Source organism: Carcharhinus amblyrhynchos, chromosome 6, assembly GCF_965287045.1.
Source record: "Carcharhinus amblyrhynchos chromosome 6, sCarAmb.v2.hapA, whole genome shotgun sequence".
In the NCBI taxonomy this organism is placed as follows: domain Eukaryota; kingdom Metazoa; phylum Chordata; class Chondrichthyes; order Carcharhiniformes; family Carcharhinidae; genus Carcharhinus; species Carcharhinus amblyrhynchos.
The window spans coordinates 37,978,109-38,122,236 of NC_137329.1; the positions used below are offsets into that span (position 1 = coordinate 37,978,109).

The following is a 144,128-nucleotide window of genomic DNA, read 5'->3' on the forward strand; positions in this document are numbered from 1 at the left end:
TATTCCTTTGCACTGGAAGACCTGGCCATTGGGTTTTGACCCGGTGTGTGGTTAACTGAGTAGCTTTACTTGAAGCCACCCAGTCACATGATTGAAACTTGAACTATTTGAATTGCTCAAGCTTTGAGTTTTATCTTTAGTTGTAGTTTAATCTCCAAAGAGAAGTAGACTCTAAGTTAACAGCCTACCTTTGACCTCCACCTCTTTCCAAGTCTGATTTCCAGAAAGAACTCTATATTTTGTCTATAGAATGAACTAATTTCCAAGATCAAAAATACTTGGTTGCATCTTCAATAGACTTAACCTACAATTGAGTTCCTAGACCAAGAACAGGATTTCTGCCAAACAAAGTTACCTGAAAGTACTTTCATTGGACATTGACTTATTAGACTCTGGACTTGTATGAAACCATAATTCTTATTTTTATGGTGCTCTTTGACCTGAACCTCTTTCCCTTATCCCTGTTTTATTGTATGAGGGGCGGATGTTGCATAACATCTTCCGATTTTTTTTTTGTGTGTTTAAAATAATCCAACCGTCTTATTTCACTTTACTTTGAATTTGCTGTGGAGTTTATGAATAAAGGATTGCATCATTCCAAAACTGGAGCATTGAGAGAATGTGTCATCACTTATAAAGGGGAGGAAATCAAAAACTTCTTTCTGTTTATGGACAATTAGTGAATGGAGAAATCAGGGCTGTTTTAAATTAAGACCCTCCTGTCTTACATCTCTGCAAAATCTCTAAACACACCTCTCAAAATGTGCTTTTCAAGTGAAGTGGCTATTTTCACATTGGCAATAGATGGTGTGGCTGTTAGATATCAAAGCAACTATTAAATATTTGCTGGAAGATGGCACCGCCTAAACATTAACACCAAATTTCAAACAATGTGGCATTCAAAGGTCTGACTGCAACATGAAAGAATTCTTATGATGTAAATCATTGCACAGATTGCTCAGGTCATTAATTTTGAACTAGAGAATTTGATCTCTCTAGATTGAGCAACACATTGGCCTTTATGACATTTGCACCATAACATGTCAGAAAAAGCTGCTTCCTCAAAACGTCCCAGCAATTATACGGTTGTAGAAGCTGTGCATTCAAACGTGTACTTTAACCTCATGGATTAATGCTCTTCCTTTTTTAACATATTATATATCCAGTATGTTGTGGTGTACTTGTGTGAATTGTGCATTACACAACCCTAAAATAACATCTGACGATGTGGCCTTTCAAGAAGCGAGGAGACTTCAGCGGGCAAGAATGTAGGTTATAGTTCAGTTTCTCTAGGCACAACAGAAAAATATTAGGTGAAAGTCCAACTAGTTACACCAGGATCTGCAATGCCTGCTCAATTTTAAGGCTCTGAAATCCCAGGAATCAACTTTATCATACTAATGAAACCAAACCAATTGGGACTTCATAGAACATTGTCTTGTCAGCTTCCCTCATTGCTTCAGTCCTCTATGCTGTTTAGCCATTGGTAAGAGTAGATTATAAATTTCATGGAGTTGAAATAATATGAGAAGAAGAACCATGACTCGCTCTGACGAACAGACATCCCAGCTGTCACAAGGTTTCACTGGTCTATTATCATGTCAATGTGTTTTCATCATTCACACTTTTGGCACTACCACAAGCTTTACATCCTTGCCACTGATTCCATCTCACTCCCCAGATACTGTCTCAGGCTGAACCAGACTGCTCACATCTTCAGTGCCTTACTTTCCTGCAAACCGAGCTCTGATCCCATATTCTTTTCATCACAAAGATTGCATACTACCATTTCTGTAATATTACCTCCCTGCAAACCTGACTCACTCTCACATGTGCCTTTGTCAACATCATGCTTAACAATTGCAATGCTCCTCTTACTGTCCTCACATTATCTATGCTTTGTAAATCTTAGATGCCAAAATTCTGATGTCCGTATCTCATTCTGCAACAAGTCTCACTCATCCATACTGACATATGTTGACTCTATCTTCTAATGTTTCCAACTTAAAATTGTTATAATTGTATATAAATCATTCAATGACCTTGCCCCTCTTTATTTCTGTAACCCTCTGGAGCTTTGCAATCCCCAGAAGTCCTAACTCCTCTCTCTGGCCTTTATGCATTCCTCCCTTCTGCCCATCACTGGGAACATGCCTTCAGATGTTTTAACTCCACCATTCTAAAATTAGTTTCCTAAATCCCTGTCTTCTCCATTCTCTCCTAAGACTTGCCTCTTTGACATACACCTCTCAAGATCTGCTTCTTCAGCTTGGTGTCCATTCTTTGTTGATGACTGTTCTTTGAGATACTTCAGTCTTTTTCTACATTAAGGACTTATGCCCCTTTAGGGAAGAAATCCGTTACCCTTACTTGGTCTGGCCTGCATTAAAACCCACAGTAATGTGACTCATAATTTCCCTCCAAAGTGGTCTAGCAAACCACTCAGTTCAAAGATAATTTGGGTTGGGCAATAAATTCTGATGTTACCAGCAATGCCCACATCCCATGAGGAATACATTTTGGGAAAAAAAATATACAAATACAAGTTGTTATTATAAAATACTGTTTGCTGTCTATTTCAGTTCAGCAGAACTCCTGTGCAAGGCAGATACATTCAGATATAAATGTAACAAAAACTCAGCAGGTTTGTCATCAGCTGGAGAGAGAGAAATATTGGACTTGAAATGTTAACACTGGCTCTACTTCAGGCCTTTTTCGGCAGCCAGTTCCACAGAAAAGTCATGTTGGATTTGAAATGTTAACTTTGTTTCTCTCTCCACAGATGCTACCAGGCCTGCTGTGTTTTTCAAGCGTTTGCTGTTTATATTTCAGATTTACTGCATCTGCAGTATTTTGCTTTAATTTTAGTAGGTAATTTTGGCTATTGATCTGGCTGGATATTTGGTCACACTTAACTACCAAAAATATGTTCTGGTAATTTTAAGCACTTGCACATTGCAACAAGAGGATACTCTGATAGATTTGATGTATTTCTGCAGCTGAAGGGTCTCTGATGAGCGGCCATAGTGGCAAGATTAAATGTAAAAGACATTGGGCCAAATTCTCCAACCTTGTTTGCAGCTGGAATACTCCCGTCCTGCTGGTGTGAATGGAGATTTGGCCAAATTCTCCATCCTCGCTGGCAGGGGCGGAGGGCTTGGATGGCCAGAGAATTCCAGCCATTGAATAAAAGGCAAGGGAAATTTTTTGCATAGTGCTGTGAGTTTCTGAAATTTATTTTTAGGGTTATTACTTGAGGCAGAAACTATGTTAATATTCAAGTTTTGATTTGATAGCTGGATGGAGGGGAAAAAAGGCAAGTGGCAATGATTAGGGCTAGTTGATCATGTGGAAGATAGACACCAACATGGGCTGGTTGGACTATGTGGCCTGTTTGAGGATTGTAACATTGATAAAGGTGACCAACTGTCCTATATTTTAAGGGACTGTTCTTTATTTTGACTCTTTGTCACCTGTCCTATCAAATGCAGCTTTGGTGCCATATTTTTCAGAGAGTGCCTATGGGAAACTGAGAGTGGGAGTCTCAGTTCAGTAATTTGAGCTGCTTTACATGTCTGTGAGTCAGCCAGCTGAGAGATGACAATGTTGTGTCTCCACAAGATGAACTGTAAGTTTTGATTTGTTTAAAAGACTGTCGCCACCCCCCACCTCCACTTCTCTTCTGGTCACCAGAACACTGCCAAGTACCCACCCCACCCTGCCTTCACTCTCACTCACCAGTAACCCCAAGCCCACAATTCTGGTCACCAGCAACCCTGACCCTCCCAGTCCTTTTTGTTTCATACGAGTTGGTCACCATGACTCCTATATATTTCTGTGCAGTAATATCTTGAGGCTCTGTGATTCATTCATACTACTGGATATGGATTTCTTTCTGCCTATTGTACTGTGTATCAAGAAGATGCACAAAGCCATCTCTTATGGTAGACTGTGTCCTTTTCTCGAACAAGAAACAAATCTTACCTTTAAAAAAAAGAATCATTTTCTCTTCCTGTCTTGAAGTTGTGGTTGTTGAACAGGCATAATGGATATCTTGTACACTAGCTGATACAAAGGTCATACTTCACATGTAAACAGGGATAGTGAGCAAGTGAAGGCCATTTGTTCAGCTGTGACTAGTTTTGGACTGTTAGTTGGTCTCAGTAGGGGGGTGCAGTTAGGCACTTAGGTGCTTCTGAACGAGGAAGTGGAGAAAGCAGTCGGTGAGCCCTGTTGGAAAGTCTTCAATTTACTTATTGGTGTTACAAGTACGCACCCATTCAGGAACACTGAGGGAGAGTTTAGCATAGCCAATGCATCTAACCAGCGTATGTTTTGGACTGTGGGAGGAAACCAGAGCACACGAAGGAAACCCACGGGCAGAATGTGCAAAGACAGTGACCCAAGCGGGGAATTGAACTCGGGTCTTGGGCACGGTGAGGCAGCTGTGCTAATCACAGTGCCTCCAGTATTGTTACTACATGAGGTCTGACTTAAGACCTGCCCTTCATCTATGTCCATAAAAGAAGCCACATGGATCTGGATCCATGCAGCAGGAACCCAGGTACTCTGCAGAAAAGGCTTTAAAAATGAAATTTAATTTGTGGTTGTTAGAAGGATGACACAGTGGTTTATTTAATTTAACACATTGTCTTATGTAAGTCTGAAACTTTTTCCATGATCTATTAGACCATAATATTCTCTAAGCTTGGGCAATTGTTATACATTCAAAACACTGGTTTTATAATGTTTTCGACTTTACTAATTAAACAAACTTTTATAGCCAAAGGCAGATTGCCATATCGATTAAATTATTTTCCTGTTAGCCTTGCAGTTGTGGTTTTTACCCAAGTGTTCTGAATTATCAATGCAAATACAATTACACCACCCTTATGACTCTTGTACTTTGTTATACATGTGGCATAGTAAAAATCATAAAATCTTGTGTCATGTGCTTTATACTATGTGCTATTCTGGTGAAATCTAGAATGGTTTTTGGTTATCACACTTCTGATAAGTGAAGAGTGTTGGCCTAATTTGACATTTATGTCAATCATAAAGTTTTCTGACCATTATTTCTCTTTTTAATGGGTACGTGCACTTGTATTCATCAATTTGAAGGATGACAATATTGGGAAAGTGAACTGCCTTTTCTGAGATATTTCTGACAATATCCATATATCTCCCAAGTTTATGATAGTCACTTCTTTCTGGGGAAGGTTGCCAAATCAGTGCAGATTGTTGCTGTGTAAGCAGGAGACACGTACTGCTAAATAACATAGCCATAACAGGAATCTTTGGTTCTGTTTTTTGTCAGTTTGTTACTGCAGAAGTATGACTTGGAATATTTATTTTACCTCAAAAATTTCAATCAGTTAAAAAGATCACTGTGAACCAAACATTATCCGTTGGACAGAGTGAGCTCAGTGGCTTAGTTTAATTGAGTATCTCTGTGTTTTAAATAAAGAGCTACTTAGGAAAAATGCATGAACCAGACCTTTGCCTAGATTAAAATTGATATCAAGATTGATATATTTGCTTTTCCTTTGTAATTAAAATATTTAAAATGTTTGATCATCTAGATTAGCAGCAGTCTGTAAGACAATAGTTTTGTGCTGTGATGGTCAACTGTGTTCAGCATTGCCCGTTGTGACTCAGCAATCCACCACTGGCACGGTAATCTCTGCCACATTTGCCGCAGAGGGCGACGGTGGGCTGAAAAGGTGTATGATTCACTGGCCTCTATTTTCTCTGGGCTCCCTTCTCAACAGCTGACCCATACCTCATGGTCCGTGCCCACAAATTCCTCTAGGTAAAGATATTCTGTTTGAGGGATTCAGCTAATAGCAGTGCCAAGCTCCTCTTAGAACAGGTCTTTTGCCTTGATGTTGATGCACAGCTTTGAAGCATAGATCCTCAAGGTTAACCGACCCTGTTTAAATTGAGAGGCGGAGCAAGAACTCATTCTGAACCATTGTGCATCCCTTACAATGGAGTAATGGGCAAGAAAGCAAGTCCGGAGGACAGTTCTAGAAATTAGAGTATTAAGAGAAATTTCCAGGAACGTTGATGTAAAAAGGAACAAAGAGGAATGCTGTTGGAACTGATTACTACTCGTTGATAAAGTCAGCTGAAAAGTGCAGACCTGGTGAAGTTAGCTAGTGAAAAGCTCTATTGGAAACGCTCCTAAGGTTGGTGATCTTACCACGGCCTGTAAAGTAAAAGGTTGAAGCTATTATGCTGAATAAACTAGGCTTGTACTCGTTAGAGTTTAGAAGAATGAGGGGAGATCTCAATGAGACGTATAAGATGATGAATGGGATGGATAGGATAGAGGTGGAGAGACTTCCCACTCAGAAAGGACAGTAGGACTAGGGGGCACAGCCTCAAGATAAAGGGGGGGGGGCGGTTTAGAACGGAGTTGAGGAAGAACTTCTTCACTCAAAGGGTGGTGAATCTCTGGAATTCTCTGCCCGTTGAAGTGGTGGAGGCTGCCTCGCTAAATGTTTTTAAGATGCGGGTTGATGGGTTTTTGATGAGAGGGGATTAAGGATTATGGGGAGAGGGCGGGAATGTGGAACTGAGCCACGACAGATCAGCCATGATCTTATTGAATGGCGGGGCAGGCTCGAAGGGCTAGATGGCCTACTCCTGCTCCTATTTCTTATGTTCTTATGAAACCATTGGTGGCTGGATCCCTGAGAGATGGTGAAAGTTTGAAAGATTACCTGCTGCTGAAACCTTCATCCATGCCTTGTTACTTCTAGACTTGACTAGTCAAATACACCTCCTGCCTATGCAATACAAAAGAATACTTAGAGAGTTGGAAAACCTGGAGGTGAATCCTTGCTGAAAAAAGCTGAGGGAAAGCATTTTTTTTGAAAGAAGATTCTAAGGTATGCTTGTTTGAAAATGGAGTTTGGAAACACTCGGGTGGAAGCTGATGTCCAATAAGATCTGTTGGCTCACAGTGTAACAGTCATCTGGGGAGATTTGAAGAGAATTCACAAAAGATCGATTGAGTGACCTCTGCCACATAATTTCAGAGTGAGGTATTGTCTGACCACACTTAGCCTGTTGGGTTATAGGGATTGTGTATTACTGAAAATAGGATGTATTGTTTAACCTGTTTTATCCTTAAAATCTGTGTACATTTGTGACGATAAGTGGTAGTGAAGGAAAACTGTATTGTAGTCAAACTTTTCATGTTTAATTTTTTTAAAAGCTATCTGGTAATTGTGTGATTGTGTCCATCCATGCTTTCCAAAAAAATGTAAAAATTGTCAACCTTTGAGTCAGTGTTCCGTCCTGAGGACTTCCCATCCAGTGGTAACACCAACTGGGATTGTGACAGGGGGATATGGAGTCCAGTGGCGGTGCATACGTTAAGAAAAATGGCTCTGTACTGCATGGCGTCAACCTTCTGAATTGTTGGTAAGGATAGATGCCTGGTGTGTCCCAGAGATGTTTCCTTTGTCTCCTTCTATTGCTTTTGTATGTCCTGCCCCTAGGCAATATAATTCAACAAGTGGACGTTAGGTTTCACATGTACACTGGCAACACCACCGGTACACTGCTTTTAACTTACCGTCATCTATGTTGACCTTTCACTGTCTCCAGACTGCTTATTTTATATCTAGTACAGAGTATTGAATAAACTGAAATTTCCTCCCAATTAACTATTGGGAAGACTGAAGCTATTACCTTTGATTTCTATCACAAACTTTGTTCCCTACTTTGTCTCCATCCCTCACCTTGGCAATTGTCTGGACTGAATAAGATATTCACAATCTTGGTGCCATAATTGACCCCAAGATGAATGTTGACTACAGATTCACACCATCACGAGGCTTCCTATTTCCACCTCTGTAATATTATTCCACTCCATCCCTGCCTCAGCTCACCTGCTGCTGTAACCCTCATCCATGCCTTTGTTACTTCTAGACTTGACTATTCAAACATACTTCTGCTGACCACCCGTTTTCAACTCTCCATAAACTTGAGGTCATCCAAAATACAAAACCAGCTTGCAGTCACGAGAAGTTGCAAATGATGATGCCTTCATTATTCAAAACCTCTGAGTGCAAGTTTTGTCAAGAACACAAAAACATAAAAAATTAGAGCAGAATTGGGCTATTTTCTCCCTTGAACGTGCTCCGCCAATTCAAAAAATCATGCCTGATTTGATTATGGGTTCAACTCCACTCTCCTGCCTGTCCCTATTAACCCTTGATTCCCTTTAGATCAACTATCTGTCTAACTCAGTTTCAAATACATTCAATGACCTTATATATACTGCCCTTTGGGAAAGAGGATTCCAAAGACTAATGCCCCACTGAGCAAAGAAATTTGTCCTTAAAACAACTTAAATGTTGGACCTCTTATTTTGAAACTGTGTCCCCTCGTTCTAGACATCCCTACAAGGGGAAACATTCTCTCTACATCTACTCTGTCAAGTGCCCTTAGATTCTTAAATGCTTCAATCAGACAATCAGGTCATCTCTCTGATTATAGGCCCAACCAGCTCAACCTTTCCTTGTAAGACAATCCCTTTATCCAAGGATCAACCCAATGAACCTTCTCTGAACTGCCTCCAATACAAGTATATCCTTCCTCAAGTGAGAGGACCAATACTGTATGCAATTCTCTAAGTATCATCTGATGAATGCCATGGTCAACAACTGTAGCAAAACTTCACTATTTTAATACTTTATTCATTTTGCAGTCATGGCTAACATTCCATTTGTCTTAATTGCTTGCTGTACCTGCATGCTAACTTTTTGTGATTCATGCATAAGGACATCTAGATCCCTCTATACTGCAACATTGAGTTCTCTCTCCAATTAAACAATAGATATGAGTTGATGCTATCCCAGCTGAGGTCCACAGGAATGGAAGACAATGCCTGGTCAAGTGGCTCACTGAACTCTTTTGGTCTATGTGAGAGCAAGGAGCTATTCCGCAAAAAAAATCAAAAGATGCCTCCATTGTCCACCTGTGCATGTGGAAAAGAATTTGCCAATCTTGTGATAATTGTAGAGGAATCTCAGTCTTCTCCATCATCAACAAATCTTCACAAGAATTCTTCTCGAACACAATGCAACATCTCAACTAGGATCTGCTGCTAGAGACTCAGTGCAGCTTTAGAAAAGATCGAGGAACCACTGATATGGTGTTTCCACTAAGACACCTCCAGGGGAAATGCCAAGAACAAAACCTGAACCTCTACACAATGTCTGTTGACCTGACCAAGGCCTTTGGCAGAGTCAACTGTGAGCACCTTTAGAAAGTAACAGGGAAGTTTGGCTGCCCTGAAACATTCACCACAATGGTTCAACAATTCCATGACACCATACTCAAATGTGCTCTGGATGATTTAGTCTTCTGCCCATTCTCAGCCATTAATGGAATTAATCAAGGCTGTGTCAGCCCTCTTCTTAGTCCTGGTGTTGTCAGACTTTTTACTGTGTTTACGCCAGTCCAACGCCGGCATACCCACATCAGCCCTCTTCAGCATGCTTTTATCTGCCATTCTCTCTAACGCCTTCCATGATGGTGATTCTGGTATCTAAATCAGATACCATATGGGCAAGAAGCTGCTCAATCTGAGATGACTCTGACCTTCAAGGATATGCTTGACGATTTCCTGTTTCCTAATTGTGCACTAGCTGCCAGTTCAGAACTGGACATACAATGCATGGACTTGGTCTCCACTGCAACTGACAGCTTCAGCCTGGCAATCAGCACAAAGAAAACTGAAGTAATATAGCAGACTGCTTGAAGAAAGCTCTATCTTGACTGGCACCACATTCTCTTGAGCTGTCTATATCGATGACGAAACACAGGCAAGAATTACCAAAGCAAGTCTGGCATTCAGCCGATGTTGAACCTCAATCTGGGAATGAAGAGGAGCAAGTCTGGCTACCAAACAAAGTCTGTGGAGCAATAGCCCTGCCCACCCTGCTTCATGCATGTGAGATTTGGACTGTTTATTTGCATGTCAAGCAGTTTAACCACGTTCGCTGGAGCTGCCTTCAGGAGTTTGAGACAATCAGATGGCAGGACAAAATACCAGACACTGAGGTGCTCATGAACAGATATTCAAACATCCGCACCATATTGAGATAATCACAGCTGAGTTGGGCTGGTCATGTAGTCAGAATACTGGACACTCTCTCTTTTATGAAAGCACATCTCCTATTGAAAGCTTGAGTCAAAGGTGCATTGTTTTGATATTGACTTTGAGTTCTGGGAGAAGATTATCCAGGATCACGGCACTTGGCTTAACCAAATAAGGAAACAGTGCAGCCTCCTTCAAAAACGTGTAGATCAGAGGCAGAGAGAACATCAGGGAGATGAAATCCTGAGCTAGCAACTTGTATAAAACTCAATCTCCTGCAGTGTCCTTGTTGTTACATCAAGGTGAGGATGCATATGCTGGTTTTTCTCTTTTGCCATTTGGTTGCAGCAGAAATTTTGAATTTTAAAAGGATGCAGTATTACCAAATCACTGTACACTTCACCATGTGCAGTTTCTAAGAATTATGCTCAGCAGGTATTCTTGAGTCAAACACATAAGATGATTTTATTGTACTAAAATCCATCCAGGGAAAAGAAAATAAATGATGTTAATATGCAGTTATGCCTTACTTCTCACTACTCTGCACAAATATGTACAGGAAAAAAGTTTCAGATGTTAACCTTGGGGCTGATTAAAAAGATAAAATCAGTAAAAATTTACTGTTGTGTCTGGACTCGGCTTGCTCACAGCTTTTCAGTTGTGCTTGGTAGATCCCCTTTTCTAATGGGATCACTGTTATAGACAATCCAATGACTTTTTCATGGAGTCTCTGTTTGCTGTAGGAATGTAGACTCCCTTATATCTCAACAAAACTTGGATAGAATACTTTTTATATAGAGAGAGAGAGACAGAGAGAAAACCATGCTCTCCAATGACTGGAATATTTCTGCCTTTTTGTTCAAAAATATGGCAGTTATACAAAAGCGGGTCACGTGACCTCTCATTTAGTCACAACAGTTCAAAGAAACCAATTGTGAATTCCAAAGGAAATTGGTTACCCATGCCTGGCCTTTTAGTCGAGATAATTATTTTTTAACATCCCAGCCATTAACCCCTGATTGATCCACCCCTCATCTTGATGAGCTAGGAAGGAGCTGTACACATCTCCTTGGTCTCTGTTGTGATCTCCATAATGTGGATATGCCAGGGTTGGACTGGGGTAAACACAGTAAAAAGTCTGACAACACCAGGTTTAAGTCCAACCGATTTATTTGATGGTAAACTCACAAGCTTTTGGGGCTCCAAGGCAGCCTTCACGACAAACAACGGCGCAGAGTCGCTGAGCAGAGACTGATAGCCAAGTTCCGCACCCATGAGGACGGTCTCAACAGGGATCTTGGGTTCATGTCACAGTATCTGTAACCCCCGTGACTTGCCTGGGTTTGCAAAACCTCACATACTGTACTGTCTGGAGACAATACACATCTCTTTAACCTGTGACCAGTGCTCCTTCCACTCACATCGTCGGCCACTCTAGGACTTAAACTGCAGGTTAGGTGTAAAGATTTGCATTCTAATCTGTAATCTGTAAATGTCTGTGCTTTATATGCTCTGTCTGAGGCTAGAACTCTCCATTCACCTGACAAAGGGACCAACCCCAAAAGCTTGTGAGTTTACCATCAAATAAATCGGTTGGACTTAAACCTGGTGTTGTCAGACTTCTTACTGTGATCTCCACGTGCATTGTTTCTCCAATGGAATGGAATGCGACTTCATAGGTGCAAATTAGCAGTTACTTCAAGTCAACGTCTTCTGTTTAACAGAAACCTTTTTTTTAAAAAGGTTATAAACCAACAGATGAAATTACAAATTAATATTCTGTATAACATATCTTCATAGTATTTTCCTGTGTATGATTGAATCTTGTGTGTGCAGATGGGCCTTAGCAGTCATCGATGTACCCACTGGAAATTTAACAAATACCCCAGATGGTGAACATGGTTAACTTTGACTCAAAGAACAAACAAGAAATAATATTTTGCTCTTCTGCCCACTAAAGTGGATAATCTCAATGTTTTCCCATATTATAATCCATCTGCCACATTCTTGCACAGTCATTTAACCGATCTGACACAATGTGTCCTCTTCACAACTTACTTTCACACCTGTCTTTGCACTGTCAGCAAATTTGTCTCCAATATACTTATTGCTTTCATCCAAGTCATTAACTTGTGTTGTAAATAGTTGAGGTCCCAGCAGTGATCCCTGTGGCAACCTACTAGTTACAATGTGCCAACCTGAAAATGACCTATTGTTTGAAGAAACTGACATATATCTTATGAACGAATTTTCACAACTACCTTTGCCAACTTATTGGCCCACTGTGCGAAAATTAAAATTGTCCATGATTTATTGCAGTTGCAATATTTATTTATTGATTATTATTTATTGATATATATATATATTTTGTCCTACAATGTAGCTACTGTTAGGAGAGGGGTTGGGAAGGCTGTAGTTACACCTAGCATTGCTATTTTTTATCTCAGTCCAAACTGATTCAATAGCTTGATCTTCTGAGCCAAGACAGTAGCAGTTCCTGAGGATTTGCAAGACCTTCTTTGGGTCATACTGAAGTGTTCCACTGGAGTGACCTATTCAGCAGCCCAGTGATCAGTTGGAAGGATGCTTGGGTGAACCCTTAACAGCTATTGAACTTTTCTTCTGCTGGAGTGTCCTGGTTCCTCACAGGCTATGAGCAACCATGCCTTTAGTAGTATCCTTTGTCCCCGAGAATCTATCTCTGAAAGAGTGCTCGAACAGCTCTGAAACTTGGGAATACCAGATAATTGTGGCTACTTCCAGGGAACCTTGCACATACTTGAAATATCCAGTTTTGATGACTGGCGACTAGCTGGACATTATTGGAATGGAAGCCCTTCTGAATAATCAAGGCCACTGGCTGAACCTGGGGAGTTTTGATGGCCATAATCATGGAATGGATAACAGCCCACATCTGGAGAATCCAGCAATGGCCCTGAACCCAATGGATCTCTCTGCTAGACTGTTTGGGTTGGTGTGATAGCATACCTACCCTTTGAACAGAGCATTGGCTGCAACCTAGGAGATCCCACACAGTCCTCTCATGGATCGTTAGAAAGATCTAGAGGTGCAGCATTTGAGAGCCACTGTAATGTTCAAAGATACTGGCATTAGGTATTCCCCCCTGGGTCTCAGTTCATCCTGCACGGTATGGAGATCAGAGATAGTCTCCTTGGGAAGTCTCAGTCTGCACTGACACTGCTGTTTGATCTTCCACAGATGGTATGACTTTTTCCTGGGGATAGGCCTGTCATTGCACAGAAGGCACATGGTGCTCCTCTCTGTCCTCGTCTTCAGTGTACCTGCCCAGAGGCTGCCCATATTGTTGCTCCTAGTGATCATTTTTTGCCCTCACTTGTGCCTGAACCTCCCTCCTGCTGAGCTGTTCCTCAGTCAGTGATCACACTATGTGGATTAAGCCCATAGAAGACAGACGCTCTCTTGAATTCCTGAGTGTCTGCATAGCCCATCTCCCCTCATACCTTGGAAGCAAGTCCCAATCCAGACAGCAATCTCTCTCTATTATCACCGGTAGCACCATTCTTCTCTCATCACTGCCAGCTTCATCCCTTTCTGTCAATATGTGGCAATGCCCTACTTTCACTATCCTTTCCGAGGTCAACATCACAGATATCAGAGCAGCCCTCTTGAAAGTCAACGCAGGAAAAGCTACTGGTCTGGATGCGGCCCGCTCTCAGATCTTGCACAGACCAGTGGGTGGAGGTATTTGCAGACATCTTTAATCTCTCTTTTTATCAATTTGAGGTCCCAAACTACTTAGAACATAAGAACATAAGAAATAGGAGCAGGAGTAGGCCAACTAGCCCTTCGAGCCTGCCGCGCCATTCAATAAGATCATGGCTGATCTGTCGTGGCTCAGTTCCACATTCCCGCCCTCTCCCCATAACTCTTAATCCCCTCTCTTATCAAAAACCCATCAACCCGCTTCTTAAAAATATTTAGCGAGGTAGCCTCCACCACTTCAACTGGCAGAGAATTCCAGAGATTCACCACCCTTTGAGTGAAGAAGTTCCTCCTCAACTCCGTTCTAAACCGCCCCCCCCTTTATCTTGAGGCTGTGCCCCCTAGTCCTACTATCCTTTCTGAGCGGGAAGAGTCTCTCCACCTCTATCCTATTCATCATCTTATACGTCTCAATGAGATCTCCCCTCATTCTTCTAAACTCTAACGAGTACAAGCCTAATTTATTCAGCCTCTCCTCATAGCTCAACCCCCTCAACTCCGGCATCAGCCTAGTAAACCTCCTCTGCACTCCCTCCAAAGCCAAAATATCCTTGCGTAAGTACGGCGCCCAAAACTGCACACAGTACTCCAGCTGCGGCCTCACCAATGCCCTATACAGCCGCAGCAAGACCTCCCTACTTTTATATTCAATCCCCCTCGCGATGAAGGCCAGCATCCCATTCGCCTTCCTGACCACCTGCTGCACCTGCAAGCTGGGTTTTTGCGACTCGTGCACAAGGACCCCGAGGTCCCTCTGCACCGTCGCCTGCTGCAGTTTTTCTCCACGTAAGTAATAATCCTTCCTACCATTATTCCTACCAAAGTGGACCACCTCGCGCTTGCCAACATTAAATTCCATTTGCCATTTCTTGGCCCATTCGCCCAGCCTATCTAGATCCTTCTGTAGACTCTCCCCACCCTCCGCACAATTTGCCTTTCCACCAATTTTGGTGTCATCTGCAAATTTCGACACCATACACTCAGTTCCCTCCTCCAGATCATCTATATAAATGGTAAATAGCTGAGGCCCCAGCACCGACCCCTGGGGCACTCCACTAGTCACCAACCACCAATCCGAATAGCACTCACTGACCCCCACTCTCTGCCTCCTATTTGACAACCAGTCCTCTATCCACGCTAACACCCTACCGCCAACTCCATGCCCCCTGACCTTCTGCAATAACCTCTTGTGAGGTACCTTGTCAAACGCCTTCTGAAAATCAAGAAAGACCACATCCACCGGCTCTCCTCTATCCACCGCCCTAGACACATCCTCATAGAACTCCAGTAAATTTGTCAGACACGACTTCCCTTTAACGAAACCGTGCTGCGTCTGCTCTATCAAGCAGTTCCCCTCAAGATGCCTCGCTATTTCCTCCTTGCTGACGGATTCTAACATTTTACCTACAACAGACGTTAAACTAACAGGCCTATAATTCCCTGCCTTTTGCCTGGCACCCTTCTTAAACAACGGCGTAACATTAGCCGTTTTCCAATCTTCCGGCACTTCCCCGGAATCCATCGACGTCTGAAAAATAACCACCAAGGCATCCACTATCACCTCCGCCATTTCTTTCAGGACCCTCGGATGCATTCCATCCGGTCCTGGGGACTTGTCCACAATCAGTCCCTCCAGTCTGTCGAGCACCACCTCTCTATTAACAGTAATGTCATCGAGACCCTCCAGTCCTACCACCTTTCCATCTCTAACATCCGGCAAATTATTCACGTCCTCCTCCGTGAAGACCGAAACAAAAAAGTTATTCAAGACCTCAGCCATATCCCCATCCCCTACCACTAAGTCCCCCTTCTCATCCTCTAAGGGACCAACGTTCACCCTAGCCAGCCTCTTCCTTTTTATATATTTATAAAAACTCTTGCTATCAACCAGCATCCTGGTACTAAAGAAAACCAGGCAGCATGCCTTATTGACTGTCGTTCAGTGGTTCTGACATCTATCATGATAAAGTGCTTCAAAAAGTTAGTCATGGCACAAATCAGTTCCAGCCTCTCAGTTGCTTGAATCACTACAGTTCACCTACTGCCACAACAAGTCCATAGCAGACGTCATCTCCCTGGCCCTGCACTCAACGCTGGAACACCCAGATAACAATGACACCTATATCAGCTCAGCCTTCAACAGCATTATTCCTACAAAACTTATCTCCAAATCCCACGGCCTGGGGCTTGGTGCCTCCCTCTGTGACTGGATCTTCAACTTCCTAACCCACAAACTGCAACACTGACTCCATGATCATCCTTAACACTAGTGCCCCACAAATCTGTGTTCTCAGGCCCTTACTACACTCTTTTATACACCTATGAATGTGTGGCCAAATTCCTCTCCAGCTTGATTTTCAAGTTTTATGATCACACCACCGTAGTGGGGCAGATCTGAAACAATGATGAAACGGAGTACAGGAAAGAGATAGAGAAGCTGGTTCGATGACAATAACCTCTCCTTCAGTGTCGACAAAAAGGAGGTAAACTTCAACTTCAGGAAGCATAGTGGAGGAAATGCCCGACTACGTTAAAGGGGATAAACTGAAAATGGTCAAGAGCGTCAAGCTGCTAAGTGCTAAGATCACGATAAGACATTAGAAGCAGCATTAGACCACTCGGCCCATTGAGTCTGCGCCACTATTCAATGATGGCTGATATTTTTCTCATCCTCTTTCTCCTGCGTTTTTCCCATAACCCCTGATCCCCTTACTAATCAAGAACCTATCTATTTCTGTCTTAAACACACTCAATGACCACACAGCCTTCTGCAGCAGAGTTCCACAGATTCATCACTCTCTGACTGAAGAAACTCCTCATCTTTGTTTTGAACGGTCATCCCTTTAACCTGAGGTTGTGACCTCTGGTTTTAGTTTTTCCTACTAATGGAAACATCCTCTTAACATCCACTCTATCCAGGCCTCTCAGGATTCTGGAAGTTTCAATAAGGCTCCCCCTCATCCTTCTAAACTCCGAGTACAGACCCACAGTCTTCAATCGTTTCTCATACGACAAGCTCTTCATTCCAGGAATCATTCTTCTGAACTTCCTCTGCACCCTTTCCAAGGCCAGAACATCCTTCCTTAGATATGGGGCCCAAAACTGCTCACAATATTTCAAATAGGGTCTGACCAAAGTCTTATACAGCCTCAGAAGTACATCCCGGCTCTCGTATTCTAAACGTCTCAAAATGAATGTTAACATTGGATTTGCTTTCCTAACTGTAACTTTAAGAGAATCTTGAACACAGACTCCCAAGTCCCTTCGCGTTTCTGATTTCCTAAGCATTTTCCCATTTAGAAAATAGTCAGTGCCTCCAATCCTCCTTCTAAAGTGCATAACCTCACAATGAGGAAAAGTGTATTACATCGGCCACTTATTTGCCCACTCTCCTATCTGTCCAGTCCTTCTGCAGCTCCCTGCTTCCTCAATACTACCTGTCCCACCAATAACCTGTCTTGGTCCCTCCATGAGGACACTATAGTTAAGAAAGTCCACCAAAGCCCACCAAGTTTCACTGTGTTTGGGCGGCACGGTAGCACAGTGGTTAGCACTGCTACTTCAAAATTCTAGGGACCTAGGTTTGATTTCCGACTTGGGCCACTGTTTGTGTGGAGTTTGCACATTCTCCTTGTGTCTGTGTGAGTTTTCTCCGGGTGCTCCGGTTTCCTCCCACAGTCCAAAGATGTGCGGGTCAGGTTGATTGGTCATGCTAAAATTGCCCCTTAGTGTCCTGAGATGTGTAGGTTAGAGGGATTAGTGGGTAAAATATGTAGGGCCTGGGTGGGATTATGATCAGTGCAGACTTGATGGGCCAAATGGCCTCTTTCTGTACTGTAGGGTTCCAAGTAACTTCATTGCAGTGTTAATGTAAATCTTACTTATGACTAATAAATTAACTCTTACTCCTATGCCTCTACTTTCTAAGGAGGCTAAGGAAATTTGGCATGTCTCTCGCCAATTTTTGCCGATGCACCATAAAAAGCATTATTTCTGGTTGTATCAGTGCTTGGTATGGCTCCTGCTCCGTCCAAAACTACAAAAAATTACAAAGAATCATGAATGAAATCCAGTCCATCAAGTAAACCAGCCTCCCATCCATTGACTCTATCTTTACTTCCTGCTCCCTGAGAAAGGTAGCCAGCATAATCCAGGACCTCATGCACTATGGACATACTCTTCCTTCTTCTTCCATTGGGGAAAAGATACAAAAATTCTGAGGACACAAACTAACTGACTCAAACAGCTTCTTCCCTGCTGCCATCAGATTTTTGAACTGACCTACCTCGTATTAATTTGATCTTTGTCTACACTTTAGCTATGACTGTAACACTCTCTCCTTTCCTTCTCTATGTTAGATATGCTTTGTCTGTACAGTGCAAGAAGCAAAAATTTTCACTGTACCCTAATACATATGACAATAATAAATCAAATCAAAACCTCACACTGGCTTGCTGGATGTGTAGCTGGCAGAGAAAGCACTGAACTCTTGTCTGCTTACCACCTCCTTTAAACAGGCGAGGCTCTGAAACTCCTTGGCCCACGTGGGCCATTGATAATATTAGAAATGTGCCACAAAGTTTGGATTAATTGACATCTGTCCTACCACATCAATGTGAGACATTTGTGTTCCAAGATTTCCACTGCTTGTGGCATCCGTCATGACATTAGGCATTTGATTGAATGTGCCCCAGTCACAACTTACAGCAACAGCTGTCACCCCCTCCCCCCACATCTACTGCTTCTAAACTGACTCTTAATGCCTGAGACTATGGATGTGCAGATGCTGCACACCCATAGGAGTAGAATCATGCACATCTACACTTATTGGTATATAGCTCCAATGATTTTTCTTATTCACAGAGAGTCAATGGCATCTGCATTGTAGGAATACTGCATAGATGATTGCTGAAGGTACCAGGACCTTTTGGGCACTTTGATTAGCATCCTAGCAGTAGATATTTGGTTATTTGGCAAAGCGGGGGTATATGACAATACAGTTCAATCCAACCAAAGTCTCCAAGAATATGGTAGCTCACAAGCTCCTTACCCATTCACTCCATCACTCTCCCAGATGAGGCTGCAGGCTACATTATATCATTTGCAACTGTGGCATCCTAATTGAATCTGAGCTGAATTTCTGAATCCATTTCCTCTCCAATATCAAAACGGGTTATTTCCTAATACTGTACCTCTCTATCTCAGCTCATTTGCTTCAGAAGCCTTCATCTATGACTATGTTACCATTAGATTCTATTGTCCTCCTGGCCAGCCTCCCACATTGCACCCTTTGTAAACTTAAATACATCCAAAACTCTGCTGTCCTTATCTTAACCTTCACTAACTCCCATTCATCCAGCATTCCTGTGTTCACTGACCTCTATTGGCCTCCAACTTCGCAATTTAAATATTTTTACACAAATATTATTATTTCAAATCCATCCATGGCTCCATCATGTTCTGGTTTCATTCCACAGTCCAAAGGTGTGTAGGTTAGATGGATTGGCCTTAATAAATTGTCCCTCAGGGTTCACAGATGTGTAAATTTGGAAGAATAGCCATGGTAAATCTGGAGTTAGGATGGGGGGAGGGAAGTAGGCCTGGGTAGGAGACTGTGCAGACTTGATGGGCTGAATGACTTCCTTAGCACTGTCGGAATTCTATGATTCTGTCTGTTGGGCAGCCAAAGAATAATCTAACAAGGAAATGGGACGTGAAAGCTGTGCTGAAACTAACGGTAGGGCTCCTCTTAAATAATTCAGTGACTGTCTGCCACCTTGATAAATACAGGAATTTAGTGGCAGGAGGCTGCAGTCAAGAATGCTGAGACAGCAATTGGGAGGGGGAGAGCGGAGGGAGGCTGCTGGCTACAATGGGGAGGAGGGCCCCTGTTGATGAATCACAGCAACTGGGAAAGCTGGTGGGCGAGGTCGGGGAGGCCAAAGACTTCCATTTGAGGCCAGGGAGGGAGCATTCCTGCTCCTAAACATGCAACCAATCTGAAAACATATGTGAGCCTCTTCTGACCAGCTGCACCCCTTCATATCATGTTGCCACTGCCAGCCAACCCCCTTATTCCTACCCCCCCACGCCCTCCGCCGTGTTGAGGTTAAGAATAAATTGCCTTGCTGATATTCCCAGTTGCTGTGGACCCTTCACCAGAATCGCAGTCTAACCTCACGAGCCTGCATTACCGGTCTGTTATAGTATTGCAACATTCGCAGAGATTTGACTTGTCGTGCGCTGCAAGTCAGGAACGCGGAGCAGAAAGGAACCTCTGCTATTGAGGGAATGCCGGCTTAAACTTCGGTGGGCCTCTTTGGGTAGGGGAAAGGGCACCGCGAGTCAGTGCAGTTTTAGAAAAAAAGAGAAACGCTTGGTATCAACAACAAAAAGGCTGGTGTAAAACAGATGACGAGTAATTGTACCAGCTATTGAACGGAAGGCTCTGTGGCCATTGGAGGGTGTGGGGGCGGAGGCAGTTGGTTTTCCAATCACATTCTTTGTACCTACTGGTAAAGACGCCATCAATATATAACATTGAGTACACATCCTCCCAGCTCTCATACACAGCTCTGCTTCCTGGAACTGCTGGCTTGTGTGTCCGGGGGGGAATTTTCAAGAACATTTACTATTATTATTTGCAGCTACCAACTTCAAGAAACCGTTGACAAATTCATCTCTTCAAGATCAGTAGATTCCTCAGCCGACGTTTGCTTTCGCTATTATATATATTAAAATTGTATTTTTTGACATAGTTCAAAAGAAATAATTTTAAGATATTGATTTTCTTTCCCTCTTCTCCCGCAGAGATAGGTGTGGTTTTAATAGACTTTGATTTTTTTTTCTCTCTTTCTCTCTTCCCTCCCTTTGTCTTCCAGCTTTTTTTGGGAAAAGGAAATCTTTTTGTTGCTGGGAGTAAGAAGAGTGAAAGAAGGGGATTCATTCCGACCGTGAGGAAGGGGAGGTTCCTCCTCCCCCGCCCCACCAGCCCGCACCCCGCGTTTTAAGTGATAATTGCAATTTTTATTCTTTTTCTTCCCACCCGTCAATATAAATGAAAACCAAATTCCCCAGCGCAGTGGACACTCTGGGGATGGGGCTGCTAATCGCACAGAACGGGATCCGTGTCCAGCATGAGGAGACCACCGAATACAAAGCGGGAAGGCAAGACGTACCCGACCCCCAGACCAAGCATAAAGCTTATCTCTGGTGCAAAGAGTTCCTTCGAGGTGCCTGGAAAACCTTGTCAGAGGACGAATTTCAAATTAGCATCATAAGGTTTGTGTGTGTGTGTGTGTGCGCGCGCACCTTTAAAAATATTACCTTCTTCGAGATAGCGTCTTTTTATGTTGCCTGAATTGTTTCTGGAAAAAATGGAGTAACCATGAATCTATTGAGGGACGGGGGGGAAAAAAATTAAACGTGTTGATTGAAAATGGAGGCGATGCGACATCCTGCGAGGGTCGGGGGGAGGGTCCGAAATGATCTGCAGCATAATCCACGCGAGTAATTTTCTTTCGGTATCCCAGTTTGTATGACAATTCCGTTTGAAAAATCAATGAGGAAAACAAAACCAAAACGACGAGATAAACCAAGAATGGTCACTCAGGCGTCTGATAACTCCACGATAATATTAGGAATCTCTTAGCTTGTGTTCAAATGGGGAAGTGTGTGTGTGTTTCTACGGTGGGGGCGGGGGATTTCAAAAATATAAAGTCCAAATTCTATGTGGTATAGTGGTTTGAAATATATAGAATGAATGCAGATTTACCCCAAGAAAGCGGATCTTTTGACTCCAGCAGAATTTGGTCCAGCATTATTCTCATCAGAATTATTCGGGTGCAGAAAGAGGCCATTTGATCCATCCTGCCTACACTGCTTTCTCCGATGAGCAACTCACCTACTTCCATTCTATGCCTCTCCACCCTATAACCCTGCATAAGCTTACTTTTCAGATAAGTCCTTTTGGATGTTTCAACTGAACCTGCTTCCACCTCATTGTCAGGCAGAGCATTTCAGACCTGAATTACTTGCATTTTTAAAAAAAGGGTTTTTCCTTCATCTTACAATTGCTGCTTTCACCAATTAAACATGTGCTCTCATGTTCTTGACCCCATCAGTAGAAACAGTTTCTTCCCATTTACTTTGTCCAGACTTGTGATTTTCGATATCTTCAGCAAATTACCTGTTAGCCTACTTTTCTCCAAGGGAAGCAGATCCAGTCTCTTCAATCCACCTTCGTAACAGAAGTTTCTCATCCCAGGAACCACTCAAATGTTTTTCCCACTCTCTCCAATGCCTTCACATCCTTCCTGAAGTGCGAGACCTAGAACTGGGCACAATACCCCCGCTGAGGTGAAACTAATTTTATTTAAGTTCAACATAACCTCCTTGCTCTTGTACAATATGCCTCTATTAATAAAACTCAGGATACTATATGCTTTATTAACCATTCTGTCAACCTGTCCTGCCACTTTCAATGACTTGTGCACGGACACACCCAGGTCTTCTGCAATTACCTTCTGTTTGATAGTGTTCACGTTCTTTCTACCAAAATGAATCATTTTGCACTTCATCTGCTACCTGTCTGTCCATTCCACCAGCTCTACACTGGCCTCAGTTTACAGTGCTTCTGAGTTTTGTGTCACCCCAATTATTGAAATTGTACCCTTACTCCAATCTAGATCATCTATAAATCAAGAAAAGTAATGGTTCTAACACTGATCTTTGGGGAAATTCCACTATAAAATTTACCTAGCCTGAAAAACATTGATTAACTAGAAGTCTGTTTCTTGCTACTCAGTCAATTTTATTTCCACATTGTCATTGACCCTTTTATTCCATGAGCTACAACTTTACTCACACGTCTATTGAGTGGCATGGAATCAGACATATTTTGGGAAGTTCAACAGCATTGCCATCTTCAACCCTCATCTCTTCAAAAACTGCAAGTTAGTTCAATGTGATTTTCCCCAAAAGAAATCTATGTTGGCTCTCCTTAATTAGCCTGCATTCACCCATGTGACTATTAATTTCTCCACCACTGAAGTTAAACTGACTGACCTGTCGTTGCTTGGCTTATCCATACACCCTTTTTCTGGAAATAGGTTGTTACGTTTATAATTCTCTAGTCCTTTGGCACTACCCAGAATCTAAAACTGAAAAATTATGAGCAGTGCCTCTGCAATTTCTCTCGAGTGCATCTCATCCAGTCCCAATGTCTTATTAACTTCAGGTACAAATTGCCTATCCAATACCTCTTCCAATTTAAATCCTCCTAGAGTCTGAACTACCTCCTATTTTGACCAGGGCCTCAGTAGCATTGTCATATTTTGACAAGTCAGGTGCAAAGTACTTACTACCCAGATATGCCTGCTGCCTCTATGTAAATTCCATTTTTGGTCCCTCAATATCCCTACTTTTACTATTTATATTCTTACAGCAGACTTTGGGATTTCCTCATTCAGTGTTAGTCTGTTTTCATACTCCCTCTTTGCTTTTCTTATTCCCTCCATCTGCCCTCTGAACTTTCTGTATTCAGCCTAATTCTAATTTTCTGATACCTGTCATAAGCACACCATTTCTTTATCTGAATTTTTCTGTTATCCAGGAAGCTCGACATTTGTTTGCCCTACCTTGCATTTCTGAGGGAATATACCATGACTGCCCAAATTAGCTCCTATTTGCAGGTAGCAAATTAATCAGCTACTGTTTTTACTGCCAATCTTTGACTCCCCCTTATTCAGCCCAGATCTGTTCTCATCCCTTCATAGATTACTTTCCTCCAGTTAATTAAGAGTTATTCCTTATCATTTTTTTCATCATCAGCCTCAACCTTACGATACAATGATCACTGCCCCCTGACTATTTCCGTACTAGCACTTATCAACTTGGCCGATCTCATTTCCAAAAATCATGTCTAACAGTGCCTCCATTTTCAGTGGGGCATACTACTGGAAAAGTTCTCCTGAACGCACTTTGCTCACGTCTGCTCTTTACACTAATACTATGCAAGTTTATATTTAGATAATTAAAGTCCCTCATTATAAGTACTTTTTATTTGCACCTCTAATTTCCTTGCAAGTTTGTTCTCCTGCATCCTTCCCACTAATTGGTGACCGATACACTACACTGAGCAATATAATTGCATTTCTTTTACTCCTTAGTTACAGCCAAATAAATTCTGTCCTTGACTCCTCTGGGTTATCTTCTTTCTTTGGCATTGCAATGCTCTCATTAATTGATATCACCACCCCTCCTATTTTTCTTTTCTATACAACTTGTATAAAGAGTCCTGCCCTTTTTCTGATGTAACCTGGTGTTGTGAGACTTCTTACTGTGTTTACCCCAGTCCAACACCAGCATCTCCACATCATGACATTTTTTTTGAGTCAGGTCTCTTATTATCACCACAATATCATTTCCACATGGCAATCTGCATCTGTAATTCAGGGTTATTCACTCCAGTTTGTGCATTCACATACATACAGAGTAACCCTGATTCAGATTCTGCTACATCCTTTCCCTCTGACACCAGCTATTAACTTGCTATTTCCCCACTCTAGTGCTATCTGTGTACCTTGATACTGCTCTCTGGTATTATCTCCTGGTACCCACACTCCTGCTGAATTAGTTTAAAACTTTCCCAAAAGTACAAGGAACTCAGTCCTGCCCTGGCCAGGTGCAACTTGTTCAGCCAGAATGTTCAAAATGCATTCCATTTGAAGCCAATTTCTATTAGACTTAACAATGCTTATTTGATGAGAATTTAAAATGTACCCATTTAATTCAATTCCAAATACAAATGATATGGTGTTAATTAGTCTAATTCTGATGCGGAATAATAACAGGAGTGGACTGTTCAGCTCCTTGGGCTTGTTCAGCTGGCTCATGGCTGATTTGTAGCTCTGCTCTATTTTCTCACCTTTATCCCATGTCCCAGAACATCCTTACCAAATAAAATGCCATCTATCTCAGTTTTGAGAGCTCAATTTTTTTCTAGCATCCACGTCAATTTGGCAGAAGTTCCAAATTTCTGCTCCCTCTGTGTGAAAAAGACCTTACTGATTTTGCTTTTATATGGCTTAGCTGTGATACTAAGATTCATTTTGCCACCAAAGGAAATCGTTTCTCAATAACTGTCCTGTGAAATCTTTTTAACATGTTAGTCCTCAATCTGCTACACTCAGGAATACATGCCACGTCTCCGCAATATATTCTCATAAGTTAACTTTCCCAAGTCCACTAATTTTCTTTCACCTGACTGTAAAAACAAAACTATTCAGGTAAGTGGAAATATTCACTCTAGAAAAATAACTGGTGTGGCTATGGAGTGAATAATATCCATGCTGTGCAGAGTACATTGGGGCAACATGTAACGTTGGGAATACCTGCAATGTTGAATTGCTCAATATGGGTGGCTCAGAAGCTTGGCAGTCTGAGGAAAATATCGTAGTTGGTTGTTGTGTATGCTGCAAAAAATCCCTCGTATTAATGCATACTTTACACTGTCAGGTTTTCAGATCACAAAAAAAGTTGCATGAAGTTGTGCCTTTTTCAATAGCAGAACATTCACTTTTAATTTGGTCAAATTTGAAACATGAATTCTTTTGGAGAAGGTCAGAAATCATGTTTGAACATTGCAACAGTTCAGGTTTTCTCCCAGTGCCTTTTTCTTTTTGCAATCACAGTACAGATAATTTCGGGAAGAATGCCAAGTCTCCATTGAATTGCAACCTGCAAACTTATGCATGTTGCGTCCCTCAGAACTGCCAATAAAATGTCCTTGATATAAATTTTGTCTAATTCTCCAATCTTTCCATTGCATCTGTTAGCATTTCAAACAATCATGCAGCCAACAGACAAATTTTAATTAAATTTAGTTAAGCAATGCTGAAGTACCAAAAAAGAATATTAATTCCTGGTTCCAAAGGAATTGGCTCCAACAATTGCTGTTCTTCTTACGGACCTTTTCAAGAGCTCCATTCTCACAGGCCAATTGTCATAGTTCAGAAGTAGCAAGGGATGAACCATCAAATTGTTAGCTTTATTACACTGTTGGAAAAATGTCACGAGGGATGATACGAGAGTACCTTGACGGGTATGAGCTAATCAAGGGGTGAACGTGGTTTTAGGAGTGGGTGGGCATTGGCTGGCTCATTGCACCTCTATGAGGAGATGATGGACTTGTTGGGTAAGAAAGAGGCCATTGATGTTATCTACATGGGTTTCAAAAGGCATTTGACACTATCCTAAAAAGTAGATCGTGAGACAGATAGAAATGTATTAAAATAGATTGCAAATGATTGCTGGATCACCACAATGCTCCCAGGCAATGTTTTCTAAAGAAGCTGGTAAAATTTTGGAATGCATTGCAGGGGGTATAAATCCTGAGGTGACTTTGTAAAGAAAAATTTTATAAAGACAAATTCAGTCCTGGTGACACTGAATTTGGAATAATGCACGCAATTTTTCAGTTTTAAGGGTCGACATAGTTGATTCCATAATTTTAAGGGAATAATGTAAGAGGAAAGATGGACTATCCTGGGTCTATTCTGTCAAAGAGACGACTGAGTATGACACACCTCAATAACAAAAAAAATGATCTGAGCAAATTTGATTAAAATGAGAATTTAAGAACAGTTTTTTAATACATTTGCAAATTCAGGATAATTAAAAAGGAAATACAGGATTAGGTTTTTTAATTTAAAAACATTGGAATTATAATTAACTAATCATAGTCACAATGGAAGAATAAATGTTTGAAAATTTTAGGTATGGCTGAGAAGGTTCTTGTCAACAGAAGGCATTCTGTGCTGATTTATCTGCATACCACTGAGTAAACAACACCTTCAGAAGAGATTTGAGGTCTCAAAATTTATAAGAAATTAAAGCCTTCATAAAGGAGCCAGAGCATTATTTGTGCAGGTTAAACTGACTTTTGGTCAAATTGCACTGACAAAAACCCCGTAGCAGCTGTGAAGAAACTCTCCCTGAAGATACTTGGACCACTTATAAAAATGACTATTGTTGCTGTACCCATGAGAATATCTGTTAGGCAAAATCTGAATTTAGAGCAACTATATAATATTTCTTGACCTTGCATGTCATTTTGCAACTAACTTGGCTGCAAAATTTCAACCATCCCATTTTTGGTTTTGCATTTGTAATTTTCTGTAATTTCTTTATTATTTTACAGGGGTGGTCTTAGTAATCTACTTTTTCAATGCTCATTGCCTGATACAAAAAGCTGTGTAAATGATGAACCACGGTGTGTTCTCCTTCGATTGTATGGTGCAATTCTTCAGGTGAGACTGTGTTCCTCGATGCGGGATGTTCAATTATGATGTATGTCTGTCTGAGAGCTAAAGATGTTTCCGTTAAGTATGAGAAATTGTAATGGAATAAATGATTTGATTGAATAATAAATTTTCATTTTGAGTACCATTTTTATTAACTAAGAATGGATTTTAACTTGTATCCATGTGAATCAAAGCCATTCTGCATCAATAGTAAAGTTTAAAAATATGATGTTAAAATTGCACTAATCTTGCTTTGCTCTGAGCAAGAATAAATGACTTTTATTCAATAAATTGATACAAATGTATCTCGTTGAAATTCCTTGTGAAATAAATATTCTGAGCTTCTTGTTTAATCTTCAATATGAACAGAAACAGAAAACAATGGATGTAAAACACTGAGATGCTTAAAATACCTCTTCTAATGAAAGATTTGAATTAACCAGTTGGAAGAGATGTGCATAGAAAAGTAATGCAAATTTGTCATTTTGTGTGACACGGAATATTTTAATATCTGGTAACTGACGAAAGTATAGAATAGAGTAAATGGCAATCCAGATTGATGTAAAGCTTAATGAAACATTTAATAGTTCACTGGAATTGAGAAATATAGTAGCTAATAAGAAATCTGCTTCTTTTCAGAAAAAGTGCAACTGAAAATGACCACTTTCCCAGCAGATTACTGAAAAATTAATCATGAAAATACATATAAAGGAAAATCAATTTTTTAATATTTCATTTTCAATACTGCTAGACATGTTACTGATCTGGCCTTGCAAACATTGGGTCATGGTGATAGAACTGTTTGGTTTAGTTTCATGTTCTTTAGACCAAACCTGTAAACAAATACTTAACAGTTTAGAAGAAACGCCTGTTACAAATGATCAAAAGGTAGGATTCTACATTTTACATCAGAGCTGTGTTGAACTTTATGCCGAAAATTCTAATAATTAATGGTGGTCATGAGCTTATTATTGGATATATGAAGAGTGAAAAAATAAAAGACAAGTCAATCTTCCATGTCCCTGCCACATGGTGACCTTTATGTATGGCTATGGTAGTTAATCATTACAAAGAGTGTCAATTGCCTTTAACGTGCAGTGTTTGCCATACAATCAGCAACTAATGGGAAAAGATATAATTTGAGACAATTTTGAATGTTCCTCTTGAACAAGAAATGATCTGCAGATCACCACATGTACAATAATGCACACAGATCCTTTTTATCCCTAAATATTCTGATGGAAACAATGATCATGGAGTAAATGTATAAATCTAACAGTTTTTAGCTGTAGTAATTGAATTCTCACAGGAAAGTCATGAAATGGCTCAAATTGACACACTGCTTCTGATAAAACAAATTATTTTCAACTGATTGGATGAACTTTGCACTAATCATTTATAAAAACGATCTTCTTGCAAAATACAATCTTAGTATTTCCTCGGTTTTTCTCCTTTTACCCTCTTTTCCTGAGCTTGCACGGATTGATTTAGAATATACAGTACAGAAGCAGCCATTCAGCCTAACTAATCCAAGAAGGTGTTTATGCTGCACATGAAACCTCTCTCACTTTCCCTCATTTAACTCTACTAGAATAACCTTCTCCCTCATGCAAACTTACCCTCTCCCTAAATGTATCTTCATTATTCACCTCCAGTACCTTCAGGGGTAGACCATTCAGTGATCCTCAGGGAAGGTAAGGTTTGTTTTTTGAATCCCCTATTTGATACCTTGGTGACTTAGCGTGATGGCCTCTAGTTTTGCTCTTCCCCATAAGTAGAAACGTAGAATGGGATCTTATGGTCCAGCCAAAGACAACCCCCTCCTTCCGCCCCCAATACACAGCGGATTCTCTGCTGGCGGGATGGGTAAGCCACATAAAAGCCGTAGACATTGGTGGGTAAATCCTGCTCCTACTCTGTGTTTATCCTGTCAAAAATCTTTCATTGCCATAAAGATCTCTATTAGGTCACCCCTCAGCATTTTGCTCTCAAGATAAGAGATCCAGTCTGTTTATCCTTTCTGGATATCTATATTCATGTATTTCTGTAATCACCCTTTAAAATTTTTGTTACATCTTCTCCAGTTGCTTTTCATATCCTTTCCATAATATGTGACTAGGCTGTATGCAATACTCCCAAGGATATACTGAGCAAAGTTCAATAAAGCATAACTTCTCTATTTTCTAATTCTACCCCTGTTAAAATAACCCTAGAGTTTGGTTTGCATTTGTTATGGACTTATTGACCTTAATCAGAATTTGCAGTGAATTGTATATTTGTACTCCATAGACCCCTTTGCTTCATGAGCCCATTTAGACTCTTAAAAGTAATAGGTGCTTACCTTGTTTTCTAACCAAAATGGTGGTACTCATTTAATAGTCATATGTTCATTTTGCACACCTATTTGTCATTTTTGCATTCCACCTCAGTGTTAACCATCCCTCCCATTTAGTGTTGTCCACAAATTTGTACTTTTATTTCAGAGTTTAAATTTTTAGTATGAGTAGTAAACAAGAGGTCTCAGCATTGATCCTTGTGTGACAAACTTTCCATCTTTTGCCACTGTGAATAGATACCCCTTGCCTTTGTTCTAGTTCCTGTCTTGCAGCCAACTAACTATTCTTCCAATTTGTTGACTCATGCTGAGATGCAAGCACAAAATCAGTGTCATTCCACTCGGCTCACTTGACAGAAGTGCAGGTTGGAAATCTGCTGCACTGTTCTCAAGTCATTGATTACATAATGAGGTGCTGTTACTGAGTAAAGCTGATACCTATATTACTTGGTAAATTTTCACCGTATGATGCCCTGGAGGGGAGTTTCCATATTTGGAATACAGAAATGAGAATTTGGGGTTTTCTGAAATCTGCATTCAGCACGTGCGTCTCTGTTCCAAAGTGAAAATATAAACTTAATCATGTAAGATTGATCATCAGAGGAGCAATCTGTCCAAATTTATTTTTGTTTCTATTGCATCTAACTTTGGTGGACTGCAAAAATAACTGTCTGCTACTTTCAAAAGACTGTCCACTTATCATCCACAAAAATAGAAGTTGCATTTTACAAATCTTACAGTTCATAATCTGATTACTCCAGACCTCATTGTACATGTATATTGCAATTATTTTGGTAGTAACTCAGTTCATAATAGACAAGGTCATTCAAACTGCCAACATATTCTGGTACTCAGTTAGATCAGAGCTGATCTGTCCATTCACCATCTTGCTCCCATATTCCTTAATACCTTTAGTCTAACAAAACACTTGTCACCTAGTCATGAAAATTGCAATTAATTTGGCATCTGCAGGTACTTGGGGGAGAAAGTCCCAAATTTCCCCATATTGCAAATAGGTCTTTATTTCTGGCATACTAAACTTACATTTTTTCATGAACATAGAAAGTAATTCTTGAAAAATTAGCTGCTTTGCTTCACAGTACCAAATTAACATTACCTTTGAAAGCGTACGTTCATATATAGATTCAATAATATGTGCTTTTTCTTGTTGTGGATGATTTTCAGTAATGGTTTTTGCCTTGATGGCTACATGTGTTGATAATTTATGATTCACATAGTCAGAAAAGATGAAATTAACTGTTTCAAAGGAGTGGAGAAACAATGAATAAAATCTTCAAAATATTGAATGGGCATGTACACATTATCAAAAAATTGTCATCCAGTCAGAAGATAAAATCACCAACGCTTGTCATCCATTTTGTAGCAGAAGAAAACAGGAACAACAAATTCACGCATAATTGCAATATCACTCATCAAATGAAGTGTTTCAAAAAAGATAAGATCAAGATTATAAAACTTAATTTTAATAAAGTATCAGACTAACAAATCCACTATGTAAAATAGCGTGGCTTATTTAAATGATAGAGTAATAAATATTATTAAAAAATAAAGTTACCAGAATAATGCAAAAGAGTTAACATTAGGGATTGGGAAGAGTGGAAGAAAAGCAGTTTAGTTTCAACCTTCAAATAAAGCAGTGGGACTGGGAACATGCTGATGGATATACACTTAGGAAAGGCAAATTTAAAAACATTTATGGCTGCACAACATTTATTTCAGTAGAATGAAGGTGAGAATTCTGTATTCAAACTATTAAACAGAAAATGCAGACTGAGATTTAGTAATCACAACACTTCCTTAAATAATTAAAAAATTTAATCATTATATCATTGTGTAGAACCACAAGTACAGTTTTCTTTCAAACATTTGACAGTCTATTCTCTTGCATAAGTGGAAAGTGTATTTTTGTATTCGATTATTTTAATGTGATGATGTAGACTTGAAATTAAATATTTCCAATTAATGTTTAGTGACATTAAGAAATGTTAAATCCACGTTTTATCCACATGAGGTTCAAAACTATGATCCTCTCCAACCCCACTAAAGGATGATCAAAATAATTAACCTGCTGATGATTTTCCCCACAGTTCATGAAGAATTTTGATACTGCTCCCTGAATTATTAGTAAGCCAGTAAATGTATGTTTGTGTGAGTGTGTAAATTTACTATGGCTTCTGTTTATCGATAAGCAAAAGTGCTGAATGTTTATATAGCAGTGATAATACAAGTCTCCCCTGAATGGCCAGCTCTAGTTTTGCACTTGTACCCTCTTGTTCTGGACTCCCCCACCAAAGGAAATATCTAAAAGGCTAATCACTTAATTGCCTTAAATATTTCAATTGATCCCTTAACCTGTTGTAATTAAATGAATACAGACCTACCTTACACAACCTGCCTTCATAGTTCAACCCTTTTAACTAACATCATTCTGGTGCATCTATGGCACCCAACTTCTTCCTGAAGTGATGCTGAGTGCTAGAACTGAACACAGGTTATTAGTATAAATATGTGGAAGTTTGGACTGCTTGGATTCAAATTGGAGCCTAACTTACTAATTACAATTAAAACTACAGGTTTTGATTCTGTGTAATTTTTTTCACTGTCATGTACCAATTTTTTTTTATTTGTACATGACTGCAATACTTTGAAGAATTGTGTACAGCAAAATGTCAAACAGGTAATTAATTTCTCAGCTTTTTAAGTAACTGATCGCAGAGTCCTGTTTTTCCATCTATTTTTGCCCAAGTACATCAAGCACAATAAATTGAACAAGCTTTGTTTTCCAGTTAAAGTATTATACAGAATAAAGCAAAATATGTGCTGATGATTCTTCTTTCCTGTGATAGTTTGAAATAACTGAAAATTGATGGGTGATTATAACTTAACACCCAGTTATAATGATTTCACATGGGCTACCAAGTTTCCATGCTCTGTGATTCTAGCCAGTACCTTATTTAATTCATTAAGATTAAATAGATCTTGAAACTAAATTTCAAGTAACTTGGATGTTCTTATTTGTAATTTACAATTTAAAAGTGTATCTTAATACACTTCTTACAATTCCATCTAAAAAATGCATGGGGTTTAATAATTAGCTTGGGAGAAATATCTGTGGTATGTACTTAATTGTTTCACTTCATTCTGTCTGGTTAAAGATCTGCATAATTCACACATTGTCCACATTGAAAATCTGTGTTCCTGTATTGCAGAATGCACTCAAAAGTTCAAATATTTCCAACTGAATGTCTTTTAATATAGTTATAACATTTTAAAATGTGAGTGTGAGTCAAAATGTGTCCGCTGCTAATTACTTATTCATTCTGTATCTTCATAGAAGTCATGCTGTTAACTTCCTTCATATACATTCTAAGCAATGTATATGAATTTTGTATTCGTAATAACAAGCATGTTCATTGGAAAACTTAACTTGTTCAGCGTCTTCATATCCACAAAGAATAGCTGAATAAAAACCAAACATTTTATTGTAACATAACTCAAAACTGATGCACAGAGCTCCTGCTTGCCATTTAGATTGGATCTTGCCAACAAAAACAGATACATGCTACTAGGGGTGGGGGAGGAGGCAGAGTGGGAGAGAATCATATGACCAAATGAAATTGCCATAATGTGATGCTTTAATATAAGTAGATTATATTGCTGTGCATCACAGTACTAATAAGGAAGCGGAAATGAACTGATGTGCAACCTACCCCCCATGCCCAAATCTGAAATATTTTTAGTAGGCACAGATGTAATGATCAGTTTCAATTTTGCAATAAAAAATTGTCACAATCTACCCTAACAAGTCCAGATAACAACATAAAGTTGTTCCTGCGCAATTAGCTGACAATCTATGGGTAGGGCTATGGAAATAATTTTGTCTTAGTCATATGTGGAAGGTTTTCTTTGTTAACTGACAACTGTGCTAGGAATTCCATAGAAATTAAATACAGAATTGATGGCAATGATATTAAGTTACAAACCAACCTTGTTCCAAAGCTGTATCATTGGAATGAATCAAGGTTGGTTAATTTACAGTTTAAATATTTGAGTAAAGACAATGTTAAACTTCTCGACGAACTTTCAGCTTTTCAGTTTGTTAACATCTTCAGATTTGATAATGTTTGTAATCAAATGAAATATTGACAGTAAAATAAAATGTCAGTTTGCACAAACTAAGTACAGCTATAGATTCTGTTTATGTTGATACTTCTGGTTGCATTCTCTGCAGAATGATGCAGTAAGTATTCTACAATATATCTTTTTTTTATCTTTTTACAGAAATTCCGGATAGTGTCAGAACTTCATGTGCCAAAACTGGCATGGCATATACATGCTTGCAGTTTAAACTGCACAATTCGTTTGATTTGTATAACGCAAAATTGAAAACATATTGATTGCTGTATGAAACAGCTTTTTTAAAAAAAAGATATTGTACTTTCTTCTTATTTCCTTTTCAGTAAATATCTGATCATAGTTGCTGTGTTTAGGAAGGTGTAAATTGGAAACAAAATGGTTGTCCAGAGGAAAGGAAAATTTAAGGGTCTGTGACCAAATATTTGCCTTCCACTCCTGACCTCAACATCCATTACTACGCACTCAATCTGAGTATAGAGGAGGCATAGGAGCGAAGTGCCTACCAGTCCTTTCTACTCATTCAATGGTGTTGATTGGTATGAGAAGGTAGAGAAAGATGATCTTTTAATGTTTTAACAAAAGGTACGGAGATTACTTCATTCTTTTCCAAATGTAAATGGTAAATTAGATATAATACATGCTTACAGTGTTGGAGTGCCTACCAGTAAAATGATGCATAATGTGCTGTAATTTATTTAAATTGGGTTTGGAAGGTTCAAATTAAATGGAAATATCGATATAGAAGGTGGCCATTCAGCTCATAGCGACTGCTGGCCAAAAAGAGCCATCCATCCAATCCCACTTTCCAGCTCTTGATAGGTTACAGCCCTTGAAATGCATTCCCAGGAAATTTTTTTTTAAAACAATGAATTTCAGATCTTCAACCTCTGAATGAAACCAGTTCTCCTCTGATCCTTCTGCCCGTTATTTTAAATTTATATTTATTTCAGCCTGGTTGTGATCACTCTAACAAGGCCTTGAGAACTTATATCCCCAATTTAATCTCTCTTCAGTACCCTCTGTATCAAAAGAAACAAGTGCAGCCTATACAGTCTTTTTCATACCTGAACTCCTCATTCCTGCAGTATCCTCTTGAATCTCCTCTGTATCCTCTCTAGTGCAATCAGATCCTTGCTGTAATTTGGTGACCAGAACTGTACTCGGTAGTCTATTTATGGTTCAACTAGTGTTTTAGACGATTCTAGCAGAATTTTCTTGCTGTTATATATCTTGATAAATTACAATGACAACACATATTTAACATAATCAAGCATCTCAGGGTTCTTTGCAGAAACGTTAGAGAACAAAATATAATACTAAGCCCCATAAACTGAGAGTAGGTTGATGACTAAAAGCTTAGTCAAGGAGCTAGGGTCATAGAAGGAAGGCGAGGTAGATAGGCCTTGGGAAGGTATTGCAGAGCTTAATAGGCAATTGAAGGTGCAACCACCAATGGCAGAGCAATTAAAATTTGGGATTCCCAAAAGGCCAAAATTAGAGGAGTGTAGGTAACTGAGTGTGTGGCTGGGGGAGATTCTAGAGATAGGAAGGGTGGGACTATAAAGAAATTTGAAAACATTGAATTTTAAATTGAAGTTGTTGCTTGACCACTGGCTAGAGTAGGTTAGTGAGCACAGGGGTGATAGGTGAATGGGATTTGGTGTGAGTTAGGGCAGTAGCATTTTGGGTGGCTTCAAGTTTATTGAAGCTATAATGTGAGAGGCCAGTCAGAACTGCCTTGGGTAGTGAAGCCTAGAGGTAATAAAGATATGAATAAGGGTTTCAGTAGCAGATGTATTGAGATGGGTGAAGAAATGGAGGTTAAAATAGGCAGTATTATTGATGACAGTGTAGTTGGAAGCTCATCTCTGGATCAAGTATAAACACACAGTCTGTGAACAGATTAAGTCTTGACTGTTGCCAAGGAGTGGAATGGAGTCAGTAGTTAGGGAATGTAATTTTAAATAGCGACCACCAAATAACGGCTTCAGCCTTCCCAATATTTACTTGAAGAAATTTCTATTGATCTTGTATTGGATATTGGAAAGATGAGATAGAATGAAAAAGTTTTTGAAAAGTGGAAAACAAGTGATGGCTAAAGGAAGGTGTGCCATATGTCTTAACCACCTTTATTTACTTGTCCTGCTACCTTTAGAAACTTGTAGACTTGTACTCCAAGATCTCTCTGTTCCTTTACTTCAGTATGTTTTGAGTTATTGTTTATTCCCTTGCCTTGCTTACCCTGACCAAGTGCATTACCTCGCATTCGTTCAGATTGTGTTCCATTTGTCACTTTTCTGTCCGCCTGACCAGTTCATTGTTAATGTCCTGCTGTCTATAGCTTTATTCTTCGCTGTCAACCACACAGCCAATTTTTGCATCATCTGCAAACTTCTTAACCATTTTCGCCTACACTTGAGTCTAAATTATTGATCTGCCCTCCTATTTTACCCCCTTCTCATATTTCTGTAACCAGAAATCTTAAGCTGTCATCACTACCCTTTAAACCATGTTTCAGTAATAGCTATACTCACATGGTGTCAGTGCCCACTTATCTGCCTTATTTACCAGACACCTTGCTTTGAATAATTATTTATTTTCTTGCATTTTCCTAGACCTTGAATATTTGCTTCCTAAGTTTCTGCCTTCCATTTACAACTTCACTTCTCTCTCCCTGAATGAAACCCATACCCCTACTATTCTAATCTCAACATTCAAGATGCTATTTATTTTGTCATGAGTAGATTTTCTCCTGTCTTGCATTATAAATGAAGAGCAGAGTTCACTGGTGTCAAATTAGTGTCACCTGATCACCTGTACAAACCCAATAATCGTATTCTTCCTTTATCCCTTGAAGCCAATAAAATAATCTATTATTGAAGTCTTAAAATATTCTTTAGACTTCATCTAAAATTTGTTTTACAGTCAAATGTAAGATTGATTTTTTTTTGATTAGGAAAGAACAGTGCTATTGGAAATATTTAAAGTTTTTTTTCTTTCTGTAACTTGTGTTGTGAAAACATTGAGATCACTAAATATTGAGGTTTCAAAGTTACAGGTGCTTCTTTTTCACCAGCTCCATACCCACCTCCTGAATATGATTCATACAGGTGGGTTCAGTGGGGCGCTGGCAGCCCTCATTCAGGTATGCCTTTAAACCATTGATATTCCAGGTTATTTGTCCTGCGTTTGATTTTTGCCGTAACCATCGGCCAACTGCACGTTTTCCAAAATGATTTTTGGGTAGTGATTAAGATCAGATTCCTTGGTTGAATTTTTTTGCCTCTTTCAATTATGACCCCATTCCCATGTGCCACTGTTGTCATTTCAGGATTAAGTTAACTCACTTGACAGAGAGTGAGATTAAACCTGGAATCATCCTTGACTGCATGACTCAAATGCACCTGAACTTGCACATGCCATTAAACTTTCAATGCAAGATTTCAGTTTTATTATTTAAATTGAATATCTTATACATATTGCGTGTTTATAATGGGAAGTTAATCTTCAAAACTGAACTAGAGCAAATAGAGCTGTTTTTATTGTCAAAGGAACATAGTTGACTGTGTAGAATTTCAATTCTGGCTGCTTATTTATTTTCTAACCACCATGTTTGAACAAAAATATTTGCTGTGTACATGATTTGAATAATACTTAAAGTTCCAATACCGCCAGTAACATAAATGTTGAAAAAAGTGATAATCATAATTGAATGAATATTATAGCAAGATTAATAACCAAAAAAAAACGGATTAGTGAAAAATCATAGGCATATATCTTGGTTTTTACTTTGTGTATATGCTACAGTACAAGTTGGTATTGAAATATATGACCTCCCAGTATGAAAGATGAACAGCAGTTCTATTGTATGCTGTGCCTGGTTGAGTTGGTGTTATGGCTCAAAATAAATAAATAGTAAATACATCCTACTGAGTTGTCCCATAATCACAAATGTTGCATATATTTGTACAACTTGTCAGTGTCTCTCCACAACTTCTTGTTCCTCTGTTTAATGCTTTAAACTTGGAAGCAAATAGTTTGTATAGAACTACCCCTCCTGCTGTACAGTGGATTGAGGTCAAAGTTTCTGATTTCACTGAAGGAGTATTTTATAATTTTGTATGAGGAATAAAATATTTCTGCACAGATTGTCTTCTTCCAAGTTACCTTGAAACATAAAATTTGGTAACAATTTTATGTTGTTGAGAGACATGGAGAAGTGTGTAGCTAACTCCCTTTATAAGATTTTAATTTGTCAGGCAATGTAATACTTTTTAAAAATATAATCCTAGTGCTGGTATGTAGCAAACACAGTGGTCATGATCAATTTTACCTTTTTATTTAATTGCTGGAATCTAAAATGGGGATAGTTGTAGAATTTTTGTGCAGGCTGTCAGTGCTTACAGTCTTTGTTTAGGATGAAAAAGTCATTTTTTTGTTGAGCACTTGCAGAGGATTTCTGATTGGGGAAGAGCTGTGCTGAGACTTAATCAACATTCCCAAAGGGTGAGTGAGTTATGTCATTCCTGAGGTCATGAGATAAATTTGTTTCCAGTAGATCTCAACTGGCAATTTTATTTTAACTGTATAATTCTGTACAAGTAAATAATATTACAATTGATAAAACAAGTGAGACCTAAAGGCTAAGCAAGTTTATCCAGTGAAAAGCAAGCTATGCAAAGCAGAAAATAACATTTAATCTTAAATGTATACATTGTTAGCTGATTTCAGGTTGGGGACTAGACCTCAATGGTTCCTGTTCCTGACCACAGCTTTTAGTTGGAATTGAATTTCAACATCCGGTGATGACTGAGCCATCTCAACTGTTAAGTTGCAATGCACTTAATAGCCAGCTGACACTCATGGCTAAATTTCACACATGAGAGAATGGCCATTTGGGCAAAGATGTATCTCAGGGAGCCTGGTGCCTGTAGAAATATGTTTGAGAAAATTGGGCAAGCCAAAGGGTTAAAATTGGGCAAGCCAAGACTAAAAGCATGTGATGGTCATATGATCTGAAATCACGTGATCAACTTTTACTTCTGAGTTGCGTAATCCGTGCAAAGGATTTAGGTTGATTGTGATAACAAATGTTTCAAATTCAAGCACAGGTTTGAAACCTAATTATATTTGTGGGTTCAGGAATAATAAATTTCTAGAATGCATTTAATTGGCCAAGTGAACTAAAATATGAAGTATAGTTACAACTTTAAAGGCACTGGTAAGTAAATCCAGCCTACTGTTGATGGCCAGCAGTTAAAATAGCTTGCCAAATTCATTTCGTTATAGATCTTTAACTACTACAAACTTATGGAACATAATAAAATCATAAATTTGTTTCATCTTTAGTTTGCCATCATGTAATGTCACCTGGTCAATGCCCAAGTTGTAGTGGCTTGAGAGGTTTCGTGTCCAAATATGTAACTTTGTTGCTGAACAAAACCTTTAGATAGAAAAATGGAAGATGTGTAAATTACTGTTTGGATAATGAGCTAAAAGACTGAAGCACAATGGAGAAGCTTTGTTGATTCAGTAAATCTTTTGCTGTTGCCACACCTCTTTTAGCTTTGTACCATGTGTTCTACTATTCAAATCAACTGCAGTATCTAGTAGAATTCTGTTTTTCAAGTTAGAAAAAGTACTTGGAAAAATTAAATTAAATCTGCTTCGCAAAAAATATAAACAAGAATGGTACTACAACAAGGCAGCAATTATTTGCATAATATTGTAAATGTTGTTATAAATTTGATGTTTTTCAAATAAACTTCATGATGTCCAGACTTATACCCAGCTCAGCTGTTAGTACTGTATTTTTAAACCAACTTGGGCTTGGTTAATCTGTCAACAAAAAGCCATTTGGACTTGCAAGTATGACCAAATTAATCCCATCTAATGTGATAGGCCATCCCTCAAGAATTGAAATCTGACTAGGCAAATTAGACTGGTTGGTTTATTGATAATTTTTAAGAAATCTTGTAAAATGATATCATTTAAAATTATCTTTGAAAGAAACCGGATCTCAATCTGTGACGTCTTTGCCGTAATGTCTGATGTGTGGAGTTGCGTATGTTGTGGGGGTTCTATACCACCTTGGCTGTACTTGCATATGTTCTCTGCTGCAGGCTCCCATGCGATCGTGCCTTTGCGATCGTGCCTTGAGCACTCTGGTTTCCAGGTGACAGACACGATTCACGGTACAGTATCTGATCTCTGACGTTGCAGCATCTTCTACAGTTGTAAACAAATCCTACTATATTTTTGTCTCTATTTAAATTGGACCTTTAAGTTCACTGTAAAAATATTTTGCTCAAGTGTAATTTTTTTTATTTTGGAAGTAATTTCAATTTAGGCTTTTGTATAACTGGTTTACATAATGGTTTTGGAATATGCTTGATAGCAGACAGTGCAGTTCGGTTTAGCACAAAAAAAATGCCTTCCTGTTTTGAAACTTCTAAAATCAAACGGCCATGCAGAAGAATGCATTGACTAATTAAAGAGTGGTCAGATACCAGACCCTAACCTGTGATTCCTCCCATCGTGAGTTCTCAGCCTCAAGGGAGGAGAACTGCCAAGTGAAAGCATAGAATTCCCTTTTTAAGGGGAAATAAAATGTAGAGTAAGTTGGCCTGGGTTACTCTTGTGGCTCCATTAGCTGACCCATGTGTGGCATTGGTAGAACCCTGGGAGCAGGGTGCTTGCTGGCCTCAGTCAGTATAATGGAGGGTGACAGCAAGTGAGAGAAAAGTGACCTGTTGTAAGGAAAAGGGAAGAATGTAAGAATTAAAGATCTCTTTGTGTAAAAAGCAATGTGCCACCTGGGGAAAAGCTAAACACGGTACAACATTATGCATGTAAATAATAATGGATGACTGGTTACATTAAAGATAACTTTTATTTGTAAATCCTGGAAAACCAAATAAAGCCCAAAATTCATTCGTGCTGAATGTTTGGCAAAAAATTTACAACTTGTTTCCAGTGAGCCTTCATTTAAAAACCTTCCCATCTATGGGAATCTGTGTATCTACTGAGGTCAAAGGGCTCCATAGGTAACTGCTGTTTGCAATTGCTTATACTGACTATGAATTGACATTGAATCTGCTGTAAAGCGTCTCAACATCTTGCACCCATCATAATAGTTTCTATTTTATAATCTGATTCTATAAATTTCTCATGAGGTGGTAAGTGAGTGGAATGCCACAAAAAAACCTATTCATTTATGTTTGAGTAAATCTCAACTACTTAGAATGTCTTGTGGATGAAAGTACAGAGAATTCTTGTGTAATCTTTAGTTTTTCCAATTCCCGTCAGAAACTTGAAAAATCTTTACTATTGGAAGTACAAAGGCCCATTTTACTCCTGAGTTTGGAATGCAGAGATGGGAGACCACCTGGCAGCCGATAGCAATTTTCATTTCTGGGAGCAGGCTAGATTCTAAGTTCGGCTTGCTGCACCTGGAAATAACCAGGGCCGATTCTTTTTAACGTCACACTTTGGTAAAAAAAATTTGAAACCCGTCAGAGTTAAATTCCTTTGACAGCTTGACATTTCCAATGAGTTTATGCAATTTTTATGCACACATGTTTGTGTTTAACAATTTCAGAGGTTGTCTTTCCCCTCCCTAAAAGATTCCTTGCCTCACTCAAAAGTCTACCAGGACTGTATCCAATGGTGTGCCTTACCTTCCTGACTATCGAAACAAATCCGCCAAGTTCACACCAGGTCTTGGGGTTCTGGTCTGCCAAAATCTACCCTCAGTAGAGGGAGCTGATGATTTAAATACTTCCATAGAACACACTTGCATAGACTCCAGTCCTGTCCCCACAAAAATAGGAAATGCCTTGTTTGGGAGCAGGACTTGCAGAAATTTCCGTTATTTTTGCCATGGTGGGGAGCCTCTCTATCGCTGCACAAATCTGAGCGAAATTGTTAATTACTTCAAAAATACATTATGATTATTTGAAGAAAAGGTCTGATTTTAATGTAAAAACATTACTATAAATTAGCAGTGTGATTCCCTGCCTGCATATATGTGCATCTCTTGTGCACTTGCCCTGTTGAGTCCCAGTCTTTACTGCCCACTTGTTTATCTATCTCTTTGATGTAGTTTGTCTATCTTGCTGTAACACAGATTTTAAATGGATGTTTATGAAAATTTGATTTATTTTTTGTGTAGTTTCACACTCCCCCTCTATTCTGTGCTTGTAACAGTATTTTTGCCAAATATTCAACTTCTGGCAAAAGGTTCTAGAGGAGTACAAGATGAGTAATATGACAGCAAAATTGTTAATATATTTCTTGGTCCAAACGACCTGGCTTAAACCCAGGTGGCACTACTTTTTACAAAATTTGTAGTTACTGACATCTGTACGTTTAAAGGCACAGCATTGTATTTGTGCCCTAGCATTAATATTTTTAGATGTTGAATCTCAGATCAGTTTTTAGCGACTGCATTAGTGGGTTTTTTGTGTAGTGGGACGATGGGATGGGAGAGGAGCACCAAATATAAACGGGGCATAGGCTTGCTTTACTTTTCATTTCTTTTAAAAATGAGTTGCTTTCTGTCTTGTTAGATGACCTGTAATAAAGGGGAATCCAAACAGACTAACCAGGACACATTTTCTATTCGGGTAAGTTTGTCTTAATTTTAAATTATCTTCAGAAATTATTAAATCTTTATACCCATTTGCAAGGGGTGGGGGGCTCCTTTTTTTGCCAGTCTCTTACCAAGTTGGACAGATATTTTATTCAGCTGTCTCTGCTCCTTCTGCTTGCCTCCTAGGCCACACTTCCTCCAAGGATCTCCGGCCTTAGCCCTAAGCTTTCCCTCATTTCTCTCCTTTCAACACTTGTACCCTCTGAGTTTACTTTGTTCATGAGACCCACCTCCTATTCACTCGATCCTTTTCCCACTAAATTGCTGACTACCCAACTTCCTTCCTTGACTCCATTTTATTTGATGTTGCAATGTTCTCACAACTCCAGGTATTGTCCTTTTTCCCCTTCAACGTTTAACCCCTATCACTTTGCAAACTGCTCTCCCGTCTTTAATTTCTCTTCCCTCACTGAATTCTTTGAATGTGCCGTTGCCTCCCAAATCCGAGTCCATCTTGTGTCTATCATTGAATCTCTCTAAGTAGGTTTTCACCATTATTGTAATTCCAAATTGGCTGTTATCAGAGTCACATATGATATCCTATTTCACCATGACCATGGTAAACTGTACATATTTGTCCTACTCTACTGATCTTCAACCTTTGACATGTTGGAGGAGAATGGAGTGGAGAACATCATTCCCCTACAGTGCAGAGGGAGGCCATTCAGCCCACAGACCCTGCACTGACTTTCTGAAAGAGCATCCCACCCGGGCCTTCCCTTCCGCCCATCCTTGTAGACCTGCACATTTGCCATGGCCAATTCACCAAACCTACACATCTTTGGAAACTAAGAGACAATTTGGGCACCTACTTGCCAATTCACCTAATTGAACTGTGGGAGGAAAACAGAACACCTGGAGGAAACCCACGTAGACTGGGGAGAATGTGAAAACTACACACAAGTCACCCAAGGCTGGCATTAAACCTGTGCCCCTGTCACTATGAGGCAGCAGTGCTAACCACTATGCCACCTGCTCAATCTTCCATTTGCCTCGTTCCTCTTGTATCTGTCCAATTGTCCAGCGAATCATTAATAAAGTTTCACTTGCGGCTCATACAGTTATCTCTGGTGCTTCCCAAAGATCTGTCCTTGTTTCTCCCTAGTTCTCCCCTGCATGCTACCTTCTGTGACATTATCCAAAAACATGATAGATTCCACACATTTTCAGATGACTCACAAAAGTTATCTCATCATCACTTCACTTGAACGCTCCAACTGGGTCAGACTGTTTATCTGATATTGGATGAGTAGAAATGTCTTCCCAGTTAAATCTGAGGAAGGTGTAGGCCTTTGCTCATGCACTCCACCACAGTCTTCCCTAGCCACTGACTCTATCCCTCTCCATGGCAACTATCTGAAGCTGAACCAGATTGTTCTCGTATGTTGAAACTGAGGTGAGCATCCTGTCACATAAAAATACCATCACTAAGATCACCTACTTCCAGTTCCGTAACATTACCTGACTACCTCTGCTAAACTTGTGTTGAAACCCTCAACCTTGCTTTTATTACCTCTAGATTTGACTCTTTCAATGCACTCCTGGTCAGATTCCTCCCATCCATACTCTAACTTGTACCAAGTCCAGTTTACCCATTACCCCTTTGCTTCTTGATCAATATTGGTTCCTGGTTGAGCAATGCCTCCATTTTAAAACTTTCATCATTTCAATAGCCCTCTCCCCACTCTAATCACATACAGACCTACAAAGCTCAGATATTTGAGCTCCTCCATCTGATTTCTTACACATCCCCAATTTTAATTGCTCCTCCTTTGGCAGCCAGGCCTGTAGTTGCCAAGAACCCAATTCTGGAATTCCCTCCCTTAAAGTTGTTGCTGCCTGTGCTAACTCTCTTTACTCATTTAAGACACTCTTTCACAATGACAGCTTTGGCCAAGCTTTTGGTCACCTGGCCTAATATTGCTCCATGTGACTTGGTGTCAGATTTTGTTAATACTCTAGTGAAATGCCTTGGAAGTTTTTACATGTTAAGAGGTGCTGTATAAATGTAAATTGCTATAGTTCGTTGATGGCCAGCTGGTATGTTTTAGAAGTATTGAAATTAGAGTTACCATTTCATCTATCTGATTGCAAGGGATTTATGTGAAATAAATTGGACTGTCTCAATCCAGTTTAAGTGAACATTGGACAGCATAAAATTATACCTAATTTGCATCAAATTGACCACCTTTCTGATTGCTGTCAGAAATGTAAAACTGATCTAGGATCCAAGTTTGAGATAGTTGTTGGGAAAGAACAGAGGGAGCCTGACATAAGCAGTGCTTTATCTGGGATTGCTTGATGTGGTAACTGAATACATGAAGTAAATATTCCATTCCTACACTAATATGTTTTATGTTATGAGCACGAAGTTCAGGAAACAAGAAAAGGTGAGAAAGGCACAGATGTTAGGGAACTTGGGGAAATAAATAGTGATGTCTTGAGGAATGTACATATTACAGAGAAGGAGGTGCTGGAAGTCTTAAAGTACATCAAGGTAGATAAATCCTTGGGACCTGATGAAGTGCATCCCAGGAGGTTGTGGGAGGCTTGGAAGGAAATTGCGGGTCCACTAGAAGAGATAGTTGAATCACCAACAGCCACAGGTGAGGTGCCTGAAGATTTGAGGGTGGTAAATGTTATGTCTTTGTTTAAGAAGAACTACAGGTGAGCCTAACTTCTGCAGTGGGTAAGTTGTTAGAAAGTATTCTGAGAGCCAGGATCTATAGGCATTTAGAGACACAAGGATTAAGGACAGTAAGCATGGCTTTGTGAGTGGGAAAATTATGTCTCAAATTTGATTTGAGTTTTTTTGAAGGAGTAACCAAGAAGGTAGATGAGGGCAGTGTGGTCGACATTGTCTGTATGGACTTAAGCAAAGCCTTTGACAAGGTACCGCATGGTGAGTTGTTGCGTAAGGTTAAATCTCATGGGATCCAGGGTCAGGTAGCCCATTGGATACATACAAAGTTGGCTTAATGACAGAAGACAGATGGTGGTTTTTCAAACTGGAGGCCTGTGACCAACCAGCGGTGTGCGTCAGGAATCAGTGCTGGGGTCACTTTATTTGTTACTTATATTAATGATTTGGATGAGAATTTAGGAGGCATGGTTAGTAAGTTTGCAGATGCAAGGTAGCAGAGTGGACTGTGAAGAAGGCTATCTATCTAGAATTCAACATGATCTTGATTAATTGAGCCAGTGGACTAATGAATGGCAGATGGAGTTCAATTTAGAGAAACGTGAGGTGATGCACTTTGGTTGATTGAACCAGGGTTAATCTTACTCAGTTAATGGTAGGACAGTGGGGAGAGTTATAGAATGAGGAGGTCTAGGGATACAGGTTCATAGCTCCTTGAAAGCGGAGTCACAGGTGGACAGGGTGGTGAAAAAGGCATTTGGCATGCTTGGTTTCATTGGTCAGAACATTGAATTCAGGAGTTGGGATGTCTTGTTGAAGTTGTACAAGACATTGGTATGGTCATACTTGGAATACTGTGTGCAGTTCTGGTCATCCTATTATAGAAAGGATATTATTAATCTAGATAGATTGCAGAGAAGATTTACTAGGATGTTACCTGGACTTGATGGTTTCAGTTTTAAGGAGAGGTTAGATAGACTAGGATATTTTTATCTCCGAGTGTAGGAGCTGAGGGGTGATCTTATTGAGGTCTGTAAAATAATGAGGGGCATGGATCAGCTAGCTAATCAACATCTTTTCTCAAAGGTAGGGCAGTCTAAAATTAAAGGCATAAGTTTAAGATGAGAGATACAAAAGTGTCCAGAGGGGCAATTTTTCAGAGTGTTGAGTATCTGAAACAAGCTGCTCAAGGTGGTAGTAGAGGCAGGTACAATTTTGTCTTTTAAAAAGCATTTAAACAGTTACATGGATAAGACTGGTATAGAGAGATAAGGCTCAAATGCTGGCAATTGGGTCTAGCTTAATGGTAAAAATTGGGCGGCATGAACAAGTTCGGCCGAAAGGCCTGTTTCCATGCTGCAAACATCTGTGACTCTGAATGTTTTGCTGTTGTCACTAACAAGACGGGGGGATTTATTTAAACAGCACTAATTTTTCCCTTCATTCATCCTAAACAGTTTTTGTTTTGATTTGCTTCCCGCTTTTGTAAGCAGTTTTGGTGTGATCCATTTTTCAGTACTAAAGCCCACAGAAAATTTGAGATGGGATGAACTCAGAGGGTTTATTTACAAACTCAGAGGGAAGAGTGTTGTAATGTTGCTTCCTTTCTATTCATGTTGTAAAAGAGAGTTAGAGTAAAAGAAGATTTGCAACGTAAAGACCACGGAGAAAGTAAATATTGGCTGAAATTGTCTGCCACTTCTCGCCGATGGGATTTTCTTGCCGTGCCAGTGGCAACTTCCAAGGTACATTGCCTGGTGGCAGAGGTTAAAGAGCATGCAAAACTCTGTAGAGACCAGCGAGACTGAAAGATCCCACAGCTGGTTAATGGCGGGCCACCTCTGCCACCAGAAAGCTTCTAGAATGCAGAATCAATGTTCAATAAGGTATTTCTTCACAGAGCTCAACGAGATGAGAACCAATTCTAAATGATTCACTTTTTCCAGTGGCGTTAATTTCATTTGATGAGATAAGCATGCAGAGATGAATCAGTTTTGTAGCAATGGTACAGAATTTCCAGCAGAAACAATGGAGACGGGGTCTCCTCTGTCCAACCTGGGCCAGAGCTTCTCGTCTGCGAGACTGCTATTCAGATGATCAAGCAGACTTGAGACTTTTCAGTTCAACAAAGCAATATTACCAATTCTACAAACTAAAGGTCTATGTCACATGACTCCAACCACTCTACACTAGCTTTGACATGGGATGTGTCACCCTTCTCGATGTCCTTCAGAGTGTTAAATGTCTCATCCATTAAGAGTTGAAAGGAAGATTGTGGGCCCTTTGCCTTAGCAGACAAAGCAGCCTCCTGTTTGCCAAACTAGGTTATGAAATATATGTGGCCTTTGTGTAATTCCATTTGAATTTTGGCCTGTGAAGTTGAGGTGCGAGTGTATTCTATACTGCCAGGTAGTTTCTTCTATACTACATTTTGGTCAGGGTCACAAATAGGAATAGATTTAGCAATTTAGGTATTTGTCCAGTTTGAAGTTTTTAGAGATACCAATAAGCAAATCTCTATATATTTTTGTAAGACACGCAGTGTGAAATCTTAGTCCCTCACACTATTTCATCAGATTGTATACAGCTACCAATTTTATCAATGGGAAGGTTTTACATCCACGCTCATCCCATAATCATAAACTCTCGCTCAAGGTTAAAGTTCCTGCCATTATGTTAGAATACAAGTTTCTAGGAATCAATATTGATTTGCCATCTTTTACAGTAGTAGAAAATAACTATTCCTAAAAACTTTTTAATTTTAAGTAATGCATTTCACAACCTCAGCATGTTGCAAACAACTTCAGGAAAACATGCCAGCCAATTTGTGCACATCAGGTGTCCACAAAACAACAATACCACAGAGACCAGTTAATCTATTTTGGTAATACTAAAGGCTAAGTGCTGACCATGTTGTGGATGAGATACAGCCACTTTTAGAGATCCATCATCAGGAATTGTAGTTATTTCAACTGGGTTGTGAAAGGGAAGAGGCAGTGTTAACACTGATGTGGTAACACAATGGAATAGGCTGCACTGTTGCCACAGTAACACTATTTGTTGGGGTCATCAATAATTCCAAATGCAGAAACTATGCTTAGTTCCCTTTATTTCTCCAGACAATAGTAGCATAGTCTGCAGGCTTGCACATTGTAGCTGTAAATGTTAAGCATGGAATCATAGAATGCTTACAGCACACAATAATGTTGGCACAATAAAGGTGGTTCTGTTTCATTACTTGAGGCACATTCAATATGGTTGGTGATCATAAATAGTTCTATTTCATGGTTTTCTCATATTTATGACTCCATTCCTTGCACACCTGTTACTGAATTTGCTTCCAGTTTCCTGTTAGAAATTTTGAAACCTGCAAATCACTATTTTATTGAAATTGCTTCTGTATCTGGTTTAAAGGAAATCTTAAAAAATGTTGCTGTTAACAAGGTAGAACCTGCCGCTGCTATTTGTTTATTCCACATTTCCCATTAGAGCAGTTATTTTTGTGCCAACCTACAGAAGTCAGAGAAAAGCTGACAAAACAGTTTCTAAACAGCTAATCTAGCATCCTAAAAAAGCTGACAACCCACAAAGCAATGTATAACTCAGAGAGCTTCCTGAATAAAGTTTTGTGATCAAGGTCACAGTTTCAAGCTCATAGAATAAATTAATCATAACACTTTATTGGATTTGAGGATTTTTATTGGCGCTTTGAGACAAATAGATTTGCTTTTCTGCAAGAAGAAGCAAAACTGTATGGACTTGTGCATGAAATACGAAAGGAAGTGGTTACAATGGGAGTGCAATGAGACACAAAATTGTGACCTTTTAGCTGCAGCTTTACACAATCAGATGTGCTATTTGGAAATATAAACACAAAATATGCATAAGTTTTGTTTTTGCTGCGATGAACTTAATTTTTTTAAAAAGAACATATTTGGCAGAAGATATTTTCCTGTGGAAATCTAGAGTCAGACTTCCTCTAGAAGTTTTGATGTTGACACTTGTGCATTTTGAAGTATATTGTGATAAAGCATTTGAAATCAATGATTTGTCCTTCTAATGGTTATACTACGTGTTAGATTAAAATTGATTGCTACAATTTGTAATTAATTCTTGAATGCTCAAGCTCATTTGATCTGCTGAAATATCAAGTTTCTGTCTTGGATGAAGACTAACCCCATTATCTTTGGCCCTTGCCTCAATCTCCGTTGTCTTGGCCCCAATTCCAAAGCTCCCTTTCAGGGCAGTGGCTGAACTAGAGCATCATAATGTCCATTTCTGCCTCTGTCTCAGCTTATCTGCAGCAGAACCCTCACCCAAATTCAGTTATTCCATTATTTGCTGAGCCAGCCTCCCATCTTTACGCTTTCATAAACTTCAGCTCATCTAAAACTGCTCTACCCATTGCGTGACTCGCACACAATCCCATTTACCCGTCGTCCTTTGTTTTTTGACCCAAATAGTCTTCCAGTTGCTGAGTGCCACCTTTTTAAAATTCTCATCTTCCTCTTCAAATCTCTGTTTGGCCTCAACCCTTCCCAGTCTCCCTAAGCTCCTACAATCCCCCAGAAATTGTATTTGCTCCAACACTGCTGCCTTGCCATTTTCCCACTTCCTTCACCCATCAATGGCTGCCATGCCATTTGCCTTCTCAGCTCGAAGCTCTGCAGTTCCTTCCATAAATGTCTCCACCTCTGTCTCCTTTAGATCCCTCTTTAAATATTTCTCTCTGACCGTGTTTATTGCTTACCCCTCATAATGTTGCCATTCTTTGGTTTTGTTAACTTTTTGTCTGATCGGATTTTTCTGAAGCACCTTGTGATGTTTTGCTATGTTGAAAAAAATCACGTAAATGCAAGTTGTTGTGATTGTAAAGTAGATTAACATGAATGGCTCTAGCCCTTGCAGTTGTTGGGAATTACTGGGTACAAATTTCACTGGCCTCCAAAAACAGTTGTGGCAATTACAAAGTGGGATAGACCCATGCCGATTTCTTCAAATACAGGCGGCATGTACACTTTGTGCTGCCTGTTCATTTAATTATTCCTGCATGCAGCTCAATACTAACCGTACTGCTGTATGTTTGCGTGCCTCAGCTGAGGGCCAAGTTTATGCTAGGCTACCATCACTTAAAACCAATCTGCACCTCTTAATGGACTCACTCATGGACACACTTCCCTCTCTCTTTCAGGCCAAGATGTCATTCATTGGAAGCAGCAGGAGCTAACTGGCATAATGTCAGTCATCTCCCTTATGCAACGCTGGACAGCAAGCTGGGAGATGTTCCCTGCTCCAGTAGGGAAGGATCCTGACTTGCTCTGCCGGAATTGTGCACACATGCCACAGATGGCATTTGGAACCAAAATGGCACTTGTAGTGCTGAAGCCACATTTTATGGCTAATATTTTAAAGAAATTTAGTGAAGTTGTACAAACTTTGAACGTTGGGTGCTGTAAGTCTTGAGCATACATTTGGCTGAAATTCATTCATCGTTTGTGTACACATCAGTAACAACTTGTTTTAACAAATTATTGACATTTGTTCTCGTGATTGTGCAGGAATTAAACATTATCTGCCATCGTGTTGTATGGCATGATCCAGTGAACAAGTTAATGAAGCAAGAAACTGATAAATTCATTGCCAGCAAGTTTGGAATGCAAAGAACTTGTGTAAATAAGACCATAGAGACAGTAATTCTAACGTACAAATTTATGGCTAATATTTGTATTAATACTTTTTAAATTTTTATATTGTTTCTTTCAGACTGGTAATCACTATCTGATAATTTACGTTGAAATTTGCTAAACCTCTAGAATGAGCTTCATTGGTCTCTGTAAACTCTGTTACTCTGTCTTAGGATTCTAACCAAACCCTGGTAACTTTGTAGCCCATCTTCATGCAAACAGTTGGCAACAAAGCAATTGCTGCATTAAGTAAATATTGTCTTCAAATACTATCACATGATCTATTACATTCTCCTGAGAAGCAGATAGGGTCTTAGTTTGAAAGTTGAAGTTTTGAAGTTTATTTATTAATGATTTTGAACCATGGATAAATTCTTCTCAGTGTCAGCATGGACTAAGGGCTTGAGTCCTGAAGTGGGTTTGAATTGTGACTTAGCCAAGAGGACTATTACTGTGCTGAGTCTGCCATTAGCAGACATAGTAAGAAGTCTCACAACACCAGGTTAAAGTCCACCTGGTGTTGAGAGACTTCTTATTGTGTTTACCCCAGTCCAACACCGGCATCTCCAAATCATTAGTAGACATAACTATTACATGATATGTGTGCACATGATCATACTTTTATATGCTGGAGTTCCACATTTCTGCCCTGGTCTTCCGATCTCTGCTCCTTAAGAAAGGTGGAGCATACTCTCAGTCCAGCTGCTTCTTCGTAACACTGGACCAACAGGAAGATAAGCCAAGCCGCCTTCTAACTGCACAAGCTGCTGTCTTCTGGTAAGTGTTCACTAACACAATCAGAAGCTGGGATATTTAGCTGCTTTTCAGTGTGTTAGTGTATGGGTGAATAAGTAGGTGCATAAATGGTGGGTGAGGTAAGTGGATAGCGTGGCTGGTGGGTAAGGTGGCAGCTAGGTTAGGTGGGTCAGAGCTAGGCAGGTTGAGGTGGTTGTCACCTCAGGGTCTCGTCAAGTTGGGCTGACAGGGCAGCTGTCAGGTCAGACAGGGGTTGGGGAGACTCAGGAAGGATTGGGTGGTATGGACTAGTCAGTTAGGGAACCCAGGGATCGGTGGTCAGGAGGGGAGTTGGAATAGTTAGGGAGGAGTGGGAGAGACAGTGAATGTTTAGGGGATCAGTAATATAGTTACCTCAAAGTTGGCCTTGAATGTTTGTTTCTGTCCACTATTTCCTGATAAATAAATCAGAATCATCCATAGTCTCTGACTAAGTTGGAATTGGAGACTTTTTTTTGGAAGGCCCTAGGCAGCAGGGGAATTACCAATCAAAATTTCAAATTTCTGGGCAATTCCTACAATGATCTGGAGACTGGAAGATTTAGGACTTTTGGTTTAACAAAATGTAAGCAGTTTTTTTTTGCTGAGCGTTCTGGAGTGTATTTTAGAGTATATTTTAACATTCCAAATCTTTAATTTCCTAGGATGGAATTTTACTACCCCTTCTGCTGACAGGATATTCCAGTCCCACCAAAGTCTGTAGACTTTTGAGCCCTTCCCTGCCATGATAGGGCCACAAAATTCAGTCACTCAGGTTTTTTAACAAATTCCCAACAGTCAAGCACATGTTCGGCCCGATTTTTACCATTTTGATTGTAAGTGCTGAATCTGGGAGTGTTTCAGGTACGACTTGTAAACCTGTTCTCAGGCGCCCCTATAAACACACTGCCTGAAAATACAGCATTGATTCTGAATCACGCTGCAGAAGTCTGTGAGCAGAACTTACACACCTGAAATGCTGCTGCACAACACCTCCTTCCACCTCACCCCCCACCCCCAGCATTGCATGCGGTGTGGCAGCAGACTGCCCTTTCCCCCTTCCCATCAGAGAATGCCCTGCTCACAGGCTCCACCCCCCCAACCAGAGATCCATCTGACCCGCCTCTTCTCCTCCTTACGAGAGAGCCATCTGACCCGCAGCCCCCACCACCACAGATCTGAGTCAGAGAACCGCTGAAAGCTCTGAATTTAACTCCTCAGAAGCTGGAGCGTCCAAATCAGACTTTTGCGCATCATATACGTTTCATGTCAAATCTGGATAGGCAAATGCGGTTGTAAAGGAGGAAATGCAGGTAGGTTTGAGTGCCTAGCCCATTAAGTCATTTTAAACGCACGCAGACGCATTTAAATTGATGTCATGCCCATTTCGAGTGCAGTCCTGATCATGGCCATTTTAGACACTTGTGAAGGGGCATGGAGGTCATGGATCACGCTACTTGCCTCACGCCCGACTTTACCAAGTTTTCGCACCCGAAAATGGGCACAAGTTGATGGTAAAATCGGGCCTGTTGAGTGCCTTTCAGTCCTTTGTAAGCATCTTCAACAGTTTGTCACCAACACAGCATATTTTAAATTCAGATGGTTGAGTGAAAATTTGTGAAGTCTTAATTTCCATTAGAACAGTGGCAAAGAAAGAGGAAAATGGAATCATTTTAAAGTTAAGAATGTAAGAAATAGGAGCAAGAGTAGACCGTTCAGCTCTTCGGTCCCGCTCCGCCATTCAATCAGATCATAACTAACCTTCTACTTCATATTTCCCTGCACTATCTCCATAATCGTGATGTTTTTAATATGTATAAATCTATTGATCAGTCTTGAACAAACTCAACAACTGAGTCTCCACAGCCCTCTGGGCAAGAGAGTTCCAAAGATTCACCACCCTCCTGGTGAAGAAATTCCTGTTCTCAGTCCTAAATCTCCTGCTTCCTCTTCTGTGACTCTGTTTCTGTCCCAATCACCACATGTGCAATCAATTGCTTCTTGCACCTTGAGAAATTTGGCTATTGCAGTGCAGCAGTGGACTGCTGTTTGTGAAATGCTGCACAGATTGGCAGTAGAGTCCTGGAACGAAGTAGTTGCAAAAAGATTTTGGTCTACCATAACCTTGACTGTTATTGTCTGAGCCTGTCATCTGTTGGTTCAAGGCACCAGTTCCTCCTGTATGATTCCATAGATTTCCGTGACCATCTGTCTAGACACTCCTGCACTGGTGACTATACTGATTAATGTTCATCCAGATAGCTTAACATGATTTTCTAATTGGAAGCTTCCTTTAGAGAGAGACAGTTTCTGTGTTGGCTTAGCTGGTCTGCCTGGTGCCCAGTTTACTGCCAGGTAAAGTTGCAGCTCCTGAGGTGACCTCGCATTATTCCCTTCCACCTCCCGACTGTAAGGCCAGCACTTTGATGTTCTGGTAATTTAAGCAAACTCGGCCCTCAGCCTAGGGAAATGTCATTCCTGCATCTACCCTGTTAAGCTGTAAGAATTTTGTCTGAGATCACCTCTTATTCTTCTGAATGCTAGAGAATGAAGGCCCAGTAAATTTAATCTTTATTTGTGAGACATTCCTGTCACCTTTGTTGCACTCTCTTAATGGCAAGTATGTCTTTTGTTAAATAAGGAGACAAGAACTGCACACGAGACTCTAGGTGCAGTCTGACCAAGACTCTTTGCAATTGCAGTAAGATACCTTTGTTCCTATACTTAAATCCTCTTGTAATAACAGTCAACATACCATTTGCCTTCTTAATTGCTTGTTGTACCCATAGATTAGCTTTCAGTGACTCATGAACGAGGACACCTCAGTTGCTTTAAAGTTGAACATGTCCCAGCCTCTCATCATTTAAGAAATATCCTATATCACAAGAACTGCATTTTTCATAATTATGAACAAAATTCTGGGGACTGAAAATGAGCAAAGATTATGAGCAAAGTGAATTGTCAGTAAAAATATTTCTAGTTCCAAGATTTTGTGGTGGGGGAGGCGGGGTGGGGGGGGGGGGGGGGGGGGCACTGTCTGAAAGAAAAACAATCTGGGCTGAGCAGAATGGCAGTGAATAAATCTGTAAGCAGATTTATGAAATCCTGAATGGAAAATATGAGGATTACTGACACTATTCACTTCCTTTCCACTTACTTGCTAGTTACTATGGGTACAAGTTTGATCTAATGAATTAAGCATTAGTAAAATTGAAATACTTCACACCATGGGTCCAGTTTTCATTGTTGAGTCAGGAATTTTCCAAACCTCAACATTTACTTTGCACTGTGGGGGTGCCCGCCTACCCTATTTTCATGGCATGGAGGTGGGTTTCGGCTACAGACTAACTTGCAGATTGTGAAGGCTCCAGATGCAGGCAGATAGTATTGCAGGCCCAAGGTAAGGCCACCTTCTGACACTAGCTTCTGCACAAGGCATACTTACCGGTATCTTCTTTTGTTGTCTCACACCATTAATAAAATGTCTGTATAAATCAGAATGTCCTCTGGTTTATAAATCATTTGGGCTTGATAGTGGAGGTCACCACATGTGCAATCAATTGCTTCTTGCACCTTGAGAAATTTGGCTCTTGCAGTGCAGCAGTGGACTGCCATTTGTGGAATGCTGCACAGATTGGCAGTAGAGTCCTGGAACGAAGTAGTTGCAAAAAGATTTTGGTCTACCATAACCTTGACTTATTGTCTGAGCCTGTCATCTGTTGGTTCAAGGCACCAGTTCCTCCTGCGTGATTCCACAGATTTCTGTGACCATCTGTCTAGACACTCCTGCACTGGTGACTATACTGATTAATGTTCATCCAGGTAGCTTAATATGATTTTCTGATTGGAGGCTTCCTTTAGAGAGAGACAGTTTCTGTGTTGGCTTAGCTGGTCTGCCTGGTGCCCAGTTTACTGCCAGGTAAAGTTGCAGCTCCTGAGGTGACCTCGCACTATTCCCTTCCACCTCCCGACTGTAAGGCCAGCACTTTGATGATCTGGTAATTTAAGCAAACTATTAACAGTTTGAGTAACTCTATATAATGTTTCACCACCTGCTGTCTGCCTTCCCAACAGCATTTATGACACCTTGATAAGGAGGTGTTTTTGTGTCCTCTGCAGCACCAAGGTTAATGAAAATGGGGTCTGAATTATTTTTCTAGTGCAGGCAGTTGAGCCTTAAATTTCCCTCCGAACTTATACGTGAGGTTTTCCCCCACAGGGATGAAAATCTGTGTAGGCAAAAATAGGTACAGGACTTTTGCATCTGTATCCTGTATGCCTTTTCGATCTGCCAATATGAATGCAGTCATGAAAATATGGGCCCATGGCTATTCCATAACATTGAAGCATCGCTCACAAGAATGAGCAAAGTTTTTTGTACCAATGTCACTATCCTAAATCAAAGAACTTGAAAAGAAAACAGATCAAAATACAAAGAAAATTAAGGCACAGGAACAGGCCCTTCTGCCCCCACAAGCCTGCACTGACCATGCTGCCCATGTGAAATAAACCCCCCCCCCTACACTGCCAGGGACCCTACCCGTCTATTCCCATCCTATTCATGAATTTGTCAAGATGCTTCTTAAAAGTCATTATTGTATCTGATTCCACTAGCTCCTTCGTAGCAAGTTCCAGGCCCCCACCACCCTCTGTGTAAAAAAAAATCAACATTTGTCAAACAAGTGGGTGGGTCCATTTCATAGTCAAACACACAGGTGGTCTTAATGTGATTAAGCAGTTAATTTCATAAAAATCTTCTAATTCTTAAAATATATTCTCTCTAAACAGACAAAACAATCCCATCTGTTGCGCAGAGTTGAAATTCAATCAAACTAACTGGTGCAGGCTTGGAAAGGCTGCCACAATGTGTGTGGTGGTTTTGAGTGAAGATGACTTAAGTTTGATGTGTAGTGGGAGAAGTAAAAAGAAAACACATGTTTAAACTCATTTGAGTAAGTAGTGTGGAACTCTAGGGAAGATCTTCAAAGAGAAAGATAATTGTTATGTTAATGGTATATGCCTTGGTAATACTGATTAAACTTTTTGTTAGGAACATTGGTTGAATTTTCAGGCCCTGCTGAGTTTGGGAATGAAGGTGGATGGGCCTGAAAGTTACGAGGCCAACATGCCTGCATTTTTCGCAACCTGTTCTCAATGTCAACCATTTTGGCAGAAAATGCAGGAAACTTTCAGCAGGCCTGACAGCATCTGTGAACAAAAACAAAATGCTGGGACTTTCCAGTGTTTTCTGTGCTGGTTTCAGATTCCAGCATCTGCAGTAATTTGCTTTTAGAAGAGAGACCACCAAAGTGATAGGGGCAGATTAAGTATCTGAAGGTGAGCACCCAGTGGCAGGCTGGGGTGCCAGCACTCCTGGCAGGCCTATAGGCCTCCTTTGCCTGGGTGAGAGTACAACCAAGGAATGCCACCTCTTACCCACCCACTTACATACCCATCCACACATGCATGTTTCCTGTCTGCTTTTTGTGATTTTTTTTTAAATCAAAGCTTTTTAAGAAGCGGCTGAAAGGGTACCACCTTTTTGAGGTGCTCTCCCAGTTACTTGTACTTCAGTCAGGTGCTTCTCTGAAGCTGGATGGCCTCTGATTGTCACTTAAGCTTTAAGCGCTTGCCTTTGCCCCTAATTAGTCAGGGAACCTATGTCCTGGCAAATTAAGGGCTTAACCATGTTCAAAATCTTGTCTTTAATCAGTTTCCCACTGTAGGTGGATTTGGGATCCAAAACAGACCTGATTCCTGTTCTTGCCTCTGTGGGGAAAATTCAGCCCGTGTGTTCAACTTTTATCTGTGAAGAGTTTTGTCTTCCATTGATTATCGTCATACCTCTTATGTGATTTGTAATTAATAGCACTTGGTCTAAATACACTTCTCTTTTTCTTTGAAGCGGTATGTATACTTGTAGCTTATTTGCAAAAGGGAGAAAAGTTAACTGCCAAGATGATGTGGAAAGTGGGTGTTTTAGGTCAGATTGACATATACTTGAGACAATTGTCCTGTTTCTGTGATGTTTCATTATCAGTCTGAAGTAAGAACTGCAGTGCACAATTCCTATGGGATGTTATTGCAGAAAGATCCATTGTATTATTTTGTTGACTGGATTGAGAATCCAAGGTGCTCTCCACTTTCTACTGCATTGTAGCTCAAAGTCCATCATCTGGTTTTGTTTTTACATGCTGTTTTGTTCTTAGTCTGGTTTCTAAAAAAAAAATTGTGATAACGGAAGGGTTATAGTCGTTACGCTCAATTTGAAGACCAGTTTGTTCAAATGTCAGTTGCTTACATTTTAATTTTGTTTCCATGGAATATGTTGACATCAAAAATTTACCATAGTTGTGCAAAAATTTCTCAAATGTATAGTTTTTGTAGTTGATGCAGTTCCTGTCCTAAACAGTCTCCACAGAGAATAATGTGATTGGAAGAATCTACGAAAAATCTGCACTAACTTCCTTCAAACAGTTATCGTCAAACACTGTTATGGCATGGATTACTTTTAAAAACGTGTTTTTCCCAGAAATTGCTTGATAGGGGTCCGAATTACTGCGGCTGGCTTTAACTGGCGGTTAGAAAACTGGATCACTAAAGCTGGCTGAGATATTAAAATATGACTAAAATTTTTCTACATCAAACCCAACATGCTGACTGTTTTATTGTACTTCCCAGCAAGGCCATATTCAAACCTTGGCAGCAGATGCTGGAAATCAATGTTTGGATACAACTCTGGAATACATCAAGACAATATGCTGTTACTGTGAGATTGTATCCTATCTTGTGTTATGGCTAGGGTAAAACCTAAAATATTTAAATTTAGAATTTGTCAGTTCCAGTGCTTCAGGATAGTTCTGTGGAACAGTTCAGGTCTCACTTCCGTCAATAGCCCTTGTCACCCTGGGGAGTGAATATTGTTTGCATAGAATCTCATTTTGTCTGCTTCAATAAACCACAGTGGAAAAACACTATGAGTAGACTATGTGAAAAGAAATAGAAACAGCTAAATGGATCAGAGGGAAAAGCTGGCAGTGGGTGAGAAACTGTAAATTATTGGCAAAGAATTGAGGCTTTGTTGACTATGTATAACCCTTCAGCAGCTGTCAATAATAGTAAAATTCCCAGTTTTAATCTTTATGAATTGCCTAACGTAAAACCAGTACACACACAATAGTTTCAGTTAGCAAGTGATTTGGGTTAGGTTTTCAGGAGGTAACATTGTATTGCTCTCTGCAACCTCTGCTGTAACACTGTATTTGTAGTGTTCTTTCTCTTGATATCCCAGTATGTGCTTTGACTGTTGTGTAAAATTGTAGCAATGAAAATGGCATTTTGGTATGCTATTTGTGACTCTCCCAGACACTGCAGATTTTTCAGTGATGTTGTGTAAAGCTAGTCAACAATGGAAAACAGTTGCACAAATTTTAATTGCCACTCAAGAGTTTGAGGTTAGATAAAGTTGGTGCCGATCTTTTGTGCTCCTCACTCGGGTACATTGAATCATCCTGGTATACAACACAGAGAAAAGTTGGGTGAGGAGGATCACATACGCAGCAGAAGGAAGTCAATTTCCCATACATTCGTTTAAGTGAACGGAAGATTGGGCTGGTTCCATATAAGGTATGTGGTCCTCAAAATCTGTTTATTTTTCTGACTGTGTCCAGCGCTGGGATTTTCTGGTCCCTCTGCAGCGGCTGGAGTGAGCCGTTCAAATGTCCATTGACTTCAATGGGACTGAAAAATCCTGCCGGTGGGAGGGGCTGGAAAATTCCAGCCCAGGTATTTCAGTACCTTCAGAAGCAGGAACAAGAAAAATCTGCTCTTTTGCATTTTAAAGGGAGCTTGAACCTCTCCCACCTCGGCAAGGGTTATGCAGACTCGAAACACTGGCACCATTCTCTCTTCACAGGTGGTGTCAGACCTGGTGAGATTTTCTAATGTTTTCTGTTTTTGTTTCAAATTCCAACATCTGCAATATTTTGCATTTATCTTGCAAATATGCTGACTTGTTTGAAATGAGTGCAAGGTGGTTTCCATGTGAGATCACCCAATTTTAAAGGCAAAATAGATGTTCTTTTCTCCCACATAGAATTGTCTGAATTATTACTTTCACAGTTATTTCAGCTGTTTGTTGCTGAATTTTTGCAATACAAGGCTCCCTTTGAACAAATCTCCAGTCTCAGCATTGTTGCTGCCATTAGCTGTCAACCCCTGGCACCAACCACAGTATTCAGTGTTAACATTCCATTCCTCCTGCCAGAAGACTATCATGGATGTAGAAAAGAAAGAGGTAGGTAAGAAAAAAATAGGCATCTGCTGCCTAATTGCAATTGGCATTCAGACACTTGGGGGGGGGGGGGGGGGGGGGCAGGGTGGAGGGGAGGAATTTTCCCTCCCACTCACCACACGAATCATTTGGGGAGGCGGTGGGTGTATGGACTTCCATGCAAAGATCCATGGAGCTCCAGCAGGTTTGGGCCCAGAGCGGCTGGGAAATCCTGCCCCAGGATACCAGCTGATCATCTTGCTGCCACAAGAAATGTGGCCAAGGCTTTGCTGTCTGCTGGAATTGGATTGACAGATGAGATTTAACACATGGGTGGCCCTGCATGGCATGGTGAAAGATATTATTGGATTGAACAACTATTACACCAGATCCTTAGTGATTAGTTGTTAGTCAGACTTTGGTCTGCCAATGCATTGAGTGAGTAAGAAGTACTCGTCAGAGATAATGTTTTTGTTTCCCTGTAGAAAGGAGTTCATGGTATTACAGGGTGCCTGGCTTTTTACCAGGTGTCTGCCTTCCCCAGACCACTGGGATTTCATTGGCATGTGTTGCCATCAAAGCCTTCACCCACTCCCTTTGTGGCCTTCATCCAGTAATTTGTTGGGCAATGTCTTGCAGGTTGGTATGTCTGCCACTGCTAATTTTGAGCAGTCTTTTTAAAACCAGACATAACAAATGCTTTCAGCATTAAAAATTGGCAAGAGTTACAACTCGAGTGCTAGTCTAGAAAAGGTGTTAGAGAATAATTATAGATTGTGAAAGTAGTTTGAGAGGCCACAGGCACTTTCTGGCAAAACATACAAGACAAAGGATGAATTTTTTTTTGGAGCCCAAACTTTACAGATGTGATAACTCTGAGGTATGGGGAACATGAGGCTGGATCAATGATGTATCAGCTATGATGTTGGTGTGGTACCATGGTGGATGCTCACTCCAGCCATAGGATGGCATTATTTTCCTTTTGAATCAGAATAATTCGGAAAATAACAACTTGGTGCTGTTTGTTAGACTGGAACATTGATTTATCTTTTCTCAGGGACATGGAAACTGCAATTTATGTGGTTTCCTACCTCTTGTCATGCTGGCTGTGTATTGAATTAGGTGACAGAGAGTTCCCCTCAGCCATAAAAATGGACAATAGTTTCTGCTTTGTGTTCCTAGCTTACCTCAAATTTCTTTTTGAAGGAAGTGATGATTCTTTCACTGCGTCTACACATCTGGCTTCATGTTTAGAATTATAGAATCCCTACAGTGCAGAAGGAGACTATTTAGCCCAACAAGTCTGTACCCTCCCCCCAAATAGCATCCTACCCAGACCTACCTCCTGCCCCATCCCCACAACCCAGCACATTCATCATTGCTAATCCATCTAACCTCTACACCTAAGGGGCAATTTAGCATGGCCAATCCATCCAACCTGGACATCTTTGGGCTGTGGAAGGAAACTGAAGGAAGCCCACACAGACACAAGGAGAATTTGCAAAATCCACACACGTTCACCCAAGTTCCCTGGTGCTGAGAGGCAGCAGTGCTAACCACTGTGCCACCCTAGTCAGTCAAGCTCCACACAATCAGGCCAGCCACCCTTTAAGAACCTCAGGACACTCCTTCTCACATGTTATTATAGCACTCCCTGCACAAATATGCATCTAATATGCTTAAATTACCTTGCCTAGGGTGGACTGGTTCAGTTGAGAGCACACTTGCCTCCAAACATTAAATTCAAGTCCCACTCCAGAGTTTGAGCACAAAAATCTGCCACACCTGGAAAATATTTTTCCCTTAATCTGCATCACAGAAAACAAATTATCACATTGCTGTTTGTGGGAGATTGCTAAACAAGATGAGCAGCTGTGCCTCCTGTATTATGACCATGACTGCATTTCATTTGACTTAAACTGCTTTGAGATGTTCACTGGTCATGAAAATCACTGTATAAACAGAAGTCTTTCCCTGTCACCCTAAGATAATGCAGGTAAAGAAAATGGGATCACATCCAAAACTGGTTATCGTGAGAAAGCGACACTGATCACTACCTTACACCAGATCCACGCTATCTTTTTGAGAAAAGAAACTGAGATATAGGTCACATTCTGGGGACAAGTGACCATTAATATCGTAGAATTCTTTGTCACGGTAGATAGTGAGGTAGTTGATTCTGAGACCAGGGTCCTGAATCTCAATAAAGGTAACTATGATGGTACGAGGCATGAATTGGCCATGATTAACTGGGAAACATTATTGAAAGGAAAGACAATGGACCAGCAATGGCAGGCATTTAAAGAATGAATAAGTGAGCTCTAGAAGTTGTTTATTGTTTCTTACAAGAGTGGTAAGGGAATTGTGGCCAAACCATGGCTTACAATGAAAATTAGAGATGGTATCAGATTCAAGAAAGAAGGCAATACAATGTGGATAAATGTGAGGTTATCCACTTTGTTAGCAACAATAGGAAGACAGGTTATTACTTGAATGGGTGTAAATTGAGAAAGGTGGATACTCAATGAGACCTTGGAGTCCTTTTACATCAATCGCTGAAAGTAAGCATGCAGATACAGCAGGCAGTAAAAAAGGCAAATGGTATGTTGACCTTCATAGTGAGAGGATTTGAATATAGGTTTAGGAATGTTTTGCTGCAAATATATAGGGCATTGGTGAGGCCACACGTGGAGTATTGTGTACAGTTTTGGTGTCCTTATCGGAGGAAGGATGTCCTTGCTATAGAGGGAATACAGCAAAGGTTTACCAAGCTGATTCCTGGGATGGCAGGTCTGTCATAATGAGGAGAGATGAAATTGGTTAGGATTATATTCACTGGAGTTTGGAAGAATGAGAGGGGATTTCATAGAAACTTATCAAATTCTGACGGTAGATTCAGAAACAATGTTCCCAAAGGTGGGGGAGTCCAGAATTAGGGGTCATAGTTTGAGGATAAGAGATAAACCTTTTAGAACTGAAGTGAGGAGAAATTTCTTCACCCAGAGAATGGTGAATGTGTGGAATTCACTACCACAGGATGTAATTGAGGCCAAAACATTGTATTTCAAGAAGAAATTAGATATGGGTCTTGTGGCTAAAGGGATATGGAAGGTGGTGAGACAGGATATTGAATTTGATGATCAGCCATGATAAATACGAATGGCGGAGCAGACTCAAAGGGCCAAATGGCCTACTTCTGCTTCTAGTTCTATATAATTTCCTTGTTTGTGGAATACCCTTCACTTCAATCCAGTGCCAAATGTCAGGTTGACCCATCAGGAAATTATTTATAAGTTGTGTTTGTCCATGCATGTGTATTTTGTAATATTTTAGCAGGAGGCATTTAAACACTTTTTAAAAATATTTGTTTAAAGGCATTTGTATTTGTGGTTGGCTTAAATTCAGATAACTGGAGCTGCATTAAACATGCTGATGCCATTGTTCCAGAAATTTTGATGATGTACATAAAGTTTACATTGGATAAATGACACGTGTTGCTTTGATTTAAATATAGCTCTGAAATAAAATTTATGAACTTGAATGGTGGGAAGTTGTAATACTTTTGCATTGATGTAGCAGTTTTACTACTAAGACAGATTACTCCTAATAAGAAAATACACTTCATACGAATCTATCTTATTCTGTTTATGCTAAGGTAGCCTGTTGGAGAATTATATTTGTAAATAAGCAACATAGTGGTAGATTAAAAACGATTTTTGGTGAACTAGTACCAATTTTATAGCGGCAGAGTGTGTGGCACCAAGGAAATCACCAGCTGTGTTATTCTTCATTAACGAAATACAAATTCCCCTCTTTTTACTTTGATTTATATCATGTTTTCAGTTATATTTAGGTATCAGATTTACCCCTCTGACATTTTAATGGAGGATTAACTGATATAAACTGTCATAATTTTTACATTAATTAGCAAGATTTAATGTTGTTTGGCTATTTAAATAAAATTATAATATTTTTGTGCGCCCCATTTGCACACCATTTAATGCTGCCTGAAACTTGGACATTCTGTTAATGCCATAAATGAGAATAGCCAAGATACTCTGATTTCTGTGAGATGCTGTTCATCATAAATTTCCAATTTCATTAGCTGTTATTAATCAGTACTGTCTGCATTCTGGTAAGCCTACTTTGTATTGACACACTGTCAATGAGCTAAATCAACTGCTCATAATCAGCAATGTTTTGTAATCTAAGGACATCTCTGGTGCAGATATTGGGTTGCCAAGTCGGATCCCAACCATCAACAGGGTCCCAATTAACTATCATTAATTTGGTCACAACTCATTTTCTTAAGTGTTTAGCTTCCTTCTCAAAGGATGTACATTATTCAGAGAACTTGCAGTGATCAATGGTAATGTCCCATTGGTTTGGTGAACTAGGTTTGAGTGTATTCATTAGTGTCACAGGTAAGCTTACATTAGCACTGTAATGAAGTTACTGTGAAAATCCCCGAGTCACTCTGGCACCTGTTTGGATACACTGAGGGAGAACTTGGTTAACGTGGCCACTGCACCTAATCAGCAAATCTTACAGACTAAATAGATTTTTCTTCAGACTGGGATTAAAAAGTGTTCAATTTGCAGAAAGGGGTCACACCCTGCAATTTTAACCCCAGTTTTGGTTTATTTTTAATGAGAATGAATAGCCACAAATCATTTCAAAACATCTGACACGTATGGACATAAATTAATTTTAGAATCATGCCTATTAATGTGTTTGTTTGTCCCTTTCACACAGGGAGCCGATGCCATGGTGTTGGAAAGTGTTATGTTTGCTATCTTGGCAGAACGATCACTTGGTCCGAAGCTATATGGAATCTTTCCTCAGGGTCGTTTGGAACAGTTCATTGCAGTAAGTCTGATTTATCTCTGGCAGTGTGAATCATTGATTGCATTCTGTTGCCTCTGAGCTACTGCTGCTTGTGGAAAATGAAGGACGTGGGAAAAATATCTTGGCAACAAGCCATTAGCCGCATGTTGTTAGTGTTATTATTAAATGTTCCACGGTAAAAATTAAGCCTCTCTTCCAACTGAACAATCTCATTTGAGCATATTTTAAAAATTTACATGTTACTCAAGTTGCATTTTACTAAGATAGACGCCCCAGTTGACACAGGAAGGAACCAATCTCTCACTCCCAAAATCAAGCTTTTTCCTGATCTTAAGGTATAAAAGTTGTCTTTTATGCTGAACTACTGGGCAGTGGACTACTTTCTAAAATACATAAATAGTGAAAAGCCAGTGAACACCTTTCAAAATTAAATTAATTTGTAGCCAACCAAGATATTTGCATACCAATTGAGTGAAATTTCATGGGACTTGCTCAAGAGTCTACATTTCAATTAGATCTGCTTAGTGTAAATAACATTTCCTGGGATTGTCAGTGTACCGCAAGTGCTCTCAAATAGCAACATTAGTTTGGAAAGATCATGTTCAGCTATTTGGCCATGTAATTGATTCAGAATTCACAGCCCCTTGATTTGTATATCCCTTGCTACCAGTTTAATGCACATCAATGAATTTATTGCAGACAAAATCTGGTAACATTCATTGACAGTATATAATAATGTGTGTGTGTGTGTGTACGCATGTCTGTGCTTGAGCTATCAATGTATAGATGAACATGAAGACATCATAAAGATACTTTCCCTTCTCTTGAGATTACACTTTTCAATCTTTTAGTACAAGAGACATAGTAGGTATGCGCAATTAACAAAAGAGCCAATAACGTATGCTATAAAAAGCAGTTAAATGTAAGGAAAAGTGTGAATTTGAAAATGAATGCAATGTTTTCAGACCACACACTAGCAGTTTGTATACAAGGGCATTTATCATAAATTTTGCATATTGGTGTAAATAACAGCAAGCTAGCATTCGACATATTGTACGTATTTGCACTTGTCACACAAGTATTGTATTACTTTACTTCAGAGTCGGAAACTGGAGACCAGGGAATTGGCTATTCCAAGTATTTCAGCAGAAATAGCGAAAAAGATGGCTACATTCCATAGAATGACAATGCCATTCAACAAAGAACCAACCTGGTTGTTTTGTACCATGGAGAAGTGAGTACCTAACTGGCACATTTAACTTGCACATTACCTTTAAACAATATTTGAATGTTAAACAGACTAGTTTTAACTTGACTGTATTTTAAGGGTGAATAGATTACATTTTTGAAAGTTGATTTGATTGTTCTTCTATCTACTGAATTTAAAGTAGAAGGTTATTCTGAATGTGATTACAGTTCCCACCACTTACATGCACATATTTACCACCGGCGATTAACAATAACCATTTCCATCACACATTACAAAGGTTTCATTATTTTCAGCAATTCATTAAGCTCTTTGCACCACTGAAGTGCAATTACTTAATCTTTTGTACCTACTGTTTAATGGCACTAATCATGGTAGGTTGAAAGGAATAAATTAACTTTGAAAACAGTGACAGATTTGCATGTTAATTGAAACCCTCTAAAATGTCCTAACATTTCAGTGGTAATGCCACCTGGGGAGGGGGAGGGGAATTAAACAAATCAAAAAGGAACCATTACTTACTTCACAAGAATCTAAATCACAGAGTTCTTAAATTACATCAACTATCCATATTTGCACTTAAAGTGAAAAGAACATTTTGATTGCATGGATTAATGAATTCTACATTTTTTTTGAAATTGCATACTTTGAACCAGATCAAAATATCAGTAATATATTAATTATTGGGCTGCATGGTGACACAGTGGTTAGCACTGTTGCCTCATAGCACCAGGCACCTGGGTTCCATTCCCGACTTGGGTCACTGTCTGTGCAGAGTTGGCACCTTCTCCCTGTGTCTGAATGGGTTTCCTCCCACAGTCTGAAAGATGTGCTGGTTAGGTGCATTGGCCATGTTAAATTCTTTCTCCATGTACCTGAACAGGTGCCTGAATCCTCATTCACACAAATTCACCTTTGATCAGCGAACACTAATCAGGAGAGGGAACCGTGTCACAATTATTTCTGTCCCCCAACTTCCCAACTTGGAGATTCTGTAACCAGGGATTTGTCCTTGTCCTTTAATAAACTATGGCAATATTTGTTTTGAGATTTATTGTATATAAATGAATTTGGACATATCCTTGCTTACCATTTGACAGTTTGATTATCCAGATAATTTAATTGCATCTAACAAAACATAGAGGGTTAAGAATTCTTCAGAATAGTCTATGTGGTACTGGTGCATGCATGTGAAGATTTCAACTGCTTTATATCTCTAATAGATTTTGCTATCTTCAGAAATACATTTAAAACTGTGCTACAAATAGCAGCCTGAGAAATTTAAAGCTCAGTGATTACATTGGTTTCTGCATTTCAAGCTTAACTGTACTTTTGTCAAAACAAAGCCTTTATATGTCTATACACTGTTGACTTGTATCACAATATTTTTCATTAATGATAGGTACTTACAGCAAGTGATGCGAATCAGCTTTACAAGGGAGTCTCACGTTAGAATGTTCCATAAACTTCTCAGTTACAACCTGCCACAAGAAATGGAGAAGCTGAGGTAGTGCTTTATTGAATTAATAACATTTGCCATTGTGCTCTTAAAATATATAAGTTTTAAACTTTCCAACATTTAAAAAAAAATTGAGTTGAATTTGCCTGTTATAAAAAGGTTGTATGAATTTCACAGTTCTTACACATTTACCAGCTCTGATGCAATATATCTTTTGGATTTAGTGTCTGCCACAACTCATTAACAGATTTTGTGTCTCGTGATCTACCGTGCACCTTTTACTGATCAATAATTAGTTTAAAGTAGTGTGAGCCAGAGATCTTAACAGAACTTAGGGCAACACGGTGGCACAGCGGTTAGCACTGCTGCCTCGCAGCATCAGGGACCCAGGTTCAATTCCAGCCTCGGGTTGCTGTTTGTGTGGAGTTTGCACTTCCTCCCCATGTCTGCGTGTGTTTCCTCGAGTGCTCTGGTTTCCTCCCACAGTCCAAAGATGTGCGGGTTAGATAGATTGGCTATGCTAAATTGATCCTAGTGTCAGGGGAATTAGCAGGGTAAATATGTGGATTTACGATCTGGGTGGGATTGTGGTTGGTGCAAACATGATGGGCGAATGACTTCCTTCTGCACTGTAGGGTTTCTATGAATCCTGTTGTTTGTAGCAGCAATGATAATATTGCTTATGTAGTCACATGTGTTTTCATTTTATGGAAGGCAAACTGAAAAATAATTTGAGGTAAAGAATGATTGTAAACCAATCTGTTTATTTATATGAATACACAAGAATTCAGTTTTCAGTGTGATTCACCTGTTTCCCATGGTTGTTGTACCAGAAAATAATAAAGCACACGACTCCATCATTGTTCTAAGAAAAAACTTTTTCAAACTAACTGGCTGTGTTGGTCTTTGCCTCCTGCTGAGTCACTTTGGGGTGAAATTGGTCTTTTCAGAAAGTGCAAAACAGCTGGTAGCTAATCAGCAGCCTGTTTTGCACCAAATCTGATTTTCTTTCTCCAAAAACGGAAACTAAAATCAGACAATTGGGTAAAACAGGCTGCTGATCAGTTATTTCACAGCAAGTTTTACTAATCGTGTCTCCTGGAAGGTTTCAATGTGAATAACTATTCCAGGATACAACAAAGGTGACATTTATATAGTTAGCTAAAAAGAAGTAAACTTAAAACATTTGAATCTGTGACTTAGTTTTTCCCTAGGTTAGTAGAGGATGCTTCCTGGGAAGACTAAAACTCATTATGCCCCAGCTGTTGATTCTTCCCACATAAGCAAATATTCATCCAGAAATAGGCTACCTTCTTTTCAAAAGCCCTCCAGTACATACCTGCAGCAATGGCTATTTTATACCATCTTAGTTCAGTTTTGGAAACTTTGTAATTCGATCTTCTGGGGTTAACCTGAGCCAAACCAAACTGTGCAATATTATGCATCAACTGGCTTGGTACAAATTGGGCAAGTATTATGAATGCATGCTGTCAGCATTGAACCTTGCTCATTGAGAATAATCACAATCAAGTTACTCAGAATTTCTGATCTAGAAATGAACCGCCAAGTATTTGGGTGCAAGGGTGGGGGGGATGCTGAATCTTGACCAAATTTGTATTTATATTCCTGGATTTGTTTTCATATGTGCGTTACTTTATGTGGCTTTTGTTTTTACAGTGAGGTGCTCTAATTCTGTCAGCATCTTTAATGAAAGAATAACTATAAATGCTGCGTTTAAATAAGTGTTGTTGTTTAAAAAAAAACTAACTTGACTATAAATGTTTTGCAGATCTGTTAGTTATTGGAAGATCTGTTTTTAAAAGTGCAACATTGCTATTTATTGCAAATGCTTGTGTTGCATCTCGCAGAAGTAACACAGTTGTATCTACTTCGTAAGAAGGTAGCTTGAACATTTTAAATTGCAAAAATGCTTCTAATGATCACAACTTTTGGATAGCAAGATGTGCACTGGTTTTACTACATGACCCTCAAACCAAATTGTTGTATCAGTACATTCTCTCCACTAGCCATGGTAAAATGTAATTCCTTCATCAGTTAGTACTCCGAGGTAATAGAACCTGTTGCATTTGAGGCTTTATCATATCATTTAATGTCACTCTTTCATTCTGCTCAGGTCTCTGCTTCAAGCAACTCCTTCACCAATTGTTTTCTGTCACAATGACTGTCAGGAAGGTAAGATGGTTTATGCTTTATGCACAAAAGTAAAAGTTGTTAGAGTTGATTTGATTTATTATTGTCACATGTCTCATATAGTGAAAGGTATTATTTCTTGCACGCTATACAAAGCATAATCTTCATAGAGAAGGAAACGAGAGAATAGAATGTAGTGTTACAGTCATAGCTAGGATGTAGAGAAAGGTCAACTTAATGCAAGGCAAGTCCATTCAAAAGTCTGATGGCAGCAGGGAAGAAGCTATTCTTGAGTCGGTTGGTACGTGAACTCAGACTTTAGTACACTTTTCCCGATGGAAAAAGGTGGAAGAGAGAATGTCTGGTGTGAGGTCCTTAATTATGCTGGCTGTTTTGCTGAGGCAGCGGGAAGTATAGCCAGAGGCAATGGATGGGAAGATGATTTGCGTGATGGATTGGGCTACATTCATGGACTTTTGTAGTTTCTTGTGGTCTTGATTTGCCTTATCGTAATATTTAATCACTTTCTGGAAGTTGGTTTAATTTGAAATTATCTGCAGTGCCTAATTAGGCCAAAGTGTAAATTCTTCACCTTTTTAAGTTCATAATCTCAGCATCATGGCAAAAGCTGGTCTGTAAAATGGCAGATGAGGTCATGGCAGATTGTTGGGGAAGGTTTGGCACAGTGGTTAGCACTGCTGCCTCACAGCGCCAGGGGCCTGAGTTCAATTCTTTGATCACTGTGAGGAGTTTGCATATTCTCCCTGTGTCTGCGTGGGTTTCCTCCCACACTCCAAGATGCGCAGGTTAGCTTGATTGGCCATGCTAAATTGCCCCTTAATGTCAGAGAGATTAGTAGGGCAGACGCAAGAGGTTACGGGGATAGGGTCTGGGTGGGATTGTTGTCGATGCAGGCTCGCTGGGCTGAATGGCCTCCTCTTGCACTATAGGGTTTCTATGATGCAGCCTGTATCCAATATATCATTTGACTTTTACTTTTTATCCCAGGCAATCTCCTGCTGTTGGAACACACTGAGAACTCCAGTGATCAGAAACTCATGCTCATTGACTTTGAATACAGCAGCTATAACTTCAGGTAATTGTAGTTTCATTTTGAAATGCCAATGAGATTAATGGAAGGGAGATGTAGTCCTGATTGGGGTCTTCCTGTAGTATCTGATGATAACCAGTCATCCCTGGTTATGCATAACAGCTTCTCATGGAATCTTAATTTTTAGAATATTTGCACAACCTATTCTACCAAATCCTTAACCCTTGAAGTCTGAATATTTGTGGCATCTGGATGTTGAAAGATCCAATCAGTTTCTAACCAGGAGAGATTCATCAGTTCAGGTAATTGGATTGAGAATATTACAGCAAGGAATATTGTGATTTCTGAGACAGTTGTATTGGGAATGCAGATTTTATATGACCAACTCAAAGATGTGTCTTATCCTCATTAAATTTGGGGATTAGAGTCAACAGGCTGCTGGAAATCATCGGTTTGGGTTCATTGAAAATTCGAAGTAAAAATATTTTGAAGATGCGCATCACACTTGCCATCATCTACAAAGAAAAGAATCTAGTTATGTTTCAGCATACTGAAGGCCAAAGGATAAACTGGCATTCTATAGAGATTGGAAAAACAGACAAAGGAGCAAATGGATGTTGTGGAAAATCGATGAATAGACCTAATACAAAGACTGAGATATATCAAGGGGGTTGGCGTATAGGGGTAAGAAAACCCTGCTGCAGTTGTTCAAGGCTTTAGTCAGCCACATCTAGACTATCGTGTACACTTTTGGTCTCCAAGGATACGCTTGACTTAGAAAAGGTGTAATGAAGGCTCACGAGATTGATTTCAGGAAGATAGTTCGCCATACGAGGAGAGATTAAATAGAATGATTCTGTATTCTCTAGAGTTTAGAAAAATAAAAAGTGATTTTTAATTAAACTTGTGCAAGTTTTAGAAAATTGAGAGGAATATTTGGAGAAACACCTTTTGTGCACTATTACCTTTTGAATACTGTGGCTTACAATAGTCATGTGACCTCAGGTCATCCTTGGTAACAAAGGATTGGGGCAGAAGCCATTTTTACATACCTAAAGGAGTAAAGAAGGGTGTGTGTGTGTTGGGGGTGGGGGGTGGTGATGGCATTGAGATAGAGCATCAACCACAATAACATTGAATGATGAAGCAGGCTTGAATGACCTAACCTGCCTATTTTTATTGTGTTTACACTGAATAAACACCTCCCCGTCTCTGTGACTTGATGTCAAATTTTGTTTGATAATGCTCACGTGAAATGTCTTTACATCTAAGGCAATATTTAAATAGAAGCTGTTGTTGTTAAAGCTACTCAGCTCAGCAACTTGTTTTTGCAGCACTCTTAATGTAATCAGAAGTCCTGAGGTTCTTTACAAAAGCATGATAAAACAAAACGTGACAACAGGTCATATAAGAAGATATAAAGTCAGATAGTCAAATGCCTAGTTAAAGAGATGGGTTTTAAGGAGTGCCTTAAAACGGGAAAGTAAGCTAGAGAGACAAAAAACTGCAAGGAGGAAATTCCAGAGCTTCTGGGCCAGGCAACTGAAAGCACAGCCCCCATTTGATGTAGTGATTACGATTGCGGATGTTCAAGAAGCCAGAATTAGATGAACACAGATCTTGGAGGTTGTGGGGCTGAAAGAGATTACAGAGCTATGGATTTGCAAGATAATGGGAGGATTTCAAAACAAGAATGAACATTTTAACGTCAAGACCATGTTTGACCAACTTAAGTAAAAATGTAAATTGCATTTATAGCTGTAATGGTCTTTCCTGGTCCCATGCTAGCAAAGCTGTTCCTGTGTCTTTTCCGTTGTATTTATACCCATTCTAATATGATGTTCCCAAAACTGCATACTGTTAATTTGTGTCTAAGACCTTACACAGATTCAACCTCACCACTGTGTTTATGCATTCTATGCTTCTACATACAAAACTAAATGTTCAATTTGTCTATATGGGACCTTTATTTACTTGCATTGCCACCTTTTAGTGACCTGTATATCTTCCCACTGTTGTCCCTCTACTTAGTTTAACATCTTCCCATTTTATGTGCACTTCCCTTGCCCATTATTAAATGCAAAAATGATTAACTTCATGTCTTTCTATCTTGAACTATGTCTATTTGGCCATCTGCTAGAGTATCTATATCCTCCTGCAGCATTTCACTGCTTGCTGTACCCTGTCCCCATCACAATCTGATATATTTTGATAATTGTGCTCTTCCATTCATGTATTGGACAGATTTAACTGTGGCTTTCATAATGGAGGTGGATACAATTTTGTCTTTTAAAAAGCGTTTGCAGTTACATGGATATGATGAGTATGAAGGCTTATGGCCAAAAATGGGCAATTGGGACTAGCTTGGGGGTTAAAATTAGGGGCAGCATGGATAAGTTGGGCTGATGGGCCTGTTTCCATGTTGTAAACCTCTATGAATCTGAGAATGCAGGATTAAGGGGAAAGATCAGGGGGAGTGGAACTAGCTGAATAGTTCTTGCAGAGAATCGGTGTAGACTGGGCACATTGAATGATCTCCTTTGGTGCTGTAACCATTCTATATTGTACATGTGAATACAAATCCTCTGGAACACCTCTATCGTTGCTTTACAAATCCGAATTATAAAGATATATTGCAAGAGAGTAACTTAAATGGGTTTTCTGTTTGTGAGAAACATGAACTATCTATAAAATAAGTACGATAGGAAGATGCTATCAGACAAATTTGGTCACTCCATTCATAGAAAGAGGAAGTTTCCCACAAAAGAGATATTATCACCATAAATAGTTGGTTGTGACAATTCTTCATTTTTTGTTACGTGCATTAAAAACTGAGATGTGGAATGAATAAATAGTATTCCAGTTGCCAAAAACATCATTTTTTATTCCAGAGGGTTTGACTTTGGAAATCACTTCTGTGAATGGATGTATGACTACAATTGCGATGAGTATCCGTTTTTCAAAGTCAATTTCAAGAATTATCCTTCCAAAGCGCAGCAGGTATGTTCTTTAATTTCAAGTGAGTCCTTCTTTAATCCAATTGGAAGTATACAAATCATTGAATTCCAAAGCACAATATGCAGTGATTCAACATTTTAGCCTAAAGTTTTCAACCATATTGCTGATTTGTAAATCATTCATTTTCCTGAGTTACTGTAACCCTGGTTTTATTTCTAGATTGTCACATTTAACAGTTTAATAAATAAAAGTAAGATCGATTCAAATGCAGTTTTAAGATAATTATATAGCATTTTCTGGTACCCACCTGAAGTCTACACTTGATGTTATGCACTGATCGTTGTACAATGCAAATCTCATCAAATGGACCCTGTTTTCCATCTGGCATGCTTGAGGAAGGTACCAACCAATCAGCAAAAATAGGTATTGCGAGATGTTGGGATTACATATTGATGGCACTCATTTCCCAGACTGCTCTTGAGCAGTTTGGCCTAAAAAGGTTGACATCATCCATCATCATCAGCAACCCCAAAAAATGGCAGCCAAGGGATGAGCAGGTCCCTGCATCCTGCTGATGTCGGGCGTCCTTCCCCATGACCTCAGTGATAGCTCTGCATGTTATTAACGAGGTGCTGGGAACAAAACTTCAGTGTTAGAACAGGTTGCATATTATAACGGTACACACTCCAGCTCTGGAACAAGGGCCAGGCTTGGCACATCTTAGATTGAGGATAAGGGTGGGTTTCCATGTGGGAAATGTTTATGAAGTTCCAGCAGACATGGCATTTATTTCCAATTTCAAAGGAGGAGAGACTTCTTAAATATTTTGAGGCCTTGTGTGTGGTCACAGTACTATTATATTACCATTTGCATTAATGCAATTTGATCCTATACGTGCATGGACATTTGCAGAACAACTTTACATTCACCCTATTCTATCTACTCAACTCCACTATATATTCAGGAATGCGTGGAGCTGTGAAGCTCATTGGTGCTGAGAGAGTTTTGTCTATGTCAGTGTGACAAAACAGCAAGGTTGTTTTACAGTGCCATTGGATGAAATAGTCCCAACTTAATCATAGTCCCTGGCCAAATGGTGGGAGCAGTATTGGGTTGAGAACACAAAAGGTGAAGGAACAGGTGCTCACACTCTTTATCTGAGTCATGGTATTAGCAATCGTCCAGTCTGGATTCCCAATCGATCAGGGAAGGCAGAAAGGATGACATGGTGACTCAGTTAAAAGATTAATTTCTAATTATGGGGACCCTGGAACAGGTTAGTTACTTGTCCACAGTGGCAAGTTGCTGATGGGCTGGGAAAAAAGTATTTAAGCCAGAATGCTAAGCTAAAACTGCCGTTAAGTTTATTGCAGTATTTGAATGCCTTACCTGACAACTGCTCAGGTGTTCCTCATTCCCCTTCAAACCTCCAGTGAAATCACAAAGTGGGTGGGATGATAGTGGAATCCCAACCCAGTACCACTTTTAGGCAATTTAACTCCATGTGTGCTCAACTCTGCCGCCTCCTTTTGCCTGAGAACACTTCACCATAGGGCAAGACTCCTGTGTTCTTGCTGGTGGTGAGCTTGAAGGCAAGAAGGGCATGCACTTGGTTGGGTTGATGGTGTGCCCTGGATGCCACTTGCTATAAAACATGATATACAGTTGTCTTCTGAGGAAGATGCTGAACAGTATGACTACCATCCTTGCACCTCCACATTGTAAGTAAGGACTATAATATACATCCAGGGTTTCTGTACAGCACCATAATGGCATTTGCTCACAGACTCAGTTTCCTGCTTCCACGTTCATTCTATCCTCCACTGCTTTATTTTTAGCTAATCAATTCTTGCTTCATTCACCCCTTGAAAAGACTGCAGAACAATAGGGGTGTGTGGGCCTTTAAGGACTGATGAAGCAGACTGTTGTGTCCTCTCAATTTCCAGCCTCTTAAGTAGGTAATTGGGCAGCAGTCAGGCTGGATTGAGCCTGTAGGTGGAAACCTGCCAGAGCACTAGATTTTGGAAATACAAACTGGCTTAGCCCTGCCCAGTTTGGATGAGATAAGCTTCTAGTGCTTCATTGACAGAAAACAGTTGTATTCCACGATTTTAATAAGAGTTTTTCAGGATGGCTGTTCAAGAAAACAGCATTACTTATATTTTCAAAAAATTCTGCCGAAATGCCTGTGGTTAATACAAAGCAGTGTAAGTTAGCTTTTTATTCAGCAAAGTTCAGAAGGTGAATATAGATGAGGGAGACAATTGGCCCATCTGCTTCAAATCCATGATAATCTACAACTCCACATGTCAAAACTTTTGATTCTTTCTTAAACATTCGATTTGAGCTTTCCACTTGGAAAAGCATTCTGGATAATTATTATGCTGTCTGAAAAAGTACCTCCTAACATGAAATCTGAATTCACTTTTCGTCAGATTGTACCTTTGATCTCTCCATCTTGCAACCGTCGGTTCGCATAAAATAGTGTTGGAAATTAATCTTTTCCACTCTGCCTAACTTGCACACGTCTTAAGCTGCAATTACTTAAGTGTTCTGATCATAGACTTTGTCAGTGATGTCAAACCAACAAATAAAAAATATTAAAAGTTTTGCAATTGCTTTTTTTAATTTGAATATCTTTATTGCAGACTATATAACCTGTGTCAAACTAGTTTCTCACCCAAATTCCATTTTATTATTATTCTGTTGACAGCTCCATTTTATCAGAGTTTACAGTGCTGAGTTCCAGAATGAATTTGACAACTTGGATGACAAACAGATGGCAAAAATGGAGGACCAAATGTTAGAAGAAATAAATAGGTAATTATAACAACTGGTGACACTTAAAAAAAAAACAGCCTTTTTTTCAAACTGTATGATTTAAAAGGTGCAACCTGTTTCTCGTGAATTTGTAAGGTAAAACTAAATTCCAAAATAGGAAAACATACCAATGAATCCAGAGGCATTATAGACACAGTGAGTGTGCAATGACCAGAAAATGGAGTATAATGTGAGAACATGTGAAATTATCCCTTTTTCACAGGAAGAACAAAAGAAGCACATTATCTAAATGGTGAGACATTGCCAGGCTCTTGAAATGCAGAGGGATCTACGGGGTTCAAGTGTATGGTTCACAAAAGGCAACTATACAGGAAATTAGGAAAGCTAATATAACATTACCATTTATTGCAAAGGAAATTAATGCAAAAGTACCAAGATTATGCTTCACTTATGCAGAGCATTGGTGAGACCACATCTGAACTGCTCTGTACACTGTTGGTCCCCTTTATTTAAGGAAAGATGGAAGGCAATTTGGAGCAGGTTTACCAGACTAATACCTGGAATGGGTGGAATGTCATTTGAAGAAAGGTTGGACATACTAGACTTGTATCTGCTGGAGTTTGGAAGAGTTAGAGGAGAATTGATAAGCTCCTGAGGGTCTTGTCAGTGCTGTGAAGAGGATGTTTCCTCTTGTGGGACAATCTAGAACTAGGGGTTTGTCCAGTTAGGACAATGATGAGGAGAATTCTTTTCTCTCAGGCGTGAGAATCTTTGGAATTCTTCCCCAAAAGATGGTGGAAGCAGAGTTTTTGAATATTTTTAAACAAGAGGTAGGTAGATTCTGGGTAAGAAAGGGCTGAAAGGTTATCAGGAATAGGTGGGAATGTGGAGTTCAGGTTATGATGAGATCAGCCATAATCTTATTGAATGGTGGAGCAGGCTTGAAGGGCCCGGTGGCCTACTCCTGCTCTCTCCCAATTCATGTGTGTATGAATCAGTTCAGTTAACAGATAACTGGGTGCAATACTATTTCTGTTACAGAAAATGGGTACCCAGACTCTGGTATTACTTTTAAGGAAGTATATTTGAAGTGCTGTTTTAAAGATTTGTAGCACCATTTTAAAGCTACTTTGATAGAGTAACATTCTCCAGGTTACTTAACCACTCCAAAGTTGACTGAGTGGAATTTTAAATTGCTTTCCTGAGCAACCGGAAGCGGTGCCCACCCACAGCTGGCATGGTACTTCCTGCAAGTGCATCAGCTTTCAACTCAGCAGCCTGTGCAGAAAGTGGGGGTGGATATCCTGCTAGACTCTTGCAGTATGTGTTGTACCTAACCACCACCTCTCCCAGTGGCGCCTTGTGAGGTCAGGGATAACAGGTGTGCTATTCCAGGGTTTGCAACGAAAGGTAACACTTGACCTGCTGTGGACCATTGCCACACAGTTGCTCTCATTCGCCACAGGACAGTCCAGCTGCAAATTCTATTGTGTACCTGGTCCCCGGGCTCACATTACAGCAGTTCAGACAGTATGCTGTCCAGCCTGCCTTCCCTCCGCAACTGCAGAACTCCTGCCTTGCATTAAGATTCATTTCCTTTTGTCTGCAATAATGGTACAATGGATTTTCACATCATCTGCCTATTTGTTCATTTTTTGGGGTGCAAAAAAAGTAGAGAAATACTAAGCAAGTCAGGCTGTCCTAAAGATTTACTGTGGTGATCATTGCTCGTAAGGACAGGTTTCATGTCCTGATGATTGTGTGGTGTGTCAGTACCATCCATTGATTCTTTCAGCCTCATCATCCACTTCCTTCCATGTTTGTTTCAAAACCGTGCCCTGAGAGGCAAGCAGGACTCCCTCCCTTGCCAGTAATCTGCATCATTTCTATTTTGTGTTGTCCCACCACAGACAATGACTTCGAACATTTATTTTGTCAGCCGCCAATTTTTCTTGTTGCCCAAGGTTGATTTTCATCCCATTGGATCCAATTGGATTCAAACACAGCTTCTGGTGCTATAAGGACAGTATTTAAATCTAGTATATGGTAACCTCAAATTCTCTGACGTACAGTTATCTGTAATTTCAGTTCATACAAAATTTAGGGTACATCTTCAAATTTGGTTCCTCTGATGCTATGATTGAAGCTTAAGGAATATGTCATGGGTGGCATGGAGGCACAGTGGTTAGCGCTGCTGCCTCACAATACCAGGGACCTGGGTTTGATTCCTGGCTTGGGTCACTATCTGTGTGGAGTTTGCATATTCTCCCCATGTCTGCGTGGGTTTCCGGGTACTCCGGTTACCTCCCACAGTCTGAAAGATGTGCTGGTTAGGTGCATTGGCCAAGATAAATTTTCTCTCCATGTACCCAAACAGGCTACACAGAGGATTTTCACAGTAACTTCATTGCAGTGTTAATGTAAGCCTATCTGTGACACTAATAAATAAACTTAATTATAAGGAGATCAATTAAGTTTTAATAGGCAGCAAAGGCAATGTAGCCATTGCTGAATTCTACAAGCTTCCATCACCTCAAATACAGAATCAAAATGGTATTTAGCAATCTTTTAAGTAGTATTTAATAATTAAAACATGATTGGTAAGCATTATGATTTTATTTTCATTTTACCATTTTCATCAAGTAATTAACAAGTAGATAGTATTTTGGATAGTTATGGTATATTGCTCTTTTAAGATGTTTAAATGCATGTCTGCTTTTGAAATAAGCTTGTGGAATGGATAGTGTTGGCCCAGTACAATAGCTTTTTCTTAAAATACTAATGAGAGAGTGTATAAAGCACAATATATTTTAGACCAGTGAAATTACATGTCATGGTATTTTATCCTGTATATTCCTACACTCGTCTGTTAAGCTATTCCTTTCTGATTATATTAATTAAACTGTGCACCTGTGTTAATATTTCTATGTATTTAAAATTTTCAGATACGCACTTGCATCACATTTCTTTTGGGGCCTGTGGTCCATTATTCAGGCTCGGATTTCAGCAATTGAATTTGGATATTTGGTGAGTTAAATATAAAGGTTAAAAGTTTGGAAAGAGAGCATGTGTGGCTTTAATTTACTTTCGTACACTTCTTGTTCAAAATGGTAGCATTTTTGATCTTGAAATTGAATACCTTCTCAATAGTAGGAAACAGGATATAAATAAAACACAAATTTCCATTCTGAAATATTTTCAGTTGTTAATGATTTCTTCCACAGGATTATGCTTTAGCGAGATTTGAAACGTACTTTGAACAGAAGAAGCAGCTAGGCGTTTGATGATTGGAAAATATGCAGGAGAAGTCAGCGTCGTTCAGTAAAGACAAAGACACAAGCAAACTTAAGTGTCGGAGTCAACTATGGAAAACCACAGCAGTGTTCAGCAGAGATATGGACGGTGTGGATTTGTTTCATGTGGTAGAAGTTTAGAAAGTGGATCTGTAGAATTAAAAACAAATGACACGAATTTATGGTCTGCAAGAAAAAAAAATGAAGACATGTTTACTCTTTCAGAACTTGCTTTGTGAATAGAACTTTGAAAACTGCAGTAATGTAATATTAATCTGTGCAAAATTGCTAATTAATTCTCTGGAGTAGCTTCCATTTGTTAAGTAGATGTTTAGTGTAGTGTACATCAAAACCTTCCTCCAGCTGGAAAATGTGGCTTATCATTTTGAAATGCTTTTTACATGTTTTTTTTGTGTTTTTTGGGAGAATGACTTTTAGGTAAAGTAGCACAATACAAGTGAGAAATAAGTTTAAACTCTGACGTACTTGCCTAGAAATCTCTATTAAGACAGATTCGTCGCTATATATAGTACAATGTGAAAATCAGTAAACCTACTGAAGCCAAGTTTGGATGTACAATAAATATAATTTTGCTTTATTAATAATGACACAGCTAGTGAAAGAATATTGGAACCAAGCTGTTGTAATACAACAGATTGACATCTTGAGCCAGACAGGGCAGTGGTACCCTTGACCCTGTTGATGATGGACCAGTTAGCTGACTGACGGGACCCAAAGGGATAGACCTGTCACTGGGGAGGAGGCAGGAATCTTTCCAATTGTCTTCAGATAACCTTACAATAAGTTGATCCTAGCTGTTTAAGCACGGGAATATTTTGCCATGAGCTGTGCTGGTATCTGCATGTTTTTAACCTGTTAAACCCCATGTGTACCATTATGTACACTTGGATAATCTCTAGTTCTTAGCTGGTACCAACCTGTGCCTACACTTACTTTGATCTTTTTTGGAGTATGCCGCTATGGGGAGAAAACGTGCACTGTACATCTGGCAATCAAAAGTCGAATAATGTGCATTTCTCGTTAAACACATATGGAAAGTTAAGAATGGTTATAGTTTAGAAAACTAGTTTAGAAAATAATTCATTGGTTAGGATATTAATTTGTAGTGGTTTTTTGGGTTTTTTCTTTTATATTATTATGTTGCTGAGCCTCTGTGTTTGGAAAAAAATACAATTACATTAATGTTGTTATTCCCTCATTCTAAATAACAAATGTAAAATAAATAAGGTGAACTGCATTTAATGGTTGGTAACAAGAATTGTAAGTTTGGAGCCTGTTATTTACAGCCAAATCTCTGAAATGAATTGGCATAAGTTCTCCCCTGTTTCAATACTACAGTGAAAAAAGGTGAAATTCTGTTTCAGCATGAATGCAAAATGCATAACAGAAGATTAGTTGCCCATTATATACCCTGCCCAATTTTTCTTTCAGTCAAGTCAAAGCGAGCCAGGCAGGATATAGAATGGGCAGCTAGTTTGCATCATGTGCTGCTCTCTTGCGGAAACTGAATTTCAACTCCGGTACGCCACATGCTAACATTTTGTGAGGTGGCCAATCCTGCAGTTTAATTTGCAATGTTTAATTTCCAGGAAAACTGCAATGTGAACTTTGAGTACTACTGTTGTCAGTTTGCTGTGCATGAGGTAGAATAACAGTGACCAATATTTATTCATAGCTTTTTCTATTGCTTATTGTCTGTAACCCAATTGATGTGCCCACATGGAGGCATTTAAGATAACACCTGAGCCTTTTCCTTTGTCTTGTTGAACATGGAATACTGTGTATATAGTACGGATGACATTAAGACCAAAGCCAAACTGATTGGAATGCAATATTTTGCAAATTAGGGAAAATATCTGATGATATGTCTGCCTTGACACTACTACTTGAAGTATCTTGAGCACAATACTATTAATGAAGCTGCCACTAATATACAAGTTAATACATACATGTAGATTTGTAATTTTTTTTGCAGTAGGTGATGCATGGTAAATGTATAGATTTTAGCTCATCATAGCAGTTAAATTTCTTACTGGACATAGACATAAAAACTCAGTGTCCGGTAAAGTTCCAAATCCTAAAGTAATAAATTGTTTGTTTAAAGAGCTCTCTCTAAGTCAGACTAAGCTAATGACACTCAATTTAAAATGTGAAATTTTTGTATGGTATTACATTTGGGTAACACTGAATTATTCTTAGTGCAACGTTGCACTGTTTCTGACAATAGCCAACATTGTTACTTTTGTGTAGTACTTCTGCTTTACTAAGAAGGTGCATGGGTACCTTTTAAATGGTGATCTTTTCTGTAAGCCAGAGTAATTGCACTATAAGCAATCAGAATTTACCTTGTGTTGATTTGTTATAAAAAAAAATGAATGCTTTTACATTTTTAATGCAGTGAGGTGGTGCATTATGTTTATTATGTTGATGCCAAATCAGTTGTATTTTTGTAAAATGTCACTGTATGCACAGTTTATGTACTGACATCAAATCTTTTATTAAAGCTTTTTTTCCTGATGGTGTAAGGAAGTACTGGGTTGTAGCATATTTGCTTTACTGTCTTGTCTTGAAATGGCTAAAGATGGCCATAGGCCATAAATTCCTGTCAAATCAATGGAAATTTATAAATGCAAGTAATTCCTTGTACTGTGATTGCATTAGGTGCAGAGCATTGAAACTAAAATCTCCAGTAGATACAATCCTTTTCCTCCAGTTTTAATTATTCAATGTAAGATCATATTTCTACCATCTTGTACAAAGCTTGTTGAAATAGGGCCTCTGAAATAGGAAATGCAAACAAAGCCCATGAAATAGAGATGGGAGGGAATATAATGTGTTTCCAAGACAATGGCAAAATTCCGAATGGAAAGACCATAAGTACTTTTACTAGCTTTGAAACCCATAACTTTCAGAGCTCTCTCTCTTCCTCCTGGTACTTCATTTTCACTGTCAAGTGTGTCTTTTTGAGGGAAACATGAAGAATTTTACCACGAGGCAACTTGTGACTACTGATTGCACATTTTGCCAAGGCTGAAGGACAATTCGCTAAGAAGTGAAAGTCCAAAATCAAGGATTGGCAGACAAGTAAGAGTGCAGCAATTTTCTTTTGTTGCCTCCCTGAGGTGGCTACCTCAATAGTGCTCTTAATGGCCATAATGCCCCTCTCCTCTTCCTCCCACCCCTACCCCAAAAATATTTGTACAGGTTTGATCCCAGAAAATGGGCTTACAAGCTTACTGAAGATGATCGTGGTAGTCAGGAAATTCAGTTTCTTAATTAAGGCGGTGATACCCCCAGCAGAGAGTGAGCTTTTGCAACATGTCCAAGTAACAGTGCTTCAGGAAGCAGATTTTCTCCCAAGAGGAGCAGGTGGCATTGGCTATCAAGGTGACTACAGCCCTGAATCTCTCCAACTGTAACTCTTTCCAGGGACTCTTAGGGTAGTGCAGAAGAAGGATGTTCGCCCCACTGAGTCTGCACCAACAACAATCCTACCTCAGGCCTTATCCTCACGTATTTACCCCACTAATCTACAAATCCTGGACATTAAGGGGCAATTTGGCATGGCCATCTACCTAACCTGCACATTTTTGGACTGCGGAAAGAAACCGGAGGAAACGCACACAGACACAATGTGCAAACTCCACACAATGACCCAAACTAGGAATTGAATTTGGGGTCCCTGGAACTGAGGCAGCAATGCTAATCACTGTGCTGTGCTAAATTATCTCCAGCTGCTTGCAAGTGAAGCACAGTAAGAAGTCTCACAACACCAAGTTAAAGTCCAACCAGTTTATTTGATAGTAAACCCACAAGCTTTCAGGGTTTGCCCCTTTGTTAGGTGAGTGGAGAGTTCTGGTCTCAGACAAAGCATGCAACAGCACACATGGTTTACAGAATACTGATTAGAATGTGAGTCTTTACAGCTAACCTGCTATTCAAGTCTTAAAGATGCAGACAATGTGAGTGGAAAGAGCATTAGGCAGAGATTAAAGAGATGTGTATTGTCTCCAGACAGTACAGCAAGTGAGGTTTTGCAAACCCAGGCAAGTCATGGGGGTTACAGAACCCCAGATCTCAGTTGAGACCAAGATCTTTGCATTTGTCATAGAATCATACAATGCAGAGGAGGCCCTTTGGCCCAATAAGTTTGCACCAACACATTAGAAACACCTAATCCCATTTACAGTACTTACCCCATAGCCTTGAATGTTATGACATGCCAAGTCCTCATCCAGGTACTTTATAAAGAATGTGAGGCAACTCGCCTCTACCACCCTCCCAGGCAGCACATTCCAGACTGTCAACACCCTCCAGGTTAAAAGCTTTTGCTTCACATCCACCAGCGCCCCCCCCCCCCCGACCACCTCTTATCCTCCTTCCCCTCACCTTGAACCTATATTTTCTCGTGACTGACTCTTCAACTAAGGGGAACAGCTACTCCTAATCCACCCTGTTTATGCCCTTCATAATCTTGTACACTTAGATCAGGTCACCCCTCAGGCTTCTCTGCTCCAACAAAAACAACCCAACCCTATCCAACTTCTCTTAAGTTAGATGTTCCATCTCCATCCCAGGCACCACCCTGGTGAATCTCCTCTTCACATCCTGCAGTGCAATCATATCCTTCCAATAATGTGGCAACCAGAACTGTACACTGTGGCCTCACCAAAGTTTGATACAACTCCAACATGATTTCCCTGCTTTTGTAATCTATGTGTCGATTGACAAAGGCAAGTGTCCTCTATGCCTTTTTCACTGGTCTAACAACATGTCCTTCCACTGTGTTTGTTCATAGTGATCTATGGACAAACATGCCAAGATCCCTTTGTTCCACAGAACTTCCTGTTGTCATACTGTTCGTACTATTCCTTGTCAAATTATTCCTTCCAAAGTGTATCCCCTCACTTTTCAGGGTTAAATTCCAGCTGCCACTTATATGCTCATTTGACCATCCTGTCTATGTCTTTTTGTAGCCCAACACACAGCCTCACTGTTAACCATCCTAGTGGATATTTCAAAGCAATTTACACCTAATTGAATAATTCTTGACGTGTAGTCACTGATGTAGGAAATGTGGTAACCGATTATCAAACAACATGATAACCTGTTCCTGCTGTTGGAGGGATAAATATTGTCCAAGGCACCACAATATATCTCTATCATCTTTGAAACAGTGCATTGGAATCCTTTTTTTCACGTGACCAGGCAGATGGAGCCTCGGTTTAATGTCTCTAGTGTTTTGGCCCTTTGAGTAACACCAGTGCATGGCCCCTCTTGCAACTGAATACTTAATCTTTGCTGAATGACAAGCAAATTTGTTGAAGTAACCTGCATTTTCCAAATTCAGTGGTGTTACCATCACTGAATCCTGCACTGTCATTCCTTGACAGTCGCTGGGTCAAAATCCTGGCATTCCCTCCCTAACATCGTTGTGGGTCAAATCACAGAACATGGACTGCAGTGATTCAAGAAGGCAGCTAACTTCCATCTTCTCAAGGACAACTAGGGATGGGCAATAAATCCTGGCCAGCCAGTGATGTCCATATCCCATAAATGAATAGAAGAAAATTGCTAAATGGGCATCAGATCAGCCACTTCTGGCAGTGGTAGGGATGCCAGCAGAATAACCCTTCTCAGAAATGGTATGCTACGTGGGCCACAGCAGAAATGACTGGTGGTGGTGGGGATGGGGGGGAGAGAGTGGTGGTGCATAGTGTGTATCTATAGGCAGCAATCACTTTACATAGCACCATCCCCAGCACTGCATTTTGAATCCAAGAATCCTTATGAAAATTATAACCATAGCAGTTTTAAGGTACACATTTATATTATATATGTATGTATAGTTATATGCAGCAGGCACATTCAAAAATAACATTCTCACACTGTGTGCAAAAATAGAAATTCCAAACAGTACATTTTATTATGGGAGAAATGAACTGTACTAAAATCATCTTCTGTTCTCCATCATTACTGTATTCTTTGATTTACCCAGATCAGAACAATGTTTCATTATCTCTTCTGCGCTCTAAAAGCTTGCATTCACCACAAATTCTTTTACTTCTCAGACGCTACATTAGATACTCAAGTGAAGCTTAGTACATGAGATGACATCAAATTTACAGCTGAGAAATAGGCCATATAGCCCAACATAACTCACCCTATTATGTTCCTTTCTTTCAAATATTTATCTAGTTTCCTCCTACATGCATCAGTGTAATTCGTCTCATCTACTCCTCGTAGCAAGTGCTACCTTCTCACCAATCTGTGAGAAAAAATATTCCTACAGTGCAGAGGAAGGCTATTTTACCCCAAATCTCTGACAAAATCTCTTACCCAGGCCCTCTCCCCATAATCCCAAATCTTTACCGTTGTCTATCCATCTAATCTACACATCTTGGGACACTAAGGGGCAATTTAGCATAGCCAATCCACCTAACCTGTACATGTTTAGAGTGTGGGAGGAAACCCATGCAGACATGGGAAGAATGTACAAATTCTACACAGACAGTCGCCCAAGGCCAGAATTGAACTGGGGTCCTTGATGATGTGGGGCAGCAGTGTGAACTACTATGCAACCACAAGATAACAACTATTTTGCAACCATGACTGTGTTTTGGATTTCCCGCAGATAACAACATGCTTCTCTAATCTTCCATACTGAAACCCTTCATAATTTTAGCAAAATTGATCAAATAATGACATCACGATGGGATGAGAAAGAAACAAAGAAATAACTGATGCGCGCAAGACTTGTGCAACAATTATCATCAGGGATTTTAGTCTACATGTCGATTAGTCAAACCAGGTTGGTCAAGGCAGACTGAGGAGGAGTTCATAGAGTGTATCCGCGCTAGTTTCCTTGAACAGTATGTAATGGAACCTGTGAGGGAACAAACTATCCTAGCTCTGGTCCTGTAATGAGACAGGAGTAATTAGTGAACTTATAGTTAGGGATCCTCTCAGAAGAAGTGATCACAGTATGGTTGAACTTAAAGTACAGATGGAGCGTGAGAAGGTAAAATCCAATACCAGTGTCTTGTGCTTAAACAAAGGAGACTACAATGGGATGAGGGAGGAGTTGGCTCTGGTAGGCTGAAAGCAAAAATTTCATGACAGGACAATTGAGGAACAGTGGCGGACTTTCAAGTGATTTTTCACAAAGCTCAGCAAAAGTAGATACCAGTGATGAGGAAGGACTGTAGAAAAAGAGCTAATCAGCCATGGATATCGAAGGAAATAAGTTGAAAGAAAATGCAAACAAAGTGGCAAAGATTAGTGGGAAACTAGAGGATTGGGAAAACTTTAAAAGTCAACAGAAGAGTAAACTAGTTCAGAATACAAAAAAGATAGCAAAAGTTTCTACAAATATATAAAATGAAAAAGAGTGGCTAAAGTAAACATTCGTCCTTTAGAGGAGGAGAAGGAGAATTCAATAACTGGAAATAGCCGAGACATTGAACAGGTATTTTGTGTCAGTGTTCACAGTGGAAGACACAAATAACATGACAAAAATTGATGACAAGAAGGCTATGGCAGGTGAGGACCTAGAATCTATTATCACTAAAGAGGTAGTGTTGGGCAAATTAATGGAGCTAAAAGTAGCCAAGTCTCCCACCCCTAATGGAATGCATCACAGGATACTAAATGAGATGGTGGGGGAAGTAGCAAATGCACTAGTGGTAATTTACCAAAATTCGCTGGACTCTGGGGTGGTTCCCATAGATTAGAAAACAGCAAATATTATGCCACTGTTTAAAAAAAGGAGATAGACAAAAAGTGGGTAACTATTGGCTGGTTAGCTTAACTCCTGTAGTAGGGAAAATGCTTAAATCTATCAACAAAGAACAAAGAACAAAGAACAACCCAGCACGGGAAACAGGCCCTTCGGCCCAACGAGCCCACGCCGCCGCATCTTCCCATGCCTACCCTGCCCTGTCTGTGAGTGGAACCCCTAATGTAGCCAGATTCAGGGGAGAATAGTGTCAATTTGGTACACCAATCAGCCTAAGAGCACATCTTTGGGGTGTGGGAGGAAACTGGAGCGCCCGGAGGAAACCCACGCAACCACAGGGAGAATACGCAAACTCCCACAGACACAGGCCCAAATCCATGTATCTGCACAGCTAGCAGTGATAGTCACTGAGCTGTTGCGGTGCCCGTCTGCTGGTCCAGGATTAAGCATACACAACAACACGAAGTACTAGACCACTCTCGAAACCTCCAAGAGCAGCCCACGCACGACCCACCGTGTGCATGCCCCTCGTTTGACAACAAGGTGGACCGACCCTGTGGAATAAAAAGACAATACGTTAACATATAATACTACATTTCCGGTGTCGTCCCGAGGCTCTGACCCTATTTAATACCCTCTACTATAACCCTCCATCCTTGCTTCACTCATGTGTCTGCCTAAGTAAACCTTAAACAAGTCCAATGTGCCTGCCTCCACCACCCTACTCAGTAGCGCGTTCCATACCCCCACGACCCTCTGCGTGAAAAACCTTCCTCTCATATCCAAATTATACTTCTCCCCCCTCACCCTTAGATCGTGACCTCTCGTAATTGTCCCCAGTCTAGGGAAAAGCCTACCACTATTGACTCTATCTATTCCCTTCAGTATTTTATATACCTCTATCATATCCCCCCTTAATCTCCGTCTTTCTAAGGAGAAGAGCCCCAGTTTCTCCAACGTTTCCTCGTAACTCAGTCCTTCCATGCCAGGCAACATCCTGGTAAACCTCCTCTGCACCCTCTCCAGGGTCTCCACGTCCTTCCGGTAGTAAGGTGACCAGAACTGGACGCAGTACTCCAAATGCGGTCTAACCAACGTTCTGTACAACTGAAGCATTAGACGGCAGCTCTTATACTCTATACCCCTTCCTATAAAGGCTAGCATTCCATAAGCTTTCTTCACAACCTTCTCTACCTGTGTCGACACCTTCAGAGAGTTGTGCACCTGCACTCCCAGGTCCCTCTGCATTTCTATACTCTCAATCAGTCTACCTTTTATCACGTAACTCCTCCCTGCATTATTCCTTCCAAAATGCATCACCTCGCATTTGTCAGGATTAAATTCCATCTGCCATCTATCTGCCCAATATACCAACCTATCTACATTCTGCTGTGTCACCTGACAGTCCTCCTCAGTATCTGCCAATCCTACCATTTTGGTGTCATCCGCAAATTTGCTGATCACACAACGTACGCCCTCTTCCAAGTCGTTTATATATACTACAAAGAGGAGAGGTCCCAGTACTGAGCCCTGCGGCACACCACTGGTGACTGACCTCCAGCCAGAAAAGGTCCCCTCGACAACTACTCTCTGTCTCCTATTTCCCATGATGTGGGTATGCCGGCGTTGGACTGGCGTAAACACAGTAAAAAGTCTGACAACACCAGGTTTTAGTCCAACCTATTTATTTGATAATACTCTCACAAGCTTTCGAGGGGACAGCCTCTTCGTCAGGTCACCTGACGAAGAGGCTGTCCCCTCGAAAGCTTGTGAGAATATTATCAAATAAATAGGTTGGACTAAAACCTGGTGTTGTCAGACTTTTTACTATCCTATTTCCCAGCCAGTTTTCGATCCACCTAGCTACCTGTCCTTGTATCCCATGTGCCTTAACCTTTTCTACCAGCCTACCGTGAGGGACTTTGTCAAACGCCTTACTGAAATCCATATAGACGACATCAACGGCTCGCCCATCGTCAACCGTTTTTGTCACCTCCTCGAAGAATTCCACCAGATTCGTAAGGCAAGACCTCCCCCGTACAAAGCCATGTTGCGTATCCCTAATCAGATCGCAATGCTCCAAATGCTCATACGTCCTATCCCTAAGAATTTTTTCCAATAATTTTCCTACCACCGATGTCAAACTCACTGGTCTATAATTACCAGGGTTATCCCTACTACCCTTTTTCAACAGCGGTACCACATTAGCTACCCTCCGGTCTTCTGGGACCTCACCTGTGTCCAAAGAAGAGACAAAGATTTGCGTCAGAGGCCCAGCAATTTCATCTTTCACCTCCCTAAGCAGCCTGGGATAAATACCATCAGGCCCCGGAGCTTTATCCGTTTTTTATGCTACCTAAAAACCTTAGTACTTCCTCCCTCGTAATGGATATTTCCTTCCACTGATCTACAGCTCCCTCCAAGACATTACATGACACCAAACCCCTCTCCTTCGTGAATACCAACGCAAAGTATTCATTCAGGATCTCCCCCATTCCCTCAGTCTCGATACATAGCTCCCCTCCTTTGTCCCTGAGAGGACCAATTTTCCCTCTAACCACTCTCTTGCTCCTAATATAAGAGTAAAATGCTTTTGGATTTTCCTTAATTCTATCAGCCAAGGCCATTTCATGCCCTCTTTTCGCCCTTTAACTCCCCTTTTTAGCTCCCTCCTACTCTCTCTATATTCCTCCAGCGCACTCTCCGTTCCCAGTTTTTTCGACCTAACATATGCCTCCCTCTTCTTCCTGACCAAGTCTTCTATACCCCCTGTGATCCACGGCTCTCTAATCCTGCCTTTCCCAACCTTCCTCTTTACTGGCACATGCCTTTCCTGCAACATTTTCAGTTTGCCCTTAAAAACCTCCCACTTACCAACCGTGGACTTGCCAGCTAACAACCCCTCCCAATCAGTGTCCTTCAGCTCCCTCCTAATCCGACTATAGCTCGCCTTCCCCCAGTTCAGAACCCTCCCCTTCGGACGGCACTCATCCCTTTCCATTTTTATCCTAAAGTAGACGGACTTGTGGTCACTGTTAGCCACATGTTCGCCTACCTCAACCTCAACCACCTGCCCCGGCTCATTTCCCAGCACTAAATCCAGTATAGCCCCCTCCCTAGTCAGGCTAGTTACGTACTGCTCTAGGGACCCTTCCAACACACACTTTACAAACTCCTCACCCTCCGTACCCCCAGCTCTAGGCACTTTCCAATCCACTCCAGGAAGATTAAAGTCACCCACAACCACCTTATTCTTTCTGCACCTATCTAAAATGCCTCTGCAAATACCTTCCTTCACTGACCTTGGGCTGTTGGGTGGCCTATAGAACACCCCTAGCATCGTAATCTCTCCCTTTTTATTCCTCAACTCCACCCACAGAGACTCAATCCCTAACTCCTCCACATTGTCCTCCCTCTGCACTGCTGTGATGTGCTCCTTTACTAACAACGCCACCCCACCACCTCTCTTCAACCCTCCTCTGTCACACCTAAAACACTTATACCCAGGAACATTCAGCTGCCAATCCTGCCCTTCACGTAACCACGTCTCCGTTACATAAGAACATAAGAACATAAGAAATAGGAGCAGGAGTAGGCCATCCAGCCCTTCGAGCCTGCCCTGCCATTCAATAAGATCATGGCTGATCTGTTGCTGCTCAGTTCCACTTTCCCGCCCTCTCCCCATAACCCTTAATCCCCTCGCTTATCAAAAACCCATCAACCCGCGTCTTAAATATATTTAGCGAGGCAGCCTCCACCACTTCAACGGGCAGAGAATTCCAGAGATTCACCACCCTTTGAGTGAAGAAGTTCCTCCTCAACTCCGTTCTAAACCGCCCCCCTTTTATCTTGAGGCTGTGCCCCCTAGTCCTACTGTCTTTTTTGAGCGGGAAGAGTCTTTCCACCTCTATCCTATCCATCCCATTCATCATCTTATACATCTCAATGAGATCTCCTCTCATTCTTCTAAACTCTAACGAGTACAAGCCTAGTTTATTCAGCCTCTCCTCATAGCTCAACCCCCTCAACTCCGGTATCAGCCTAGTAAACCTCCTCTGCACTCCCTCCAAGGCCAAAATATCTTTGCGCAGGTGCGGCGCCCAAAAATGCACACAGTACTCCAGCTGCGGCCTCACCAATGCCCTATACAGCTGCAGCAAGACCTCCCTACTTTTATATTCAATCCCCCTCGCTATGAAGGCCAGCATCCCATTTGCCTTCCTGACCACCTGCTGCACCTGCAAGCTGGGTTTTTGCGACTCATGCACAAGGACCCCGAGGTCCCTCTGCACCGTCGCCTGCCACCACATCTAACTTCCTCACAAACATCAAGGCCCTAAGCTCATCCGTTTTACCCGTCACACTCCTCGCATTGAAACAGATGCAGTCCAACCCACCAGTGCCTCTCAGAACCTTCTTCTCCCTGATAATTTTCCTTTCATCCAAACCTACCCTATCACCCAACTCACTCCCGACCCCAGTGTCTAATGAGCTATCCATCACATCCCGACCCCCCCTCCCTATTAGTTTAAACCCTGGCTAAACACTCCAGCTAATCTCCCTGCGAAGACATTTGTCCCTCTCCCATTCAAATTTTCCCCATCCCTCCTATACAGTTGCCCTTCTCTCACAAATGCCTCCCAGTGGTCTACAAAAGTGAAGCAATAGCGTGACATCTGGATATCAACTGTCCCATTGGGAAGACGCAGCATGGGTTCGTGAAGGGAAGGTCATGTTTGACTAATTTGGTGGAATCCTTTGAGAACATTACATGTGCAGTGGACAATGGGGAACCTGTGGATACGATGTATCTGAATTTCCAGAAGGCATTTGACAAGGTGTCGCACCAAAGGCTGCTGCATAAGATAAAGGTGCACGGTATTACAGGTAATGTATTAGAACAAAGAACAACACAGCACGGGAAACAGGCCCTTCGGCCCAACGAGCTCGCGCCGCCGTCCCACTGTCTCAGTGACCTCTTCATGATTTTAGTCTACGCCTAATGTGCGAGGATCAGGGAGGTCCAATTTAGGGACAATTTAGTACCCAATCAGGCTAAAAGCACATCTTTGGGGATGTGGGAGGAAACCGGGGCACCCGGAGGAAACCCACGCAACCACGGGGAGAACGTGCAAACTCCCATAGACACAGGCCCAAATCCATGTGTCCGCACAGTAACAGAGATAGTCTCTGAGCTGTCATGTTGCCCTCGAGATGGTCCAGTTTAAGCACACTAACGACATGAAGCAATAGGCAACTCCCGAAGCAACGTCCAAGAGCAGCCCACTACAACCTGCTGCATGCATGCCCCTTGCTGGACTTAAATGCCTGTGGAGACAAAAAAATTCATTATTAAACAGGCAAAGACTGTAACATCCCTGAGGCAAAACGTATTCCCAAGCCTACAATGTTTAGTAAGGCCTACTATATCCCCCTATATGTAGCCCGCTCATGTGGCTGTCTAAGTGACTCTTAAACAACCCTAGCGTGCCTGCTTCCACCACCTTACTCGGTAGTGCATTCCACACCCCCACTACCCTTTGCGTGAAAAACTGCCCTCTAATATTTGTCTTATACCTAGCCCCCCTCACCCTAAGCCCGTGACCCCTCGTTCTATCCATTTCTAATAGCGGAAAAAGCTTACCACCATTTACTCTATCTATCCCCTTCATAATCTTATAAACCTCTATTAGATCCCCCCTCAGCCGACGTCTCTCAAGGGAAAACAGCCCAAGTTCATTCAATCTTTCCTCGTAAGACAGCCCTTCCATACCAGGCAGCATCCTGGTAAATCTCCTCTGCACTCTCTCCAGGATCTCTACATCCTTCCGGTAGTACGGCGACCAGAACTGGACGCAGTACTCCAAGTGAGGCCTAACCAACGTTCTATACAACTGCAACATCAGACTCCTACTCTTATATTCTATACCTCTTCCTATGAAGGCTAACATACCATACGCTTTCCTCATCACATTCTGCACCTGCACCGACACCTTCAGGGACTTGTGCACTTGCACCCCCAGGTCTCTCTGCGTATCTATACTCCGGATAGTTCTACCTTTTATCGTATAACTCCCCTCCACATTATTCCGGCCGAAGTGCATCACCTCGCATTTCTCCGGATTAAATTCCATTTGCCATCTATCTGCCCAATCTACCAGCCTGTCTATGTCCTGTTGCATTGCCAGGCACTGCTCCTCAGTACCCGCCAATCCAACCATCTTAGTGTCATCAGCAAATTTGCTGATCACACCACCTACCCCCTCTTCCAAGTCATTAATATATACCACAAATAGAAGAGGTCCTAGTACCGAGCCCTGCGGCACACCACTGGTGACAGACCTCCAATTGGAAAAGGAGCCTTCCACTACTACTCGCTGTCTCCTCCTCCCAAGCCAGTTCTCCACCCATCTACATACCTGGCCTTGTATCCCATGAGCCTTCACCTTTTCTATCAGCCTACCATGAGGGACCTTGTCAAACGCCTTACTGAAATCCATATAGACGACATCAACGGCTTGTCCCTCGTCAACCGTTTTTGTCACCTCTTCAAAAAATTCCACTAGATTCGTAAGGCATGACCTCCCTGTAACGAAGCCATGCTGCGTATCCCTGATCAGATTGCAGCGCTCCAGATGTTCATACATCCTATCCTTGAGGATCCTCTCCATTAGCTTGCCTATAACTGAAGTCAAGCTCACTGGCCTATAATTCCCTGGGTTATCCCTCTGACCCTTCTTAAACAACGGTACTACATTTGCAATCCGCCAATCCTCTGGGACCTCACCTGTGTCCAAAGAAGAGACAAAGATTTGCGTCAGAGGCCCAGCAATTTCATCCCTCACCTCCCTTAGCAGCCTGGGATAGATGCCATCAGGCCCCGGAGATTTATCCGTCTTTATACTGTCTAAAAGTCCCAACACCTCTTCCCTCGTGATGACTATTTCCCTCAACGGATCCTCAAACTCCTCAAGCACAGCACCAGACATCAGGCCCCTCTCCTGCGTGAATACCGACGCAAAGTATTCATTCAGGATCTCCCCCATTCCCCCAGGCTCCAAGCATAGTTCCCCTCCTCTGTCCCTGAGAGGACCAATCTTCCCTCTAACCATCCTTTTATTTCTAACATAGGAGTAAAATGCCTTAGGATTTTCCTTAATCCTACCCGCCAAAGCCATTTCGTGGCCCCTTTTTGCCTTTCTGGTGCCCCTTTTAAGTTCTCTCCTACATTCTCTGTATTCTTCTAACGCTATCTCTGTCCTCAAATGCCTAGATCTAACGTACGCCTCCCTCTTCCTCCTGACCAGGTCCTCAATATCCCTAGTTACCCACGGCTCTCTAATCCTACCCTTCCCATCCTTCCTCTTGACCGGCACATGTCTTTCCTGCAAAGATTTTAGTTTTCCCTTGAGAGACTCCCACATACCCAGCGTCGACCTGCCATCAAACAGCTTACCCCAGTCCGTATCTTTAAGATCCTGCCTAATCCGGTTGTATCTAGCCCTCCCCCAGTTTAACACCCTCCCCTTAGGACAGGCTTCATCTTTATCCATTAATATCTTAAACCAGACAGAGTTGTGGTCACTGTTAGCCACATGCTCTCCTACTTCAACGTCAACCACCTGCCCAGGCTCATTCCCCAGAACCAAGTCCAGTATAGCCCCCTCTCTGGTCGGGCCATACACATACTGCTCCAGGGATCCTTCCATTACACACTGTACAAATTCCTCCCCGTCAGCACCCTCTGATCTCGGCACCTTCCAATCTACCCCGGGGAGATTAAAATCTCCCACTACCACCACCCTATTCTTCCTGCACTTATCTAGAATGTCCCTGCTTATCCCTTCTTCCACAGCCCTCGGGCTGTTGGGCGGTCTGTAGTACACACCCAACATAGTAACATCTCCCTTCCTATTCCTCAACTCCACCCAAAGCGACTCGATTCCTATATCCTCTATACCTCCCTCCCTCTGCACTGCTATGATGCAATCCTTAACTAACAACGCCACTCCCCCACCTCTCAGCGACCCACCCCTATCACGCCTGAAGCACTTATACCCGGGAACATTCAACTGCCAGTCCTGCCCTTCCTTTAACCAAGTCTCTGTCACCGCCACCACTTCCAACTTCCTTTCGAACATTATTGCCTTCAGTTCATCTGTTTTGCCAGTCACACTCCTAGCATTGAAACACATGCACCGAAGACCCTCAGAAACAATCCGATCCTTCTTCCTACCCTCCGGGCTTACCCTATCCCCAATCCCAGTTCCGTCCACCTCCCCACCCCCCCTCCATATTAGTTTAAACCCTGCCGAAACACTCCAGCTAACCTTCCAGCTAAGATATGCACACCCTTCCCAGTTAATTGTACCCCATCCCTCTTGTATATTTGCCCCTCTTTCATAAAGACTTCCCAGTGGTCTACGAATCTAAAACCCTCTGCCCTACACCAATCCTTCAACCACGCATTTAGTTGGAGTATCTCATTATTTCTAGCCCTGCTAGCCCCAGGCACCGGCAGCAGCCCAGAGAACGCCACCCTGGAGGCCCTACATTTCAGCCTAGCCCCCAACTCCCTGAACTGCCTATGTATGTCCCCCCTGCACTTAGTGCACGTAGGAGAGAAGGATGTAGGAACAATCACATCAGACTCAGTCCCTCCACCCTTCAAAATTCCCTCTACCCTTTCTGAAACATCCTGTACCCCTGCTCCAGGGAGGCAGACTACCATCCTGGAGTCCCGCTTTTGCCCACAGAACCGCCTGTCAATCCCTTTGACTCTCCCATCCCCCACTACTATCTCACACCCTGCACTCTTCCCTTCCTCCGAGGTATTCTGATCTCCCTCCCTTGCCTTCTCTACCCCAGCTGTCACCCCACCCTTGATATTCCGGGGTAATTCCTCCGGGGCGGTCCTAGTGCCATGACTCCTTTTCTTTTTGCTCTTCCTAACTGTAACCCATCCATCTCTCCTCCTAGGTCCTGGTATCTGCTCAGTGTTACTCTCCCTATCCATTATTTCCTCATTTTCCCTAACTAAAAACATATCCTCCAGCCTCAGTTCCAGCTGCCTCACCCGGGCCCTTAATCTCTGCACCTCTAGACATTTCCCGCATATGTGGGCTTTCGGGAGATGTGCTGTCTCCAGAAATGTCCACATATGACAACGAACACAGTGAACACGTGTAACCCTAGACCCTGCCATTATGTTTGCCCCCTTTTAAGGTGTCCTATTAATTCCTGTTACCGAGCCTGCGCTCGCCCAAGCCCAGTGAGCTTAAGCCCTTTTACCTCTCACTCTGCTTCCCGCCTCACTCTGCTGCCCGCTCCCGACGCTGCCCGCTATCTACCTTGGCCTTCTTTTTATACTTTTTATACATTAGCATGGATAAAAGACTGGTTAACTGACAGCAAACAAAGAGTGTGGATAAATGAGTGTTTTTCTGGTTGGCGATCAGTGACTAGTGATGTGCCTTAGGGATCAATGTTGGGACCACAATTGTTTACGATTTAATAGATGATTTGGAGTTGGAGACCAAGTGTAGTATGTCAAAATTCACAGATGACACTAAGGTGAGTGGCAGAACAAAATGTGCAGAGGACACTAAAAGTCTGTAAAGGGAACGGCAAATTGTGCAGAGGGTGTGGAGAGTCTGCAGAAGGATCTAGATAGGCTGGGCGAATGGGCCAGGAAATGGCAAATGGAATTTAATGTTGGCAAGTGTGAGGTGGTCCACTTTGGTAGGAAGAATGGTAGGAAGGACTATTACTTACATGGCGAAAAACTGCAGCAGGCGACGGTGCAGAGGGACCTCGGGGTCCTTGTGCATGAATCGCAAAAACCCAGCTTGCAGGTGCAGCAGGTGGTCAGGAAGGCGAATGGGATGCTGGCCTTCATAGCGAGGGGGATTGAATATAAAAGTAGGGAGGTCTTGCTGCAGCTGTATAGGGCATTGGTGAGGCCGCAGCTGGAGTACTGTGTGCAGTTTTGGGCGCCGCACCTGCGCAAGGATATTTTGGCCCTGGAGGGAGTGCAGAGGAGGTTTACTAGGCTGATACCGGAGTTGAGGGGATTGAGCTATGAGGAGAGGCTGAATAAACTAGGCTTGTACTCGTTAGAGTTTAGAAGAATGAGGGGAGATCTCATTGAGACGTATAAGATGATGAATGGGATGGATAGGATAGAGGTGGAGAGACTCTTCCCGCTCAAAAAAGACAGTAGGACTAGGGGGCACAGCCTCAAGATAAAGGGGAGGCGGTTTAGAACGGAGTTGAGGAGGAACTTCTTCACTCAAAGGGTGGTGAATCTCTGGAATTCTCTGCCCGTTGAAGTGGTGGAGGCTGCCTCGCTAAATATTTTTAAGAAGCGGGTTGATGGGTTTTTGATAAGAGAAGGGATTAAGGGTTATGGGGAGAGGGCGGGAAAGTGGAACTGAGCCACGACAGATCAGCCATGATCTTATTGAATGGCGGGGCAGGCTCGAAGGGCTAGATGGCCTACTCCTGCTCCTATTTCTTATGTTCTTATGTTCTTATGTTCTTATGAAATAGATAGCCTAATGAGTGGGCAAGGGTCTGGTAGATTAAGTACAATGTTGGTAAATGTGACATCATCCATTTTGGTAGGAATAACAGCAAAATGGACTATTATTTAAATGGTAAAAAATTGCAGTATGCTACAGAGGGACCTGGATGTCCTTGTTCAAGAATCACAAAAAGCTGGTTTGCAGGTGCAACGGGTAATTAAGAGGCAAATGGAATTTTGTCCTTTATTGCTAGAGAGATGGAGTTTAAAAACAGCGAGGTTATGTTGCAGCTGTACAAGGTACTGGGTGAGGCCACACCTGGAGGAATGAGTACAGTTTTGGTCTCGTTACTCGAGAAAGTATATACTGGCACTCAAGGGGGTGCAGAGGAGATTCACGAGGTTGATTCCAGAGTTGAGAGGGTTGGTTTATGAGGAGAGACTGAGTAGACTGGGCTAAATTCATTGTTCTGAATTCCAATGAGGGGAGATCTTATAGAAACATATAAGATTATGGAGGGAATAGATAAGATAGAAACAGGGAAGTTGTTTCCACTGGCAGGTGAAACTCGAACTAAAGGGCATGGCCTCAAAGTAAGGGGGAAGGAGGTTGAGGACTGAGTTGAGAAGGAACTTCTTCACCCAAAAGGTTGTCAATCTGTGGAATTCCCTGCCCACTGACGAAGTTGAGGCCAACTCATTAAATGTTTTTCAGTCAAGGACATTTACATTTTTAAACAGTAAAGGAATTAAGGGTGGGTAAGTGGAGCTGAGGCCACGAAAAAAAATCGGCCATGATCTTATTGAATGGCAGAGCAGGCTTGAAGGGGCAGGTGGCCTACTCCTGCTTCTAGTTCTCACATTCTTATGTGTCAGTCATCTCTTTTCTAAAGGAGAGAACCTCAGCCTGATCAACCTGTTAGGATCTCTGTTTTGTTATCATCTTTGCAATGTAAGAACTTGCCATGTGTGTCTGTAAAGTTAAGTCCATGTCTCCATACACAATGGGATAAGAAAAAAATAAAAATCAGAGGCTCACTTGTCTCCTCTTAGCCTGTTTTCTGCATGAGGTGGGAGGGGGAAGGTGGACGTTGGAAAGAGGGAAAGAATGTGGAAGAGAGTAAAGGAATGGAGTGAGTGGAAGGAGAGAGAAGGATGAAAAGGGGGGATGATGTGGAGAAAGGTGGTGAGGGAGGAAGAATAGTGATGGAAGGAGCAGAGATGGAGGGTAGTAAGGAGTAAGGAAAATGATGAAGGAAAGTGAGGAAGAAGTATCTGGAGGAGATGGGGGAAGAAACATCTGTTATTTAATAATCTTCAACCAATTGTTTAATACATTTTTTGCATTAATCCTTGCTCCCACAGTTTTGAACTTAAATAATAGCTCTAGTTAATAACTTCATTGAATTCTTTTTGAAAGCCTTGGTACAATACATCAGATGGCTTTCTACACTCAACTTGGGGCATCAGGATGATTAGACAGAGCCTTCCCCTTCTATGGTCTATGTAAATACTTCTCAAAAATACTCAAGTTTACAGCTTGGGCAATCCTCCTCTTTTCTGTAGGTACTAAGATTTGCTAAGTGCAGTTTTTCATTGTTGAGCTGATATGGAAAATACATATGTTGGAAGAAGTTTATGTACCATCCAAGAGCCTAGGATAGTAAATATTTTGTATGATTGTGTCAACATGAAACATCGAAGAACCTCATTCAGAAATGTCCGTTAGACTGAATTCCCACCCTCTTTCGGATCTGTCACAATTTTCACTCTAATTTTTCATCTATGCAGGAAACATCTGGCAGCTTGTGGTCAGATGAATGCAGATAAAGCTAAAATTATATCATGATAATCTACAAATGATTTTCTGTTGCTTCCAGCACATGAACATTACTCATAAAATGGGCTGCTAGACACGCTCATAAAGAAAGAAGTGTAAGGAGCATAGTCAAACAATTGCCAAGTTGTAAAGCAATATATCAGTAGTTTTGCTTGTTTTCTTTCCACTATCTTTATTTTCGGGAGCTTTGTGTCGATCCTATTGCTTAGCCCCATGCTCCTTCCCCCCAACAACTTCATCAAATGCTTCAAGATTGCCCCTGTCGACTTCCCAATGACAATCCCCTTGTATATTTGCTTCCTGGAAGAATATCAGAAGAGTCAAAGTAAGAATGCCAGGTAGGTCAGAAACACACTGTACACACACACCACCAGCATCGACTGACTAAGTTATACACACATCAGAAATGCACTGCTTACTTAGCTGTAAAGGGATCCACGATGTTTTAAAAATTAATTTTACAGGATGAGAGCATCACTGGCTGGGCCTTAACTGGACCAATTGCTTGCTCCTACCTGTCCCCTATTTCAGAAGAGAATTGAGAGTCAACCACATTGCTGAGAGGCTGGAGTTACGTGTAGGTCAGACTGGGTAAGGATGGCAGATTCCCTTCCCTAAAGGACATTAGTGAACTAGATGAGTTTATAATGACAAATGACAATGGTTTCATGGTCATCATTAGACTTTTAATTCCAGAGTTTTATTAAATTTTAATTTCAAGCATCTTCCTTGACAGGAACCAGGTCCTGAAAGCATTACCCTAGGTCCCTGGATTACTAGTCCAGTGACGATACCACTGCAAATTAGTTTGCATACTCTAATCAGAACTGCAATAATACTATTCCAGAGGGTCACAACTGCCCTGGGCATTTGTGTTTTGGAATATTTTTAGGCTACAACTGGGATGTCAGCAATATAAGCCAGTCAATAGATGTGACAAGTAAATGTTCCATGCCATATTTGATTGAGCAATTATGGCTCTGGCTTTATCATTGCCAACAAAAGTAACATTAGGGATAAAGTGTTTTCAGAGTGCAATGAGAATGATTTGGATAATGAAGAGGGACTGCACCTTCCATTACAGTTTTTGGATAAATTCTACAAAGGAATGACCTAGAAGCTTGGTCAATTTTAAATAGACTGAAGAAAACACACAACCAGTCCAGGAATAGATCATGGACTTTGATAGATAGTATAAGAGACTGAAGAGATTTGAACTTGATATTGCAGAGTCAGTATTGGCATTTAAGTTATTTGATTATGCATTCATTTCTCATGTCAACAGACTTTTAGTATTAACCATGGATCAATTCCAATGTAAAGACCCTCCTTTGGACCAAATAATTGCCACCCTAAAAAAAATTCAAGGGAGACATTCATTTCCAGCCACTTTCCTATTGATTACAGGCAACTCTGTGGTAAAGCAAAAGATGGAGAATTCGATGGTGCCCGAGTTTGGAGATTGTACTGGAATCAATATTCAATGCTTTGTCAAAGATATTGACAGGCAGTCTGAATATGGTCGTGTTCGAGTGTTGAGATAAAAACTCTAGGATGATGAGCATAGATACCTAAACCCATGAAATGCATGGGGAATGGTTAATCAATGTTTTCAATGTGATTCCAAGTATCATTATGCAGTACGTTGCCCAGAGTGAAAGAATCAAGTTTTGAAAGAAACCAGATAATTCCAAGGCTGAAAATGAAGACAATTACAGTTTTGAAGAAACTAAATTGGGTCACTTGGAGTTTTAATCTAGTGATGAGTATTTTTGATGGCTGATTTATTTAACTGTGCAGTTTTAGATAGTGGTTGTATTTCCAGAATTTGTGGGGTGGACTCGCTTCACCAGTAACTGGAGTCTATTGATGCTGCAGATTGGCAGAGTAAAAGAGTATGAGAGCTCTACGTAAAGCTTTATATGCTACAAATTTGGAGATGATAACACACACGTCTTGCAAAAGGGTAGTGTTCCATAAGAACATAAGAAATAGGAGCAGGAATAGGCCATCTAGCCCTTCGAGCCTGCCCCGCCATTCAATAAGATCATGGCTGATCTGTCGTGGCTCAGTTCCACTTTCCCGCTTTCTCCCCATAACCCTTAATCCCCTCTCTTATCAAAAACCCATCAACCTGCATCTTAAAAATATTTAGCGAGGCAGCCTCCACCACTTCAACGGGCAGAGAATTCCAGAGATTCACCACCCTTTGAGTGAAGAAGTTCCTCCTCAACTCCGTTCTAAACCGCCCCCCTTTTATCTTGAGGCTGTGCCCCCTAGTCCTACTGTCTTTTTTGAGCGGGAAGAGTCTCTCCACCTCTATCCTATCCATCCCATTCATCATCTTATACGTCTCAATGAGATCTCCCCTCATTCTTCTAAACTCTAACGAGTACAAGCCCAGTTTATTCAGCCTCTCCTCATAGCTCAACCCCCTCAACTCCGGTATCAGCCTAGTATAGAATAACTGAGATCAGCCTTTTCATCAGTACAGATGTGCTTTCAGTGACATACCTCTATTGTTAAGTAAAACCTTGATGAGAAAAGCACAGATGATGCTAGACATGATGAATGGCAGAGCAATTGTGTTTGTGAAGACAGTGGATCTACATTTTGCTAAGTCAGGCTATTATTGCCTGCCATTGAGGAAGCCAAAAATATCATCAGAAAATTCAAGAATTCTTGTTAGCTTCTGGAAATAAGAATTGGTGGACACAAAGAAGATTATTTGGAAGTCGCATAGTGAGTTTGCACATTAGGCGCCACATAAACTGAAAGTTTTACTGAGAGATGCTGGTGTGCTTGATAACGAGTACAACCTTATTAAACAACTCACAGCTTAGTGTGAAATTTGTATAAAATATTGGATGAAACCACCATACGTGTTTGTGAACATGCAACAAGCCAGGGAATTTAACAATGTAGTGGCAATGGACTTCAAAGTATGGGACAAAGATAGGGGCACTTCTTTGCTACACTGTGTAGCTATGGCAACCACATTTAGCATATTCACTGTATTGCAAGGCAAGGACAAACAGACCATTAACAACAAGGTCACGGGGCAATAGGTGGGAACAGGATTAGGAACATCACTTAAATTCCTGACAGTTAACAGTGGGGAATTGGCCAAAGAGGAATTTCCATATTGTGTGACTATTTGAATATCAGAGTTAAATCCATTGTGTCTCAGAGCCTGTTCAGTATAATCTGTGTAAGAGAAACCATGCAGTGATAGATGACATGTTACACAAAATATTGGTCTTTCCACCAACATTGCAACTGCCCTGGCAGAGGCAGTGCATGCAAAGAACTCTTTGTAAATGGTTGGGGGGGTATAATTGTACCAGTTGTTGTACAGCAGGATTTTGGAATTGCCATCAGGTGAATGGTCCCCTTGCTCTAGCAAGGACAAGTATTAGATCTGCCTTAAGACGGAGAATGAGGGGAGACCTAATAGAGGTGTATAAGATTATGAAGGGTATAGGTAGAGTGAACAGTGGGAAGCTTTTCCCAGGTTGGATACGAAAATCACGAGGGGTCACGGGCATAGGGTTAGAGGGGCAAGGTATAATTCAGATGTTAGAGGGAGGTTTTTCACACAGAGGGTTGTGGGGGCCTGGAATGCACAGCCAAGTAGGGTGGTGGAGGCAGGCACGCTAGAGTTGTTTAAAGCTTACCTAGATCGGCACATGAGCAGACTGGATATGGAGGGATACAAAAGAATGTTCTAGTTAAGGATCAAGAGCCTCAGGACGTTTCTGGAAATTAATAGATTCCTATGGGGGCCGTCCAACATATTTTATGGCTCACCTGTCTCTTATGTTGGAGCTACTGGGGATCTTCAGTTAATGTCTGTCTAGGCTGCTGTATGTTTATTGATGTCTCTTTTTCACATCCACAGGCGATTTGGTCCGCCTTGTTGGCCAACAAGGGGCATACACACGGTGGGTCATGCGAGGGCTGCTCTTGGACGTTGCTTTGAGAGTTGCCTAGTGCTTTACGTGGTTAGTGTGCGCTTAAATTGGGCCAATTGACGGGCAACACGACAGCTCAGTGACTATCACTGTTTGCTGTGCAGTTACAGGGACCCGGGTTGGATCTCCGGCTTGGGTCGGTGTCTGTGGGAGTTTGCACATTCTCCCCGTGCTTGCGTGGGTTTTCTCTGGGTGCTCCGGTTTCCTCCCAGACCCCAAAAACGTGCTTTTAGGCTGATTGGTGTTAATAAATTGTCCCTAAATTGGACCTCCCTTAATCTGGCGCACATATAATTTTCTAAATTTGCACCCCTTTATTGTGGACTCCAAGAGATGTAGACAAAAGTCGTAGGTAGAAGGAGGATTGGAATGAGGCACTCAGTGTTAAAATGGGCGGCGCTGGCTGTGGGGCCGAAGGGCCTGTTTCCTGTGCTGTGTTGTTCTTTGTTCTTTGCTGCTTCTCTGAATGCTTTGCATGCAAGCAGAAAGGTTTTCATTAAATGATTGAGTCTTCAGAGAAAATTTTGTGAGCTTAGGGTACCTCATAAGACTGATGTGGGAGAATTAAAGTGATGGACACAAAATGGTTGCCTGGCACACAAAATGGTTACCTGGAAAGGGACATTAACAGGCACTGACTTTTAGCACAGACAGTTACTTAGATGTTAAAATATGCAGTATTTGAAATGCTGCAGGAAGCTGGTCAGAGTTTGAAACACTTTGGATAAAGGGCAGACCCAGAACAATGAGTCTGAGGTCAACCACAGATGGGGACATAAATATAACAAGATCAGCCACTGAATAGTTTGAAACCAGTCATTGATAGAGGACATAACTGCATAAATGTATCCATTCTATGAGCAATGATATGTTAACTATCCATGTCAAGATCTGTCTGCTTGTAACGATGTGTTAATTATCGATGTCCGTATCTGCCTACTCAACTTGTAACGATGTGTTAGCTGCTAATGTCTGTACTGCCTATTGTCTAAAAGGTATAAAAATGATCAACTACCATTGTGTAGTTGAAGAGGTAGCTGCCAAGTACTGTGGAGTACCAGTGCTTTCTCCCAAAGCTTTGTGTCCAAAATAAAACTGTATTGTTGAAATCTCCAAGTCTGACTCCGAAGTGGTAAATTTCCCACAAGATCTCTGTAAATGCATTTTTTTTGTTTTTATTCCAATTCAATCCAATCAAGTCCAATTCAGAGTCTCGACAAGTTGAGACATTCCCAATCCAAGCTGACAAGACAGGGCTCTCACCTCCTGTCTTGGGCTTGATCTACATGATCCAAGCTGATTGGAGTAGGTGTAGCTCCTCCTCTAAGGCTTGATCTTATTTGCATCTTAGCCAAAAGGCGACATTCTGCTTTTAAAAATTGCTTCAAATGAAGCTGAAATGTAACCTAATGACTTCAACCAAGGACAGCATGTCAATACTACACTTGATTTTAGCCAAAAAGCTGAGAAGCAATGATAAGAAGACCTGGTACATTATTAAAAAGAAGGGCTGAACGAATAGAAAGATCCTGGCAAAAAAAGGGAAAGTAGTGACTGTACCAACATGGGAATCAAACAGTTATGGTTCATTCACAGCAAATGGGCACTGACCCTTTTAAGTTTATTTATTAGTCACAAGTGGGCTTACATTAACACAGTAATGAAGTTACTGTGAAAATCCCCTAGTTGCCACACTCTGGCACCTGTTCAGGTACATGAAGGGAGAATTTAGCATAGCCAATCCACCTAACCAGCACATCTTTGAACAGTGGGAGGAAACCAAGCAAACACAGGGAGAACGTGCAGACTCCACACAGACAATGACCTAAGATGGGAATTGAACCCAGGTCCCTAGTGCTGCGAGGCAGCAGTGCTAACCACTGTGCCACTGCGTCGCCCTTTCACAGTTTCTGAACAAGACATAGACAGTGAAAAGGCACTGCAAGTTTCAGATATGCACATAATGCACAATTATGAGGAATCAACAATGGCAAATAAAGAATTGATTATTGATGAACAAAGTAACACTGAAACGTAGCATAACGTTATTTATTGAAAACTATGAACAAATGTAGCATACATGCCTGAAGGGTCCAGTGTGTGGAGGGGTGTTACCATCGTAGGAAGAGCAGGAAAACCACTGGTGAATATAAACATTGGTTAAATGTGCAGGACGAAGGTTGGGAGATAAGACTCATTGATTGGAAAAATGATGCAAGGTTGTGGATGGCCAGAAAGAGCGGTATGACTTTTGACAGTGAACCAGAAAGAGGTCATGATGCCAGGAAAAAAATTACAAATTTGCAATCAGGACTCTGATCACAAACAGGAAAGGTCATATAGCAAATAGTTCGAGAAGAATGAGGGCCATACATAGAAGCTGAAGCTTGACAAGAAAAGGAACTATGGTACAAACTAGGAATGTCACGAGAAGCAAATGCCCTCATGAGAGAGAATGTTGGAGAAATGTTAGTAACTGCCAGGAAGTTTGAAAATAAATTGATAAAGGAAGCAAAACAAAAAGCGCTGTAAAAATTTGGGGTATGTACTGAAATTACAGGCAGAGACAGCCAGCCTGATCACATGGGTGAATGTAGACGGTGAAGGTGCTCTGAGGGCACACGCAAGGCTAAAGCTAGGCTAATCGCTCAGGCTATTGGGGAGAGACTGGGGGATCGAGATGTCAATGCGGATCCCTGACTGCAGGGAAAGGAAGCTAAAAACTCTTTTTTGCCATTTTGGTAACATACTCCTGGGAGTGCAGATTGATAGCTAGGAAGGCAAAGTTTTTGTAGGGTGGGCGATTTCAAAGAGATGCATTTCTGAAACCATCTGAAGAAGCTGCAATATCGAAGGAAAATAGTGAAAATTAAAAAAAAAGTGTGTTTATGGATTGAATGGCTTATGGGGGTAGCATAAGCATAGACATGGGTCAAAGGAAAATGCATTGTTAAGATGGCGGCGGGGGCTCGTTGGGCCGAAGGGCCTGTTTCCTGTGCTGTGTTGTTCTTTGAGACAATGTGGTATGTTACTGTGAGGTCGGTCTTTGAAAACGAGCTCCTCCCATTTAAAATCAGACCCTGCGATCAGCGTAACAAAGGAGAGGCTAGCAGAAATCTTTATCATGCGTGCGGAAGATCGTCTGTGGGGCAGTTCTGTAGAATTTGAACAATAGATGATCGATAAAAATCAAGAAACCAGGCTTCAAGGGCCTTTAAGTACATATGTTTAAACATTCAGCAAAACAAATCAGGACTGACATTGAACCAACAATCTTATCTAGAAAATGTTAGTTGCATCCTAATTGGGTCAGATCCTCAAAAAGAGGATCCAGCATCTAAGGAAGAATCAGTTTAATTGAGAAGATTGGTTGGACAGTGGAACTGATTGTGCACTCATGCTAGATCAGATTCTAGAATTATTGAATCCCTACAGTGCAGAAAGAGGCCATTCGGCCCATCGAGTCTGCACCGGCCACAATCCTACCCAGGCCCTACGCCCATATCCCTACATATTTACCCGCTATCTGTAACCCCCATGACTTGTCTGGGCTTGTAAAATCTCACTTACTGTCCTGTCTGGAGACAATACACATTTCTTTAACCCTTGCTAATGCTATCTCCAATCACATTGTCTGCATCTTAAGACTTGAATAGCAGGTTAGCTGTAAAGACTTGCATTCTAATTAGTATTCTGTAAACTGTGTGTGATTTTATATGCCCTTCTCTGAACAGAACCTTCCACACACCTGACGAAGGAACACTGTTTCCGAAAGCTTGTGAGATTACGATCAAATAAACAAGTCTAACCTGGTGTTGTGAGACTTCTTGCTGTGTCTCACACTGGACCAGGGACCCTGGTTCGATTCCTGGCTTGGGTCACTGTGTGTAGAATCTGCATGTTCGCCCTGTGTCTGCACGAGTTTCCTCCAGGTGCTTCGGTTTCCTCCCACATTCCGAAAGACATGCTGGTTACGTGCATTGGCCACCCTAAATTCTCTGTTTGCCTGAGTATGACACTGATAAATAAACTTAAATATTCAGGCACTGCAGGGATCATTGTATTCTTGGTGGGAAAGAATGATAATTACAGCACATTTACTTAGGAAGCCAAGAAAATTAAGAGGGTTGAGAAAAGCACCTTAGCAGCTGAACACTGGCATTAGTAGAAGCAATTAATATCAGGATCTGCTTATGCAATATACTGACAGACATAATATACAAATGGAAGAATGAGAAAAAAGTTTGCCAATAGAACACTGTGTAGATAACGGATGATAAACCGGGCATATCTAGACACAAACTCAATTTACAAGATACTGATTGGAACGTGAGATCCTTACAGGTAATCACGTCTTAAAGGTACAGACAGTGTGAGTGGAGAGAGGTCCTCTCTGGTGGAATACCTGTAGTCCACTTCCACCAGGAGAACAGTGTTGTTTGTAGCAGTGAGAGCAACTGCAGCCAGTCTTTTATGATCTCTGCCACATTATGAACATATGAATTTGACAGGTAGAGAAAGATTAATTGGCTAATCATGCTCATCCCACACTCCAAGCATCACGAGTAGCATATCCCCTCCCTTCCCTATGTTACTGCTTGGGAGAGACAAAAAAAAACAAATAGCCAGCAGCATAGTACTGCATAGTTCATTGACTCAGTCTACACTTCACTCTGGCTTGGAAAAGCAGCCAGCATAAATCAAGCACCCCATGCACCCTTCCACCTCCTTCTGTTAGGAAAAATATACAAAAGTCTGGAAACACATACCAACCAACTCAAAAACAGCTTCTTTCTTGTTGCCATCAGATTTTTGAATGGAACTATCACACACTAAACTGATCTTTCTCTTCACCCTATCAGTAACTGCAACACTATATTCTGCACCTTTTTCTTTTTATTCATTCATGAGACATGGGTGTTTGGCTGGCTGGCATTTTTCTTCTGCCCTATGTGCTCTATTAATGGTATGTTTTGTCTGCAACAATTTGCAAGAAACAATACTTTTCTCTGTATCCCAATACATGTGATAATAATAAAATCAAATCAATGTTCTATTCAGAAAGGCATTATCATTTCTAAATTGTGAAAACCCATAAATTGGAAGGGTTCCCACAAATGCAAAGAAAAATTGATGGAACATGTGGCAATAGAAGTCCCATACAATAACTCTGAATGTCAATAGTGGTAAAGTTTTCATTTAACAGGTGTCATGTAAATTTGTATGTCAATCATCTTATAATATGTTATTAGCCTTGAACTCAAAACTATTGACTGTACCAATTCTGATACCAGGATGGTTGATTTGGTGATCAGAATATCTCTGTAGGCATGGCTTATGATCCCAATAAGACATTCCCAGAGGGAGAGAGGTGGGAGAACAATTATAATTAGGCTTATGGGACTTGTTGAATTTAATTAAACAGGTCATAGTTATTTTTTAGCTTGTCCCAGAAGATGATAAATTCACCATGTGAACCCTGAAGATAAGTGACACAAAATGCTGAAACTAACATGCACGTTTAACTTCTTAACCTTTCTGTTCATCATTGCTTCCTTTACTGTGATATCGTTAGGGGTGAAATAAATAAAAATAAATAAGACTCAACAAAACCATCAAAAGTAATTTTTAATCACGAAATAGTTGAGGAAAATACATTCCCCGGAATTTTACCACCCTGTCCACCATGTAATTGGAGTGGGTGAACGGTGGATAATGGAAATGTCCATTTACCTTCGGTGGGATTTTCCGGTCTCAGGTTGAGTGAGGCCGTAAGTCTAAAATTAAAAACTACAATTGCAGAATGATTTTGAAAGCACATCAAAAATGGAAAATTACTGCATATCTTAGATTGATTTTTAACAGAGGTTATATTGCAAGAATGTGCTATTTATCACCTTTTACAAGCCAGTTGCACAAAAACACAGTTTAATGTTTAACAAACTACATTAGCAGTGGTCATTGTGAGGCAGCAACTTCAGCTTGTGCAGCACCTTTAATGTTAATAAATGTCCCCAGGTCTTCCACCAACGAATGTAAAATAAGGCAAAGTAGACGCTAAGCACGAAAGAGAGGGAGATCAGGAAAGGCACTATAATCCTTGGCTAAAGAAGAGTCCTGAGGAGATTTTAAAAATGGACAGAGGGATTTCGAAGCAATAGGAATGAGTTGAAAGATGTGTAGAAGGAGGAGGGGGAAGGTGAGGATTCCAGAATCGTACTAATAGATTATTTGTAAGAACACATAGGGCTGAAAGAGCTCATGAGGTGACAAAGAGAATTAAGGATGAGGAGAGTAAAATTCGAGACTGGTTAACAGGTTGGATGGGGATGCAATGCATGTCTACTCCATTTGAGGCAGGTGGCATACAAATAGCTAATGACATTATTGTTACTAGAGAGGCGGTGCTCGACAGACTGGAGGGACTGATTGTGGACAAGTCCCCAGGACTGGATGGAATGTATCCAAGGGTTCTGAAAGAAATGGCGGAGGTGATAGTGGATGCCTTGGTGATTATTTTCCAAATGTCGCTGGATTCCGGGGAAGTGCCGGAAGATTGGAAAACGGCTAATGTTACACCGTTGTTTAAGAAGGGTGGCAGGCAAAAGGCAGGGAATTATAGGCCAGTTAGTTTAATGTCTGTTGTCGGTAAAATGTTAGAATCCGTGATCAAGGAGGAAATAGCGAGGCACCTTGAGGAGAATTGTTTGGTAGAGCAGACGCAGCACGGTTTCGTTAAGGGGAAGTCGTGTCTGACAAATTTATTGGAGTTCTATGAGGATGTGTCTAGGGCGGTGGATAGAGGAGAGCCGGTGGATGTGGTCTTTCTTGATTTTCAGAAGGCGTTTGATAAGGTGCCTCACAAGAGGTTATTTCAGAAGGTCAGGGGGCATGGAGTTGGGGATAGGGTGTTAGCATGGATAGAGGATTGGCTGTCAAGTAGGAGGCAGAGAGTGGGGGTCAATGGGTGCTATTTGGATTGGCGGTTGGTGACTAGTGGAGTGCCCCAGGGATCGGTGCTGGGGCCTCAGCTATTTACCATTTCTCTAGATGATCTGGAGGAGGGAACCGAGTGTATGGTGTCGAAATTTGCTGATGACACCAAAATTGGTGGAATGGCAAATTGTGCGGAGGGTGTGGAGAGTCTGCAGAAGGATCTAGATAGGCTGGGCGAATGGGCCAGGAACTGGCAAATGGAATTTAATGTTGGCAAATGTGAGGTTGTCCACTTTGGTGGGAATAATGGTAGGAAGGACTATTACTTACATGGCGAAAAACTCGGGGTCCTTGTGCATGAGTCGCAAAAACCCAGCTTGCAGGTGCAGCAGGTGGCCAGGAAGGCAAATGGGATGCTGGCCTTCATAGCGAGGGGGATTGAATATAAAAGTAGGGAGGTCTTGCTGCAGCTGTATAGGGCACTGGTGAGGCCGCAGCTGGAGTACTGTGTGCAGTTTTGGTCACCGCACTTACGCAAGGATATTTTGGCCTTGGAGGGAGTGCAGAGGAAGTTTACTAGGCTGATACCGGAGTTGAGGGGGTTGAGCTATGAGGAGAGGCTGAATAAACTAGGCTTGTACTCGTTAGGGTTTAGAAGAATGAGGGGAGATCTCATTGAGACATACAAGATGATGAATGGGATGGATAGGATAGAGGTGGAGAGGCTCTTCCCGCTCAGAAAGGACAGTAGGACTAGAGGGCACAGCCTCAAGATAAAGGGGGGGGGGGGGGGGGGGGGGGCGCGGTTTAGAACGGAGTTGAGGAGGAACTTCTTCACTCAAAGGGTGGTGAATCTCTGGAATTCTCTGCCCGTTGAAGTGGTGGAGGCTGCCTCGCTAAATATTTTTAAGACGCGGGTTGATGGGTTCTTGATAAGAGAGGGGATTAAGGGTTATGGGGAGAGGGCGGGAACGTGGAACTGAGACACAACAGATCAGCCATGATCTTATTGAATGGCGGGGCAGGCTCGAGGGGCTAGATGGCCTAGTCCTGCTCCTATTTCTTACGTTCTTATGTTCTTATGCTCATCAACATAATGGTAGTGTATAACGCAGCACGGAAAATGCTGCTGACTGGCTTCACACTCAGCATTGAACCCTGCTGCATGTGTGTATGGCTAGCATGATGCACTTCTTAAAGGCAGCCAGTCCTTCTTAAAAGGGGAGATGCACTCAGAATACATAAGCTAGTCAAACAGTCTCAAAGTATTGCTGATAGAAGGTAAGGTAAAGTTAAAAGCAGGCAGTCTGGTGATAGATAAAATGTGAAGTTAAAAGCAGCAAAGATGGAACAGGATACTATTGTTGTACATGTTCTGGTTCAGTTTCTGAAATTGGGTGCGTAAGATGTCTTCAGAAACAAGAGGGAAATTACCACCCCTTACATGGGGGGAGAAATGCTAGAAGCGATGAAGAGAAAGAGCTGGGCACCCATGAGAAAGCTGGCTCTGCGTCTGCAAGTTATGTTATCTGAGGACAAGGGAGATGTCATCAGGAGCAAGAGGAATAAAGTTGTGGGAGGTGAAAAAAGTGGTGGCTTTGGTTTTTCTGATCTTGGGCTGAAGGAAATTGCACATCCTGACCTGCTATTAGATAAACAATAACTGCACAGAGACATTCAGTTAGTGGGGGCGTACATAGAACATTACAGCGCAGTACAGGCCCTTCGACCCTCGATGTTGCGCCGACCAGTGGGATCAATCTAATGACCCTCTAACCTAAACTATTCCAATATTATCCATATGCCTGTCCACTGACCATTTGAATGCCCTTAAAGTTGGAGAGTCCACAACTGCTGCAGGCAGGTCATTCCACGCCCTTACTACCCTCTGAGTAAAGAACCTACCTCTGACATTCGTCCCATAATTACCAACCCTTACATGGCGGGGGGGGGGGAGAAATGCTAGAAGCGATGAAGAGAAAGAGCTGGGCACTCATGAGAAACCTGGCTCTACATCTACAAGTTATGTTATCTGAGGATAAAATGTAACCAAAGGAGAAAGTTAAGGCCAGATCCTTATGGGATTTCACAAGTGCAAGGAAGGGAAATTCTGGATATGCTCTGGTTGAGTTTGGATAGGTATAAATGGCACCATGTGAACATAGTTCCAATGTGCTGGTTGACAGAGGGCACTGGAGAAGAGTGGCATAATTAACCATGCCAAAATCCACACAGGACAAGGCGGAATAAGGTAGAAGGATCATATCCCAGACAGCATCATTAATGACTTTGACAATGGGTGTGTTTGAACAGGGAATGTCTGGAGAGATAAGCACAAGGCTGGGAATGATGAAGAGCCTTAGACTGGAAAGGAAGGTCGGAGACAAGAAAGTTCATTTATTAGTCACAAGTAGGCTTACATTAACACTGTAATGAAGTTACTGTGACAATCCCCTAGTCACCACACTCGATTCCTGTTCAGGCAACTCAGGGAGAATTTAACATGGCCAACGCACCTAACCGGCACATCTTTTGGGCTGTGGGAAGAAACCGGAACACCTGGAGGACACCCATGCAGAGAGAGAGAGAGAACGTGCAAACTTTGCACAGACAGTGACTCAAGCAAGGAATTGAACTTGGCGCTGGGAGACAGCAGTGCTAACCACTGCACCACTGTGCTACCCCGTGATATATTGCATGAAAAATGCTTCAGAGAAGTCCTCAAAAATAGACTTATCTTGTCAGACTGAAAGCTAGAAAATAAAATTGTGAACACTGGTTAAACTGAGAAGGTTGATGAAACCATAACATTCTTTACCAAGAGTTGGAACAGTTTTAAGGCCTATAGATGCAAGGGAGCACAAATACATTCTGCCTTATCAGAGTTACCTATTGTCTGTGGAACCTTTATTAGCAAGGATTTGAGAGATTAGGGAATAAAAAAATTCTTATTGTAATCTTTGTAGTAAGAGGTGTAGGAGTTCTTTGTCTAACTTATGTAGAAAAATGTCTCTGTACAATTAGAAGCTGCACTTTTGACAGAGCGGTTAAGAAATTTGATGTTATCTCTATCCTCCAGATATACAAGTTTCCCTGAGATCAAGTGAGGTGAGATTCAAGGGAGCTCGTCCAGATACAGCTATTAGTGTGGGAGGTGAGTTTACCCACAGAGGATCCAGGAGGAACAGTTCTATGGATGGAGGTACATCATTTTGATATTTCTGAAGACTAATCCCTATTTGCGGAAGAAATCAAAGCAATCAGTTTATTCTCACCAGTTCTTACGTCAGGAAGTGATTGGATCAGTTCTGGTTACAATGCTCACTTACAATCACGTTGACTTTTATTGGAAGGTCTGCCATTCTGTGAGCTTCACCTACCCCAGTAAAATTCTGGCAAGTGTGTCTAATATCTAAGGTAAGAAGTCTCATAACATCAGGTTAAAGTCCAACAGATTTATTTGGACTCAAGCTTTTGGTCTGCTGCTCCTTATCTAAAGAGTCTTGCATATGGAACTTCATGAATTCATGACTTATTTATAAAAATATTCTCAAAGATTTCAATGTCAAGGCTTGAAAACAATATTGGATTCTTTATCAAAAGCTTAGAAAATACTGATTATTGGGACTAGATTTTAAGTATTAACATATATCTTTACCATGGAGACCAATTATTTTCACCATCACCAACTCATCAGCAAATTATCAACACACTGTCTCCAGTCATTTCCCTGACTAAAACGTGTACCTTAAAGACTTCTTAATCTTCAATATTTCCACATTAGCACAGATCGAACACATGTTGGAACACGTATTTTGTAAACTGTTTTATATAAAATGGCATTAGATAGTATCAATATAATTACTATCTATCCTAAGATGTTTGGAACAGTTTGAAGGATTGGTGGAACGGCAAATTGTGCGGAGGGTGTGGAGAGTCTGCAGAAGGATCTAGATAGGCTGGGCGAATGGGCCAGGAAATGGCAAATGGAATTTAATGTTGGCAAGTTGAGGAGGAACTTCTTCACTCAAAGGGTGGTGAATCTCTGGAATTCTCTGCCCGTTGAAGTGGTGGAGGCTACCTCGCTAAATATTTTTAAGACGCGGGTTGATGGGTTTTTGATGGGAGAGGGGATTAAGGGTTATGGGGAGAGGGCGGGAATGTGGAACTGAGTCACGACAGATCAGCCATGATCTTATTGAATGGCGGGGCAGGCTCGAAGGGCTGGATGGCCTACTCCTGCTCCTATTTCTTATGTTCTTATGCAAGTGCGAGGTGGTCCACTTTGGTAGGAATAATGGTAGGAAGGACTATTACTTACGTGGCGAAAAACTGCAGCGTGCGACGGTGCAGAGGGACCTCGGGGTCCTTGTGCATGAGTCGCAAAAACCCAGCCTGCAGGTGCAGCAGATGGTCAGGAAGGCTAATGGGATGCTGGCCTTCATAGCGAGGGGGATTGAATATAAAAGTAGGGAGGTCTTGCTGCAGCTGTATAGGGCACTGGTGAGGCCGCAGCTGGAGTACTGTGTGCAGTTTTGGTCGCCGCACTTACGCAAGGATATTTTGGCCTTGGAGGGAGTGCAGAGGAGGTTTACTAGGCTGATGCCGGAGTTGAGGGGGTTGAGCTATGAGGAGAGGCTGAATAAACTAGGCTTGTACTCGTTAGAGTTTAGAAGAATGAGGGGAGATCTCATTGAGACGTATAAGATGATGAATGGGATGGATAGGATAGAGGTGGAGAGACTCTTCCCGCTCAGAAAGGACAGTAGGACTAGGGGGCACAGCCTCAAGATAAAGGGGGGGGGCGGTTTAGAACGGAGTTGAGGAGGAACTTCTTCACTCAAAGGGTGGTGAATCTCTAGAATTCTCTGCCCGTTGAAGTGGTGGAGGCTGCCTCGCTAAATTTTTTTAAGACGTGGGTTGATGGGTTTTTGATAAGCGAGGGGATTAAGGGTTATGGGGAGAGGGCGGGAATGTGGAACTGAGCCACAACAGATCAGCCATGATCTTATTGAATGGCGGGGCAGGCTCGAAGGGCTAGATGGCCTACTCCTGCTCCTATTTCTTATGTTCTCATTTGTGGTACGTGGTAAATCCTGTAATACAGATTGTAATTTATCTGATTCTCAACATATAGCCCAGATTGTCCCTAAATCACACCCTATGAGTTATAAAAGATTGAAGTAAGTTATAATTAAAAGACTGCATAAGGCAGGTACATTATTTCTGCCACCAAACAATCTGAACAGTATTTTTTAATACCACATTATCCTGTCTTTCAAATGTCTTGTTCAAAAACGGATCAGAGTTACTGCAAGAATTTATGGTAATTTTGGAACATGAAATTAAGTGCTGCCAAAGATTTATTTAATGACGTGTGTTGTCGAGGTAATACTGCTAAACATTTGGTTCCATTTCACTCAGCATTTTTGAAGTTTTACATTCAGAAAAAATTTTTACTCGAAGCCGCAGAGAGTATCATTTTAAGATTCGGTGGGTGACTTGTTCGACCTGTCACGTCACTTCAATCAGGCTGAAAGTAGATAAATTATTGCAAATAATCTGAAAATGAACCTGTAGCTTTTGGAGGGGGGAGGAATGGATGCTCCTGGAGGAGAAAATGAGGTAGTTGTTGAATTGTCTGGTTAAAAGCTAGATGTGAGCAGCACCCTGGCGAATGGCAGTTACCTCCACAGTGAGGTTTAGTGAGATGAAAGGGAAAACTTCTCTCTCAATTCTATAGGTAAGGAACAGCGTAGAAACTACTTTTTCCTCATTTCGCTGTTTGCTGTCCTGTAGTAGTTTTCCAAGGGGGGGGATGAATTAAGTGGCCCCTGAAGACTTATCTGCTGCTACTTACTGCCACCCCACCCCCCTCACTTCCTTTGTCCAACACAGAAGCCCTTACTCAACAGCTGCATGTATTCACTAGAAGGCGGAGTCAAATGCTGACTGTGCACTGAGCTTTTCAGCCATGTTTAAACTGAACCTATTTGCCATTATATCCTCTCCCCATATGTTGAGGGCAGTGCCATGGTGGGGGCTGGTTGTTTGGCAAGGAGAGTTAAACGTTCCCGGAGCACTGCCACACAATGCTGGCAGCCTGCGGGCTAACACTCCAAGTCAGCGGCCACATACACAGCAAACACAAACCACACGTTAAATTCATTGAAGTAAAACCGAAATCCAAAATAAAAACCGCTTCCGCAATAAAGATCCGGACTCCTCTCGAAATTAACAAAGCCCAACATTTTACTTCTGGTAGAAAATGCGTTTCCTGTCCGCGACTCCTGAGGATATAGTAGGACTAGACAGTGAATCATTGAAATGAGCGAGTGTGTAATGTATCAGATTGGCAGTCATTTCACCATTGACCTGATAGCTCGCTGATCTAAAATGGCTCTTTACCCACCAGTCTACAGAGCTTGATCACATTTAACACATGGTCCTTTGTCACAGTCACATTGGCACCATATCTGCCAAGGTAGAGAGAGACTGAGACTATGTTTATTTATTTTTTTTAACGATCAGAAGAGCCAAACTTCATTTAAACAAACACACGCGGAACAAATAATTCTGGTGCTTTGGGAGTGCAATTTTGCTGGCAGAGAGTCAAAACCGAGTTTCCACTATTACTTGTACTTTAACTAATGTCCCCAGGAGTGAATCTGTAGTCATTACTGGATTTTTCTAGTTTGGGTGATGGGGGAAGGGAAGTCTCCTGTGTAGCTACGAACTGAAGTGCAGTTCCTGGTGGTTGGTTAGTGTGATGCACTCTATTATATCAACCTGAAGAGGATAATAGAGCAGTATATAGGAATGCACTGCAGAGAAATAGGCCATTCTGCCCAACCATTCCATTCCTATATGTTTATGTCCCAATCGAGCCTCTTCCCACCTTCTCTCATTTGAATTTATTATTGTAACATCTATTCCCTAAATTCACCTATGTCTGTCTAAATCAATATTGTTACACAACATGGAGGACGGGTTACAGGAGCCTCTGAACCAACTATTTCCTTTGAGTGTGTGTGTGTGTGTGTGTATATAAAAAAGCCCACCAATGCCTCTACTTTCTCAGAACATATAGTATGATAATAATGTTTTTTTTTCCTCTTTCATTCACAGGTTTTAAGTCGGTCCACCTCGTGTCCAACGAGGGGCATACACGCGATGGGTCGTACTGGGGCTGCTCTTGGTTGTTCGAGATTGGCCTAGTGCTTCATGTCGTTAGTGTTGCCTAAACTGGACAAGATACTGGGCAAGACGACAGCTCAGTGACTATCGCTGATTGCTGTGCAGACACATGGATTTGGGCCGGTGTCTGTGGGAGTTTGCGCATTCTCCCCGTGCTTGCGTGGGTTTTCTCCGGGTGCTCCGGTTTCCTCCCACACCCTAAAGATGTGCTGTTAGGCTGATTGGCAGGAATAAATTGTCCCTAAATCCGTTTCCCTCAATCTGGATGGCCATAAAACATTAGATAGGGGTCATGAGTAGAGAGGTAGACTGGTGGTGTTGAGATGGCGGCGTGGGCTCGTTGGGCCGAAGGGCCTGTTTCCCAGGCTGATTTTGTTCTTTGTTCTAAGACTAAAGAAATCTGGCATGTTACAACTCTCACCAACCTTTACTGATGCACCGTAGAAAGCATTCTTTCCGATTGTATCACAACTTAGTATGGCTCCTGCTCTGCCTACGACTGCAAGAGACTGCAAAAGGTTGTGTTTGAAGACCAGTCCATCACACAAACCAGCCTCCCATCCATTTACTCTATCTACACTTCCCGCTGCCTCGGCAAAGCAGCCAGTGTAATGAGCCATGCATCCGGACATTCTTCCACCTTCTTCTGTCCAGAAAAACATACAAAAGGTCTGAGGTCACACACCAACAGACTCAAGAACAGCTTCTTCCCTGCTGCCATTAGACTTTTGAATGGACCTATCTCACATTAAGTTGTTCTTTCTCTACACCCTAGCTAAGACTAATTCTGAACTTTCTTGTTTCCTTCTCTATGAATGGTATGTTTTGTCTATATAGTGAGCAAGAAACAATACTTTTCACTGTATGCTAATATATGTGGCAATAATAAATCAAATTTTTATATTTACTAATGCAGTGCATCAGTCTCAATGTTGGAAGGTTTAAGTCGTGTGGCCTAATATGCTCATTGATCAAAAATTCCACAGTGCCTATTGTCAAATCACACTTCATCACCACACGACCAAGAAACATTGTCAGAGAAAATTGCTACATCTTTTATTAAAATCCATTGGGTGTGAGCACCTGAGGAATGGTGGTCCCAGTAGGAATGCTACTGCACTCTATTTTACTTGCCTTAGTCAGGAGCGGCACATTCCTCGCTAATCTTCCAGTTTTTTTCGTTCTTTATTTCTAAAGAAAAAAAGCCAATTAAGTTCAGAGTCCCCACAAGAGAGTCAAACCAGATCCAAGCTGACAAGACAAGGATATACATCCCATCTTGGACATGATCAAAGCAAGCTCCAAGCTGACACGGTGAAGCATTGTACTCCCTCCCGGGCTTGATCTAATGCTTCATCTTAGCCAAAAGGCTGAGATGGCTTTGAAAAAAATTGCATCAGGTAAACTCTTGGTTTAATCTCACTTATCTTTATTGCTTACTCGATCCAGGAAAAACCTTGACTGAGGCGTCAGCACACCCCAAGTGCAATGGGCAAGGCACATTGCCTGCTTGATCATAGTTTCACCCCTGCTAGGTTATCCCTGCTGATCTTCCATCATGGGCCTGCATAGTGCAGCGCAGTGGGTTCCCAAAGTCTTCAGTGCAGGGCAGTGGCAGTGGGGAAAGTGAAGTCCCACTTCCTTTTTATGGACCAGCTACTGTAAACCATATAAGATTAAAGGTCCCAGCCAGTCTGAGAAGCAAGAGAAAAGGTAAGTGTGTAATGTAGTATTGGCAGGGGGGGGGGGGGGGGGGGGGGGGTGCAGTTGGGTGGAGGAGAGGGAGGAAGGAGAGGGAGGAGAGGAGAGGGAGGAAGGAGAGGAGAGGAGAGGAGAGGAGAGGAGAGGAGAGGAGAGGGAAAGGAAGGAAGGAAGGAAGGAAGGGTTTGGGATTGGGGAGGGGGTGAGGATGGCCCTGTGTTTGGGATTGGGGAGGGGGTGAGGATGGCCCTGTGTTTGGGATTGGGGAGGGGGTGAGGATGGCCCTGTGTTTGGGATTGGGGAGGGGGTGAGGATGGCACTGCTTAGGACTGGGGAGGGGTTAGGATGGCACTGTGTTTAGGACTAGGGACGGGGTTAGGGTGGCATTGGGTTCAGGATCGGGGAGAGGGATTGGGATGGGGGAGGGTGTTAGGCTGGCTCGGGTGGTCAGTCAGCTGGGGTCAGAGAATGAGGAGAACAGTTGGACATCGGTCGGGCTGGGCAAGATAGTTGGAGGATAGTTGAGATAATCAGGGGGTTGGTAAAATAGTCAATGGCATGGGGGCTGTCGAAAGCTTGGGAGAGGTTAGGCAAATAATCAACAGGTGGGGTGGTAGTCAGGGGTAGCATGTGGGTTAGTTGAGAGTTAGGGAGGGTAGTCAGGAGGTTCACGGGTGGTGTCAGTACACTAGGTAGTGAGGAGTTAGAGGTTGTTTTCCTTCTTCTAAACTTACCTGAAGAACCATTATGCTAAAATGGTTGGAACTAACTGAAGTCTCTGATTTCGATCAGAGTATCGGATAGTTCTCAGTGCAAGATAACTGCCTAGCAGAAGCTTGACCTTCCCAGGTGATTACCATGAAGTCTTTGCTTGGAAACTTCCAGAAGGTCTCCCAAACCTCTTTTGGTGTCCTTCCCAGGTAAGATCCCCCAGAGTTTGGAAATTCTGGCCAATTACGTTTCCTATCACTTTAAAAAATCATTCACAATCTTTAAAATCGCTCATGCTTTTCTAATATCAACTTTTAAAAGAAAACTAATTGAAAAGCTCATGTCAACATGTTGACAAAACAAGGTCACAAGGTGCAACCTTTCCAATCTAAAAATAAATTCTAAGGAGAAATAAGCTGATTCAGCTTTCAAAAAACAACAATTAAAGTGATCTTGAATAAAGATCTGTGACTTTGAAAGAATAATAGACTAAGTTAAATAGATTGGATATTTCATTGAGATTTTCCAGCATTTTTTCTTTTTGTTGCAGATTTCAGCATCCACAGTAATTTGCTTTTATCCAAGTTAAATTCATTCTTTGTTATATAGCATTTGAGGATTCTTTCCAATGTTTTGTGATAAGATTCCACAACTGTATGTCAGCCAACAACCTGTCCTGGTCTCTCTATGCTGACGCAACTGTTAAGAAGACCCCCCAAAGCCTCTACTTTCTCAGGAGGCTAAGAATATTTGGCATGTCCTTTACAGCTCTCATCAGTTTTTACTGATGCACATTCTCTCTGGTTGTATCACAGCTTGATATGACGTCTGCTCTGACCAAGACCGCAAGAAATTACAAAGGGTTGTGAACGAAGCCAAGACCATCATGCAAACCAGCTTCCCATCCATTGACGCTGTCTACACTTCCCACTGCCTTGGAAAAACTGCCGACATAATCAAGGACCCCATGCACCCCCGACATATTCTCTTCCACCTTCTTCCATCGAGAAAAAGATACAAAGGTCTGAGGTCATGTACCAACCAACTCAAGAACAGCTTCTTCCCTGCTGCCATCAGACTTTTGAGTGGACCTACCTTATCTTAAGTTGATCTTTCGCTATACTCTAGCTATGACTGTAACACTACATTCTTCACTCTCTTGTTTCCTTCTCTATGAATGGTATGCTTTGTCTGTATAGCGTGCAAGAAACAATACCTTTCATTGTATGCTAATACATGTGACAATAATAAATCAAATAAGCCAAGATTCAGCTGATTGTGCAAAGAACTCTATCACACATCCCTACTGCAGGCCTGAACACAACGATCTAAGCTGACTCTCTGGTACAGTACTGAGGGAGCAGTGCACTGTTGGAAGTTCCGTCTTTTAGATGAGACATTAAACCAAGGTCCTAGCTGCCTGCTCGGATGCATGTGAAGATCACATGGCACTGTTTTATTTTGAAGGCAAGTAGAAATGTCATCCCTTGTCCTCGCACAATACACAGATTTGGTCATTAATTATCACATTGCTGTTTGCAAATTACTACCACATTTCCTATATTACAACAGTAACTACACTCCAAAAGTACTTAGTTTGCTGTGAAGTGCTTTGAGACAACTGGTAGTCATGAAAAATAATTTGTTTTTGAAACCCCATGTTTCATCTATGGCAGTCATGAAGTGGAGATGCTGGCGTTGGACTGGGTTGCGAACTAACCTCTGCTCACCTGATGAAGGAGCAGCACTCAAAGCTTGTGGTGTTTACTACCAAATAAACCTGTTGGACTTTAACTTGGTGTTGTGAGACTTCTTACTGTGTTCATTTATGGCAACATGGAAACACCACCACCTGGAAGTTCCCCTCCAAGCCAGCCTGGCTTGGAATTATATCACTGTTCCTTCACCGTTACTGCATCAAAATCCTGGAACTCCATCCTTAACAGCACTGTGGATATACCTACACCACAGAGACTGTAGTGCTTCAAGAAGACAGCTCACCACCACCTTCAAGGGCAATTAGAGATGAGTGATAAATGCTGGTCTAGGCAGCGATGCCCATATCCCATAAATGATTTTTTAAAAATTGGATTTTTATATTACTTTTAATATGGACAAACATACCTGGTTGTAATCTTTGAAAATTAATTTAATAGATTCTTAGACTTATTGGCTAAAACAAATAGTTTTACTGCTCTTGTAACCTTAAAATTCCTTGTCCCTGGAAAGTATCCTCCCTGACACTGTTTTTAGAGGTCCTGTCTTATATGCCTTACTGTAATATTGAAATAATTTGTCAGAGAGATTGCTACATGCACTAATTGAACACAAGTAAAATGGGAATAGAAAGACACAAAATGTTATCCTGCACATCAGTTTAAATTAAAATTGTAAGGTTTCAGCTGGAATCTATCCTCAGGGACAGAAACACACTTGGACAGATGTTGGCTAATCTGAAAGAGGCCACATGGGTATGTGAAACTTACATCATGCCTGACTAATCAAATTTCATTTTTTTGAGGGGGTCACTTGGTTGGTGATTAGGCGAACGTCTATGATGTTGTTCAGATGGATTTCCAACAAGCATTTGATTATTAGGAAAAATTAGTGCGGAACTACAGGTAACCATGTGACGTGACTCAGTTATTAGTTGGTTGCCATGAGATTTGTTTATTTCGTAGTAGGTGGGATGTGCCAGTGATATTCTCCAGGGTCTGTACTCGGTCATAGAGTCATAGGAGGTTTACAGCATGGAAACAGGCCTTTTGGCCCAACTTATCCATGCCGCCCTTTTTTTTAAGCCCCTAAATTAATCCCAACTTCTTGCTTTTGGCCTTTATCTCTTTATACCCATCATACCCATGTAACTATTTAAATGCTTTTTAAAAGACAAAATTGTACCCACCTCTACTACTACCTCTGGCAGCTTGTTCCAGACACTCACCATCCTCTGTGAAAAAATTGCACCTCTGGACACTTTTTTTTTAATCTCTCCCCTCTCACCTTAAACCTATGCCCTCTAGTTTTAGACTCCCCTACCTTTGGGAAAAGATATTGACTATCTGCCTTGTCTATACTCCTTATTATTTTATAGATCTCTATAAAATTATCCCCTCGGTCCTCAGCTTTATTTTAAAACCATGTATTCCAGTGACATGGATGAAAGAATAGAGCAGCTTCTGTCCAAGTTTGCAGGTGGAGGCAGTTTGGTCAATTGGTTAGTGTGTACAGTGAAGAGCAACAAAGCTGTGGGTTAGGTCACAGTATTGGCCAAATACACTGTCATTGATATGAAATTTAGCAATTTTGTTTTTGTTCATAATTTGAATGGTAAGGGTACATGGATCATTCTAAATTTTCAGGTAAGACAAAAGGTGAAGGTTTGCTTTATGTTTATTTATTAGTCTCACAAGTAGGCTTACTGCAATGAAGTTACTGTGAAAATCCCCTAGTCGCCACACTCTAGTGCCTGTTCGGGTACACCGAGGGAGAATGTAGCATGGCCAGTGCTAACCAGCAATGTCTTTCAGAGTGTGAGAGGAAACCAGAGCACTCAGAGGAAACTCATGCAGACATGGGGAGAAGATGCACACTCTGCATTGGCAGTGACCCAAGCCGGGAATCAAACCAGAGTCCCCGGCGCTGTGAGGCAGCAGTGCTAACTAGTGTGCCAGAGAGTGTGGAAGTTTGTCCTAAACTCTGAGAGGGCATAGAGAGGCTTGTGGATTGGGAGGACACAAGGCAGATGAAATTCAAACGGGAAAGAGTGAAGTGACATATGTTAGTAGGAAGAATGAGGAAAGACAATATATGCTAAATGGTACAATTTTACAGGGGGTGCAAGAAGAAAGAGATTGGGCGTTTGCGCATAAATCTTGGAAAGAGACAGGAAGGTTAACAAAGCAGTCAGAGCATATGGGGTCCTGGGCTTTATAAACAGCAGACTAGAAAACAAAAGACAGGTAGCTAAGCTAAAGCTGTATAAAATATTAGTTTTGTCCCAGTCGGAGTATTCTATCCAATACTAGACATTAAGAAGCATTATAAAGGCTGTGGAGAGGATACCGAAAGAGAGGCAGTTGACTGGTTACAGAAATGAAGGGTTACAATTGTTGAATGGATTGTGGAAAATGTATTTGTTCTCTTTAAAACCATGAGGAAATTTGATGGAGGTTTTTAAAATCATGGAAGATTTAAATAGTGCAAATAAAGAGAAACTGTTTCTAATAATTGAAGAGTCAATAATCAAAGGTCATAAATTTAATATGATTGGCAAAAGGACCAACTGTGATATATCTTTTACTGCAGCAAGTGGTTAGGATCTGAAAGGCATTGAACGTGGATACAAATTCAGCTGCATACTTCAAAAGGAATTTGGATATTTGTCCTGGTCCATGGCAGCACAATGGTTAGCACTGCTGCCTCATAGCGCCAGGGACCTGGATTTGATTCCAGCCTTGGGTCACTGTGCAAATTCCACACATTCTCCCTGTGTCTGCGTGGGTTTCTTCTGGATGCTCCAGTTTCCTCCCACAATCCAATCTTGCAGGCTAACAAGGATTGAATGGGGAGTGGGCCTGGGTAAGATATTTCTTTGGAGAGTCAGTGCAGATTTGATGGGCTGAATGGCCTCCTTCTGCACTTGTAGGGATTTTATGGTAAGACCAGACAGAGAAAATTGCGTTGGATTCTGGACAAGAAGTTTCATAAGGAACAAAGATAAAAAGTGACTGGAAAAAGCCATGGCAGATGGAGCTCATTGAACTAAGTGTTGGGTCATCCCACTCAAGGTCTGAGAAAGACAAAGGAATATTTTTTTATTTGAAGGACTAAAGGCTGTGGAGGAACAAGAAGTGTCCATGTACACAATCATTAAAAGCAGTAATCAAAATTTGTAATGGAATGCTGGCCTTTATATTAAGTAGTTAAATGAGGAAGTGAACTCCATCTGAAATGTTGGGTAAATTTCACCAACTTTGCTCAGTAAACATGTTTATTGATGGGAGGGGGTGCAATGTTGCAGGCCTCTTCATAGGCCAGATCAGGTTCATGCCAAAGGACACATGTCAGGTTTGGTGGGTTCATTTTATTAAAAATACTCTCCTGGACCACCATGTTAAGGAAGCATATTAGGTATTTCACAACAATATAGTTGTGTTCTGGAAGGTTCTGTATTATTTGCTTGAAAAAGACATGTTGGATTTGGAAAGGCACAGGACAATTCCAGCAGAATTTAAGGGGTTAAGTTATGAGGGTAGGCTGCAGGAACTTGGCATGAATTCCCTTGAGTTTAGAAACTTCTTTGGGTTATTTAATGAAGCTGTTGAAAATAATAAAGGCGTTTGATAGTCTCGATACAGACAAACATTTTTTATCTTGCTGGGAAAATCCAGAACCTGACCTGCGATTTTAAAATGGGGACTTGGCCATTTGAAAGTTAAATCAGGAAACAATTTTTCACCCAGAGAGCAGTGGAAATGTGAAACTCACTCCTCAAAACGCAATGAATGCTGGACAAATTTTTCAACACAGACAGATAGGTAGATCTTTATTACGTAAGAGTATTAAAGAATGCTCTAGGAGAATGGAGCTGAGGTTTAGAGCAGTAGTTTTCTCACTGAACATCTGACAGAGTCGAGGGGCTGACTGGCATATCCCTGTTCTAATGTTTTTTTGTTATTTGAATCTGAAACACATGTAAACATTCTGATGGCAATATCCTGTGGCGTATTTTCAAGGCCAAAATATTTTTTGCTCCATTGCGCTGCCTGTACACTGAAATGGTGAAGACTTCCACCTAGTGTAGATATAGGGTTACTACATGGATTTTCTGCACAATGGGTTCTATTCCTCAAATTATGTTCCAATTTTACAAGTTATAAATTAATTGATAGGCTGCTAACACTGGATTACTGTGATATGACCTATTAATAATGGAAATTCAATGATGGAATGGCAGTGTTGCCCCTAATCAACAGTGGGGGGAGGGGAGTAGGGTGATGGGGGTGGAATGTAGGGAGGAAAGGATGCAGAGCCTGAGAGGGGTTACAGCGCTGGAGAGCTTTCAGAGATAGGGAGGGGTTAGGCTTTGAGAGATGTAAACTGGAGACAATAGGGAACCATGTAACAATACGGTTAGCAAGGACAGGGATGATGTGTCAACTTAAGTATTAAATTTAACTTAGTAATTTCAATGTTCTCAATCTTCTTTCATTTAAGGTACTCATTTTCACAATTACCTCCCAGTCCTTCCTCAGATGTGTAATAGATTTGGTCAAGGATATGGAAAAGCTTTTACTGCATCTTGTGGAAGTCATACATTATTACTCACTTAAACCAGCTGATTCCTCGCAGGTCAGCTAATCAGTAATTAGTAACAGATAAAAATTATATTGTACACATCAAAATATTCCAAAATTGTTTGTGCAATAAAATTCTGTTTTGTTATGAAAGACCACATGAAAAAAATGAAACAAAATTTTCACAGAACCATGGAATCCCGATAGTGCAGAAAGAGGCCATTTGGCCCATTGAGTCTACACTGACCACAATCCCACCCAGACCTATCCCTGCTAATCTCCCTGACACTATGGGCCAATTTAGCATGGCCAAGCAACCTAACCTGCGCGTCATTGGACTGTGGGAGGAAACCTGGAGGCAGATGTGATAGGGATGCTTAGCTAAGCGCATGAACGTGCAAGAAAGAGGGATATGAACCAAGGGTAGGCCGAAGGGATTAGTTTAATTTGGCTACATGTTCGGCATAACATCGTGGGCTGAAGAGCCTGTTCCTGTGGCCCAGAGACATTGGGAGAAAGTCTGTGTGAATTTGCACAGTCACCCGAGACGGGAATTGAACCTGGGTCCCTGCAGCCTTGAGGCAGCAGTCCTAACCACTGTGCCTTTCACAGTTGAGCTGAAGATTACAGAGGTGGGCCATTTAAGTTAGATCAAATGTAGCCTCATAATTCACTCAGAATTGAGTTAAATATATTTGACACTCAATTACATGGAGGAGAAAAGAAGATCTGTGAAAATCTTCAAAAACATCTTACCATGACTTAATTTTCACTTTGGCATTGTGATGCAGCACAGGTTGGAGTAATATTAATATTTTTCCCTATTACACTGGTATACATGTTGCAGTAGTTGTACATTTTGTGTGAAGTGCTCTTTCAGGCAGTATCAGCTGAGGAGTACATTATGAAGTGCTTCGAAAGGCTAGTCATTGCATGAATCAGTTCCAGCCTCCTGGACGAATTAGATCCACTACAGTTTGCCTACCGCCGCAAAAGCTCGACAGCAGTTGTGATCTCCCTGACCCTGCACTCAACTCTGGAGCACTTGTATAACAAAGTCTATGTCAGACTCCCATTTATTGACCACAGCTCAGCCTTCAAAACCATTATTCCCACAAAACTCATCTCAAAACTCCATGGCCTGGGCCTCGGCTCCTCTGTCTGCAACTGGATCCTGAACTTCCTAACTCACAGACCCCAGTCAGTAAGGATAGGCAACAACACCTCCTCCACGATCATCCTCAACACTGGTGCCCCACAAGGCTGTGTTCTCGGACCCCACTATACTCCCTATACACTTATGACTGTGTGACCGGATTCCCCTCCAATTTGATTTTCACATTTGCTGACGACACCACTGAAGTGGGACAGACCTTAAAAGGATGATGAGACAGGGTACAGGGATGAGATAGAGAATCTGGTGAGTCGATGCAGCGACAATAATCTCTCCCTTAATGTCAACAAAATGAAGGAAATTGTCATCGACTTCAGGAAGGGTAGAGAGAACATGCCCCTGTCTACATCAACTGGATAGAAGTAGAAAGAGTTGAGAGCTTCAAGTTTTTAAGTGTCCAGATCACTAACAACCTGTCCTGGTCCCCCCATGCTGACACTAGAGTTAAGAAAGCCCACCAGTGCCTCTATTTTCTTAGAAGACTTAAGGAAATTTGTCAGCTACAACTCTCACCAACTTTTACAGATGCATCATAGAAAGTATTCTTTCCGGTTGTATCATAGGTTGGTATGGCTCCTGCTCCACCCAAGGCCACAAGAAACTACAAAAAGTCGTGAATGTAGCCCAATCCATCACACAAACCAGCCCCCCATTCACTGATTCTGTCTACACTTCCCACTGCCTCAGCAAAGCAGCCAGCATAATTAAAGATGCCAAAGATACAGAAGTCTGAGGCCATGTACCAACCAACTCAAAAACAGCTTCTGGCATCAGATTTTTGAATGGACCTATCTTGCATTAAGTTGCTCTTTCTCTACACCCTAGATGACTGTAACACTATTCTCTGAACTCTCATTTCCTTCTCTATGAATGGTATGCTTTGGCTGTATAGCGTGCAAGAAATAATACTTTTCACTGTATGCTAATACATGTGACAATAATAAATCAAATCAAACAGCATGGGGGCTACCCTACTGGGTTAGATCAATGTTCTGTTAATAATCCCCCACTTAGAGATGCGGAATTCTTGTTGCTAATTCCAATGACAAATGATCACCTTCTTCCAGCAAAGCTGCATCATCACAGATACACATACCAGCTTGGTAACTTTCATTCTTCAGGATCAGAAGGTTGTGGATTTGAGTTGGGAACCCATTGAGGGCCTGCTGCGTTGTCAGTGGTGCTGCCTTTTGAATGAGATGTTAAGATGATATTCCATTGGCTGAAGTGGATGTTAAAGACCATGAGACAGACTTTCAGTTTCAGTTGAGGTGGAAAACCAATTATACTCACCACCTGAGTTTCCTGTCCATTACAGTCTTGGCTGCCCAAACAAGTCAAAAAGAGAACAACTGGTTACTCAACTCAGTGCTTTGTGAGAGATACTGATGTGCAAGAACTTCTGTGTCATTCCAATGTTATCAAACAATTTCAGGCTTTGTTAGAAATGAATGGTATTTATTGATAAGAGAAATTAGGAATAGGATTTGCAGCTCTAGGCTTCCTGGGACTCATGCTCCAGACTTTATGATGTTAACTACATGACTACTAAATATATTCTGCCCAAGAGAGGACTCCATCTTCTGGGGTGATTACTCACTCTCAGTTCTCATTGATCCCTCCAGTCAGGCGACCCACTTCTGCTGTACTGTCATAAACAAATAGACACCACATACACAAGTCTTTACAAACAAGATAGCAGTAAAGTAATTCGTAGCAGATTGTTTGGTGATTTTTTGATATGTACAATGCAAATTTTATCTAACTGCTGATTAAGCACCTGTGGGAAATCAGATAGTTTAAGTGGGAAATACATAGCGTTTCTTCAGATACAATGAAAGTTTTTCACCTCATATACCAACCCAGTGACACATCTGCACAGAGAAAGGACAAGGAGGTACATCCGATGAAAAAGAAAACTTAGAACATTGGAGTTACTGATTGCATGAGATGAATTAGTTAACTTTCAGTGCCAAAATGGTTGATTGACAGAAATCAGCACATCATTAAAATGGTACTTAGATTTAAAATGAGTTGACTGTGGTCAAATCACTTTGTATCTACCAGACATATAAAACAACTTCATCTAATTCAATATCTCACATTAATAAGGCAAGCAGCGAGACGTCCAGGCTTCACTGGCATTTATTGTTCATTTCTATCTGCCCTTGAAAAGGTGGTGGTGAGCTGCTTTCTTGAACTGTTGCAGTCCATGTGGTGTGGGTATATCCACAGTGAAGTTAGGGAGGGAATTCCAGGAATTTGACCCAGTGACAGTGAAGGAATGGTGATAGTCTATTGTAGAACATCAGTATGCATTGTGGTCTATTTACATGCATCAACTCCTTGGCTCTTTTCATCAGATACCTATCCAGACTGTATGAGACAGATTTCCATTTCTGGGACATTCTGGCTATTTATTCCAACGCACTCTCTCTCTCATGTTCCAAGAGCAGCCTCAAAGTTGTGCATCTGTTCACCTATTTCTGGAGAAGTGTTGCTGGATTGTTTCCACAAAAGCAAAGCAAACTAGCTGACCCCTACCAGCTAGTTTGAGATTTCTGCGGCCTCTCTCAGGGAAGGGTAATGGAAAAACCACAGGGTTACAAACAAATTTAGATTCTGGGAGGAGCAAAGGAAACATTTCAGTAATGTGCCTGGCCCTAAGGTGGGTTATTGCTAGCAGAATGTACTTTGTATTTGTCAGTGGATGAAGTAATATTCAGTTATTAAGGTTTGATATGTTTCCCTTTTTTGCAATTAATTTCAGCATCCAATATTTCTGAGTCAAGTATGGCATAAGTCTGATGTGGAGTAAAACGTCTCTTACAAAAAGCTTCAAGTTGAATCTTAGCAGAGAATATCAATGTACATCCTTTTATCTTCAAACTGTTTACACTGACTCTCTAACTGGGACTATCAATTTAGTGATATTTTTGTGCCCATTAAACCTGCATTGAGACATCAATATCATTATCACATTGGACACACATTTGCACAAAGGGGAAACTCCCTCTTGTTTTGCACTGGTATAAAACAGACAGTGCAAGTGGCAGAAACCGAACACAAGTGAGATGACAGACCAGTAACAAACTGCACAACACTATTTTAAGTATTGTACAGGAAAGACATGAATCAAAGATTATATTTCAAGGTAATACATTCAATTAGGATAAATCTTTGCATCATTTTGTATCTGATGGTCATTCTTCTTGTTTCTGATTTCATAGCACTAAGTTTACAAACTTATTAAATCTTCATTGTCCTTTTATTGTGCATATTCCTTTAAGTGCAGAGTTCCCAAGTTTTAAAAATGAATTTGAGCAAAGTTCGAGAATTTAAGTAATGCCAACTTCATTCTTACTCCATAATTTTGATTGAAATTTCTTTCCTGCTCTTTTGAATGCACTGATCAATTGCTGAAAAATGCTTTTCAGACACTGGACGCCCTGCAGTACGTTACCCAAGTTATGATTTATGTGCGAAGATGACCTGTGTCAACAGGTTGAATTGGTGAATCAACTGCCATAAACACAGTGTAGACCTCAATCCTATGTTTGCCCAACATCATTACAGGCACACCCTCAAACAGTTGCACAGGAACATAGAACATAGAACATAGAACACTACAGCACAAACAGGCCCTTCGGCCCACGAGTTGCGCCGATCACATCAACACCTACCAATCTATAGACCTATCTATAACCCCCAATCCCACTAAATCCTATATACTCATCCAGAAGTCTTTTAAAAGACCCCATCGAGTTCACCTCCACCACCACTGACGGCAGCCGATTCCATTCACTCACCACCCTCTGAGTGAAAAAAACTTACCCCAGGAAGCTGTGATATTTGTTCATTTTACTGTGTAGCAAAGAGAAGCAGCAGCCAATTGCAATACATCACTTCTACCGCCCCTGATTAGCTCAACTCAACACAAACTGGCAATCAAACCTGGTAGTTATCAGTTCACTATTACTCTGATATATTTAGCAATTGAGCCACTGGGAGAAGTCAAGTCATGTCATTTGTTACAAAAGAGAAAACGCTGGAAAATCTCAGCAAGTCTGGCAGCATCTGTAAGGAGAGAAAAGAGCTGACGTTTCGAATCCAGATGACCCTTTGTCAAAGCTAAAAAGCACAAAGTGGGAGATATTTATACTGCAGGAAAGATGAATCATAGCCACAGAAACCAGGGGAAAGGCTGCTGATAGCTGTCCACAGAGAAAATAAAGGGTGTGAACGGCCAAACGGCAGAGAAGCTGTAAGCTTGATAGATAAAGATGTTGTAGGTGGGGGGGGCAGAAATGAGACAGAGGTAGGATGTAGAAAACGGGAAGTGAGGGGGAGAAAAGGTAAGGGAAAGGGGGTGAAGTAGGGTTGGAAGAAAAATAAATAAAGACAATGAAGAAATAAAAAAGGTAGAGAACAGTAAAAATTTTAAAAAATAAAATGAAAACAAAAAAGGAGGCCGAGGTGGGATAGAGGTTCTTTTCTCTCCTTACTGATGCTGCCAGACCTGCTGAGATTTTCTAACACTTTCTCTTTTGTTTTCACATTCCAGCATCTGCAGTAATTTACTTTTATCATTTGTTACAAACTCTGAGCAGATTTGAGCAATGCAATTGCTGTATTACACTCATGTTTGTGTTTGTGACAGAAAAGACAAACTCAAAAGAAAAATGTGCTAATTCACATTAAGAGGTTATGCAACATTCACAAGCATTTGGATTAAACCCTACACTGGGGGGTGGGTTTACGGAGCCCCTGATGTAAAAGTAAGGGATGAGCCTGTTTTATTGGCTTGTCTCATTGACGTTAACAGTTGTCAGGCCTTTTATTGGATTGAGGTGGGCCTTCTGCCTCATGGGAGAGGAAATCCTGCCTCAGAATTGGGATCCAATCAATTGGCCACCAGATCTTCCAGCTGTATCATTGGGAACAGTGGCCATTGTTGGATCTGCATGCAGCCCACCATACTGAAGGTTCTGGAGCCCAGCAAGTCCAGGTTTTCACTGAGGTCAGGCAGACAGGAACCCCTGAGAGGAAGTCTGTATTGACAAGGTAGGGTGGGGAGTCATAGAGCAGCAGAATGCCTTTCAGGGACCCCCTGAAGGATATAGTTTGCCTGACCCAGATCACACCCCCTCCAAATCCCACCCAGGCCAGCCACAATGCCACCATGTTCCACCCAGTGGCTCAGATGTTTTCCACTGGCCCCCCTTTCAATGGGTAAAATTCCAGCAGCAGAGGCAGGTGGCCCTTCAGTGTGTTAACTCCAATAATTATATTGGAAGACATCAGTCCAAAGTTGGTCTTTTACCTGAAACAAGTTTATTCTCACAATAACAATCTTCTCCTATTTTCCCCGTACCCAACTGTTGCAGCTGTCTCTATTTATACTCTTAATCCAAAGCTCATTACTTATCTTTCGCAACTCAATTAACTGAACAATGTGATTGCCAAAGGATGCAATTGCAAAGACATTGACAGAGTCCATTCTCTTTCTTTTAAATAAAAAAAAACACATTTTTCCCAACCCAAACAAATGGAAACAAAGATATGTACTTTAACATTATAGATCCCACATTCCCTTAACCACATTTATACATTGTTACAAAGCATTTTTTTTTCATTTTATGATATAAACTGTCCGTTTTCCAATACATTTAGCAATTTCTTGGAGCAGTCACTTCTTTTCCTAAAACAGTCTGATAATTGATGTCTTGCGTCAGCCCATTGTATTTTAGAGTTCTCTCTTCTCGGTAATATTTCTTTTATGCTAGCTAGTTCTATTCTTATCATTTTCCAGTGACAATTTTCATGGAGTGCATGTTGTCCCACAGGATTGATATCTCCAAAGCACCCTATTGCCAAACATTTTCCCTTTGTATAGTATGTCAGTATATTGCATAAGTAGGTCCATAAGACCAAAAGACCATAAGACGTAGGAGCAGAATTAGGCCATTTGTTCCATCGAGTCTGCTCCACCAATCAAGGCTGATAGATGTCTCAACCCCATTCTCTTGCCTTTTCTCCTAGCCTTTGATCCCCTTACCGATCAAGAACCTGTCTTAAAACACACTCAGTGACCTTGCCTCTACAGCCTTCTGTGGCAATGAATTCCATAGACTCACCGCCCCCTGGCTGAAGAAATTCCTCCTCATCCTTTTATTCTGAGACTGTGCCCTCAGATCCTACTGTCTCTTACTAATGGAAAGATCTTTCCCACATCCACCCCATCCAGGCTTTTCAGTACTAAGTTTTAGTGAGATTCCCCTCATCCTTCTAAACTCCATCAAGTACAGACCCAAAGTTCTCAAACACTCTACATATAGATCCCTATATCAATTGCTTCTATTAATGCCAATGTTTCAGCTGCAAACGTGCTTTTCTCCATCTTTTAAATTTTCTTGGCTTTCCAAGTGAATGTGCTACATTTATCATTCATTCCCACCAAGAATCTGATGAGCCCTGCAGTGCTCAAATATCCATCTGGAAGATTGACATGTGAAACATTGCTAAAGATGACCAACCTCATAACCATCTGGTTCACCCAAGATTGGAAACCTGACTGCGCATTTCTCTAAACTGAATTTCTTTGATGTTTTGTTTGCTCTCAGAACTTCCTTGATTGTAGTAAGCTTCATGGTACTCAGCTCCAAAAGCATTCGTAACTAGAACCAGGACAAGTCTTGAGTGCACAATCAATTCAACTGTCCAGCCAAACTTCTCAATTGGTCTGTTTCTTCTTTGGATGCTTCCTTTACAAGGATCTGACCCAATTTATTGAGATGCAACTAACATTTTCTAGATAAGATTGTTGGTTCAATGTCAGTCCTGATTTGCTTTGCTTAGCTTAATATTTGAACCTATGTATTTAAAAGTCCCTGAAGCCTGGCTTTCAACCTTGAGTTCCTTCTTGAATTTACCAATTATCCATGGCCAAACTCATGGAAAAGTACCACACTTGTGATGCACCATTCAATTCATAAACATACTTGTTTAATGTCCACAATTATTCTTCTATTTCATAGACTTCTTTAGGTGATTTCAAAAATAGTTCCTTTTGAAATTTGTCACTCTGCAAAAAGGCTACTTCTATATCAAACAATCTGCACTCCCTGGAGTATATTGCCAAAATGGCGAAATAAAGTCTTTAGTTTACTTCCCTTGCAGTCAGGGATCTGCACTGACATCTTGATTCCCCCAGAGCTTGCCCAATACCTGAGTTATTAGTCTAGCTTTAGGCTTGTATGTGGCTTCGGAGAGCACCTTCACCGTGTATATCCACTCATGTGACCAGGCTGGCTGTCACTGTCTGTTGTTTCAATACATAGTCCAAATGCTTTCCAGCTTTTCAAATCTTTTTGTTTTGCGTTCTTTATCAACTTATTTTCCAATTTATTGGCAGCTAATACCACTTCCTGATCATGAGGCCTTCTATGTCTAACAACATTCATAGTTTTTTCTGTATTTCTCTTTCTGCTCTTGCTACAAATTCTACTCACTCCCTCCTCTCTTCCTGGATTGTTGCTACATGATCTTTCCCATATATGATCAGTGTCTTGTCTATAAGTCCAAGATCTTTTCCTAGTATTACAAAGTCGTTTTAGTTCATTGTCAGAATGTAGTTTCTGACTTATTGTATCTATGCCTGATTTTTCCAATACATGGGTCTTACCTCCTGACCTTTATCCTGCACATTTATCCAATGTTATATTCACCAATGGTCTTTCCTGCTCTTATGATAGTGCCATCCTTCCACACATTGACCCCTTCAGGCATGCATGTTTAATTTGTCCATCTTTTGAGTAGCTGTCCTTTTGAAAATATAATCTTATCCTGTGCTTGTGTTACTTCATCCAATATGTGCATCTGTGAAATTTTTTCTTCACTCTCTACATCTTGTTCAGAATTTGTAAAGGGTCAGTGCCAGTTAGCCTCAAAGAGGGTGGCATGGTAGTACAGTGGTTAGCACTGCTGCCTCACAGGGACCTGTGTTTGATTCCTGATTTGGCTGACTGTAGAGTCTGCAAGGTCTCTCCATGTCTGTGGAGGTTTCCTCCGGTGCTCTAGTTTCCTCCCACAGTCCGAAAGACATCTCCCTCAGTGTACCCAAACAGAGCAGAGTGTAGTGACTTGGGGATTTTCACAGTAACTTATTTTTGATTTGTTATTGTCATTTTGGAAGGTCTAATACAGTTAGGAAAGATACAGTAAATGGCAGGACCCTTAAGAGTACTGATAGGCAGAGGGATCTGGGTGTACAGGTATACAGGTCACTGAAAGTGCCAATGCAGGTGGAGAAGGTAGTCAAGAAGGCATATGGCATGCTTGCCTTCATCGGCCCAGGCATTGAGTTTAAAAGTTGGCAAGTTATCTTGCAGCTTTATAGAACCTTAGTTAGGCTGCACTTGGAATATAGTGTTCAATTCTGATCGTCAGACTACCAGAAAGATGTGGAGGCTTTGGAGAGGATACAGAAAAGAGTTACCAGGATGTCGCCTGGTGTGGAGGGCATTAGCTATGAGGAGAGGTTGGAGAAACTTGATTTGTTCTCAATGGAAGTTGAAGGGCGACCTGATATAAGTCTACAAGATTATGAGGGGTATGGACAGAATGGGTGATCAGGAGCTTTATCCCAGGGTGAAAGAGTCAATTAGTAGGCAGCATAGGTTTAATGTGCAAGAGGCAAGGTTTAAAAGAGATGACGCAAGTTTTTTTTTATACAGAGGGTGGTGGGTGCCTGGAACTTGCTGCGAGGGGAGGTAGTGGAAGTGGACACGATAGTGACATTTAAAGGGGCATCTGGACAAATACACGACTAGAATGGGAATAGAGGGATATGGTCCCCAGAAGGGTAGGGGGTTTTAGTTAAGTCGGGCAGCATAGTTGATGCAGGGCTCATTCCTGTGCTGTAAATTTCTTTGTTCTTTGTCACATGTATTAACATATAGTGAAAAGCAATGTTCCTTGCACGCTATATAGACAAAGCATACTGTTCATAGAAAAGGAAACAAGGGAGTGCAGAATGTATTATTACAGTCATAGTTAGGGTGTAGAGAAAGAAAGATCAACTTAATGCAAGGTAAGTCGATTCAAAAGTCTGACAGAAGCAGGGGAGCAGCTGTTCTTGAAATCGATGATTGGTACATGACCTCAGACTTCTGTATCTTTTTCCCGACGGAAGAAGGTGGGAGAGAATGTCCAGGATGCGTGGGGTTTTTAATTATGCTGGCTGCTTTGCCGAGGCAGTGGGAAGTGTAGACGAGTTAATGGATGGGAGGCTGGTTTGTGAGATGGATTAGGCTATGTTCACGACTTTGTAGTTCCCTGTGGTCTTGGGCCGAGCAGGAGCCATACCAAACTGTGATACAACCAGAAAGAATGCTTTCTATAGTGCATCTGTAAGTGTTGGTGAGAGTTGTAGCTGACGTGCCAAATTTCCTTAGTCTTCTGAGAAAGTAGAGGCATTGGTGGGTTTTGAAACTATAGTGTTGGCATAGGGGGACCAGGACAGGTTGTTGGTGATCTGGACACCTAAAAGTTTGAAGCTCTCGACCCTTTCTACTTTGTTACCATTGATGTAGATGGGGCATATTCTTCTTTACGCTTCCTGAAGTCGATGACAATCTCCTTCGTTTTGTTGACATTGAGGAAGAGATTATTGTTGCTGCAGTTTTGTGGCTGGGCTGATTCCTCGACATTCCCATACAGTGGAAAGCAGAACTTGCCTTTGCTATTCTGCAGTTAATTTCTGTATCAATAGTCACTGCTTGGGAGAAGGTGCTGCCAAGATAAGTGAACTGGTCTACTGCTGTAGTGTCTGCCCTTTGATTGTGATTATGGATTCTGAGCTCAGTGCATGAGGAACAGGCTGGTGCACGACTTTAGTCTTTTTAATGTTGATGGTGAGTTCAAAGTTGTCACAAACCATGGAAAACTTGTCCATACTGACTTGCATCTCTGGCTCTGAGCCAGTATATAGGGTGCAGTCACTGGCAAAGAGGAAATCTCTCAGAACAGTCTCCTTTACTTTGATAATAGCTTGAAGTCTCCTCAGGTTGAAGAGCTTCTCATCCCCTCTGTACTTGAGGCTGATTCCAACAACACTGGCCTGGAAGGCAGCATTCAGCATAGCAGTAAACATCATGCTGAACAGTGTGGGTGCGAGCTCACAGCCCTATTTGATGCCATTGGTGACTAGGAATGCCTCAGGAGGATTGGCCATCATGGAACTCAGTAAAAAGTCTGACAACACCAGATTTTAGTCCAACCGATTTATTTGATAGTAAACGCACAAGCTTTCGAGGTTTCCCTCTTTGTCAGGTGAATGGAGAGTTCTGGCCTTAGACAGAGCATATAAAGCACAGACAGTTTAGAGATTACTGATTAGAATGCAAATCTTTAGGACTTGAACAGCAGGTTAGGTGTAAAGTGGCTGACAATGTGAGTGGAAGGAGCACTGATCACAGGTTAAAGAGATGTGTATTGTCTCCAGACAGCACAGAGACAATACACATCTCTTTAACCTGTGATCAGTGCTCCTTCCACTCACATTGTCAGCCACTTTAGGTCTTGAACAGCAGGTTAGGTGTAAAGATTTGCATTCTAATCAGTAATCTCTAAACTGTCTGTGCTTTATATGCTCTGAGGCCAGAACTCTCCATTCACCTGATGAAGAGGGAAACCTTGAAAGCTTGTGCATTTACTATCAAATAAATCAGTTGGACTAAAACCTGGTGTTGTCAGACTTTTTACTGTGTTTACCTCAGTCCAACACCAGCACATCCTCATCATCATGGAACTGACATATCATCTGAATGAATTTGGGGGGCAGCCAAACTTTGACATGATTCTTCACAGGCCTTATCGGCTGAGTGTCGAAGGCTTTCGTGAGGTCAAAGGTTGACCTCACGAAAACTCCAGCAACAAAACTGAAGGTCTACAGCACCGTGGTACTCACTACCCTCCTGTATGCCTGTGAAATGTGGACTGTGTACTGAAGGCATGCAAGACAGCTCAATCATTTCCACATGACTTGTCTTCGCAGAATATTATGCATCAGATGGCAAGACAAAGTACCAGACACTGAAGTTTTCTCTAGAGCAAGTCTACCATCAGTCCACACACTGCTGATGAGAGCACAGACCCAGTGGGCAGGTCATGTCATCTGTATGTCAGACGAGCACATACCCAAGCAGCTCTATTTTTGGGGAACTCTCTGCTGGAAGACGCTTGCATGGAGGGCAGAAGAAATGCTACAAAGACACACAAGGCCTCCCTGAAGTCACTTGACATAGACACGACCAACTGGGAAACACTGGCACAAGACTGCCCTACCTGGCACTGCCTCATCCACAAGGGCTGTCAAGCTTATGAAGCAAGGTGAAGCACAACTTAAGCATGAGCTGCGCAAGTCCAGAGCCACCAGCGCAACAGCTACAGTGTCTACATAAGTCTGTCCAATATGTGCCAGGACATTGTGCCCGAATTGGCCTGATCAGTCATCTTCGGACACACCGCAACCAGCCTCAAAATGACGAATTGTGTCAAGGTCCTCATCAACGACAATGGACGAACAACATAGTTGCCGCACCAGTTCACCAGATCCTCTATCGTATTCTGCCTCATCATTGTTTGAGATCCGACCCACCCACTATGGTGGTATTGTCAGCAAACTTGAAAATCGAATTGGAGGGTAATTTGGCCACACAGTCATAGGTGTATAAGGAGTATAGTGGGGGCTGAGAACACAGCCTTGTGGGGCACCAGTGTTGAGGATGATTGTGGAGGAAGTGTTGTTGCCTATCCTTACTCATTGTGGTCTGTGAGTTAGGAAGTTTAGGATCCAATCACAGGGAGGTGCCAAGGCCCAGGCCATGGAGTTTGGAGTTTTGTGGGAATAATGGTACTGAAGACTGAACTGTAGTCAATAAATAGGAGTCTGACATAGTCATCCTTGTTACCTAGATGTTCCAGCATTAAGTGCAGGGCCAGGGAGATGGCATCTGCTGTGAACCTGTTGTGGCAGTAGGCAAACTGTAGTGGATTCAGGTAGTCTGGGAGGCTGGAATTGATTCATGCCATGACTAACCTTTCAAAGAATTTCATAATGATGGATGTCAGAGCCACCAGCCAATAGTCAATAAGGCACACTGCTTGGTTTTCCTTAGTTTCTGGGATTATTGTCATTCTCTTGAAGTGGATAGGGACCTCAGATTGTTGAAGATGTCCATGAATACCTCAACCAGCTGATCTGTGCAGGATCTGAGTGCATGTCCAGGTACCTCATCTGGGCCAGTCACTGTGGGTTGATCTTCGAAAAAGCTGCTCTAACCTGCAATGGTGAGCCCAGATACAGGTTCATCCAGGGTGGAGGGCATGCTCTCACTTACCTCTTGTTCAAGACAGACATAGAATGCATTGAGCTCACCAGGGAGGGGTGCGTTGGAGCTGGCGATTTTACATGCCTTCATCTTGCACATTCGTTGCAGTGTTACTATAAGCCTATTTATGACACCAATAAATAAATTTAAAGAATGAACTGTGACAGTTGATTCCTGTAATCATACAGTTACTACTTTCCCTTCACTGCCTATTACTTTGCCAGGATCTTTCTATTCTTTCCACTCTCCTCTTCAACAATCTACCAAGTTTCCTCGTCTAAACTGCATTCCCATGGGCCTTATGCTGCACCAAGACTCGCTAAATTTTCTTTGAAAACTCAACCCTTAAGGAAAGCCTTCTTGCTTGTATGCAAAACATTCAGATATGCAGCAAAGGTAGAACTAATGCTAGTCCCTTAACGAGCAGAGGGAGTATCTGATAGGATTGAAGGCAATCCTGCTGTACACCAACTGATATGGACTATACCCCCAGCCATTTGTAAAGAATTCTTTGCTTGTACTCCCTATGCCAGGGCAGTTTTGCAATGTGCAATTTGGTTGATAAGCCAATATCTTACATAACATGTCATCTATCACTGCATTGTTTCTCTCGCACGGACCATACTGAATGGGCTCTCAGACACAGCTATGATATTCAACTTTTCACACATGTATGGAAATTCCCCATTGGCCATATCCCCATCATTACGGTCAAGAATTTAATTGGTGTTCCTAAGTCCTGTTCCCACCCATTTCTTCATGAAATAATAGCTGATGGTCTGTTTGTCCTTATCATGCAGTATGCTAAATACGATTGCCATATCTATATAGTATAGGGAAGAAATACCCCTATCTTTGTCCCATACTTAAGTCCATTGCCACTGCATTGTTAAATTCCCTGGTTTGTTGCAAGCTCAAACATTAGTGGTGTAATTTGATTCTTTATACAAATGTCACACCAAGCTGAGAGTTGTTTAATAAGGTTGTTGAATTTTTAAATCAAGAATTCCAGCGTCTCAGTAAGGCTTTCAGTTTTTGTGGCAGCCAAAGTGCAAACTGTCTATGCAACTTCCAAATAATCTTCATTTTGTCCACCAAATTCTTATTCCCAGAAGTTAACAAGACTTTGTGAATTTTTAGATGATATTTTTGGCTTCCTCAATGGCAGGCAGTAATGGCCTGACTCAGTAAAATGTAGATCCATTGTCTTCACAAACATGATTGCTCTGTCATGCTTCAAGTCTAGTGTCATCTGTGCTTTTCTCAAAGATCTACTTAAAATAGATGTATGTTGCTAGAAACCACATCTGTATTGATGAAAAGGCTGATCCTAGCTTTCCTCCAAGAGAAGACTACCCTTTTGTAAGATGTTTGCGTGTAATCAACTCCAAACCTGAAGCATGTTGAGCTTTTGTACTCTTTGACCTTTTGTCAATCTGCCTCATCAAGAGATTCCAGATGGCAGTTAGGCCTATCTACCCCACACACTGTGGAAGTGCAACCACTATCTAAACCTGCACAGTTGAAAGAATCGGCCATCAAAATACTTATCACTGAATACAAACTCAGTGACCTAATATAATTTCTTCATGGCAGTTCCCAACATCATTATCAGTCTTGAATTTATCTGGTTCACATTTTACTTGAAAAATTTGATTCCTTTGCAGTGGACAATGCATTGCATAATAATACATGTAAGTATATTGATAAGTCAAGTCAATGGTAATTAGAACATAGAACATAGAACCCTACAGTGCAGAAGCAGGCCCTTCAGCCCATCGAGTCTGCACTGACTGCAATCCCACCCAGGCCCTATCCCCATTTCCCCACACATTTACCTGCTAATTCCTCTAACCTACACATCCCAGGACACTAATGGGCAATTTTTAGCATGGCCAATCAACCTAACCCACACATCTTTGGATTGTGGGAGGAAACCAGAGCACCTGGAAGAAACCCACGCAGACACAAGGAAAATGTGCAAACTCCACACAGACAGTGACCTGAGCTGGGAATCAAACCCAGGTCCCTGGAGCTGTGAAGCAGCAGTACTAACCACTGTGCTACTGTGCCGATTAACCATTCCCATGAACTTCTTGGGTTTAAATGCTTACAGTCACCATTCCAGACTCTGTTTTTGGCTCAACTCTCGTATCAACGATAAGTATGATCGTTTTCAGACTATCAGTAAACTTTTCTTTGTATTTGAATCTGTATTTAATGTTTTGTTGATCTCAACCCTCAGCCACCTTTGAATCTTCTATTTTTCACTTTACCACAGAGTTCCTTTATTCAGTAGGAAATTGGCTGGAAATTTCAGTCGCCCTGAACACTTTTAGGTCAAGGAACTTAGGAGCAGAAGTAGACCATTCAACTGGTTGAGCCTGCTCTCTACCCTTTAACATGATTTTAACTGATTGGCCGCCAATGGCTTTCACACACACTATCCCCATAACCTTTTATATTATTGTTAATCAGAAATCTATCAATCTCTACCTTAAACAGCTTTCTAGGGTAGAAATTTCTGAAGATTCACAACCCTGTGTGAAGAAATGTCTCTTCACCTCAGTCCGAAGTGAATTTTTTGAATTTGTGCCCTCTAGTTCTAGACTCTCCAACCACGGGAAATCTCTTATCTGCATGTACCTCATCTACTCCTTTAAGTATTTTGCAGGTTCCAATGAAATCACCTCTCATTCTTCAAAACTCTTCTGCTGAAGGCTGAATAGATGACAGGTTGGATGCTGCTGTCATGTCACCCAATTTTACATCCCCAATAACCACCACTCCATCCCCTAGTAGGGCACCAAATTCTGGCCTACCGTCAAATATGGGGAGGTTGTAAACAGCAAAATGATCAACCCCCCAGTCAGAGATTTTGTTTGTAGATCATTGTATTTAGAAACAAACTCCAGTACTAGTAGTGATTTCTCTAAATTTGCACCCCTTTATTGTGGAGTCCCTGAGATGTAGACAAAAGTTGTAGGTAGAAGGAGGATTGGAATGAGGCACTCACTCAGTGTTAAAATGGGCGGCGTGGGCTTGTAGGGCCAAAGGGCCTGTTTCCTGTGCTGTGTTGTTCTTTGATTTATTGTGCGATGATGTTACTATAAACTGGTTCTTCTAAATATTTCTCAGAGGAAAAGTATTCATGTTGGAATGAAGCCATCACATGGGCCATAACTTGCTAACAAAATGACAGTGAGGTTAATGCAGTCATTATTATTCTGTAGAAAATGTATCAACTTGTGGTGGAGAAAAGTTATATCATGAGTTATGAATAACCACAAATTGCTGGATGATTTTGTGCCTTTCTTCCTTTAACCTCACAAAACTCAGTAGCCTAATGTAAATCTCCCCATAACAAAAAATTACTAAATTAAAGGTTGTTATTCCACTCTGCAAGAACCTTTTAATGAGGAGATTTATGGCCTCACAATGCCACTCAATCCCTCTGTCCCAGAAAAGGAATAACAGAAGCTGCAGAGTCTCACTCCTATAAATAAACAAGAAATTTTCAAACTCTTGTTCTTACCTTTCCTTCCTGTCTCATTTTTCTATTCAATGATTCTCTCCTCTCTTTTTCCCCCCTCTTGCAAATTTTTCTCTAGATTTCCTTCTTTGCTTCTCTATTTTTTGCTTTAGTTTTAATTGGGTTAAGGAGATTGATTAGTTCCCTACAGGAGAGGAATCTACAGTTAGTTAATCAGATAACTAGTTTCTCTAACCAGCAGTGTTGACTTATCAGTGCAGAATTTCAGCCAGTATAAATGGAGTCTTGCCAAGTGTACAATGTGAGCAAGAAGAAAGGCAGTAGTTGGTTACTGAGTGCAACCAGGCACAGAGTGTGAGCTTGGGAATTATTCTTTATGCTTAAATTTAATTGGGTGAAAGAGATTGACCACTTCAGTCCTAAGCAAGGATAAACAATTTATCTGCAGGAGAGGCAGCTCTGGTTATTTAGTTAATTAGATAGCTAGTTTTATCTGTGGTGATCTGCAAAGTTGACACTTAGGCAGATAGCAGGTCCAGAGAAAAGGTCACCCACTGCAGGTTAAGAGAGTTCAGGCATGAAGTGAATGGGTGATCACCACATAGCATAGGAAGGTAAGACAGGGAGTGCAGGAATCCCTTGAGCCTATCTTGTTCATTAACTGATTTTATGTTTAGGATACTGGGTGAGAAAG

General features: G+C 41.2%; 1 protein-coding gene across 4 annotated transcripts; it reads left to right on the plus strand.

Moving 5' to 3' along the window:
- The first annotated feature begins 20,166 nt into the window (after window positions 1-20,166).
- Window positions 20,167-81,973, plus strand: LOC145343834 (choline kinase alpha-like). 4 transcript variants are annotated; one of them, XM_080190237.1, is made up of 12 exons: window positions 20,169-21,145; window positions 27,066-27,174; window positions 42,232-42,288; window positions 64,441-64,554; window positions 65,634-65,767; window positions 67,143-67,247; window positions 69,334-69,392; window positions 70,359-70,446; window positions 73,293-73,401; window positions 76,073-76,179; window positions 79,086-79,167; window positions 79,365-81,973. In XM_080190237.1, the coding sequence occupies exons 1-12, from the start codon at window positions 20,922-20,924 to the stop codon at window positions 79,422-79,424; spliced, it is 1,248 nt and encodes a 415-aa protein (XP_080046363.1). In that variant the 5' UTR covers window positions 20,169-20,921; the 3' UTR covers window positions 79,425-81,973. The 4 variants fall into 4 exon arrangements, with proteins under 4 accessions (XP_080046364.1, XP_080046363.1, XP_080046365.1 ...); XM_080190239.1 differs by lacking the exons at window positions 20,169-21,145; window positions 27,066-27,174 and adding exons at window positions 33,933-38,167; window positions 39,671-39,855; XM_080190240.1 differs by lacking the exons at window positions 20,169-21,145; window positions 27,066-27,174 and adding exons at window positions 33,933-38,167; window positions 39,784-39,855.
- Window positions 81,974-144,128: the final 62,155 nt, after the last annotated feature.

Coding starts and splice junctions, on each gene's coding strand:
- LOC145343834 (XM_080190237.1), top strand. CDS start 20,922: ATGAAAACCAAATTCCCCAGCGCAGTGGACACTCTGGGGATGGGGCTG. Junction 65,768..67,142: donor TTGTTTTGTACCATGGAGAA/GTGAGTACCTAA, acceptor CATTAATGATAG/GTACTTACAGCAAGTGATGC. Junction 69,393..70,358: donor TCACAATGACTGTCAGGAAG/GTAAGATGGTTT, acceptor TTTTTATCCCAG/GCAATCTCCTGCTGTTGGAA.